This window comes from Pinus tabuliformis, chromosome 1_2 (assembly GCF_031772625.1).
Source record: "Pinus tabuliformis cultivar Carrire ecotype Pingquan chromosome 1_2, CPIR1, whole genome shotgun sequence".
Lineage (NCBI taxonomy): Eukaryota > Viridiplantae > Streptophyta > Pinopsida > Pinales > Pinaceae > Pinus > Pinus tabuliformis.
The window spans coordinates 859,786,096-859,930,274 of NC_142298.1; the positions used below are offsets into that span (position 1 = coordinate 859,786,096).

General features: G+C 38.6%; 2 protein-coding genes across 2 annotated transcripts; both read left to right on the top strand.

The window, feature by feature from the left end:
* Nucleotides 1–17,276: 17,276 nt before the first annotated feature.
* Nucleotides 17,277–22,327, top strand: LOC149208636 (uncharacterized). The gene is made up of 3 exons (XM_089398397.1): nt 17,277–17,543; nt 18,106–18,278; nt 18,514–22,327. The coding sequence occupies exons 1-3, from the start codon at nt 17,277–17,279 to the stop codon at nt 22,325–22,327; spliced, it is 4,254 nt and encodes a 1,417-aa protein (XP_089254523.1).
* A 30,811-nt stretch (nt 22,328–53,138) lies between these two features.
* On the top strand, nt 53,139–108,580 carry LOC149208637 (uncharacterized). Its single transcript, XM_089396139.1, has 4 exons — nt 53,139–53,635; nt 55,075–55,203; nt 107,480–107,663; nt 108,156–108,580. The coding sequence occupies exons 1-3, from the start codon at nt 53,324–53,326 to the stop codon at nt 107,657–107,659; spliced, it is 621 nt and encodes a 206-aa protein (XP_089252265.1). The 5' UTR covers nt 53,139–53,323; the 3' UTR covers nt 107,660–107,663; nt 108,156–108,580.
* The last annotated feature ends 35,599 nt before the right edge of the window (nt 108,581–144,179 follow it).

Below are 144,179 nucleotides of genomic sequence, written 5' to 3' on the forward strand. Positions count from 1 at the left end.
GCTTTAGACAAGTAGTTTCCTAAGTCTCAAGCTAATGCAATATTTAGGCCTTTAAGTGATATTTAATTATATAATGGAGGATGTTGTAAAAGCTCTCAAATAAATGAGAACTGAGTGATGAATGTCAAATAGGACTCTTAAATAGTTACATGATTCGAGGAATTAATTGAACCTAGACGTGGACCATCGAGAAAAACAGGGGACAAATCTGTTTTAAAACGGAGAAAAGATGGAATAGATAAAGTCTCGAGGAGACTTATTAAATGTAATATTTCCATATATGTATTCTGTAGCGAGCTTTAGGGCTTTAGTTGAGTGATTCAAGGAAAGGATGTGATTGGATCCTTCATAGTGATCCAATCCAATGTATTCTTATAAATAGTGAACCTGCGCATTCAATTAATAGATAGCGAGACATATAGAATATATGTAAGCCTACGGGCAGAGTCGAAAGAGAGGCCACTGATAATGAAAATTCAGGCCTGTGTCAGACAGAGAAGTCTCGAATGTAATCTTTGTTTTTACATATATATACAGATTTTATTTCCTATCTGTGTTAGTATGCTTAAGAAGTATTTCATGTATGAATTACTTGTGATTTCGTAGGCTCTGCAACAAGTTGCAGGCAAAATTCTGAAGGACGCAGGGGAATGGAGTTGATTTAGAGGAATCGTAAAAGGATCCTTGAATCAAATTGAAGAAGGAGAGTAAAACTCTGGAGAGAAGGAGCGAAGTAAGGATTCGCTGAGGAATCAATCTCAGGAGGGAGTCACAGCAGAAACGGTGAAAGAAGCAAAACCTTTGAAGAGGAGTAAACCACATAAGAACTGAGATCTAGCGCAAATACTAAGTGAAAAAGGAAGAATAGAGAAGTGAAGTTCGACGCTCAGTAGTCGTTGGATCATCAAGATCAATGGCTAGGATTAAGTCACATCGATGAAGACCCTTTTAAAGTGATCGGAACGAGCCTTAGAGATTTGGGAAGAACGAGCAGCGATTAATCGTGGGCCGTTGGATCGTGGCCAAATCAACAGTCACGATTTAAATCGCAATAGGAAGTCGGAGGTGCAATGGTCAGCGGCGGTATTTAACAGAGTTGCAACATCGCCAATAGCGATATATCGTCGTTTGGGATTATCGGCGATCAGAGATATTGTCTAATCATAGATCGGGCCTTAACGTAGTGCGGCAATGTGGAGTGACTACAAGAAGCGAACTTGACGACAAATATAGTCGCGGGTTTTGTGAATTTGAAGTCCGCATATACATTCAGGTGGCGTTTTCCTTTGTAAACGAAAAGGATATGTATTAAGTGTCGATAGTGTATTTCCCGATTCTAGAGGGAAATCACATATCAAAAAGTGGTGGATATATGTTGATATATGACCAAGGAAAGATGTGATGGCTAATTGTGATGAGGTTTAGCCTCGAAATCCATGCAGAAGCTGTACAGAAGGGCGGAAAAGGTAGGATTTGTATACATTTCCCTTTGTAAAGGGTTTTATAAAGAAATTGCTCGAAGGAAGGTTTTTATGCGATATATATTTATAGATGCGCTGATGGGTTTAAGAAGGCTTAATTAAGGTTTAGATGGGGTTCAAAGTTCCGATAGAGGAATTAGAGGGAAGGCCCTAATACAATCTTATATAAAAGGCTTGAGAGTTGTTTAAAGCCCTGATAGGAGGTTTGGCGAGGTGATTGGTTCCGATACAAAGGAACTGTATAAGAGGGCCTTCACCATTTTATGTATGAAGATTTGACTCCATTGTAGAGTTAAATACCTGGGACAGTTGTGTTTATGCATATTGATGCATACTATGGGTATGTGTGCGGGTTTGACCCTGCACCAGATGACGACTTCATAAAAGTTGGAGGCAAGTGTAAGGGCCCTAAACTCCCTCCCTCGTGGCCCAACCCCTCAAGGAAGAAACCTTCCACTCAAAATTGCTTCAACCCACTCTCCTCCTTTAAGTGTCCCAACCCTCCCTTGACCTTGTTGTCCCCTGAAATCATCATGCAAGATTTTTATCTGTCTCCACCATCCTATGCAGAGTCATCCCCCTCTTCTTGTTGAAGTTTATGGTAGATTCGGAAGGTCTTCTACATAGCCTTGGTGTCTTAGAATGTGGAAGATGATTATTGCCTCTTTAGGTGCTTGCTTGGTGGAGTAAGTGATTTAAGTCTTCTTTCCTATGTCTAACTTAGGAAAAGTACAATAATTAAAGTCAAATAATTATTGTGGACTATTAAGTCATTTTCTAAGGATAAATAATTTAATTATTAAGTGACATAGAAATAATATTCACCATTGATCTCCAAGATCTTCTAGAAGGGAGATTAGGGTTAAGGATTTGGGCTTAATGAATATTATAAAAGAAGCCCAGTGAAGAGGTGAAGACACAAGAACACAAGAGATAGAGAAGCAACTAAAACATTTTTGGGAAAGCAATTTTCTTAAAAAGGAGAGAATGAATTCTCTTGAGAGTGAGGCTCAGATCGACTAAGGAGAAGGAAGAAGAATACATGGATAATTTTGGGGTGTTTCCGGGAGGCTTGTTTGTTGGGAATTGCAAAGGATGAATTATTGAAGTGAAAAGGAGGCATAGTTGTTGGGGAGGTCAATTTTCCAAAGCTCAGTTGGAGTGCATAGAGGTTAAGTGAGAGCTAGGCACATAAACCATTTTTTTGGTGAGAAATGGGTTGATTTTATTCAAGATGAAATTATTCAAAGGTCGATTTCCAGTTGGTCGATTTTCCTTGGGACAAATTATTGTAGTGAGGTTGAGTCGCAAGTTCCAGTCACTGTACTTCTCTTTGTAAATTCTCTATGGGTTGAAACATTGATTTTCCATATTAATAAATGATGACGAATTGTTGTAGGTGAATTATTTTTATTGCAATGTGTGATTAATCTCTCTGATTTATTTATGTTGCATATATTTCTAGATGTTAAAATACAAGTGATTTTATTTTTTGGCGATTTAAAAATTATTTTTTTAAGTAAATAAATTATTCAGAATAAATAATCGATGTGAGAAAATAAATATGGGCTAGTATTAGGAGATTTAACATGATATTAGAGCTTTCTAGATAGCTATGAGAGAGAGATCCAAAAGCACTAGGGCTTGCATCATCGAGTTTCTTTTTTTTACGAAATCATAATTATTTTTAAATTGTATAGTTGGGTTTTGTGGTTGTAGTCAATTTGTGAAGATGGCATCACTGAGTAGTTTGTAATATGAAGATAGGTCGGATGGGGTTTCTAATTTCAATCCTTGGAAGGAGAAAATTACCATGATTTTGAAAATGAATAGTTTGTGGGATCTTGTGAACACATACATTCAGGTTCCTTCAAATCCAAACCTTGCAGTGGAGCATCATCTCAAAGATATGAAAGCAAGGTGTATAATTTTGGATGGTGTGAGGGATCACATAATTCCTCACATATCGAGGAAAGACACTAGATTTCATATGCGGGTAGCTCTTATTAGCATTTATTAGAGCATGAATGAAAATAGGAAAATGGTGTTGCAAGAGAAATTAAACAACAAGAAGATGAACAAATCTCAGATCATAACATTTATCCTCACTATGAGCTAGCAAGCTTATGATGAGCTTGCAACTTTTGGCAAAACTATGGTTGATTTGGAGCTAGTGAAAGTTGTTATAAAGGGTTGTGTTAAGCATTGGACCACCTTTATGGATGGGATCCTTACTAGGAAACAACTTCCTAGCTGGAGCCAATTGTGGGATGACTTCATTCATAAGGAGTTTTGGGAGAACGCACTGACTGGAGGATAATGAGATCTTATTAAGGAGAAAGATGAGCTTGCTCTTGCTACACAATTGAAAAAGGGAAAAGGTAAGGCCAAATAGAACCAGAGTGGAGGAGGACCTTCAAAGAATAAAAAGTAGAAGGACATGAGCAAAGTCAAGTGCTTTGCATGTCACAAGTTCGAGCATTTTGCCAATCAATGTCCAAACAAGAATAAGGGTGAGGGAAAGACAACTACAGTAGCCATTGGACAGATGGATGAGATGGTTGAAAAGTTAAAGGAATACTTTGCCTTGGTGTCATGCCTTTCTAGAAATGTCACAAGAGGTGTTTGGTTTGTGGACAATGGAGCACCTCATCACATGACGAGATCTCGAGACATCTCCATCAACATGAACAAGGAGCTTAGGGAAGTACATGTGGAGCTTGGTGAGAAGGCCAAGTATGCAGTAGAAGGCACTAGAATTATTGTGTTTCAGATGGACTCGGGTGGTATCATGGAAGTGAACAAAATATTATACGTACTAGGTCTGGAGAAGAATCTCCTTCAGTTTCAGCCATAAAAGATTAAAGATTAAAAGTTAGCTTTATTGGAGGTGAAGTGATTGTGGGTTGAAAGGAACTAATCCCATAAGAAGCAAGTAATTGGGAGAAGGGAGAAGGATCTCTGTCTATTGAGAGGACAACTGTGAAGGCTCTCATACATGAGAGTGACATCCAAAGTGAGATATGGCATGGGAGGATGGGACACCTACACTACAAATCTCTCCCTTATAAGGTTTCTAGAGATAAGGGTGGAGCGGGATGGAGTGTGTAAATGGTGTGCACTTGGAAAGCAGGTCAAGGTTGTGTATCATCACAACAAAACTAGGTCTAAGGGAGTGCTAGACTTGGTGCACTCAAATATTTGTGGTCCTATATTTGTGACGTCGATCACAGGGTCTTTGTACTTTGTGACATTCATAAATGAATCTTCCAGAAAAACTTGGATCTACTGCTTAAAGACCAATGATGAAGTCTTCGATTGGTTTCTTTCAAAGCTCTTGTGGAGAACTAGACTGGGAAGACGATTAAGGTGATCACATCAAATAATGGGGGTGAGTACACCTCCAATGAGTTCCAGGATAATTGCAAGGCAATGGGAATTAAGAAGGAGATCACGTATCTTACAACCCTTAGGAAAATGGGGTTTTCGAGAGGAATAACAAAACTAGAATGGAGGCAATAAGGGAAATGATCTATGATCAAGGATTGCCTATGTTTTGTTGTGGGAGAAGGCCTACAATACAGTTGTGTATGTGTAGAACAAGAGCCCTCATAGGATATTGGAGGATGTGACTCCTGAGGAGATGTTTATAGGAGTGAAATCAGATGTGAGCCATTTGTGCATCTTTGGTATTCCAGTCTATGTCCATGTTCCCATAGAGAAGAGGACTAAGCTGGAGCTCTTATAAGAAAGCGACATGTTTTTGGGCTACAATGAGGTCTCAATGGCCTACCAAGTCTACATTCTAAGACAAAGGAAATTTATTTAAAGTATGGATGTTAGATTTGATGAGGGTAAGACCCTTAGTAGGTCTCATGAGAAAGAGCCAACAAGGGTAGAGGATCGGGAGTGAGAAGCTCCTTAAGCTAAACAAGGATCAATAACACCAACAATAACGACATAGTCCATAGATCTAGATGATGAGCTAGATATTCCTTCAATCTCTACTAGAAGGAGGTTGAGATGAGTCAAATAGACCTTGAGGGAAGTCGATGAGCATGTGAAGGCTCCTAGAAGCACCCTTAGGAAAAGCAAACGATTGACAAGATTTTCTAGTTATTTGGCATTATCAAGCAATAGCAAGCTCGAGACTTCCACTTTTGAGGAGGTTGTCGATGAGAAAGTATAGATGGATGTAATGATGGAGGAGTATAGCTCCATCGTGAGGAATTATGTATGGGACATAGTGTTGAGACCAGAGGGAAATTATGTGGTCACTTCTTGATGGATCTATAAGATCAAACATGCAATTGATGACAATGTTGAGAAGTACAAAGCGAGGTTCGTGGCAAGAGGGTTCTCCAAACAAGAAGGAGCGGAATATGAGGAGGCATTCATACTTATCATTAGATATGCATCCATTAGAGTAGTTATGTCCATTAATTTAGAGACGGGGTGGAGGATACATCAAATGGATGTGAAGACTGCTTTCCTCAATGGGGTGATTGAGGGGGAGGTGTATATTAAGCAAGCTCATGGCCTTAAGGTGCATGGGAGAGAGTCTTGTGTATGCAGGTTGAAGAAGTCCATTTGTGGGTTGAATCAAACTCCACATGCATGGTACGCTAGGATCAATGGATATATTCTTGATTTAGGCTTCATTAAGAGTGAGGTGGACTCAAACTTGTACCATGTACTTCTTGAGGGTGAGGCGCTTTCTTAGTACTTTATGTGGACAAACTCTTCTTGATGGGATCGAATAATCTCATAGGAATGTGCAAGGAGGATCTTGCTTCAGAGTTCGAGATAAAGGACATTGGCTTGATGCACTACTTTTTGAGATTGGAGGTGTGGTATTAGCTAGGAGAGATTTTCCTAGGACAAGGAAAGTATGGAATTGAGATATTGAGGAGGTTTGGGATGGAGGATTGCAGGGTTGTGTCTACACCAATGATCACTAACTTGAAGAAGCTAAGTGATTTTTAAGGTGAGTTAGTGGATCCCACATTGTATAGGTAGATGATAGGTTCCTTGATGTTTCTGGTCAACACTAGGCCTGACATATGTTTTGTTGTGAACACAATCAACGAGTTCATGTTGGGAGTGAAACATGTGTTGAGGTACCTGTGAGGTACAATAAACTTTGGACTGAGATATGCTAGAGTTCGAGGAGTGCATTTGCAAGGGTACACAAATTTTGATTGGGAAGGGAGTGTTGTGGACAGAAAATCCATGTCTGGATGTTGCTTCAAATTGGGATCAGCCATGATCTCATGCTACAGTAGGAAGTAGCAGTTAGTGGCACTTAGTTATGATGTAGTGTGGATTCAAAAGATGCTTGCAGGACTATTTGATCTTGAGAGGAGATCAATGATGATTCATTGTGATCATCAGAGTTTCAATAAGCTCTCTAAGAATATTGTGTTTCATGATTGGTCCAAGCACATCGAGATTAGATATTACTTCATCAAAGACAAGGTCCAGAGAGATGTTGTGATATTATAGTACATTTCCATATAGGAGTAGGTGGTAGATATTCTCACTTAGCCTCTAGTGAAAGGGAAGTTTGTGAAAAATTGAGATAAGTTGGGGGTGATGGGGAATCCCTTCCTTACTAGGAGGGAGTCTTGAAGCTTCTCGTAGCTTTGGAAGGTCTTTTTCATAGGCTTGGTGTCATAACATGTGGAAGATGATTTATTTCCTCTTTAGGTGTTTTCTTCGTGGAATAAGTGATTTATGTCTTCTTTCCTAAGTCTAACTTAGGAAAAGTATAATAATTAAAAGCCAATTAATTATTGTGGACTATTAAGTCATCTTCTAAGGATAAATATTTTAATTATTTAAGTGACAAAAATAATCTCAACCATTGATCTCTAATATCTTATAAAAGGGATATTAGGTTGGCGATTTGGGCTTAATGACGATTATAAAAGAAGTCTAGCAAAGAGGTTAAGATACAAGAACAAATGAGAGAGAGGCAACGACAACATTTTTGGGAAAGCGAAATTTTCAAGGAGAGAGCAAATTCTCTAGAGCATAAGGCTCAATTCAACTAAGGAGAAGGAATAAGAATACATGAATAATTTTGAGGTGTTTCCAAGAGGCTTATTTGTTGGAAATTACAGAGGCAAAATTTTTTAAGTGCAAAGGAGGGATAGTTGTTGGGGAGGCTGATTTTCCAAGGCAGAGTTATGAGTGCACAAAGGCTGATTTTCCAAGGTAGAGTTATGAGTGCGCAAAGGCTGAGAGAGAGTTACATGTAGAGGCCGATTTTCTAGTGAGAAATGGGTCAATTTTATTTAGGTTCAATTTCTTCAAAGGTCGATTTTCCTTGGACCAAATTATTCCAATGGGGCCAAATTGTAGGTTCTAGTCCTTGTATGTTTCTTTGTAAATTCTTTGTGGGTTGAAACCTTAACTTTCGAGATTAATAAATGAGAAATAATTGTTGTGGGGGAATTATTTCTATTGCAATGATTGATCTCTCTAATTTATTTCCACTCCATATATTTCTAGATGTTAATATACTAGTGATTTTATATTTTGGCAATTCAAGATTTATTTTGTTAATTAAATAAATTGCTAGGAAGAAATAATTGTTGTGAGAAAAATAAATCTAGGTTGGTATTAGGAGATTTAACATTTCCTTCGTGTCTCCCCCTCCCATACATGAAGCTACCCTAGAAGGTGGCCCAAATCAATCTTTATATTTTAATGAGGATGTGGATTATATCCTTTAGACCTTCCAGAAATTGCCAAAGCCTGGAACGGAAAAGACCCACATATTCTCTCAGAACATCAATTCAAGGTACTAGGATGAGAATGTTTCAAATCTCACTAATATGCCATAAAATTGGCATCAGGGCAATCTAACATAGGTTCATTAGGAGTTCAATCCCATCCAATGAAGGACTCTGTTAAACCCTACAAGGAAGAAAAGAAAAAAGGCATGAAAAGTACGTGAATGGAGGCTTTTGTGAGTAGAGTTATTCAAAGATCTTTCTTCCAGATCCATCACATAAATCTTTTATATTATCGACACGTTTTGAACTAGCTAATGTGGTTAATCTTCAGGATGATTAGATGAAGATAATTTGATCCAATAGGAGGAATAAAAAGGGGGGAGAATTCCTACAAGCTCAAAAATGAGGTCAAGGTCAAAGAAAATAGTCATCATGAAATAATTAATTAAATGAAAATAAATTATTAGGTCAAAGGTCAAAGAAAATAACAGTTAGGAGATAATAAAATAATAAAATAAATGATTAAGTCAAAGGTTAGAGAAAATAGTAGCTAGGAAATTAATAAAATAATAAATAACTAGGGTAATTAAATTATTATAAAATGTTAATATTAAATAAATATATCTTAAGTCAAATAAATTATAACTTTAATAATATTAAGGGTTAAATATGCATTGGGATTAATATTATAAACCCAAGGGGAAAATTTTGAAATTGAGTACATGGTCGTCTTTTAGGGTTTCTAGGGTTTCTTCAGAACCATTGGAAATTCAGGTACTTAGCATGTACATAGCACCCACAAACTGTATTACTGAGCATCTGACTCACGGGTGATTGGTCATATCTTTGGCTCCTCTAGGGCGCCTACCCCCTCGTATAGGAACATAGTCAATCTCTCCCATCACTCCTCAACCAAAGACAGTGGAACCAACTCACAAGCACGTGAACCACAATAGGAGTCACTTGCACTGGGTGCATAATGAGAAACAAGATTCTGAGGTTGTTGCTTACCAAACGCAACAATGAACCCTCGAGGGGTAATCCCAAATAATTGGTTGGAGAATCCTATGATTTTATGCAGGACCACACAATCATATGCAAATTCCATGGGGACCTGGCCCAAAGAGCAGGAGATCCTCAAGTGGATTAAGTAAAAGTGGCAACTAAGAGAACCAATAGATCTTCATCTGTGATCCAAAGGGTTTTTCACTATTATTTTTACTGATCTAGCAGATCACAAAAGGGTGTTCGAGAACGACCCTTATTTTATGAATAATGTTGGTTTGTTTATGTGGTACTGGGAACCCTGCTACAATCCAGAGAATGAGTAGTTCCTAACTACCTCCTATGGGTTCATTTATACATGATTTATATTCTCTTCCAGAAGATTATTCAGAGCTTGGCATATTGGACGCCATCAGAAACTCCATTGAGGAATTCATGTAGGTCTTTGAGATTATGAAGAAACGGTGACAATCTTCCTACACTCGAATTTGTGTTTATATTAACATCTCCGAGCCTTTACCAGAATCAGTAGAGATCGAGTATCAAGTTGAATTATAAAACCAACCGCTAGATTATGAACATTTTCCCTTTAAGTGTCGGCTTTGCCATGAATATGACCATCTATTTCGGGATTGTCCGCAACATCCTAAAGAAGAGTTAGCACCCCCAACGACCTTGGTGGTAGATGGCTTCCAGGAAGTCACCAGTAAGAAGAACCATGACAATAAAGGGAAAAACAATAAAGCATAGACAAATAATGGGAACTTCGACCAGGCGCAAACCAATTCCAACAAATTCTCCTCATTAGAAAAACTAAACAATCAGGAGGAACCCCCGACAACTGAACTAGCGATCCAGACCCGTTAGCGCATGGAAATGGAAACCACCATAGAAAACCCTAAGGAAAAGAAGGTGATCAAGCACAAAACCCTGAAGTAAGCCTCAACAACTTAGTACATCCACCAGTTTTTAGCACAAGCCTAGATTGCTTCGGATCAAGAGGACAACATTGCCACCTAAACTTTGATGAAAGAGTAATGGTGGCTTTGTAGCATATTTGGGCTAAGGTAAGAGTGGAAGATATACCACCATAACAACTCAAACACCTTCAACAAATCTACACCAAATGGGATCAGTGTCAATAGGCCAAGGAAGGGATTGCAAAATTTGCACTCGTAATAAAATGAGATTCACAACCAACTATGCGATCATATTCCAACCTTGGAAACTAGCGTAGGGAAAAAGGACGAAAAACATCACACGAGGTAATTCAAGAAGCGGGAGAAATCTTGGTCAACTCATGTCAAGCCAATGTGTTCAAAAAATACTTTCTTCACACTACCCTTGATCCCCAATGAAAGTAGTATCATGGAATATAAGGGGCCTCAACTCTAAAGGAAAGGTGAGGTACCTGAAAGATAGAATTAGACAAGAAAAATCAGATATCATGGTGCTATAGGAAACAAAAGTGTCAAAAGAAAAACCATCTGTGGTGATAGACAAATGTTGGCCACATGTAGAATGCATGGCATTGGATGCGCGAGGGAGTGTTGGAGGCTTAGTTATCTTATGGGACCTAGGAATAATCGCCTTCAAGGATTATTTTAGGAATATTTGGTTGTATCGGCTCATTTGAGAAGGTATGTCTAACAACTTTATATGGACCTGCAATTGTTGGTGATAAGAGGGGATTCCTATGAGATTTGGTGTAGCTCTACACTATCCATAGTGAGGAGAACTGGATTCTAGTAGGCAACTTCAATATGATTAGGCATTTAGATGGGAAAAAAGGGGGGTTAACTTGCTTGGATCCAGCCTCCCAAACATTCCAAGAAGTTATTAAGCAGTTGTGCATCGAAGATGTATATACTATCAATGGGATTTACAGATGGAATAACTGACACAATGGCAAACATCAAATAACATGTCAGTTAGACAAGTTTTTTTATATTTGAATGGCTACTTCAAAAATACCTCTTCTTAGAAGCGGTCAGCTTGCCATGTCTAGGGTCAGACCACTGGCCCATTCATTTGGAAATTGATCTCATAATGGCCTCGATGAACCGTTTGTTCCTCTTTGAAGCATTCTAGTTTTAGAGGCCAAATATTATCCATAAGTCGGAGGAATGCTGGGCAAAGATCCACATGCAGGGGCAGTGTCCGATGGACGAATTTCAATGGAAATTAAAAGAGCTAAATAAAAAGATCAAGGAATGGAATCATAGAGATTTCGGTAACATTCACAAGGAGAAGAGGATACTTAAGGCTTCAATGAAGGAAATCCAACAATAGATCATAAATGAGGGGAGAATAGAGAAAATGATTGAAAAAGAGGGATGACTCCTTCATGAGCTATAACCATTAGAGAAAATTTGAGGTCTAAAATGGGCAAAACAAAATGTACAACCAAAATCAACTTTATAAGAGACAATAGGATTCAAGATGGTGATGTCAATCCATGGGGGATGATTCACCATTTTTGGAGTAAAAAAGTAAAAAGATTAAAGAAAAAAAAAGTAAAAATAAAAAAAATAAAAATAAAAATAAAAAAAGTAAAAAAAGTAAAAAATAAAAATAAAAAACTACTTTTTCAACTCATATTTTTTTAACTTATCTCCCTATGGTTTTACTCAAACTTCTAGTGGGAGCACTCGTTGGATGCAGAGTTTAATTCCTCACCCAAGGAGTACCTATGTTGCATACTTTCGATGGACCCTGATACATGAAAAACATGATTACAGGTTTTATTCAAAGTTCAAGCGAGAGCACTCGTTGGATGTAGAGTTTAATTCCTCATCCAAGGAGTATCCATGTTGCATACTTTCAATGGACCGTGCTACATGAACAATTAGAAATGCAATCACATTTTTCATGTATTTTTTATTTTTCGTGTAGCAGGGTCCATCGAAAGTATGCAACATGGGTACTCCTTGGGTGAAGAATTAAACTCTACATCCAACCAGTGCTCCCGCTTGAAGTTCGAGTAAAACCGTTGGGAGATAAATTGAAAATACAAGTTGAAAAATTAGTCTTTTTCTTTTTCCTTTTTTTTTCCCCTCTAAAATTTGATGATGTAATGTAATCTTATTTTATTGTTTCCACTATTATTTTATAATATTCCTTAGCAGGCCCAATTTATACATCAAAATTTCTCTAATGAAAGGCGTAATCAAGAAGAAATATTGTGGAGATGGAATTCTAGTGATCTAGGAGGATCCTTGAAATGCTCAAAATTTTACAGTCTCAGATGCTCATGAAACCAGTGCCAAATTGAAGAGCTCATCGCGTTGATTCTAGTGGTATATTCAGTTTGAAAAATGGCCTCCGTATGAGGGATGAAATTTGTTCTGGAGTTTTTCCCAAACAAGCAAAAAAAAGGGGCCAGAGCAGGCCAAGTGGTAGCCTCTCAGCAAGACACGTGGCAGGTCAAAGTCAAACTCAACAGAAAGGTCAAACTAGCAGGGTCGGGGGTCAAACTTGCGACCTCTGAGCCATCATCACAAAATCTTACCAATGCACCACGACTTCGTTTTATTAATATTGGCACAAATTTTATATTTAAATGTTTGTTAAGTGGAAAGTGGGGGAAGGGTTCGTAGAGCCACCATATTCAACAGTCCGCCAAACCCGTGGATCGTTCAACCAATGCCAATGCCAAACATGTATCGGGGCTAAAGTGAGCACACAGACCTTCCACAAATGGCACGCAATCAACATTTATCACCGCTGGTATAACCTTTCTCCAAAGTTTAAACTTATCACTTCGGTGCAACGGATTATTATTCATGGCATATAGTTTTAACTTTGTTATAAACTAATGCCACGAGTCGAGTTTGTATAACCGTCGATCCAAAGTTGAACTATATAACATATTTGTTATATCGTCAGCCTATTATTAATGTTTTGTTATAACTATATGTTATAAACAACACAGGGAAGATTATTTATATCCACCAGCTAAATATTGGTTACCAACCATATTACATGGTGCGGGTTGATATGTTGATAAAAACTTTGGATATGATCCAAATATCATATGGAGCCCGAACTCCAATGATGTTATAACAATTATGTTATGGTTGTAACCTTATAGAAAATATGTAATACGTTGTTGTAACGAAACACTAAGTATGCCAAATCCAATCCCAGGAAGCCCGTGGGTTTGACCCCGGGACTTCCCGTGGACATTCTAAAAGAATTGTCATTGCACCAGAGCGTAGGGTGTGGTAATATGAAGCTCTGAAACTTGTTTTGACATTGCCTGTAATATGCCTTTTGAGGAATAAGTTGGCCAATATAGGGCCTTTTTGAGATCTATAAGTTGCATTGGAGAGTTGAGGTCGAGGCCTATCTTCTTACAGTAGCCATTGATGCTCATGTGCACAGTCTAGAATAGTGAATTTTGATGTAAAGAGACATTTTGAGCATTTTCAATACAATGAACGCCCATTAGAAGCGGACCCGGAGATGTAGTCTATGAGGGACGAACTTCGTCATCAAATTTGTTGTGTTTGCTTATTATTTATGTTGTTCATGCTTAATTTCAGATTTCAAGTTTATGTTTAAGGCACTTAAAAATCAATTTTCCTCATTTATTCACATAAAAGCAACCTTAGTTAATATTTGAAGAAATTGAGCAAATAGTTAATTCTATTGTTTTTGGATCATATTTTGGTATCAGAGTGAGGTTGATCATGTATAAACAAGATATTTTCCAATGTGAATTTTGACTAGATCTAGGTTGCGACATGGAGAAGGGAAACTTGAGAAGATAAATCCAGAGATTGGAAAGAGGAATGTCTCTCAAAATTTGAAGATGGGAGACACAAATGAAGGAGACGCTCCTAAAACTAAGGTTGTTGGAGAGGAGAAATATCAACAAATTTTCCTTAATACGTAAAGGATGATTGTAGAGCTTTATAAAGATAAGAAGAAGAGAGATGCATCTTCATGTTCTAAAGGCATGAAAGAGAAAAAGGGCAAGGAAAAAGTTGATGTTAACGAATCTCCTTCTCCTCCATCTTTTTTCTTCTTTATTCTCTTATCATTCAAGTTCAAATTCAAACTCACAAAAGAAACCAAATAAATCTCCTTTATTGAAGCTTGATGTTAAGTTTGAGTTGCCAATATATGATGGTGAAATTAATCCTTAAAAGTTAGATACCTGGATAAAGCAACTTGAGGTGTATTGTAGAATTGAGAATATTGTTGATGAATCTGCAAAAATTCAATTAGCTACACTTAGAATGGGGGGAACAACTTTGATTTGGTGGGAAAGTAAAATGCAATCAAATTTGAAGCAAAAAGGTAAAATTATCTCTTCATGGTCTAAGTTTGTTAAAGCTCTTAAAAAGCAATTCTATCATTTATGATATATGCAATAGGTTGTAATGGATTGGCAACATTTAAGGCAAGGTAAAGCACAAAATGTGCAAGAGTTTACACAGGAATTCAAGAAAAATTCATTAGCACTTAATGTTGCATTAGACATACAGAAAACTTTGTTAAAGTATATTGGAAGTTTGCATTCTTATTTGCGACATACATTGCTTATGTTTAATACAATTAACTTTGATGAAGTGTGTGTACAAGCCATTCATATTGAATCAGGTGGCAAGCCTTTTCAGTCAAACTTTTCAAAGAAACCATGCAAGCATTCAAAGAACAAAGATTCCAAAGAAGGCAAGGGGAAGAATAAGTTGAAAGGGAAGAAATCATCAATGGCTAAGAAAGAAGGAGAAAGGCCTACTTGTACTCGTTGTCAGAGAGTTGGACATGATGACTCCAAATGTTGGAATCTTCATCCAGAACTTAAGCCTAGGAAGTTCCTTAAGAAGAAGGATGAAATGAAAGCCAATGATGTAGTCCAACAAGATTTGGGATCTGACTCCGGTGATGAAAAGAAGATTACCGCTATGAGCCTAACAGGTATTCCTTCTAAATCTAGATCTAGTTCTACTTGTTCTGCATCTTCTTAAAAATCTAGTAATGTGATTGAAGAAAAGAAGAGAGTTGAATTGTTTCACATAAGGATCATATCCAAGCCCACTAAGATAGACACATTATTCGATAGTGGATCAAAAGCAAATCTAATTTCTGAGGAAATAGTAAGGAAATTCGGATTAGAAACTAAAAATAATCCAAAACCACACCCTTTAGGATGGTTGAAAGAAAATACTCAGATGCAAGTCACAAAATAGTGTCGATTAAGGTTTGCAATTACAGCTAATTGTGTTGATGAAGTTGAGCTAGAAGTGATTCCTTTGGAGATATGTGGAGTTGTGTTGGGTAGTCTGTATGTTTATGATCGACATGCTATACTTCATAGAAAGGATAATAAGTATCATCTCTTTAAATATGGAATTGAACACATTGTCAGGGCACACAGAATCAAGAAAAACTTTGATTTAATCAATGTTAGTCAGATGAAAATATTCATAAATTCAAGTAAAATGTATATTATCGTGATTGTTAAAGAACAACCTAAAGATAAGTATGATGCTTTTCAAGGATGTGATTCTCATTTTGAGGATAAATTGGTTGAAATAGAAGATTCTTATAAGAAATTGTTTAAAGAACCAAAATGTTTACCTCTAAAATGAGAAATACAACATGAGATTCAATTACAATCTAATGCCCCTCTTCTGAATATTGGCATGTATCATATGTCAGTCATAGAGAATGAAGAAATTAAGAAACAAATTTAGGAATTGGTTCATAAAGGCTTCATTTGACCTAGTTCTTCTCCATGTGGATCATTGATCATATTAGTCCCAAAGAAAGATGAAACTTGGAGAATGTGTGTTGATTTTAGATCCTTAAATAAAATAACCATTAATAATAGGTATCAGTTAAAGAATGTTGTTTACTTTACAAAACTGGATTTAAGAAGTGGTTATCATCGTATTCGTATTGCAGAGAATGATATATGGAAAACTGCATTTAAGACTAGACAAGGGCTTTTTTAATGGTTGGTTATGCCGTTTGGGTTATGAAATGCTCCAACAACTTTTATGAGAGTGATGAATGATGTTTTTCGTCCTTTCCTTGATAAGTTTATAATAGTCTATCTGGATGATATTCTTATTTTCAGTTCAAGTTGGGAAGAACACGTAAAGCATGTTAAACAAGTTTTTGATATGTTGCAAAGAGAGAAAATGTTTCTCAAACTTTCTAAGTGTGAATTTGGAAAAACTTCCTTAGTATATCTTGTTTACATAATTGGAGGAGGTCAACTAAAAATAGATCCAACTAAAATTGATGTAATTATGAAGTGGCTAAGACCTCAAAATGTGATGGGAGTTAGAAATTTCTTGGGTGCAGTTTAATATTGGAGGAAGTTTATTTCTCATTTCTCTTTTATTGCATCACCACTTCATGCTTTAACAAGTTCTAAAGCCTCAGTGAAAGGAGTTCAGAGGCATCTTGCTGCGATGGACTGCGACGCTGCGATGGAGCTCTGACCGATCGAACCCCGCGCCTCTGCCCTCGCCCCCAGGCTCTGCCTGGTCGGGCCTCTGCTGCACCCTTGTTCTCGTCGTTTAGCGCGGACCCCACCTTCGGGGAACCGGCCGCTTGACGGTTTGTCCCTCCTGCTGTTCTCAGCGGGCCTGCAATGGCAGGATCCGCTTCCCCTCCTCCAGCTTCAGGGAACCCGGAGGAAATCTTTGCCTCCCTTCTGTCAGAGCCATCAGATGCCAGACCTCGCCCCTCATTATCAAAGTTTATAAAAAAGCTGGATGAGATACCTGAGGTGAACCTACCCCCATCCCTCCCAAGGAAATCGACAATAGCTTTATCAGAAAGAGGTCTTGTTGGACAGTTCACTGGACTCTGGCCATCCCCAAGAACTGTCCAAAAATGGGTGGAGCGCAACTGGAGCACAATGATCCAAGGAAAGATCGCCATCAGATTCTGCGGGCGAGGATTCTTCACCTTCCTGTTCGAGACCAAAGAAGACAAGCACCTCATCTTCCGTAATGGACCTTACTTCATGGACACAAGAGGTCTTTATCTGAAGAGATGGACCCCGGACTTCGATCCGGAAATGGACATTCCCAACGCGGTCCCTGTTTGGGTGCGCCTCCCCCATTTGCCCCTGCACTGCTGGGGGGATGAATCGGTCAAAGCGATCGGCAATGCAGTTGGAAAATATATAGACAGATCGGAACCAAGGGAGAATATGCATGCATGCGCAAGGATCTGCGTCGAAGTTGATCTCGGGAAAGGACTGCCAGAAGCCATTAAGTTAAAGGTGGATCAATGGATGCACATTCAGCAGCTGGATTACGAACAGCTGCCCTTCAAATGCAAGGTATGTCACGAGTACGGTCACTTTGCCAATAGATGTAGCAAGTTAAAAGTAAATGAAGTAGAACATAATGAGGAAAATGCTGAAGGACCATGGGAACAAGTTAAAAGGAAAAAGTCCTCCTCTAACCCGGGCACTAGCTCCACAGCCCCTCCGGCAACAAGTCAACCTCCCCCTCCTCCCCCTCCCTCCTCAGCTTTCCCCTCCTCCTCCAACCCCTTCGAATCCCTAACAGCTGAAGTTCCGCCCTCCCCTCCTCAATCCCCACGCCCAGCCTCTCCGTGTTCCAACCCTCCTCCCTCCCCCCCTCCTACCATCGAAAGAATCCTCACTAGAAACAAAGCAAAAGAAGCCAACCAGCCATCCGATCCCCCGAGAAAAGTTGGTCGAAAAACGAATAAAGAGCTAAGGGACGAAACAGCAGCTAAGGAGATGGCAACCGGTACTCAACAACCCATGGATTCATTCTTAGGCAAGCTAAAAGGAAGTGGCGAAAAGGCCAAGGAGAAATCAGGATCCCACCCCACAACTGGTAAATAATGAACTTGGTCTCTTGGAACTGTAGGGGGATCGGCTCTTCCTTAAAGCTGAAAGCAATCAAGGACCTTATAAATCAGGAACAACCAGACATTCTCCTAATCCAGGAGACCAAAACCACCGAGCAGGACTTTCTACTTCAAATCCAAAGATTCAAAAACTACACAGGCATATCAAAAGGTTCAGATGGGGCCTCAGGAGGTATAGGAACACTATGGAACAAAAATAAGTGGGAAATCATCAACTCCCAGCTATGCAATTGGTGGATCAGAACAGACCTAAAGAATAAAAGCACCCAAGAAGTGTATTACATTTATAATATATATGCACCTAATCATTACATAGACAAAGCCAGTTGTTGGAACTCTATAGAAGCGGATCTCATCACTATCCACAGCAGCTGGATAATTCTTGGGGGACATTTGAATCTAATTAGGCAGGTGGAAGAAAAATATGGTGGGAACTACCATGCAGATCCATCGAGAGACAAGCTAGAAGCCATCATTCAGCTCTTCAACATGATCGACACCCCTCTATCGAATGGCAAATACACATGGACCAATAAGAGAACAGGATCACACAACATAAAAGAGAGGTTGGACAGGTTCCTAATTCAGGAAGGTGTAGCAGGCAATTTCCAAGCAATCAGGAGTCATATAATTCACGGCACAGCATCGGACCATAAGGCCGTGGTACTCACCTTGGACAAAGGAATAAACTTAGGTCCTCTTCCTTTCAAATATAACAAAGCCTGGGACTCCCATGAAGATTTTCGCACCCTTGTACGAAAACAGTGGGCAAATGAAGTATTAGGCTCGCCACATTTCGTATGGGAAACAAAGCTAAAACAACTTAGGACAGTTATAAAGCAATGGGCAAGGGATAAGGCAACCTCTGAAAGGAAAAAGAAAACAGAGCTGTTAACAGAGATGGAAAGCTGGCACAAAGAAAAAGAACAGATACAATACACAGCAGATGACTTAGAGAAGGAAAAAAATATGTACAAAGAGCTATATCGGCAAAACCGAGTGGAGGAAGAGGAGCAAAGAATGAAATCCCGTTGCTTATGGTTGAAAGCTGGGGATAAAAACACTTCTTTCTTTCACAATAATGTCAAAATCAGAAGAGCGAGCAATCAGATAGACAAGATCGAAGTGGAAGGGAGAGAGTTGAAGGAACAAGAAGACATAAAAAACGCAGCATTTAATCACTTCAAGGCACTTCTTTCGGCAGATCTCCAACAATATGACAGCGATGCATTTCTAAGTGTAATAGAGAGAAAAATAACAGAGGACCACAATAACCAGTTGGAGCAAGACCCTACAGCAGAAGAAATCAAAGAAGCCACCTTCAGCATGCAGCAAGACAAGGCCCCGGGGCCGGACGGATTTACCGTTGCATTCTATAGGCAACATTGGGATACTATAAAGAAGGATTTTGTGAGAATGGTAAAAAATGCATTTAGAAATCACAAGTTGGGGGCCAACACAAAGTCTTCACACATAGCTTTGATCCCCAAGGAAGCAAACCCCAAATCTTTTGATAGGTTCCGGCCCATTTCGCTCTGCAATGTCTCATACAAGATCATAACAAAAATAATTGCCAACAGATTAAAGAAATTCCTTCCTCTTCTAATTTCAGAGAATCAGGGCGGCTTTGTCCCAAAGAGGCAGATCACAGACAATGTTATTTTAATCCAGGAAGCCATCCATAGCAGCCACAACAGAGGAGAACGTGGAATGATCATCAAACTGGACATGGCCAACGCATTTGACCGAGTGGACCACTCCTTCTTAAGTGCAGTCCTAAAAAAATTCGGTTTCTCCTCCAACTTTGTTAGCATCATCAGCGGGTGTATCTCCAATCCTTGGACTGCCCCACTGATCAATGGTCGGCCCAGCAAATCTTTCAGAAGTTCCAGGGGGCTAAGGCAAGGCTGCCCCCTCTCTCCTTTCCTTTACATTATTATGGCGGAGACTCTCAGTGTCCATCTAGAAAATCTTCGTAACAAAAAAGAAATCACAGGCATACGCATTGAAAGACGAATAAAGGAGATAAATCATTCGTTATTCGCGGATGACACTTTATTAATTGGGGGAGCCTCCAGCCTGATGGCTAGGAGGTTCAAAAGAGTTTTGGATGCATTCCTCCAAGCCTCCGGAGGCAAACTGAACAACAGGAAATGTAAACTGTACACTTGGAATGTGCCCTATCTGACACAGCAAAGAATAGCACAAATTCTGGACATTCCACTACAAAAAAATTGGAGCTCATTTCCTTATTTGGGTCTGCCTCTGGCAAAGGAACACATCAAAGCAGAGGTCTGGACAAAACATATTGAAAAGATGAGAGGCCTACTCCAGAGCTGGGGCGCCTCTTGGCTAAACCTCGCTGGCAGAACCATCCTTATAAAGGCTGTCCTCTCAGGCCTCCCAATTTACCAATATGTGGTAATTATGGCTCCTGCTAGTATCCACAAACATATGGAACTCATGATGAGAAGTTTTCTCTGGCAGGGAGGTAAACAGGACACAAAGAAATTCAGCCTCGTCAACTGGGATCAAGTCACTCTTCCTTATGAAAAAGGAGGTCTCTCCATAAAAATACCAAGCCTTTCCAACCAGGCGCTGGGGCTCAAACTGGTCTGGAGTATTCTCACAGGAAATGGTTCGTGGTGGGTGGAGACAATAAAAATAAAATATCTCAAAGGTCCAAATTCCAACATCCTCAATGAACCAATAGCAGATAGGTCTTGCATTCCGATGTGGCGTCTTATCAAGAAAGTTTTGGCACACTTCAGAGAAAATGTCTCCAAAATCCCAGGCAACGGAAAGAACACCAAGATATGGTCTGATAGAATAATTAACTCCAACCCAAGAAACCTTCTCCAAGAGCTCAGGCCCCTGCAAGATTGGATGGAGGAACGAAAGATAATCACCCTGTACGATATATCTCTTTGGAACCAAAATAGATGGCTGGCTTGGAAATATCTGCATCTCCCTCTGAACCTCAAAGAACTATGGCGCACACTGAAGCTTTCACTATCCGGATCAGCACCAATCAACAAGGAGAACGAGGACAGATACATCTGGGACACTGGTGGAGGGTCCTTCTCAGTAAAAGAAGGATATAAATCTTTACAAAATACAACTCCTGTAGCAAATTGGAACCTTCACACAGCTGCTTGGAAGTCAGAATGCCTTCCAAAGGTAAAACACTTCAATTGGACCCTTTTAAAAGGGAAAATTCTCATAGCTGAGAATCTGAGAAAGAGAGGAATCCAAGGCCCATCGATCTGTTGTTTCTGCCGAGCAGAGGAGGAGTCTATTCAGCACTCCTTCCTACTTTGTCCCTTCGCTAAAAGTTGTTGGAAACAGTTAACAAGCCCATTGGTTATTCGAGGAACCCACGACCAGATGCACAATCTACAGAAGAACTGGAAGAAAGATTTCCCTCATTCTAGAAAAGGCAAGAATAATCTAATTAGGGTGTGGAAGTGCATTCCTGCTACCCTTTGCTGGAACCTCTGGCTAGCCAGGAACAATCACGTTTTTAATAACAAAACGCCTAAATTAGACAATGTCATAGCAAAAACAATTGCTAACATTTCTGAAGCTGTCAGCGCAAACTTCATTGCTCCCCCAGATCAGACGAGATGGGCACAAGAAGAAAGGGATTGGTACAGTAACTTCAACATCAGCCACTCTCGGAGTCCTCCCCCCCAGAGCAAAGCACATCAGAAGCATCCCAACTGGAAACTCAGGGGAACTAAAGAAGAGATAAGTCAATGGATTTCCAATCAAAATCGCCCCCTTCTTTTCTTTGATGGTGCATCAAAGAACAATCCCGGAGAAGCAGGAGCAGGCGGCATAATTAAAGACCATAAGGGGATTTCCATCTGCAGCTATGAATGGGGACTTGGAAAGGCCTCGAACAACGCAGCCGAAGCCTACAACTTACTTCTAGGCACCGCAATTCTATCCAGATTGGGACTAAGGAATGCCATCATTATTGGGGATTCGGCCATCATCATCTCAGCCATGAGCACAGACAAAGAATTCAGCAAAGCAGGCCTCAACAACATAAGGACGAGGATTACAGATAACATTAGAAGTATGGGTGAAGTAACCTTTAGGCACGTGCTAAGAGAAAACAACGCAGAGGCGGACTCCTTAGCCAGTAAGGCAGTCAACAGGCAGCAAGGTCAGGTCCGTGAGAACGAAAGAATATATGAAAGGGCGATACCATAAGAAATCAAACTGTCAGACCGCACATCAGAACAACCTCTCCGGATTTTGTCATATCAGCAATCACTTCATCGGCCTCTCATCCCTCGATTTCCCTTTCTCCTACACACCGTCGTCTTTCTTCTCTCCTTTCGATCCCAGAGCAATGCATACTCAATCCTCTCGTGATCTCCCCTCTGACTTTTTAGGTAAACATCACTTCCGCCTATCTGGAGAGTGCACTTCGAATCTGAAGCAGGATCCGCTCCCAGTTCCCGTAGGAAAAAATATCCCGCTATCTCATCATGAATGGTCCCCCCCTCCCCTTTATATCCCCTCCCCCTTCCCCGATTTCCTCAGAAACTCATTGCCTTTCCAGTATCAGATAGGTAGAGTTGGGCGTCCTGAGCGTGGCAGCGCAGTTCACCACAGCGAAAGCAAACAGTGCGTTCACAGAACACTGTGGTTCCTTCCCTTTGATCTCCTCTTCAGCAACAAGCAAGGCAAAAAGCAGAGCCACCTTGATCAGCAGGCCATCCACGCAGTTCTCAGGTATAATCCAAGTCATTATTCAACTCTTTGTTCGCTAACCCGTTTCTTCTCAGTCATGGCAGAGAATAGACAGCAGCCAGCGGCCCAGGAGGGAGCAGAGCCACAGGGGAACCCACTGGACAGGGTGCTAGGAAATGACACCTGCACCCTTTGCAAAGAACACTGTTTTTTGATTGCCCGGTTTGTAAAGCACCATAACGACCTCAAAGACGATTTTCAAGCCGACAGTCGCTCCAAGCGAAAAAAGCTTATAAAACAAAAGAAGGAAATCGAGGACCTTAAGGAAAAGTGCCAGCATTTGGAGGAGGCCATCAATCATATCAAGAACCTCACGGAGAGCATGCAGGCAGAGGCCTCTACAAAGGCAAGCCAAAAGGACCAGCAGAGGGATGATCAGATGGAAGACACAGTAAACCAATTCTGGTGTTAATCTAATGAATAGCAAAGTAAGTCTTATAGCTGGCTTGTTTGTCAGACAGTATAGTAGATATCTATTTCAACATATTCTCCTCAAGTTAAACTCTCAGAAGTCAAGGGCTGCGTCCCGGTTTTGGACTTCATCTCTTCTTCCTCTTTTTGAATCTGATGTAACAGCTTTTGCACAGCGCAGTTTTATAATATATGAGTAGACGATCTTGTAAAAAAAAAAACAAGTTCTAAAGCCTCCTTCCAGTGGGGAGGAAAACACAAAAAAAACATTTGATACTTTAAAGCACAAAATTGTTACAGCTCCATCTTGGCTTTACCAGACCTTCAACAGCCATTTGAAATAGAAACTGATGCTAGTGGGTATGTAATGGGTGCAACGTTATTGCAAAACGGAAAGCCTATCTGTTTTCATTCAAAAACACTTTCTAAAGTAGTTGTTGTGTAGGTTTTAACCCCGTACAAGAATTACCTGCATACGAATTCTAAAACACAGAAAATAAACAATGCAATAGCATAACACATGAAACACATATACACAGAGATTTTCCCTGGATCCCAAAACCGGGACTACCAGCATTATTTTTCATTATGTTCCTTTCAATGGTACAATACATATTTATACATGTCGAAGCATCCAATGCCATGGACCGAAAACCATCGCGTCCAAAACCATGTGTGAAAACCATGCACAAAACCATAGGTAGGTCTGCCCAATCTAATATAGGGTCCAAAAAAAATTTCCTCGGGGGGCTACCCACCCCCTCAAACCCCCTATGACCCCCCCCACTGCACAACGAAGGAGGTGCTCCCCCCCGCCTCTAACCCCCCGGTTAACTACGTAGGCTAGTTGTGGAAAGAATATAACACAACCCAACATTCTCCCACTTGTTGTTTTCTTTCCACATGGGGCCACATGAGAGCTTAGTCATTTATCTAGCCCTGAAATGCCCATTGTTTCTCTACACTAAGAGAACTTCTCAGAGCTCAAAGATTTTGTCAATGCATCTACAGTATTCTTCAAAGTGTCCACCTTTACCAGCAACGCCTTTTTGTCTTCTATCATATCCCTCACAAAGTGATACTGAACTTCAATCTGCTTTGTCTTTGAATGGTAAGCAGGGTTCTTTGCCAAGAAAATTGCACTTTGGCTATCACAGTCTATCCTTATAGCTCCTTGTACTAACCCCATACTTGAACACAATCTCTGCAACCAAACTGCTTCCTTGCTTGCATGAGTGGCTACCATGTATTTTGCCTATGTAGTTGATAGTTCCACTACAGATTGTTTCTTACTCATCCAACTGAATGCACCTTCAAATAGATTAAACACATACCCACTTGTAGATCTTCTCTAATCCATATCTCCATCCCAGTCCGCATCAACAAAGCCACGGATATCCAAAACTCTATCCAATCCTGGTCTTCCTTGGTAGCACAAACCATAATCACTAGTGCCACACAAATACCTGAAAACCCGCTTCACTGTTGTCCAATGCTCCTTCCCTGGTTTTGACATAAACCTGCTCAATACTCCCACTGCATGTGCAATGTATGGTCTAGTACAAACCATCGCATACATCAGGCTACCGACTGCACTTGCATATGGAACACGAGACATATCCTCTTCCTCTTCTTGTGTCTTGGGACACTGTTCAGCAGATGACTTTACACCTATGGGAATAAGAAACTTCACTGATTTACTATCTTGCATATTAAACCTTTGCAATATTGTCTCGATATACTTCCTCTAGTTTAACCAGAGCTTCCTCTTTGCCTGATCTCTTTTAATTTCCATGCCCAAAATATAGTTTGCAGCACCAAGATCTTTCATGTCAAATTTGGAGGACAATTGGGTCTTCAAATCCTGGATAATTTCTTTGTCATTTCCAACCAGCAACATACCATCCACATACAAGACCAGATAAATAACACGGTCACCAATTAATTTAAAATACACATAGTGACTAGCCTTGCTTCTAGTGAAGCAAAGTCCTCATATAAAAGTATCAAATTTCTAATACCACATCCTTGGTGACTGTTTTAACCCATACAGAGACTTCTTTAACTTGCATATCAGTTCTTTCTTACCCTTCACTGCAAAGCCTTCAGGTTGCTTCATGTAGATCTCCTCTTCCAGATCCCCGTGAAGAAATGTTATCTTCACATCCATCTGTTCTACCTCAAAATCAAAAGCAACAACAACAGATAAAAGTAATCTAATAGAAGCTACCTTGGCAACGAGAGAAAAAATATCACCAAAATCAATTCCCGACACCAGGGAATAACCTTTTGCTACCAACCGAGCTTTGTATTTCTCCACCTTTCCTTTTGCATTTGTCTTCTTCTTGAACACCCATTTGCTGCTAATGAGTTTCCTTCTAGCACACAACTCCACCAGATCCCAAGCTTCATTTTTGTGCAAAGATGCCATTTCATCAACCATGGTCTCTTTCCAGAGTTTTCCATCCTCTGAATCTATTGCTTCCTTCACAGTTCTTGGATCATCATCATTAATAGATAAAGCAAAATTTTAACAAAAAGCAGATGGACTATACCTTTCTAGTTGTCTTCTTTCTCGAACTAATCTTCTCACAACTAGAGTTTGTGGCTCTTCATCTTCTGATTCCTCTTCTGCTGTAGAGTCTGATTTTTCGTCCTTTAGCTCAAACTCTATCTTCTCAGGTTCCGTTGATGGGACTTCATGTTTAATAACATTTTTCACCTCTCTAAACACCACATCTCGGTTGTACACAACCTTCCTTGTTACTGGGTTGCAAAGTTTATAACCCTTTAAACCATCCTTATACCTAATAAACATGCACTTTTTAGATTTACTATCCAACTTGGTTCTTTTCTCCTTTAGAACATGTACATATGCATCACATCCAAATACCCTCAGATGTGAAAGAGAGGGTTTCTTACCAGTCCATACCTCTTGTGGAGTCTTATCCTCCAACGTTGATGAAGGTGATTTGTTGACCAAGTAACATGTTGTCTCCACCGCCTCTGCCCAAAATTCCTATCCTAACTCGGCACCATTGAGCATGCTTCTTGCCCTTTCCATCAACATCTTGTTCATTCTTTCTGCAACTCCATTTTTCTCAGGTGTGTATGGAGTAGTCTTTTGTAATGTTATACCACACTTCTTACAAAATTCTTCAAATTCCTTGCTGCAAACTCTCCATCGTTATCTGACCTCAACACCTTTATTTTCTTCCCTATCTGGTTTTCCACCAAATCCTTAAATTCTTTAAACCTGTCAAAGACTTCAGATTTCTTCTTAAGGAAATATATCCATGTATTCCTTGAGAAGTCATCTATAAATGATACATAGTACACAGACTTACCCAGTGATGGAACCTTCACAGGTCCAAACACATCACTGTGCACAAGCTCTAATATCTGTTTTGCCCTCTTACCACCAGAGGGGAAACTCACCCAATTCTGCTTCCCATATACACAATTTTCATAGAAATCAAAATCCAGAGAGCTATTACTCATACCTTCTACCATACCTTTACCATGAAGTATTCGAAGGCCCTTCTCTCCAATATGTCCAAGCCTTTGATGCCACAGCATGGTCTTCTCTCCAGAGACCATTAGATTTTCTGTTCCACTTTCAGGAACCACAGAACTGTTGCACCCATCAACAAAAATGCTACCTTGCAGCTTGTACAGAGTTCCAATCTGAACTCCATGCATCAATACCAGTGCTCCTCGAACCATCTTGCAAGTATCCTTCTCGAACACTGTTTTTACATCTACATCATCCAACTTTCTTATAGAAATCAGAGTTCTAGCCAATGCAGGAATATGCAGAACACCCTGAAGTGTTCTAACCCTTCCACCATGCAACTTCAACTTTACTTTTCCGCGACCAATGACTCTAGCCTTCCTATCATCCCCTAAGAAGACATCACCACCATCGTATTTCTCATACTCGCAGAACCACTCTCTATGGGGAGTGAAGTGAAAGGATGCACTTGAGTCAATCAACCCTGCCTCATGATCTACATGTGTACTTGAAGAAGCCAAGTACACATCCCCACCTTCATGTGAGGTGGTTTTCACCTTTGTAGAAGGAGCATCATCAGATCCCTTTCCTTTGTTAGGAGCTTTAGATTTACAGTCCTATTGAAGCCCCGAAAATCGGGTCGACAATAAGGGGGATACCCGCCCGATCCGGACCTTGGTTGTCAGCTCCTTATCCGTTTGGTATAGCGGGTCCGACTGGGGATAATGGGACCAGCTTCCCAATCTATGGGTGTGTGTGTATAGAATTGGATGTTGCTGATCTAACAGTTCCTATCTAAGCTATTCTAATTCAAACTTTAATCTAATTCTATGCTATTGTAATCTAATAAACAACACATCTAAATCTATGCTAACCCGAGATGTGATTCTTCTATTATGCGATCTAAAGAGATTTCAAATAACAACTGGTAATAAAGATCATTCAGCAATTATAAGAAAGGAAATCAATTAAGATAAACCACTTCGCATAAAAGTTTAGGCGAAACAGTTGTGAACAACATATCGCATAATGAGCTATTCATACATTAAACATAAATAAATAGCTACCACCGTACAAAAGTGCCAAATGATAACTCAAGCATTCATGCAATAACATATAAGCAACTAAAAACTGTATATCACTTTAACATATAACTAGAAATGGTCAAGAGATAAAAGTACCATTTATGACTGGTCCTACTCATAAGCTTCAAGCAACAATGATTTATCTCTCCTTGCTCTAACATCTACTAAGAGTACAAAAGTGCAACATCAGTAGCAGATATCAAATGCAAACATCAACAAATCTTGATCCATTCATTCACCAAAACCTCCTCTGAGGGTGCAAAAGTGCATGTTCTGAGGACAAGTTTTGATAAATTTCTGGACCCTTCTCTAAATGCATGAGAAGGGTTTAAATACTACTAACTAAATAACTTAATTACACAGATTCAGGATACGGTTTAAATGACCGCCCTTTTTCTAAGCAAAACTATTTCTAAAAATTAAATCTAATATCTAACTATTTCTGCATTTGCTCCTTAATGTTGCGAGCATTCAATATTTGCCTGGGTAGAGTCAGCTGACTGTCTTCCGCTTTTGGTTGAGCTAAGAAAACAGAAATGGTAAGAGCTGGCACCATCTTTTCAGCAAAATAGAAGATATACTTGAGAATCATCCTCTGGCTATGTGGATTTACTGTGTATGCCCAGTAATAATCCAAGTTCCACTTGGTTAATCCTCGAATTGCTTCTGCCTTTGCTTTCTTGCGTTTTCCGGGCTTACGAGTGACTGAGCAGTTAGGGACTTTGCTTTTTGAGCAATTTTCTCAGTGATGCGCGATTAGTGCCTAGCGCTAATCGCGCATCGGAAACTGCCTCCGTTCTTTGATCCGGGCCTTTCTGGTGCGTTTTTCGCCTTTAGCGCCTTTTCCTTCACCGGGTATAAGCTTCAAAATTTTGTAAACATACTGCTTTCGTGAGCTTCTGACCTTGAGCGTTAAATCGCCTGTTGATATCAGCATTGTTCAACTACTCATTCAATCATGGCTCTAACTAAAAGATCTGCAATGGATAGCTCAGCAGCGCTCTGGAATTTGCGGCTCTGTTGCATGCGATATCCATTCATGAGGGCATCTCTTCTCTGTTTCTGAGCATTTGGAGCTTTACCCTTTTCCTTTATTGCTTCCTGCACATTGCTTCATGTTGTTTCTGTTTTTCGTTCCTGCAGTTCACACATGAGGAGAGAGTAATGATAATAAAAATCGACAATAAGGCTTTACACTCTATGGATGTACAAAAACATGCCACCTGACGTGACCTAACTCTTCGAAAAACGCAAAACTGTCTTTCATTAACACTTGGCGTATCATTCATTAATTTTCATTAAAGCATGTATCCAATTTTTGGTTTATGGACAGTTTTTCTTGAATGTTGAGCCAGGGAAAATTTGTGATGGACAGTTTCTGCGATTCGCATCGCAGCATCGCATCGTCACAGTATCACATTTTTCATTAAGATGTGTTATCGCAGGGTTGCCCGATCGCGCTTATCGCAGATTGTTGTATCGCGCGATCGCAGATTGCACTGTCGCGTTATCGCAAGATAGCAGATTGTTACAATCGTTAAATGGTTATGTATTTTTTATGCGATATGCGATATCGCATATCGGCCATCGGCGATTTTTTAATGTTATTCCAATATGAGTGTTTCTTAATGTATGCAATGCGATGGAATTCGCATCGCACTTTCGCAGTTTATCATTTTTACTCATAAGGAAATGTCCTATCGGTCTTTGCGCGATGCGATGTTTTCTTAAGGAGTAAAATACATGAGTTTTAATTGAATTTTTGAATTTTTACTAAGGGTCCCCACTTACTTAGTGTCATTGCTAATACAAAATAAGGAGGGGGGTTGTTGGTGGCCACAACAATTGGCGATTCACTTGGAAGAACCAGTTATCTCTGTTTTTCTATTGAATTTTTCAAACTTCCAAAACAGAAAATTTTTCAGAAAATTAAACTTTGTTATGGAAAGATAGAGTACATTATGCTCTAAACTGTCAATGATATTTTGTTTCAACCACTTTCTACTCTAATTCTTTGCTTCCTCAGGCTAGTCCTTGTGTTTACATCAGCCATTACTTGGTCTTGTAAAAATAAAATAAAGTCTCCTCTGTAAACCAGTTTTAAATATGCTCATTTGTCGTAGGTAGAGCCTCTGCTGCCAGCAGGCGTTTATAGCCTCGATAGGGTTACCTGTTACCCAACAATGATCCTGTATCCTACTTAAGGTGACCTACAACTTTCAAAGAAAAATCCATATCCACACTTATTGCTTTGATTTTCTTTTTATTCTTAAAGAACAATGTCTTGGTTTGGTAGCCAAATTATGACACAGTCACTCACTTGATTTATAACTTTGCTGAACAAGCTGGCTCGTGATGAGACCCATTGTCTTTTGATTGCAACAATCTTGAGTCATTGCCCTGTTGTGGTGGATAGTATTGGCAAAGTCAGCAAGTTATAATATCTATGATCATGATAAGTCGGCTCGTGATGAGACCTCTCATTCTTCAAGATAAAGTGTATCCTTGGATTATTCCTCTGAAGGCTGTGATTTCCTTAGCAGGGAGGAAGTCATTGTTTCCTTAAGATAGCTCTGGACGACAATAATAGAGTTTTTGGAAACAGCTGTTCTACAGAGAATCTTTATTTTGTTATTGATACCTTTCATTGTACTGAGATAAAACAATTTCTTCACTAAAGGTAGCTTTCATCAAATTCTTTGAAGTTGAAACTAGTATCATATCTAGGCTAAAGTTTTTAACTGTATTTGTCAATAATAAAGATCAGTTTTCAAAAAGATTTGCTATTTATACAAGCGAAAAGTTCAAAATCTGAAAGAGAATTGGTGTCTTTTCGTAAATACCTAATGTAACCATTCACAACTGGTTTTATTATGAAAAGAAAAACTATTCTACAAAAAATAGAAGAATAATCTTCTATGGAAAATATTTCTTGAGAATTTGTCCATTAACAGGCAAAGGATCCCTCTTACCTGCTAAATCCTGTAACACAAACGTTGATGGACCTATGACTTCAACAACCTGAAAAGGACCAAGCCACATCCTTTGAAATTTTGTATGTTTGCCCTTTTCTTCATGAGCCTTGTCCCATTTTAAAACTAAATCTCCCATCTGAAAATCTTTTCTGGTAATTATGTTTGAATCAAAAGAAGATTTTACTAGTGCTTGATGATGAGCATGCGTTTTCTTAGCTTGTTCTCGTTGTTCTTCTAATTTAATTATTTCCATTTGTCTTAGCTATAAGGAGGAAGCGGGTACTTCATCAATGTATTGTACTAAAGACAAAGAAGGAATGGCTAAGTGAGTAGGAAGAACCACTTCTTTCCCATAAACTAAATTAAAGGGAGAAGTGCCAATAGAAGCTTTTTGTGTTATCCTATCTGCCCATAAAGCATATATCAAAGCCTTGTGCCAATTCTTTTGATTTTGGTCAACTATTCTTTTAATAATCCTGATTAGGTTTTTATTTGTTGACTCAGCTAACCCATTACCTTGCGGGTACTAATTGGCCGAAAGTTTGAATTCTCTTTTAAGTGCAAATTCAGTCATTGCATTTCCAGAAAAGTATGATGCATTATCAAACATTAAAGTGGATGGCAATCCAAACCTGGTGATTATAAATTGATCTATGAACTCAATGATATTTTCAGAATTAGCTGTCTTGAGCGGAACTGCTTCTACCCATTTAGTAAAATAATCTGTTGCCGTGAGGATGTATCTATGCTGCTTAGAAGAGTGAGGAACGATCTCACCTATTATGTCCAAGCCCCACTGGCTAAAAGGTTGCTCGATGTTTACCGGCTGTAGTGGGAGGGACAGCTTCTTTTGTCTTCTAGCAGTAGTTTGGCAGACTTGACATCTTCTCACGTAACTATGCGAGTCTTTGAACTGCGTGGGCCAGTAATATCCTGCGCGTAAGATTTTATGTGCAGTAGCATCTCCAGCGTAGTGTCCACCTGCTGGCCCATCTTGGAGTTCCTGCAAAACTTTTTCAGCTTCAGCTTTCTCAAGACACCTAAGAAGAATAGAATCATAATTTTTTCTAAAAAGAATATCATTTATGAGCTGATATTGCTTAGCTTTCAACCTTAGGGCTCTTTTCTTAGTATGGTCAAGGTGTGAAGGAGCATACCCGTTCTTAAGATAATAAATGATATCAGCATATAATGATTCTGCATCGTTTAGGCTTACCTCACACATTTGTACCTCTTCAGATGGAATTTCAAAAATTTGCGATGCTCCGGCCAGCATTTTGCAGAAGCCTTGACCTCTTATGATGTTTGTTGGTTTGATCTCGATGTCATATTCCTGTAAGGCAGTAACCCAATTGGCCCTTTTCTCACCCACATCTTTCTGTACTAGAAGATTCCTTACCGCTGGAAACGGTACTATGATCTTAGTATGGGTTTTAAGTAAGAAAGGTCTGAAGTATTTGACCGCTTTGAAAACAAAACAGCATAAGCCTGTTTCTCCACGTCTGAATAATTTAGTTCAGCACCCTGTAAATTTGAGCTAAAAAATGCAATTAGAGCTTCCGCTTTTTCTTGATTTGCTTGAGTTAGAATCGCAACATATGACTTAAGTGAGGCAAATGTGTATAAAATAAAAGGTTCTGAAAAATTCGGAGTCGCTAAAGATGGAGCATTAATAATAGCTTGCTTGATCAGGTTGAATGCTTCATGTTCATCTTGACCCCATTTAAAATTTGAATTCTTTTTAATCATGGTTTGCAAGGGAGACACGATTCGTGAAAAATCTGGAACGAATCTCTTTACAAAGTTGATTTGACCAAGGAAAGATTGCATGGCTTTTTTGTTATGAGGTAGGGATATTTCAGAAATTTCTTTGATTCTGTCGGGATCAATGTGAATACCAGATTTTGACACTATGAATCCTAGAAGTTTCCCTTCACTTAGTGCGAAAAAAGATTTCTTTGGGTTAAGTGAAATTCCATACCTTAAACATCGTTGAAAGATTTGTTTCAGGTATTTGAGATGGTCGCTTCGCTTCTTCGAGTACACTGTTATATCATCCAAATAAATTACTACAGATTTATTGACTAAACCTTTGAATGCGATGTCCATGGCTCTCTGAAATGTGGCACCAGCATTAATCAAACCAAATGGCATCTTCCGATATGCGTATGTGCCCCATTTAGTTCTGAATGTGGTTTTCAACTGATCATCAGGATGTACCAACACTTGATTATATCCTGAAAATCCATCCAAGAAAGACATTAATTCTGAGCCCGCCACTGCTTGCAGTATCTGCTCCATAGGTGGAAGAGGAAAATTGTCTTTTTGACAGGGTTTGTTAAGGTTCCGAAAGTCAATGCAAATCCTAATATCTCTGTTTTTCTTTCTAACGGGTACCATATTGGAGACCCATTTGGAATGTCTGATGGGAAAGATTATGCTGGCTTTTAGTAACTTATTGAGCTCAATTTTTATCTGATTTTCTAAATTGGAGTGGATCTTTCTCAGCTTTTGTTGGACAGGTTTTTCATTATCGATCATGGGAATAGTATGTTGGATGATGGAAGTGTCGTATGTTTTCAACTCATCATAATTCCAGGCAAAAACATTTTTATATTGTCTCAAAAGGCGAATATACGCTAATTTCTCTTCAGGGGCTAGGCCGAGGCCTAGATTAATGTTTTGTGGTTTAGCATCGGTCCCTAGGTTTACTAATTCGTAGTTCAAGGTTGAACTTTGGAGTTTTGAATTGGTAGACCTCTTAAACAGATCTTTCAAATCGTATAAGTCTTATAACTTGACCACCAACCTAGGTATAGCATTATTAGTGCTATTTTGTTGCAATTGTTGATCGTGCTGGTCTTCGTCAATTATTTGATTGGAGTAGGATCCTTCAGACATGAGGAAATTTACGATATCAGGATCGTCATTGAATACTCTCCAATTTGTGATGTTGTCAGGAATGGATAGTCTAAAGATTAATTCTATTGAGAATCTATCTGGACTAAAATCTTCGGATGGAATAAGCTTAGAAGCTACGTTAGCCAAAAGGTTTGCACTTGCGTTTTGGAGTCTGGGGATTCAGAGTCTCCAAAAACTTGAAGATACTTGACGTCTAACCCGATTGCTTTGTACAGGCCTTGAACCAAAGCCTTGTATTTTGCTGTATTGTTTGTGCAATCGAATTCGAGTTTGCATGTGAGCATGATTTTATCTCCTTTTGGACTAATCAGAACACATCTTGCTCCTGCTCCTTCGTTAGATCTAGAGCCATCAAAAAATAATTTCCAAAACAAAGATTTATTTACAGGTTTATCTAAAAAATTGATACATTTCGAACTATCAGTTCGAGAAAAATTTTCGACTTGGGACAAAACAGAGTGTTCTAAATAGGGTGACGCATGAGCATTGAAATTGCCGAGGAAAGAATCTACCGAGTAATTGCCAATGATGCTGCTGTTATACGCTACCGGTTCATTTTCTCCCTCTAACTCCGTTACTATGTACTTCTGGTGTAGCTCTCGTTCAACTTTTATTTGATTCGGTTTACCGTTGTAGGGCAGCCACATGTGCGACCAGTCGGTTGCGAAGTATCCATGGAGTTTCTCTGACCAATCCCTGCTAAGAATTAAGCCATAGAATTCTGGGATATCGGCAACTAGAATGTCAATAACCTGACATACCTTCGGGTTGGATGACAATCTTATGGTTACTTGATTTAGTTCGCCAATCACTTCGACTTGAGATCGATCTAGCTGAACTATGCGCACTGCGGATTTCTGTGGTTGAACATTTAACTTGGCACATATAGATTCAGGTAAAATATTCGATGAAGCACCGGAATCTACCAAACAATTGTGCACATTTTTATTGAAGATTTCATAAGTAAGGATAAATGGGGGAGTGTGAGATCTTGATCTTCCTCCAATTAAGGCGATGTCATTTAGATCAATCTTATTGATCGCGTTAGTTGGAGGTCTTCCCATGTTATGGGAAGCTTGAGAAAGTACAGCGGTAGGCAAAGGTGCAACTGGCACGGCATGTAATTCTTTTATCATTATCTTCTGTTGATGTTTCAACTTGCTTAGTTCGTAAATAGTGATATTAGCCCTAGTCTTCTTCATGTCATCAATAATATTGTACTCCATTTCATCCGACACTATCAGTGTTTTAGATGGAGTTGTTTCATCTGCTTGGACTGGGCTAGTTTGAGTCGCTTTAGATGTCGTTTTCTTTGTTGCGACTTTATCCTTTGTTGCAGAGCTTGCGCTCTTCGGCTTAGGGGTAGTTTGGGGAGGATCAAGCTGATTTTTGCTTCACGTGCTAACTGGAAATACTTCTTGATCTTTTTCTTGTGGGAGGATGAAATCCCACATTCCTTGTAATTCCACAACTTCTTCGTCATCGGTCTGCCCTTCAGTGGCAATTTCCTCTTCCTCTTCCTCGGATTCAGCATTTGAAATGGCATTGGGTGGCTTTGCATCCGTTGAAGGACCTCTTTTAAAAGCTCTGTAGGGCTTTTTCGAAGAAGTTTCTGCTACTTGCTTTTTTATGTCGACCATCTCATTGGACATGGTATTTAGAACTTTCTGCAATCCTTCCAAATCAAAAGGATCTTTTGCTTGTTTCTTCTTGGAGTCTTCCTTGAAGGTGACTTTTTTGGACTTACGTTCCTCTATCGCGGATCTCTTTTCAAGGGCTATTATTCGTTTCTCTACTGCTATCGCCTCTTTCATGTTATCAGCTAAGGTTATTTTATTTGCCTTGTCCACGAAGATTGCTATGTTTGATGGTAGAGCGGTGATATACCATTCACATCGTACTTCTTCACTGGGCTGGGAAGCAGTAGGAATTTTGTTGAAAATTTTGTTGAACTGTAAATTGAAATCCTTGATAGGCTCTCTAGCTTCAGCTTTAAGATTGGATAGGTCATTGATTAACGTTGTCGTCGACCTGTCATCACCAAACTTGGTTAGGAATTGGTCCTAGAAGATGTCCCAACTTGTGATGGATCCGGAGGGTAATGAAAAGTACCATGACCCGGCTGTTCCTTGCAGTGTATAGGGAAAAAGCCGAACAACAACATCTTCATTAGTAACTCCATTGAGATTAATGGAAAGCATGAAGTTGTTTATGTGCTCTTCTGTTAGCATGCCTGCCTCGGGATTGAGTTTAGGCAGCCATTTCTCAGGATGGGCCAGTATTTGACTCAAGGGTGCAGGCATTAAGACTACCCCAGGGTTATTCCATGGAGACTGGGCCATTGTTGAACTGCTAATAGAGGAAAGCGCAGAAGATGATTCCTGTGGCTGGGAGGATGAGGATATTACGATCGTAGATGATTGAAGAGGGGTTGTGGGGGTTCTAGTGGACGGATGGACGATGATCTGGAGTGGAGGTGTGGATGGTTGACTTCGCGGTGAAGTAGTTGAGATGGACGATGCTGACGAAATAGTCTCATTGTTAGACTCTTGCGGTGATTTCCTTGCTCTTTTCCTGGTGGGAAGAGGTAATTCGGTTGGCTGGACGCCAAAATTTTCACTCTTTAGCCTGGTCAGGGGATGAGCAGGGTTGTACTGCGAAGTCACGCTGCCTTGAGACTTATCAGACCTCTGAGGAGAAATGGAAAATCACTGAAGTTTGTGAATCAGGGATTCGACTTCAGGAAGTTCTACGGTAGATTGTTATGAAATATCAGGGTGTGTAACAGCGGTTGATACTCGAGCGACTTCTGACTCTGGATTTAAATGTAATGGGGAAGTCGGGGGAGATGATGAGGGCGATTTACTCTCAGAATGGTATTCAGATTTAGATTTACTTGCCATTCATAGTTCAGGCCCTCCTTCTAGCGCCAAATATGTTGAAGCCTCGAAAATTTGGTCGACAACAAGGGGGATACCCACCCGGTCCGGACCTTGGTTGGAAGCTCCTTATCCGTTTGGTATAGCGGGTCCGACTGGGGATAATGGGACCAGTTTCCCAATCTATGGGTGTGTGTGTGTAGAATTGGATGTTGCTGATCTAACAGTTCCTATCTAAGCTATTCTAATTCAAACTTTAATCTAATTCTATGCTATTGTAATCTAATAAACAACACATCTAAATCTATGCTAACCCGGGATGTAATTCTTCTATTATGCTATCTAAAGAGATTTCAAATAACAACTGGTAATAAAGATCATTCAACAATTATAAGAAAGGAAATCAATTAAGATAAACCACTTCGCATAAAAAGTTAGGCGAAACAGTTGTGAACAGCATATCGCATAATGAGCTATTCATACATTAAACATAAATAAATAGCTACCACCGTACAAAAGTGCCAAATGATAACTCAAGCATTCATGCAATAACATATAAACAACTAAAAACTGTATATCACTTTAACATATAAGCAGAAATGGTCAACAGATAAAAGTACCATTTATGACTGGTCCTACTCATAAGCTTCAAGCAACAATGATTTATCTCTCCTTGTTCTAACATCTACTAAGAGTACAAAAGTGCAACATCAGTAGCAGATATCAAATGCAAACATCAACAAATCTTGATCCATTCATTCACCAAAACCTCCTCTGAGGGTGCAAAAGTGCATGTTCTGAGGACAAGTTTTTGATCAATTTCTGGACCCTTCTCTAAATGCATGAGAAGGGTTTAAATACTACTAACTAAATAACTTAATTACACAGATTCAGGATACGGTTTAAATGACCGCCCTTTTTCTAAGAAAAACTATTTCTAAAAATTAAATCTAATATCTAACTATTTCTGCATTTGCTCCTTAATGTTGCAAGCATTCAATATTTACCTGGGTAGAGTCGGCTGACTATCTTCCGCTTTTGGTTGAGCTAAGCAAACAGAAATGGTAAGAGCTGGCACCATCTTTTCAGCAAAATAGAAGATATACTTGAGAATCATCCTCTGGCTATGTAGATTTACTGTGTATGCCCAGTAATAATCCAAGTTCCACTTGGTTAATCCTCGAATTGCTCCTGCCTTTGCTTTCTTGCGTTTTTCGGGCTTACGAGTGACTGAGCAGTTAGGGACTTTGCTTTTTGAGCAATTTTCTCAGCGAAACTGCCTCCGTTCTTTGATGAGGGCCTTTCTGGTGCGTTTTTCGCCTTTAGCGCCTTTTCCTTCGCCGGGTATAAGCTTCAAAATTTTGTAAACATACTGCTTTCGTGAGCTTCTAACCTTGAGTGTTAAATCGCCTGTTGATATCAGCATTGTTCAACTACTCATTCAATCATGGCTCTGACTGAAAGATCTGTAATGGATAGCTCAACAGCGCTCTGGAATTTGCGGCTCTTTTGCATGCGATATCTGTTCATGAGGGCATCTCTTCTCTGTTTCTGAGCATTTGGAGCTTTACCCTTTTCCTTTATTGCTTCCTGCACATTGCTTCATGTTGTTTCTGTTTTTCGTTCCTGCAGTTCACACATGAGGAGAGAGTAATGATAATAAAAATCGACAAGAAGGCTTTACACTCTACGGATGTACAAAAACATGCCACCTGACGTGACCTAACTCTTCGAAAAACACAAAACTGTCTTTCATTAACACTTGGCGTATCATTCATTAATTTTCATTAAAGCGCGTATCCAATTTTTGGTTTATGTACAGTTTTTCTTGAATGTTGAGCCGGGGAAAATCTGCGATGGACAGTTTCTGCGATTCGCATTGCAGCATTGCATCGTCGCAGTATTGCATTTTTCATTATGATGTGTTATCGCAGGGTTGCCCGATCGCGCTTATCGCAGAATCGCAGATTGCTGTATCGTGCGATCGCAGATTGCACTGTCGCGTTATCGCAAGATCGCAGATTGTTACAATCGTTAAATGGTTATGTATTTTTTATGCGATATCGCAGATCGCCCTCGACGATTTTTTAAGGTTATTCCAATATGAGTGTTTCTTAATGTATGCGATGCGATGGAATTCGCGTCACACTTTCGCAGTTTATCATTTTTACTCATAAGGAAATGTCCTATCGATCTTTGTGCGATGCGCTGTTTTCTTAAGGAGTAAAATACATGAGTTTTAATTGAATTTTTGAATTTTTACTAAGGGTCCCCACTTACTTAGTGTCATTGCTAATACTAAATAAGGAGGGGGGTTGTTGGTGGCCACAACAAGTCCATTTTGTAGTGCCCTTCCTTTCCGCATTTCTAGCAAACCACCTGTACATGTTTTCCTGGAGATTTAGATCTCCCTCTAGATTTAGGTCTCCCACTTGATGACTTATTTTTTCTTTTGTTCTGGGGTCGTCCTCGTACAGAAAAGGCATCACCATTCTAGCTCTCCATATTTTTTCATCTCATCTCCTTCGTTATCCAGGATGAAACTATTTCATCAAACTGCAAGGCAGTTGCATTGCTACCTATTGCAATAACGAGACTATCCCACGAATCTGGTAGAGAACACAACAAACTGATGCACTTATTTTCATCTGAAATTTTAATATCAATAGATAATAACTGACTTACCACAATATTAATTGCGTTCAGATTCTCTGTCACTGAGTCTCCATATTTCATCCTCAGGTTATACAGCTTTTTCCGTAGGAACAGTTTATTCACCAGAGACATAGATTGGTACAAAGTCCCTAACTTGTCCCACAAAGCCTTAGCCATAGCTTCCCCCAATACATTCAACAATACTAAATCTGAGACACGCAATCGTATTGTGCTCTTTGCCTTCCGATCCAACTTCTTCCATTCTTCATCAGACACTCCTGTTGGTTTAGTACCCGGATCTACCACGATCCACTGATATTTATCGACAAATAGATCCTCCATCTTGAGTTTCCACAACTCAAAACTCTGACCATTAAATTTCTCGATCTCTATCTTTCCACTGCTCGCCATCTTCTTTTACCACCAGAATCGATCCCACAGATCTCCCATTGAACAGGGTCTACCACAAGCCCGAGTAAAACCCCTCAGCAACAAAGGTGTCCCCTTGAAGCCAAACATCTCTGATATCAAATGTAGGTTTTAACCCCGTACAGGAATTACCTGCATACGAATTCTAAAATGCAGAAAATAAACAATGTGAGAACATAACACATGAAACACATATACACAGAGATTTTCCCCTGGATCCCAAAACCAGGACTACCATCTTGATTTGTCATTATGTTCCTTTCAATGTTACAATACATATTTATACATGCCGAAGCATCCAATACCATGGACCGAAAACCATCATGTCCAAAACCATGGACCGAAAACCATCACGTCCAAAACCATGTGCGAAAACCATGCACAAAACCATAGGTAGGTCTGCCCAACCTAATATAGGGTCCAAAAAAAATTCCCCGGGCGCTACCTCGAACCCCTTAGAGGGGGGCTACCCGCCCCCCTCAAATCCCCTGTGACCCCCCCACTGTGCAATCGACGCAATGAAAGGGGAGCTCCGCCCCCCCTCTAACCCCCCGGTTAACTACGTAGGATAGTCGTGGAAAGAATATAACACAACCCAACATGCTAACTATCCAACTTATGATAAAGAATTGTATGCATTAGTGGAAAGTGTTAAAAAATGGAAACATTATTTAGTGGGCAAAGAAACAGTGATTCATACAGATCATCAACTACTTCTGCACCTTCAATCTCAAACTAAGTTGCAACAGTCTCGACATTATAGATGGATGGGGTTTTTGTAGCAATTTCATTTAGTAATCAAATATAAGAAAGGTACCACCAATAAAGTAGTTGATATGTTATCAAGACCTTCTTTGAATGCTTCAGTTATTCTGCAAAACAATTCTTTAGCACATGAAAGTTATATAGAACAATATGCTGCAGATACTGATTTTAAGGATGTTTATGAATCACTAACTCATGGTGCTCAGGTGGAAGAAGTAAATTATCATGTTCATGACAGGTTATTGTACCATCTTGGAAAGTTGTGCATACCACAGGGAGAAAGAGTGCATGTGATCAGGGAAGCACATTCTTCTCATGTTTCAAGGCATTTTGGTGTAGGTTCTTCTACTGGTAGATCTCCTTTTGAAACATGTTTTGGGTACCTACCAAAATTACCAATGGACTTCATGTTTGGTGAAGAAGCTAAGAAGGATGCACATGGAGATGCCGACAAAGCATTCAAGTTCATTCAAAGAATCCAAAATATTCATGAATCAGTGCGGGATAAATTGGAGAAAAGTCATGCCAAGTACAAAATGTGCCATGACAAGCATCGAGTGGATCATCACTTCCAGGTTGGTGATCAAGTATGGCTATACCTCAACAAGGAAAGGATGGAAGGTGAAGGTAAAAAGTTGAAATCTATAACGTATGGTCCTTTTAGAATTGTTGAAAATATTTTACAATGCATTTTGGTTAATTTTTCCTCCATACATGTATATATATTCAGTTGTAAATGTTGAAAATTTGAAGTTGTATGAACTTTCGATGGTCATGGATCCAAAGAAAAATGCTCAAATTCCAACCGTGGATGATTTTGCACCTGAATGTATGATTGAGTTACAAAAAGATACTATCTTAGATAGGAAGGTCTCAACTTCCAAGCGAGGAGATGTAGAGTATCTTCGAGTAGGAATCAAAGGCATGAATCCAAGAAAATCAAGGTGGATGGAGATCAAAAGGGTGAGGTAGGTATACCCTCATCTCATGTTTGCTTAAAACCAAACTTTTGGTGGTCCAAAAGCTTCCAGTGGAGAGGAATGATCCAAGAGGATCCTTGAAATGATCAAAATTTTATAGTCTTAGATGCTCATGAAACTAGCGCCAAGTTGAAAGGATTGTCGCGTTGATTCCGGTGGTATATAAGGTTTGTAAAATGGCCTCCATATGAGGGAGAAAACACATTCTGTAGTTTTTCCCAAACAGGGAAAAAAAGGGGCCAGAGTAGACCAAGTGGCAGTCTCTCATTAAGACACATGGCAGTCAAATAATAGGACATGTGGTAGGGTCAACACGCATGGTAGGTCAAATTCAAACTCAACAGAATGGTCAAATTAGCGGGGTCGGGGGTCGAACTCGCGACCTTCGAGACATCATCACAAAATCTTACCAATGCACCATGACTTTGTTTTATTAACATTGGCGCAAATTTTGTATTTAAATGTTTGTTAAGTGGCAAGTGGGCGAAGGGTTGGTGAAGTTGCCATATCTGATGGTCCACCAAACCCATGGATTGTTCAACCAATGCCAATGTCAATCATGTATTGGTGCCAAAGTTAGCATGCGAACCTTCCCCAAATGGTGCGTAGTCAATGTTTATCACCGTTGGTATAACCTATCTCCAAAGTTTAAACTTAGCACTTCAGCGCAACGGATTATTATTCATGGCATATAGTTTTAACTTGGTTATAAACTGATGCCACGGGTCGATTTTGTATAACCATTGATCCAAAGTTAAACCATATAACATATTTGTTATATCATCGGTCTATTATTAATGTTTTGTTATAACTATATGTTATAAATAGTGCAAGGATGATTATTTCTATCCACAAATTAAATATTGGTTACAAACCATATTACATGGTGAGGGTTGATATGTTGATAAAAACTTTGGATATGATCCAAATATCATATGGCGCCCAAACTCCAATGATGTTATAACAATTATGTTATGGTTGTAACCTTATACCAAATATGTAATACGTTGTTGTAATGAAACACTAAATATGATCCCGGAAGACCTGCGGGTTTGACCCTGAGACCTCTGGTGGACATTATAAAAGAATTGCCACTGCGCCAGAGCACAGGGGGTTGGTAATGTGAAGCTCTGAAACTTGTTTTGACAGTGCCTGTAATATGCCTTTTGAGGCATAACTTGGCCAATATTGGGCCTTTTTGAGATCTGTAAGTTGCATTGGAGAGTTGAGGTTGAGGCCTATCTTCTGACAATAGCCATTAATGCTTGTGTGAACCATCCAAAATGGTGAATTTTGATGTAAAGAAACTTTTTGAGCATTTTCAACACAATGGACGCCCATTGGAATCGGACCTAGAGATGTAGTCCAGGAGGGACGAATTCCGTCATCAAAGTTGTGTTTGCTTCTTATTTTTGATATTCATGCTTAATTTTAGATTTCAAGTTTATGTATAAGGCACTTAAAAATCAATTTTCCTCATTTATTCACATAAAAGCAACCTTAGTTAATATTTGAACAAATTGAGCAAATAGTCAATTATGTTGTTTTTGGATCATCTAGGGTCCAATGGCTACGAGAAGGAGAATGCAACACCAATTTTTTCCATAGAATGATAACAAAGCATAGAAATGTCAATAAGATCTTCTCTTTGACCAGCTCAGATGGAAGAAGGTTGCTTCAACATGAGGAAATAACAAAAGAATTAATAACTTACTATCAAAACTTGCTTTGGGAACCTGATGCATTCCATGAGAAGGCAATTTCCAAAATCAAGCAATTCATCCCCTAAGTGATCAACGATGACTAGAATGAGTTCTTAATGAGGGAGCTATTCTACATAAAGGTGGAGGATGTGGTTAAAGCGCTGCCCACTAACAAAGTATCCGACCCTGATGGTTTCACCTCTGAATTCTTTAAGGCAGAATGACACTTCTTGTGTAGCGATATTCACGCTCCCGTGGAGGAATCTAGATGGAAACAATCAGTCTGGTCAAGGCTTAATGCCTCTTTCCTTACTTTGATCCTGAAAAAAGTGGTGGCAATAGATCCCAGTGGCTTCAGACCCATAGCTCTCTACAACGCTATCTACAAAACCATATTGGGATTTATAGTTCGTCATCTAAAACCCTTGCTAAAAACAATTAGAGGCCCTGAGCAAATTGGTTTCGTAGAAGGATGACAGATCATGGATGGTATTATTACAGCTCATGAAGTAGTACACTCGTTGTAGACATCAAGACAACCAGGTATGCTTGTTGAACTTGATCTATCTAAATCCTATGATCGTCTCAATTGGAATTATCTTTTAAACATGCTAAATGCTTTCAGGTTTTCTCCTGGGTGGATCAAATAGGTTCAATCCCTTATTGAAATCTCGTTTTACTCTATCCTCCTAAGCGACTCTCCAAATCACACTTTTTTTGGGTCAAGGAGTCTCCGTAAGGGAGATTTGATCTCTCCCTTCCTCTTCATCATAACAACAGAGGGGCTTAGTTAATACATAAAAGGTGTAGCGAGATCTGAGGAGTTAAGGGGTTTTTATTTGGAAGCACAAGCCCCACCAATAACTCATCAACAGTTCATAGATGACAATATGTTGTTTGGCCAACCTACCCTCCAGGAGGCAAGGCACTTTAGTCTTATATTGGAATACTTTCAAGACACTTTCAGAACACTAACCGACATGTCTAGGCTCATCTAGCCCACATTTTGGGCTTCCGTATTAGATCCATTATGAGTAAATACTTAGGAGTTCCTTTGGTATCCAATTCACTCTGATTAGCTTGCTAGGGAGAACTCCTGGATCACATAGATAAAAAATTAGCTAGCGGGAAATTCAGGGTATTGAACCTAGCGAGTTGAATTATCCTTATGAAATCAATTCTTAAAGCATTTCTAGTGTATCAACTCTTAGCACTTCCTACATCGTAATGCATCTTAAGAGATTTGGTTACCAAATTTAGGAACTTCTTATGGAAAGGAGCACAAGTTATGAAAAAGTGGTCTCTCGTGGCATGGAACAAAGTATGCCTACCCAAACTGAGAGGTGGCCTAAGACTACTGGATCCAACAATATTGAATCAAGTTATGGGGTACAAACTATGGTGGAGGTTGCTCCAAGGAGGTATAAAGTTATGGAAGCAGATATGGTCTCATAAGTATGGTCAAAACGTGTGAAGTAGAACTGTATAGATGACAACATTTTCAGGTGGGATCCTCCATATGGAATATGGCGCTGAGTAATAGGTCGATTATTCAGGAGCATGGGGATAAGTTTGATATCTAAGTTTGCCCCTGAGCATGCCTTATGTCGGTGATACCTCTTCAAAGAATTGGGGACACTTCCTCTAGCAGAAGACTTCAACTTCTTGCTAGTTTTGGAAGAGTTCCAGGAATTGCATTAAGCATTCCAGAGTTGTTGGTCATCCTTAAACCATCACAGGTTGAGACCTCCCTTTTCAGGTTGAGGTTCTCCCTTTTTATGCGGGGTGAGACCTCCCTTTTAAGGTTGAAGGTTTCCCTCTTCAAAACATCAAGAGCACTTCCTCTTGCAGAAGATTTCAACTTCTTTCCAGACTTGGAAGAGTTCTCGGAACTGCACTAAGCGTTCTAGTGTTGGTGGTCATCCTTAAACCACCCCCTTTATACCAACATTTTAGAGAGCACATTCAACCTAGTGCTGCCATGCATTTTTGCACGTTTTGTATTACAACTCTCTTCTTGGACTCATACATAACTCTTTGGATTAAGGGGGGAAATGTTGGACACCTAATCATCTAAGGGTTGGTGTGGAAGCTGAATAGTCTAAGGAAGTCTAAGAGACCTTGGAATACGAAACCAAGGGTCATATCAATGTAATATAAATGTATATCTTTGTCATAGAAATGCAATTCATTGATTTATCATTCAGATTCTGTTCACATTCCATGCATCTCTCGCAATTTCAACAGAATATTGGTATCTTAAGGACTAATACTGGAGGTGAATATACTTCAAAAGCGTTTGAACAATATTTAATAGATAATGGCATCAAACACCAAACTACTATTCCATATAATCCACAACAAAACGGTGTTGCAGAAAGGATGAATAGGACTTTGCTTAACATGGTTAGATCAATGATGTTTTTCAAAAATGTCAAATTAATGTTTTGGGGAGAAGTGGTAGTTTGTGCAACATATATTAAAAATAGATTTCCTTCTTCTGTCCTCAACAAAAAATCAACATATGAAGTTTGGTACAACAAGTTACCAACAGTTCAACATTTTAAGGTTTTTGGATCTACTTGTTATGGACTTTTTCCTAAGCATCAAAGAAACCAATTAAATGCCATAAGTCGAAAGTGTATTTTTCTGGGATATTCTAGTACTTCAAAAGCATATAGATTATATGATGAAGAAAATGGAAAATTTATTCTTTGCATAGATGTCATTTTTCTAGAATCTACAAAAGATTTATCTACTATCGATAGACAACTTGCTCATTTAGAGAATTTTGCATCCAAGAAATTTTATTTTGAATCTGAAGATACAATTCCACATAATAAGTGGTGAGTTCCCTCATCCATGGGATCAAATTAGTGCTCAAAATTCGAAGTGTGCGATAGATCTCAAAACCTAAACGACTGGATAGATCTCGGTGATCTGAACCCAACGCAATTCGTTTCACTCAAAATTGATATCGTATTCTCCCGATATCGTGTTCTAATCAAATTGCTAAATAAGTAAATTTTGGCAAAAAAAGGACATATGATTGGACATTTTGGGCCAGTGGTAGGCTTCCACATGGCCTCACCAAATTGGTTGATTTTTTTTTTTTTGAGGTTTAGATATTTCCTAACATTTCCTAAGGTTCGAATTTTTAATTAATTTGGTTGTTGATTGGGTATTTAAGAGCCAATTGTGGTGAGCCACGTGGGTCAACTAATGGTTGCCATGTGGCCTCTGGAGGATGGCTTAATTTTTTTTTAAGGGTTGAACAGAAGCCATGGGGTTCGAACCCGCAACCTCACTAAGCAACACAAGCAACCTCACTAACACACCACACATACAACTTAACAAGTATGGGCAAAAGGTTTGTTTTAAAGTTTCGTAAGTGCATAAGTTGGGGGAAGGGGCCGGGTTAAGCCATAGCCCCTGGCCACCCCAACGCCCATGGCATCACAAGAGGAAGGGCCAAGAGGCTAGGCCTTAGCCTGACCCATGACCATAACCCCATACACATAATGCAGTCGAAACCCAACACTTAGACTGAGTGGAAACTCAGAGGGGGCCAACCCCAAGGTCACCTGGCAGACCATAGAACCAGGAGTGCGGGCGCGAAGGGGGCCAACCTCAAACACATGTGCGCCCATGCGACCTTATCACAATGAAAAAGGGGCTTGGAGTTAGGCCCTAGAATCTCGGCCCCCTATGCAGTCTGTTGGGTCCCTATAATACTAGTGATTACCCCATTACTATTGTAGTTATACCCCTTATTTATATTGTTGTGCCCTTATTACCCCCATGTTGTTATTTCTGTGCCCCATAGAATCCCTCTATTGTTATTTTTGTGGCTTTATATTATTATTGTTAGGTCGGCTGGATTATATTGTGACTCCTTAGACTCCTATATATAGAAAGGAGGTTTTGTCATTTGTATCATCCAAGAATTGTTCATTTATGTAATGGAAAGGAGGTTGCCCCCTCGAAGAGGCTGAATTCTAAGGTGTTGATCTATCTTTTCTATCTTTTCTTGAGCTGGTTTCATAACACAGTCATATGCGTGGCATGTGACCAAGATTTTCAGAATTGGGGGCTTAATGGGTAGACTAACCATCCTACAATTTCACCCGTCGGGTGAGATTGTAGGACATATTCGTGCGCCGATCCCAGATTTGGGGCGCTCAAGCTAGGTTTAGGCCGAATTGGAGGATGATTAGCTGTAGAATTGAGTAAAAACTTGTAACAAACATATCTTACTCAATTTTCAGCCAAATGAGGTGCAAAAAGAACCAAAATGGGGGTTTTTGACAATGCTGGATCCATTGGAGACATTATTTTTCCTTTTTGAGCTATGTAAAAGCATGTAAACATACATTTGAACACTTAATGAAAGATGCCCCACATTAGAAGCTAGACCAGGAGATGTAGCCCAGGAGAGGGGTGAACTCCATTATCATGTGTTTGTGTTATGTGTTTCAAATATGTTTATTTTGTCTCTGTTTGGCTGTAAATTGTGGTTAAATTCGCTTGTTTTATGTGTTTATTAAATTGATCCTCTACCCAAAACACATATAATTTTCTCTTGCAAATTGTTAAAAATCTTCAAGTTTACATATTCATATCATTCCCATTCTAGATAAGTCTGTGGGTTTCCCATATTTAATTCATGAAGATGTTTCTACTGAGGAAAATTTGGCAGATAATATTGTTTCTGTAGAATCAGAAAGTGTTCCTGAAGAACCTACACTTTAGGATGAGCAACCTTCACAATGACTTCACCAATCCTTGAGAAGATCCACTCGTATTCACAAACTTTGAAGCAAATACGATGATTATGAGACAAGAGTTCTTCTACAGGTAATGTTTCTCGTGATTGTAATTATTCCACAATTAGTGAACCTAATTGTTTTGAAGAAGCTACTCATTGTGATGAATGAAAGGATGCAATGAAGAAAGAATATGATGCCCTTATTAAAAATGACACGTGGAGGTTGGTGGATCCTCCTACTGGCATCAAACTAAATGGGTCTATAAAGTCAAGTATAAAGGAGATGGTTCACTTGATAAATACAAGGCCAAACTTGTAGCTAAAGGCTATGCTTAGAAGGAAGGTGTTGATTATACAGAGAATTTTGCTCCTACAACGAAATGGGGCACAATCAGAACTTTGTTTTCTCTTGCAGCACAAAAAGGATGGAAGATACATCATATGGATGTGAAAACAACCTTTTTGAATGGAGATTTGAAAGAGGATGTCTACATGTTTCAGCCTGAGGTTTTTGCTGTCAAAGGCAAAGAAAATAAGGTATGCAAATTGGTCAAGGCATTATATGGATTGAAACAAGCATCCCGTGCTTGGTATGAAAAATTAACTGAACACCTCCTTAAGCTGAATTACAAAATTTTTGACCTAGATGATGCAACTTTATTTGTCAAAAAGATTGGAAAATATGTTGTATATCTAGTTGTCTATGTTGATGATTTGATGATTACATGGAACAATGATAGTTATATAACGTCTGTTAAAAGGGAGTTGCAAAAAATCTTTGACATGACAGATTTGGGTCTGTTGCATTATTATTTGGGAATTGAAGTTGCTCAACAACCCAAACACATTTTCATTTCTCAAAAGAAGTATGTTGGACAACTATTAAACAGATTTGGAATGCAAGATTGTAACCATGTTTCTACTCCTATGGAGCAGAATTTGCAACTTACTTCCACTGAAGGAAGTTCTTTTGATGATCCAACAAAGTATAAACAACTTGTTGGAAGTTTAATTTTTTTAACCACTACTAGACCTAACATTACTTTTGTTGTAGGGATACTTTCCAGGTTCATGCATCAACCCTGTGAAGGTCATTGGAATGCAACAAAAAGAGTGTTGAAATACTTGAAGGGAACTCAATCTTTTGGCATCAAATACTCCAAAGTTGCAGATTTCCATCTCATTGGATATTCAGATTCTGACTTTGATGGTGATAAGGAGAATGGGGTCTCTACTTCTGGTTATTTGATGAATCTTGGATCAACAACCATTAGCTGGAGGTCATGCAAGCAATCTATACCTGCTGATTCTACCATCAAAGCCAAATATGTTGCAACAACTCAAGCTACAAAAGACATCATTTGGCTTTGCAAGATACTTGAAGACTTACATGAGAAGTAGAAAGATTCAACTCCTTTATTTGTAGATAATTCTTCGGAAATTCAGTTGGCCAAGAATCCAAAGTTTCACGATCGAAGCAAGCACATTAACACCAAGTATTACTTGATTCGACATTATGTAGAGGCCAAATTTATTCATATGACACATTGTCCTACTTTAGAACAGATAAAATATATATTCACCAAGGCACTAGGATGAGAAAAGTTTGAAAAATTTAGAATGTTACTCGGCATGTCAAATGTCCCTTCGGATTAAGGGGGGAATGTGATGCAAGAGCATTCAGCTCAGAAAAATCATTATATTTTAGTAGACATAGGGGGTCTTGTGTGTTAAGGAAGTTGGTTTCCTAAGTGTTAAATTAATGTAATTATTGGGCTTTTGAGTGATTTTAATGAGAATATGAATTAATTAAGTATTGTGAGGCATATTTGTAAATGTTCTCGAATGTTGGAGAACATGAGAGATTTAGGATAGTTGAAAGATTTGGGAATTAGTTGGAAATCTTAGATTAGGAGTTGGTTTCATGATTTGAGGAACTAGAGAGGATCCTTAGAGATAAAGAAGAGATTTTAGGATTTTGTTGAGAAGGTTATGGATCTAAACCAGGAATTGGTTATAGAATCCTTTTGTATAAATGTAAGCCTAAAAGGCATAGAAAGGGGTTAGCTAACTAGGAATTAGTTCGAGAGTTAGATAGGTTTGATTGTAAGCCTACAGGCAGGTAGGAAAACAGAGGCCACTGATTAGAAAATCAGGCCAGAGAGAGAGAGACTCTTATGTAAATATTTATTTATCAATACAGAGAATTCGATTCCTGAATTGTGTGGTGTGTATTGATTAATGGAGTTATGAATTGTGTATGGATTAGTGTAATTATGCATGGTATATGTATGTAGGTGAAGTTTGAGCAGAACACAGAGAAGAGGTGGAGTATGGAGGGTCGTGGTTTGATCGTTGAATCCGATTGAAGGATCAACGTGAAGTTCAGGAGTGATAGTGTTTAAGAGTACGCAGAGTAAGTCCAAGAGGGAGTTGTGTTGCAGAACAACCAAAGACCAGAAACCCTGGAGGAACCAAAACCACAAAAGAACCTTGAGAAACCACGTAAAGGCGAAGAAAGTAAAGGCATGAAGGAATGAAGTAAACGTGCATAGGAGCCGTTGGATAAGCTAGATCGACGGACGCGATTGTTTGTGATAAGCGGTCAGGATTAAGTTGTGTAGAATGGACTCAAGAAGATGAGCGACGGAGATTAAGCCATGTGTTGGCAGAAGGATGGAGCGATTTTCGCAGATGGAAGTGGTTTTCGCGTGGCCTCAAAATTGTAAGCGGTAATTGAAAAATGGACCCGATGAAGTTATGAATGATAACTTAATCCAGTTGAATTCCGGAGGTGATCAAACCGTCCATTGAAAGGGTGATCGGACGCATATCGCGTGCAAAAAAGCACAAGGTTTAATTTGGAAATTGAACCCGATGAGAGTTTATATAGCAGGGTTAAACCTTCATTGAGTTTCGGTGATCAGGACCGTCCATGGGTTGACGGATCGGACTGTAATCGTGTGGAAAAGTGCGCATAGGTTAATATTCTGAGCAGACCCGATGTGTTTATCAATGCAAGTTAAATTTGTTTGAGTTTAGGAGGTTGAACGTGATAAGGTGAGCATCGGTAAATGTGCCAAGGTCGTGGATTGGCAGAAAGGTAAGTTTCGTGGAGTAGTTCTATTATACGAGGAATAATAGAAATAAGTGGATTAAGGTTTTATGGGTTAGGTGAAGTTTAAGCAAAGTCGGAGACCATGGTATGGGGTTTGGTTAATATGCGCGGGGTATAGAATTAACCAAAGTTTATGAGGGATGAATAAGAATTGTTGGAAAGGTTAATTAAGGTTTAGACTATTGGATAGTTATTGAAGCGTTTCCGCATGAAGTTTAATTAAGAAGCCAATAGCCTTAATTTGTGAAGGTTTGACTAGCCGGGGAAATTAAAATTCCCGGGACATCATAGATTATGCATTTTATATGCATACTATGGGTAAAGTCAGCTTAGGCTGGCGTCAGAATGTTAACTAATCCTTCGGGATATATTGTAACATTACTAGATTAGAATTGATAGTTTAGGTAGTTTTCTAATTATAGTTAGGAAAACCACCAACATTTATGATTTGGTAACTGTATTTGTTTGTATAAATACTTTATGATTGCACTCAATAAAATATACATTTCATTGTGGAGTTCATCGGGCCTGTAACAAATAGTATATGGCTATATCTTTAAAAAATTATTTGAGTCTTTTTATCTAACAAAACTATAATTTTTTCTAGAGGGAATCCAAATTAGACAACAAAAAATTGGGTTTTGTAGGTATATACCTTACAAAACTGACCCACCAAAAAACAAAATTTACATCACATGCTAAAATTGATTGATAATACAATCCTTCATAATTGTGCAATGCATATCCATTTAGCTTCAAGGAATAAGAGAGACCCTGATTGGGTAATTGATTTTTAAATCTCCCAATCTTAATTTACTCTTTTCATTAGCACATAAGTTCACACCTTTATTGAGATCACAAAGAACATGAAAATATGCTATTGAAGAGAGCCCTTCTCTACTTCCCTAATTCTTTTCACAAGACAATTTAATTTTGTCCCTAGGAGAAACACCTCTCCCCTTCTGCACTACTAAATTTTATTTAAATTTTTAATAATGAAAAATTATTCAAAATAGTTATTGATAAATATATTTTGATGTGATTTTCCCCAAACTCTCCTCTATAAAAAAAATAGTTATCCATTCAAAACTTTAATACAATTCAATTTAATAAATCTAAATAAATATATAATTAATTATGAAAATCTTTATATTTTATATTTTCTTATTTAATTAAAATTAAATTAATTAACCTTTTAAAAGTAGAAGGGGAAAAGATATAATCAATTAATTTGTTGCCTAAAAAAATATAATCAATTAAATTTTAATCGAATGAAATTTTTTATTTAAATATATAATTTATCTTAAAATAATAAAAATAATTTTATTTAATAATTTAAAAAAATATTAAAATCTAATTACAAAATAAGTTAGTGAAACAAAATTATTTTGTATATTGTAGTTTAAATGTTTTATGTTTTGGAGTTTTTTGTGGATATATTTATTTGATCAATTGTATTTAAAAATTAATAGAGATTTGTTAGAAATATAAATTTGAAGTCTAAACTTTAAATAATTAGAAATATGGAGAAAACCAAATCAAAATCCAACCAATTCAAAGCTTTAAAAAATTGATTTTGTTAAATTCCAAACAAAAACTATAAATTTAGAAAATATTGTTTTACTAAATCTAAAACTGTCCAAACACAGTTTAATTAAATGAAGTTTATTTTTGTTTAATACAATATGTGAAATGGAGAACATAGCTTTACCATAAAAATGATTGACTGTACGAGTGTGTGCTTATTTGGATGTGTGATTATAATTCCCTTTAGGCTTTATATCTTTTGATGTTTTGAAGCAATTTTTAGCATCTCTCATGAAGTTCTCTCCAGGATTTAATAAAAGTTGACTTTTATTATTGTGTATGGCTACTGAGAAAAGGATTGTTTTTTAGATTTTGGATGATGTATCTACGTTTTCCGGTGCTGATGAGTAAACATATGACTATCTCATATGATGGATACTTACATACTGGTTTACCAGTGATTTTTTCCTGCTGTGAAAAAAACTTACCTTTACAATAACTTTATAATCTTTTTGGGAAATAACAAGTGTTTTCCTCTGTTGAAACAAAATCCATTAAAAATACATAAACACGGAGTATTACATTCAACCAATACCATTACCAGCTCTCTGGCAGCTTTCGACCCACAACGGTGTATGTATATATCACATGAGCTCCAGATGTAATTTAGTGTGGACATATGACGATGGTGCGACTGATACTATAGTTCTGCCACACTGATGACAATGAAGTTCACACTCTTCCTGTACATGTCATTGCTGCTGCTGCAATTGACTATACAATTCAAGAATGCTGCAGAAGCGAAGATGCCGATCCACATTCCAGACGAGCTAGACGATGTGGTTGATGATGAAGAAGACGAAGCATGGAAAGAATGGGGAAAGCCCAAATCAAAAAGCCCACCACCATTTGACCCCCCTCCGGATATCACAGGGATGGATCCTTCTCAGATCCAGTCCGAGATGCTCAAGAGACATATTGGCCCTTCTTTTGGCTTTGTCAAGTTACGCTTAGGTGTGCCTCGTACAAGGGTATGGATTTATGTGCACGGACTATATGACTTAATCCTAGTTCATGAGATTGTAGACATTAAGAATGTTTTTTCCCTGTGTTTGGGTTCTAGTTTATTTACTGAAAACATATAGATTAATCATTGATTGAGGTTTTTATGGGGTGGGTATATACACAGAGTATTGATTGAGACCTGGTATAAAAGTTTTTTTTGTTTTTACTTGGGTAGATTTGAACCCAAAATCTCATGGTTTACATAATATGACAGTCATTGTCAATTGAGGTACCCCGTGACAAGACTTGGTATATAAGTTATGTTTTTTTTGCTTGCAACACCCTAGATGAGCCCACTTGAAGGAGTCTCACTCCAGTTGACCTAACTGTTAAGGCTTGACTTGATGGATTTAAGGAAAATTAAACCAACGTCTTATGACAAAAGACTAATAACCTAACTGAGGGGCTTCAATCAACTGAACTACGCATCAAAGCTAACTGGTATAAATTATATGCATGAATTAATTGGGATTCACTGAATGTGATATACACAGGACACATGACTATGGGCTGAAACTCAACAGATTGTCTGTATGTGTATTTACAAGTCATGGTTTCAGTCGTAGTTGGATTTATGATTTCTTATGGTAGACTTGATGGGAACATTGACACTTTCTGGAGTGGCAAGGGATTGGGAAAATAAAAGACTTGTTTAGGTTGGAATAAAGACTGGAAAAGGTGATTTTTCTGTTTTGTTTATGGATTGGTAATGGGAAAGAAAACTTATTTTTATTCTTGTGTCTGGGTGTGTATATATTACATAGAGCATTGATTGAGGCCTGGTATATGGGTTATGTGCATATAGAAAGTGAATTGATCTGAACTCACTGAAAGGAATATGCACAGTGCTATGTGCTGAAGCCTGAAACTCAGCCGATTGTCTGAATGTGTATTTACAACTCATGGGTTCAGTCATAATTGGATCTATAATATCTTATGATAGACTTGATAGGATGATTGACACTTTCTGGCGTGGTAAGGGATCGGAAAAATAATAGACTTGTTTGTGATGAAATAAGGACTTGAAAAAGTGAATTCTTTTTCATTTTTGGATTGGTAATTGGAAAGAAAATTTGTGTCTTGGTTGGCAAGGGTTTTGTTCAATTTGGGCTGGGAATTGCCTAGGGAAATAATTGGTATATGTATGTTGGTGAAGGATTGTGGAAAGAAAATTTCTTTGTGTCTTGGTTGGCAAGGGTTTTGTTCAATTTGGGCTGGGAATTGCCTAGGGAAATAATTGGTATATGTATGTTGGTGAAGGATTGGAGAAGTAAATGTTCTGCATTAAGTTGGAAGGTTTGAATATGTAGTTTATGTTTTAGTTCGACAATGTTTTGGTTTGAGCTCTGGGTTTCATGATTTGAAAATCAAAATGATTTTATTTTTTGCTTTTCAAATGGTGCAGGATGAGGTGATTCAGGTAGCGAAAAAGTGGACGAATGTGCTGAGGACGGGTTCAATCGAGGCAAAGTTCTCCGCTGTTGATGTCCACACAGTTATGTTTACAATGGAGAAGGGGCAAGACACTGTAGAGGTAAGTTATTCCCCTGAAAGATCACGAGGTCTGAGGTTAGTGTGGTGCTAGTGTGAATGTTTGGTATAAAAGATTGTTGGGGAATCGGAAGATAAAGCTCACCATATTAATGAAGGCATCTGTTTCTGAGTTTCTGAACCTCTTACCTTCCTATCTTCAAGTCGTATTACGAAATTTTTAAGGGTTTTCTTTCCCTGTCAGTAAGTGGATATTGACTGACGTAACAAGCCTATAAATCTGATCAAGGGCATCTTCCTAATCTGGTGAAAATATGGGCTTAGAAATTCTAGAAGATGACAAAAATTGCCTGGACTTGCGTTGGAGATTTTGCCTCCTTTTGTATCTCTTAATCAAAGCATGATTGTTAAAAGAATTTGCACTGCTTCTGGACCCATTGTTCACCAACTCTGGTTTATGCTCCTTTGGCTATGTATTTTAAACGTTTTAAACACATATTTGCAGAAGGTAAATATTCCTGTAGCTCTCTGTTATTAGAATCTTGCTTTCTTCTTCTCTTTCTTAAATATTCCTATAGCTTTCTGTTATTAGCATCTTGCTTTCTTCTTCTCTTTCTTGGCCTACTTATCTGTGAAATGACATTTCACTTCCTTACTAGTTTAACTTCCTTGTTTCCATAGTCAAGTGTGGCCTCAAACTAAATGATCAATCTCATAGATCCTTGTGGTTTTGGATGTGCATCTGTGATCCTTGATCCCTCCCCAACCTTTACATCCTAGGATGCCTAGAATTGAGCGAAGCCTATTTAGTTTCTGATTTATTGATGTAATTCGTCAATTCTATTTCTGGGAGGAAGCTTAGCTCTGTTTCAAAAAAAAGTGATTTAATGCTCCACATGAGTCTCTTGAAGCCCGGCCAAAACTTATAGGTTTGCGGATCTGGTAGGCAACAGGTGCAGCCAATTTTTCAACAAGTGCAGTCAATTTCACTATACAAATAACAGGACTAGACACTATATAGCCCTTGTTTTAATAATATAGCACGAGAGTGTTCTGAAAAGCTGCAACATACAAAGATTATCCCAACGTTATGAAGATAAGTTTACATTGCAGGAGAGTGTTCTGAAAAGATGCAACATACAAAGATTATCCCAACATTATGAAGCTAAGTTGCACAAAACTTTAAATGGGTATGGCATGGAAACACAGTCCTTAAAATTTTATGAAGCAGGTAAGCATGGCATCTAAAAATACAAAAAATAAAAATAATTCAACAAATATTTATTTTCTTTTTTAAAATACCAAGTTATCATGAAAAATAAGATTCAAATGATCAAGAATATTAGAATGATAGACATAAACAACAATTTTGATAGAGAGCTTATGTATATTAACTTCCCAGAGATGATTACACTATGCAAAATCGCAAATCAACCTTATATATCAGGCTCTTGCAAAATCACCGTAGAAAACTGCTCACTTTAGATAATGAAGTCCACAAGAGTCTTCTTCCTGTAAATGCTCTTAAAATCATTCCCAATACTTCCATTACTCTTAAAAAGTTAAAGCCGTTGTTCTTATCATAGTAATGTGGTTTCTATTTTTCTTTTTCAATTCATTGAAAATTTGTTAAATGACAATATTGAATGATAACAAGGGATTTCCTATCATTTAACAACATTTATTTTTTTATTTTTAGAGTTTGTGTGGCATCCCCACGACCTGAATCATGCTTTTCACACCAAAAACAAGTCCCTACAAGTCAAATTCATGGGGAAACTCTTTGGCCCACCTGTTTGATTTGAGAAACAGTGGCCTGAAACATTTCCTCAAGTTTCTGGTGCATTTGGAATGTGACTCAGTTTCTGAAACATTTAAGTCACCTTAAATGTTGGAAGGGCGGGAGGGGGTGCGTGGAGAGGAGTTCCCTGGAGCAAAGTTACGAAGCCTATGGACTGATGTGATTCGATCCATAGTGGACTGTGGAATCAAAGATGAAAGCATGGTAACAGGTGTGACAGTGCTGCAATATCATATCGTGCAATAGGGGTTGTTGCACCGGCCATGATATGTGACATCGTGGAACCCACTTTACGCTTGATCAGAGTTATTCAAACATCTATGTTGAAAATGTTAAAATATTTAGAATTTTAGACCAAATGCCTGCTTGAAGCTTAGATTATTTGACAACTGTTGATCATCTTGATTGGCTCATTTGAGGTCTTTGGGTGAGTTTTGTCATGGAGGTAATCTCAGACAATCATTGAACATTTGGAAGATGGCACATTCATGGTGGCCCGAAGAAGTTCTTTCAAAGACTAGATTGTGAAGTGTTATTTCTCAATTTTATACCAAAGTACTGGAACATCCAAAGAACGGGGTCATATTGTTAATTTTCCACGAAATTCTGCAACTACTTAGATGATTTTCTGAAAACTGAACTACTTTACTTTTCACCAAGATACAGAAGTTCTTAACAAGAGATAAGCAGCAGAATAGAGACACAGAGATAAATATTAAAAACACAGCACACAAATTTACACAATCATTTTCTTGGGAAATCCAACTGGGAAAACTGTCTTCTTTGCTGTAGTATTTTATTGATAGATTTGAGCAATGAAATCTCTTACATGGCAATCTGAGAACAAACTTGTTCTCTGCTGTACTAGCTTAAAACACCCTGCAAAAACACTTGATTCCCTGCTCCTCCTTCCTGCCTCTGCCTGGCCCTATTTCCTTGCGCACAGGCCTCCTATTTCCTAGCGCAAAGGGCCTCCTATTTCCTAGGACGCAGCTCCTATTTATTAGCGCATAATTGCTCCTATTTCTTAGTGCAATTCTGCCTCAGGAAGGTTTCTCCTCAATACACACTCCACAATCAAAGAGCTCTCACACAAGCCCGTGTACACCACAATGATGAATACATGTGCCTTCGTCCTTCCTTTATAGATTTCGATCCATGCTAAATCAGGCAAGTCCAAATTTAGAACTCGTGGTTGACAAGTTAACTGAGTTTGAACTGATTCTCTCTCCAATCATAACTTGGAGTTACAACTTGTGCTTCCTTCAATCAAGGACTGAAGCTCCACTCGTCCTATCTGAACTCTAACTGCCATTTGATCCTGTAGTCAAACTGAAGAAGGGTCCATGTGAATGATCCTCCAACACTACACATGAACTTGTGAACTTTATCCCGCAAACTCAAAGATAAGCTTACCATCTCCATGAACTCGCTCCATGGTCAAAGGAAAGCCAGATTGTGTTCTTTTTGGTTAAGGCACGAGCCAGAGCCAGAGATAACCTTCCACTCGCTACACTTTTCAACACATATCCAAAGAAGGGAGGTGGGGAGAGATAAATAGTTTGTTGAGGAGTTGTCCAGCTCTGTTTTTAGTTTCATTCAAAGTTATCCTGTAACAGAGGTTAGCATTTCAGTTGTGACTGGTTTTCTTACTTAATTAATTGAAGAGGATAAAACAGAATAGTAATAGAAGTAATCTATTCTTGATAGCTTCCTTTCATTAGGGTATCCATTGTTGAACTATATTAGCCAATTGGCCACTGGTTCTGTTTTTGGTCCATTTTGCGTCTATATATTTTGATCACGTGTTTTTTGTTTAAGCCAAACAATTGATTCCTTTATCAACTACCAAAGCTGATTACCATTCTCCTCCCCACTCAATCATGTTCAATTTGGCACTTTGAATCCAATCATAGGGGAAGTCAGGAAGTTCACCATTTTTAGATGTCATTTGCTTACGATTTTCACAGTTGTAGCATAGCAAAACACAATATCCAAAATTTCTCTGCCGTGCTGAGTGTTCCCAACAAACCTGTATTGGTAGGATCATTTTGGAAGTATCAGCGGCCATAGTTAATTCCCAAACAAAGGTAGGTCTTTTGTGCCCTCTTTGTAATTAGTAACTGAATAACAGCTGTTGGTTCTTACTATTCTCACAGTTTTTCTGGATTTGATTGCTGGCAAGGCATTTTGGCTTTTGCCTTTCTACTAAATCCTGTTAGTGTACCCACAAGAGGAAGTTTACTATGATTCAATGCTATATGAAATTTCTTATTTCTGGATAATATTAGTTAAAATTTTAGCAAAGTTTGACATTTTCTCCTAGTAATATATCCTAGGCAATTCCTTATTTGTGGATAATGATAGTGAAAATTTTAGCTCAAATGTGACATTTTTGCCAAGTAATATATCTTGGGATAAACCATCCAAGCACTTCTTCTCATTCCTAGGATGGTACCTAGGGTAAACCCTAGATTCTTTAGGGTACATGGCCAAGTCAACAACTCATATATGTCATTTATAGCTCATCAACGACTATTGGCTCACTTATAGCAAACATGCCACAAAGCGGGATTTGAACCTTAGTGGGGAGGGTAACAAATTTTCCTCACAACCACTTGAGCTACACCTAGTTGACTTTTTTTGCAGTTGGGGAAAACCCCTAGGCATTCCCCCTCATTTCGTGGATGGTATTGACGGTAAACCCTAGATTATGTAGGGCACAAGGCTAGGTCAACAATAGGGCTCAAACTTGCAACTTATAACAATATACTTGTAAATGGCTCAACATGTCGCTTGGAGGAGTAGAACTTGGGTATGGAGGATAACATTTGTTCCACTCAACCAATCAAGCTACACCCAATTGGCTAGCTCAAATATGGCATATTGAGTAGGAAGAGGGTAACTATATTTAATGTGATATCTAGAATTTCTTGGCAATATGGGCACTGTTACCCCCCATAGGAGAAAATTTTCTCCTCCTTAGATAGCCAGCCAACCAACAACTCTATTGATTAGCGCTTGACATGATGCCATGAACCCTCCACATACATATGATCTGGTCAAATTTCTTTTACCCATCCAACATTTCTCTTCGAAGGAAGATGGGTCATCCATCGATAGGTACTTTTACCATTTTGCAATCATGTGCTTTTGCTTATTGTTTTGGGTATACTAATATGAATCAAGGGGTGATATAGATGTTGAGAAATGATACAAGGAGGTGTTTCCTAGTGCTTTGTGCCTAGCCTAGGAAAAGTGGTAGAGTGAACCCCTTGAGAAAAAGTGACTTTATGAGTTTATTAAACTCATGTGATTTATTAGTTCCTTTATGAGATTACAAAAGTACATTGCACTTTTTATTATTAAAGTGACTTTATGAGAAAAGTTACTTTATGTGTTATAAAGTACATGGTACACTTTTAAGTTATTAAAGTGACTAGGAGGGTCAATTAATGAAATTGGGGACTTGAGGGGGTCAATGTGAGATTAGATCCCCACCCCTTACCATGAGAGGCGGAGATCTAGTCTCAGCCCTTGATCTGAGGGGATAGGTCTTTCTCTTCATTAAGAAAATAAAAAGGGGGAAAGTCTCTTTGCATTCATTCATTCTTCATTTGCGAGATTGGAGAAGATAAGGAGAAGGAGAGGAAAGGAGACCAGGTTGACTTGCAGAGAAGGATGCTAAAGGAAAATTGACTGAGAGGGCAAATCGTACAGCCAATGGAAAGCACAAATTCCTAGGCAGATCGTACAACTAGGAGGGCATGAATTATTGCTGTTTGAGGAACACAATTTTCAAGGAACAACAATGCTAAAATTGAAGTTTATTAGAGTAGTTGTTAGGGCATGGAAATTGAGATAGGTTGAGCGATATTTTTGGGTCGAGTCTTGGGCACAAAAATCAAGGATACTATACAACATTTAATGCTAATACAAAGGATTGATTTTGAGTTGAGTGGCATGCAAATTGAGGCTATGAAGGCACAAATTTTGAGGCAGTGGTAGCACAAAAATCAAGGACAGCTACAACACTGTTTTCATGGTAGTGTGGGGCAGATTTGAGATAAGTCTGTGTTGTATTAATTGCTGATTGTGCTGTTGTACCAAATTATCTTGAGGAAAAATAAATCTCCCTTGTTCACTGGTTTTCCCTTCGGGGTTTTTCCAGGGTCAGTTTGACCAAAAATTTCTTGTGTTCAAATTCCATGCATGTTTGTGTGATTTCTCAACAAAACTGAAAAGTAGAGTAGATCTCAAGTGTTTCTTGTTTTGAGATTTAAATTCAAGTTTATATCAATTTCTAATAATTATGGGAAGTGTTAGAGTCCTATAGTCATAGTGATCAAAATTACTCTTTTCACTGTTGTTAGAGTCTTAGGTCAAATTATAATATTTTCAAATTAAATTTGACATGTCTCTTGATTGTCAAATGGTTTTAAGTCATTGTCAAGGTGTCATTGTTACTCCCTCCACTTACTCAAGGTCACAAATCATCCATCATGGTCACTGTCATGATTTCCTGTTATAAGTCATCAATTGAGTTAGTTGGTCATCATTTAGGTCATGGTCTAGAATATGCATATGATGTTCATCATATCTCAGTCATCATTTTGAAAAAGGGTGTTGGCATAGGTCTCCAAGCATATATCTGCATTATTCAGGCCATTTTTATCATTTCTCATCATGCCATATCATCAGGACTTCATAGCAGGCTTATATATGGTTGGAATACTTTTGCTGCGCTTCTTCCTAGTTCATATTTTGAGGTTGTGAAGGGAGTTTTCATGACTTCTTGAGCCTTCACCAGCACCTGCAGAGCATGTGACAACATCAACATGTCATTCCACATCAGAAAAAGTCAAGAAAAGTGATTAAAATTCAAAACAAAGGGGCGTTGTGCTTCTGCACTATGTTTTTATGAAGGAGGCAAAAACGCAGCGAATCTACTGCATTTAGTGACCAAATTCAAGCTTTGATTCTGAACAAATGGGAAAGTATTTTTGAAAATTGGAGGTGGTTTTTGTTCATAACATACCCAAAAACAATAACCTCGCTCAGTTTTTTAATATAATTTATGGTTTGGGATATATTCAATCATCTTAGAGGCCTATTTTTTCAAAAAATAAAACACTTTGTTTTTCCTGTTTTAGTCATGTTTTCTTGGCACGTTTTCCTAACAGTTGGAAGTGAAGTTTTGAAAACCAAGAGAGGTTTTTATCAAGGACATATTCAAAAACAAAAACCTCTCTCATTTTTTACACAGGAGTTACTGTCTTGGAGTTACGGGTGGCACTTTGAGACCCATTTTTCACAATTTCGCCAGGCCATAATAGCTGACAGGGTTCTAGAACTTTTTGAAATTCGACTTTGTGGATCTCTAACTTGGCATGGTTGACCTCAAATCTGTTTGCATAATGAAGTTTGAGGATTTTTCTATCATATCCCATGATTAGCTCTTCAGTTGTCAATGATCATATTTTTAATTATCAAAAAACCAAACCCCAGATAGTAGGATATGGGCAAATTTTGCAAATATTTAATCCCTAAAGCATTGTAACTTCTTCCTATCTTTGGAAAAGGAAGGATTTCGACCTCCTTAGCTTACATGATGTATTTTGTATATATTTGATGACTGGAAGTAAGGGTTGGGATTGGATACTAGAGGTAGATACATTTTGGAACTGGTGTACTTGATTTTTGGCAGAATTAATATACAGTTGCAGCTATTTTTCTGGGATTCATGTGTTGTGGTCAGTGACATTGTTTTCTTCAGTTATTCTTATGCATTTGATTGTTAGATGTTTCTAGCAGCTATCCACATTTCTTCTCATGTTAATCTCTTAAGTTTTAAACATAATTCATTGCCAGAAATGCTCTGTTTTGTTTGAGATTATCATTTAAGTGTTTTTATCTTCCAAACAAGTGAATTCATGCATGTATGCTCACTTAGTTCCTTCTATCTGATTTCCTCATCACCATACTACTACCACAGAACTATTTGTGTCTCTGATTACATCTATCTTGCCTCATTAATGACTGCAACTGATCTTTTGACCTATTTTGGCCTAGTTCCTAAACCTATTGCTTCATATCCAACAAAACGTAAATCAGTACCCTACTGTGCAAAATACCTAGCCTAAAATCCCGATAATTCCAACCATATTTTGGTTGCTTTTAGAGAGAGCCCTCTCTGATTTGGTAGGGCTAGCTGCCATGTCAAAAGTTTGGTCTGTGGTTACCTCTTTGGTTTCTTTTCTCAGCCTTGGGAAACTAAGGAGCATTAACAAGAAAGGCATTAAACTTGATGTGAAAGCCAAACTAGAACCCAGGGAGGGATTTATAGTCAAGACTCAAAATTTCTACATTGTATTAGAGCAACAGTGAACCTATCAGCTGAGAAGTGTTGAACAACAAGTGTAACCAGCCTACATACCCATAGATTTGGTGATTGAGAGAGAGATTGTTTACCCATATTCAGTGTTGGATATTTGTTGATCGAGAGGGTCAAATGGCTTTTGGATTGAGAATGGAGGATAGGTTATGTGGGTCTGAAACTTTGGCCCATGAAAGGAAAGGATAATTTTGCTGCTTGAGGAGTTTGAGTTGTGGGATATTGTCGAGAGGGCAATACAACCACCTACTGATCTTATTCAGTTGTCAGACTTCAACAAGCACAATGTGAAGGCTAAGAGAATCCTTCTTGATGCGATTAAAGACCACCTTGTACCTCATGTGTTCGGGAAGAAATTTGCCTACAAAATGTGGGATTCCTTGATAAAACTTTATCAGAGCACTAATGTACATTGTAAACTGGAAGATGGTGTTACGTGAGAAATTGAGAAACACCAAGATGACCAACGCTGATACAATGACCTCATACCTTAACAAGATCACATAGGTTAGAGATGAGTTGGTGGCAGTGGGAGAGATTATTTTCAGTGAGCAATTGATCAGGACAACATTGAGTGGCTTCCCCAAGAAGTGGGATGGATTTGTGGATGACATTGTGGCCTGAGAGCATCTTCTAGATTGGTGGAGGATGTGGGATGTTTTCATTCAGGAGGAGATCATGAGGAATGCCAAAAGTGGCAGTTAACATGGTGGGGTGGATGAGGAGGAGAATGTTGCCCTTGCAACAAAGGGCAAGAAGTCCAAGAAGGGGTCCATGAGTGGGGCCAAGCAAAAATGGAAATAAAAGACACAAGAGAACAATATGATCAAAGTGAGATGCTTTGCTTGCTAGAAAATGGGGCATTATGCCTTTCAGTATTCTGACAAGAAGGGAAAGAAGAAAAACGTTGCAACTTTTGTGGAGATAGATGAGTTTGCCACACAGTTTGACAAAGAGTTTTCCTTGGTGGCGAGCCTTGTCACAAACTTATCCTACAGTATGTGGTGCTTAGACAGTGGAGCTTCACGCCATAATGTTACTGAAACTGAACTGGTGATTGAACCTGAAAACCCTCTGAACCGAGAATTGTTCGGAACTGGACTAGAACCAATAAAAAAACTAGTTGACCAAAAACACATAAAATATTTAAATTTTAAAGAGAAATATATATATATATATATATATATATATATATATATATATATATATGTGCATCCATATGAATCCAAACCATTTATACACAAATAAGAAAAAGTTCTCATTTATATAGCATGTAAGGGTGCACATAACCAAAACAACATTGAGTGCAATCCATCTCTGAATCGAAAATACATCAACAAACATGCTCTAGATGGCCTCTAACATCCAAAACAAATCATGCTACAACAAATACCTACATATCATCAAAATTATTGCCTATATTGGGATCTTCGTCATTAATATTACCCTCTAAGCATTAAAATAGGATAGAAAAAACATAGCATGTCAAGTCAAGATTTTGTTTGAGTGATTGGTACATTTTTAGTAGGGTCATGATAGAGGAGTTTGACAACCAATGCCACTAACATCAAGGTACATAGAAGGCTTGGTACTCTTGATTAAATACTAGTTCCATACCCTTTTACATGACAAAATCCAATGGAAACATTGCAATCCCCCAATCATGAAATCTGGAAAAACTACTAAGTTCGTTGGATTTTGAGTGAGATCTAAAATTTGACTTTCTCCATATGAAATCCAATGAGGTTGAAACCACTCTCAAACATCCTGAATCATTTCATGGTAATGTTAAAAATTTAAGTGAAAGGGTTTCATCCTTGTACTTTAAGAATTTAACATTACCATGAATTGCATAGCAATACTAGGGCCACAAGCTTGAATATTAAGTTGCCCCACTTAAAAATTCTTGTTTTCTTTTTTTAAACTATGCCTGGAACGTCTTTGATGAGATTGTATGGAACTGGCCGGTTTGATATCGAACCAACCATTTCTGGTTCTAGACCACGAATTGGATTGGTTTGACCCCCAAATTGGTTGGACCGGTCGATTCTATCAGTTTTGATAGCATTGTGCCACATGATGGGTGTCAGAGAGCACTTCATAGATCTGGTTGTGAGAGACATAGATCAGGAGGTAGTGTTGGGTGACGAATCTGTAATTAGAGGAGTTGGTGTGGGGATTGTATCCCTTCAAAGGAAGTCACAGACTCCCTTGAAAGTGACAGAGGTCATGCATGTCCTGGGGCTGAAGAAGAACCTCATTTCTATATTTTCTATTGAGGATAAGGGATATGTAGTGGTGTTCGGTGATGGATAGGTCCTCATGTATCCCAAGGGATCCAACATCACTTCAATGAAAGTGATTGGAGTCCACTTTGGGAAGTTGTACAGACTTATGTTTCAGTTGACGAGAGAATTGGTATCTAGTAGCAACAATAGTGATTTATGTGAGCTATGGCACAGGAGGATGACACACTTGCATCATGGGGCTTTGCACATTTTGAGGGAGATAGTTACAGGTGTACCAATATTTGGCATGGAGCATCATGATGTGTGTAGGGGGTGTGCTTTGGGAAAGTACACCAAGACAACCTTTCCGAGTAGTGACAACAGGGTGAGTGGTATCCCAGATAGTTACAGGTGTACCAATATTTGGCATGGAGCATCATGATGTGTGTAGGGGGTGTGCTTTGGGAAAGTACACCAAGACAACCTTTCCGAGTAGTGACAACAGGGTGAGTGGTATCCTAGACTTGATTCATTCAGATATATGTGGTCCTATGTCTTCATCTTCTTTGAGTGGATATTTGTATTATGTCACTTTCATTGATGACTACTCTAGGAAGACCTGATTTTTTTTCTTGAAGACCAAGGATGAGGTCTTCAAGAGGTTTCAAGAGTTCAAAGCTCTCATGGAAAACTAGACAGGGAGGAAGATCAAGGTTGTGAGGTCTGTTGTCGCACAGAATGTCACGACAACGCTCAGACCGGGGGCTGTCACCCTAATCCCCGATCTCTCCGTTTAAGCCTGTCTCCCGCGGCTAAGGTGGGTAGACCCTATGGGATAATGGATGACCAACTGGGGACCAGTTGGGTTGGGAGACACGAGGGGCAACAAGCACTTAATTGATTTTATTAAGTTAATAGACCAGTGCCTTGTGAAATAAATGATTAAACGATTATTTATCAAATGCTGCAGAAATATGAATTCATTAACAATCGTTTACCATCAAACAAATCAAACAAAGATTAACTTTTACCAAATGTGAGATAATCAATAAACGCTCAATGGTTTAACAATACTCCAGCAATTAAAATTTCGAAAAGATTAAATGCTTTAAACAGCCACGTAATTTTAAATGCTAACTAGAGATCAGATTCATATAGGCTAATCTTTAAGTGATCTTCTAAGCGTATTTAACCACATGAAAATGATAAATATTAGTCACACATCAAAATTTTAGCCTCAGCAGAAATGATATATTGCAAACACGACAAATCCTTGAGCCAACACTGAATCTGGCAAGATATTTCCAATTTTTTTTTTTTTTTTTTGTAAGTTAAATGAAAAACTGATAACTCAATTCCTAAATCTAAATCTAAAAAATAAAGTAAAAATCTAAAACTTAAGAAAAATTTAAAAGGGACTCTTTTTAATTTTTTTTTTTTTATTTTTTAAAGTTCACAAAAAAAGTCTACAATCTAAATCAAGCTAAAATCTAATTTGAATTAAAAGAAAACTTTTTATTTTTTATAATTTTATAAATTTTTTTGATTTTTGATTTTTATATTTTTTATGATTTTTTTAAAATTTTAAACTCAAACTGAAACAAAACCTAAAAAAAATAAAAAATAAAATTTAATCTAAAACTAACCTAATCTATAGAAAGTAAAGGAATTTTTTTTTCTGCTTTTTGATATATATATATATTTATGATTTTCATATTTTTTAGATTTATTATTATTATTTTTATTTATATTTATTTATTTATTTATTTATTTTTTTAATTCTAAAACTTTAAAATCATTTAAACTAAACTAAGCTAATTCTATCAAAAGTAAAAAGGTCTAAATCTAAAACTATATTAAATGAAATCTAACTAAAAATTTCCTTAGTTGAATATACAAAGAATTAAATCAAAATTTAAGAATCCAACCCTAACTAACACCACTTCAGAACTAACGTAAATGAAATATATACATTAAATATTTTTTTTTTTGAAACATCTAATCCTTAAAACCCAAAACGTATCAAAAGTTTGGCAATTAAAAAAAATGAAAATCGAAATATTTTGAATTTCTTTGCAGGTTTGGACGTGCGATTGCAGCGATGGGCTCGAGCGATGAAGAATGAAGGCAGAAGTGCGTATGGAGCTGCAGCTGCGAATGAGGAGTTGCGTGGGGAGGGGAGACTGCACGCAGGGAGCTGAAAGAATCACTGCGCAAATAGAGAAGCAGCAAGGGTCGTGTGAGGAAAGAAGGGAAGTGCGCGTTGTTTTTGGTAGGTGGACAGCGTGGGAACTGGCAGCAGCGTGAAGGAGAAAGGAGGTGGCTGCGTGAAAGGAGAAAAGCAGAGAGGACAATCCCGACAGCACGTAGAAAGGTGTGGACAGCGTTTGGCAATTTGTTTGCAGGCTAGCGTGGAAAGCGAGAGTGGTTTGCTGCAAAAAATTGGAAAATCGATGGCAGCTGAATGTGGAGCTAGAGATGCGTGGATAGCAATTTGGGAAAGGACTGCGTACAGGTTGACGAATTATGGCAAGGATTGAGGAGATCGCTTGCATGGACAGACTTGGAGCAGTCACGTGGATGGAGGAGGAAGCTGGATGGAGGATACGTAGAAAAATGAAGAGGTGCAGCGATTCCCTTGCAGTGTTTGTTGCTTTTTTTTTGAAAAAAAATTGAAAAATTTCTCTGTAATAGCAATGAAAAACCTCGGCAACAACAGGCAACAACAATAGACAGACAACCTGAAAACCCTCAAAATTCTTCAGAAGAGTTAAAAAATTGTAAATCAATTCACTTCAAATTTCCCTGATGCAAAACCCTGATCAGATTGCCTGATTGAAAACCCTGAAAATTTTCTTAAAACCTGTACCTGCAACCTGTAATGGCAAAAAATGGAAAACCCAAAAATAATGTGCAGAAAACAAAACTGAAAACCCTAAATCAACTAAATAATTATAGCATTTACAGATTTTCGACTCTTAAGCAGCTAGATTTGTCAATAATCACAGTAATATTATCAGAATTTAATTTTAATGTGAGATACTTCAGAAAACCTTGCATGCATTCACTTAAAAAAAATTTAGATGATAAGCCCAAGGTTAAAAACTGGCTGGGCTCTTTCAGAAAATGCAATCCGGGAGTTGGCTGGTTTAGCCGAGAACTTCCCCTAACGCCCGGTAAGCTCAAAACTAAGATTTTCTGCACAGCTTAAAATCAACTATTAACATAGAGGGAGAAAACAATAGTGGGATCCAGATCAAATGGAGATACCTGCCATTATATTTCAGAAATCTAAACTATCATTCAAACCCCAGAGATTAGACAAGATACCTGTGCCTAAGTCAATCCTCATCAAGCTATTATCAATGGCTGAAAATAAAAGTATGCAGAAAAATAAATCATCTTACAACATTTCCAAAAGAGTAACACCAGCAAGATTTTCAACCCTAAAGTCTTTCTTTATTGCACAAAAAATGACTACAAGAGAGCTTTCTTTAGCATCGGACTCTCAGATCAAATCTGATCTCAAATGACCCCTAGCACCCTATTTAAAGGAAAAATTCCCAACGGCTAATTCGAGTGATCCATGTCAAAATGATCTTTTTTTTTTTTTTTTTACAAAGTCGGTTACTCATATATTATAAAAGCTTTCTAAATAGAGTTCTAGTACAAGAGGGAGATGGCTTTGAGAGCTGAGGCACAAAAGCGGGTACGCAGACCCATAATCCTCGAAGCTTCTCTTAATTGAACACAAAGCTAGAAACAAACGGCTATACTGCCTTACATAGGATCCTCCTAACCAAGAAAATTTGCAATGCATAAAATCAAGGGAAATGCTGAGTGACCGAGTCGTCCTTGGGCTGATCCTTCCGGGCGCTTGCTCTGGTCGAGGTTTCAGCCTGCTGGCTTTCAGTGAGGGAGCGAAGATGATCTATTACCGCCTCCATATGAATGCAGCGGTCCTTTAAGTCTTCAATCTCCTTTTTCCTTTTTTCCAGCTTCTTGCGCTTGGAATTTCTGTCAGCATGGTAATCTTCTGATAACTCCTTCAGCTGCTTGATCAGACTGTTGATCATAACCGTATGTGCCTTGCACATAGTGCATTCCTTGTTATTAAAGATATTCCCCAAAGGATCTCTGTTCTGAGCCTGATTTGCTGGCTGACTTCGCTGATCCGCCATCGTGTCTACCTGAGGACTGTTAACAAAGTGCGCACTAAAGGCGGGGATTGGAGTGACAGCGCTGGAGGGAGCGGGGACACAGAGCTGCTGGTGCTTTAGAGGGAGGAGGGGAGGTCTCGGAGGCTTTGGGAGGGCGCTGCTGAAAACACAAAACACACTATTAGCAGGAAACGGAATCACTTGATGCAAGACAAGGCTTACCCCGGAACTAGGACGAAAACCAGGAACTCTTAATGGACAGAGAGCTTCCAGATGGCGCCTAAACTTTGGATGGGCTCTTGTAGCTTGGTCCTTGGCTGTGGAATTCTTGACAAGTTGTCTGCAATATATAGAAGGAGGGGGGTCCATATTTCGAATGGGCTGAGACTGGCTAAGTCCGATCTTGGCTGAAGCGCGGTCAAAACTCATGATTCCTCTGCTGTCCAATAGCGTACCTGAGGAGTGGGCTCGGCCGGAATCGCAGAGAATGCCTGCGGTGAAGAGATGAGGGATCACGCGTGCTCTGAGGATGATAATTAGTTCTGAGCCCCGAAATCGAATAGATCTCCCCTTGTACCCATTTATGCAGCTTGGGGATTTGATAGGGGATTCGAAAGGATGGCCTGAGTGCCTGAGGTGACTGCTCCCTTGTGATGGGGCGGTGGAGTGCTTTTGCTTATGGAATATCCTTGACGTAGATTGTATCATTCTCTCTGACCTGTCCGGGTTTCCTTCTAGCCGCTTGGTTTGCTTGTTCATCTGCCTCCTTGTTGTTATTCCTTAGAACGTGCTTGAAAGTCACTTCTCCTAGCGCTCTGATGTTTTCCAGTGTTCTACTCTTGATATTGTTCAGAGCCAATTGTTTGAAGTCTTTCCCTGTAATCATGGCTGCAATTATTATTGCTGAGTCCCCTAGAATGAGAAGGTTCTGTAGGCCGAGATTCTTTGAAATGAGAGAGCCCAGAAGAAGGCTATAGGCCTCTGCTTTGTTGTTGGTCATTTGGCCTAACCCCCATTCATAGGTTGCTATGATTTTCCCTTGGGGGTCCTTAATAATCCCGCCTGCTCCAGCTTGGCCTGGGTTCTTCTTTGAGGCCCCGTCGAAATACAAGACAGGCCTTTTTTGGCTTCTTATCCATTGACTGATTTCCTCCTCGGTGCCTCGAAGCTTCCAGTCCAGACTGCCTTTCTTTTCTCTAATACTTGATCTTGGATTTGATTTAAACTTAAATTTTCCCAGCCATTCTTTTAGCCTTTCATCCTCAACCTCTATGTCTGTCTGAGATACACCATTGGCTTCGATCGTCTCAGAAATGAGGGCAATTGATTTTGCCATAATGCCTGTTATGCTTGGCTTTTCATTACTGAAAATACACTTATTTCGTGCAATCCAGATCTGCCAACACAAGTTTGAAGGGATACTGTTCCATAACCTGTTCACTATGGATTTGCCTTTTTTGAAGTGAAGGAGTCTTTTTTCCCAGTTTTTATGGAGGGTCGAAATCTGAGAGGGAAGGTCTTCTGAAGTAATTGAACCAGAAAGGTGGTGCCAGCATGCTTTTGCAATCGAACACTCAATGAAGAGATGCGTGATGCTTTCTTCCGCTGCCCTGCACATGCAACAAATAGAGGGCCCATGTATACCTCTCTTTCTGAGGTTCTCTGCCGTTAGGATTTTGCCATGAAGTAAAGTCCAGTTGAACATTTTAACCTTAGGGAGGCATTCAGAACGCCAAGCAACTTTGTGCAGGGGCCAATTATTTACAGCTGAGATATCCTGAAGAGCTTTGTATCCTTCTTTGACCGAGTAATTTCCTCCATTAGGGTCCCATACGAATTTATCTTCTTTTCCTTTGTTAGTGGGAGCAGAGCCACTGAGGGAACTCTTGAGCTCTTCCCATAGCTTAGATAGGTCTGTGGGGAGATTGAGAGGTCTCCAACCTGCCCAGCAGTCTTGATCCCAAAGAGAAATGTCAAAGAGAGTAATGAGGTTAGCCTCTGACATCCACCGTTGAAGGGGATAAAGATTAGGATTCGATTCTCTGGCATTTGACCCCATTATTCTACCTTTCCAAATACTGATTTCACTGCCATTTCCAGGGGCCCTGGAGATATGAGGTTTGCAAAGGGGGAGCGATTTCTTGATGAGATTCCAGGTTGAAGTACCTTGTCTTTCTATAATATTTTCTGATAAGATATTGCTATTTGCACTATTCAAATATTTCTTCTTTATAACATTCGTCCACCATGCCCCTTTTTCATTAAGAATTCGCCAGATTAGTTTGAAGCCCATTGCCAAGTTTGCCAATCTAGGGACCCTGATTCCAAGCCCACCCTTCTCCACAGGGAGGATGACTTTTTCCCATTTAACCAGACTGAACTTCTTAGTATTCTGCTTACCTCCTTGCCACAGGAAGCTTCGGATTATCAGCTCCATGTGCTTGTGGATGCTGGCCGGAGCAAGAGAAATTGCAAACTGGTAAATAGGGAGCGAGGCAAGAATGGACTTGATTAGAATAGATCTGCCAGCTAAGTTTAACCAGTACACTCCCCAGCTTTGAAGTTTGCCTCTGAGTTTTTCAATGATCTTAACCCATATCTCTGTTTTGATTGTCTCTTTAGCCAGAGGAAGCCCTAGATACATGAAATGGGACCAGTTCCGTTGGGCTGGGATTTCCATGATTAAGGATATTCGCTGGATGATATGATTAGGGACATTCCAGGTATAAATCATACATTTATTATTGTTGAGTTTGCCACCAGAAGCTTGGAGGAAGAGGTCCAATGCTTTCTTGAATCTCCTCGCCATAATGCTAGAGGCACCTCCTATCAGTAAGGTATCGTCTGCAAAAAGGGAGTGATTTATACCTTTCGACCCTCTAACTATTTCTATCCCTGTTATTTCTTTTTTCTCCCTCATGTTTTCCAGCTTCATACTTAGCGATTCCGCCATGAGAATATAAAGGAAGGGAGAGAGCGGGCACCCTTGTCTCAGACCTCTTGAACTTTTGAATGCTTTGCTGGGTCTACCATTGATGAGGGGGGCTGTCCAATTGCCTGATATGCATTCCCGCACCCTGCTAATGAAGAGCTCGGATATTCCAAATTTTTTTAAAACAGCCTGGAGAAAGGAGTGGTTAACCCGATCGAATGTGTTTGCCATATCCAGCTTAATTGTCATACCCTTTTCTTTCCTATTGATACTGCTTTGAATAGCCTCTTGGATGAGTATTACATTGTCGGATATTTGCCTCCTCGGGACAAAGCCACCTTGGTTCTCTGAAATGAGAGAAGGGAGAATAGATTTAAGCCTGTTGGCGAGGATCTTGGTGATGATTTTATAAGACACATTGCAGAGAGAGATAGGACGGAATCTGCTGAAGGAATGAGGGTTGGGATCTTTGGGAATTAGGGCTAAGAAGGAGGATTTCATTCCACTGCCCATCTTACATTTTTGGAAGAAGTTTCTTACCACTCTAATAAAGTCCTTTTTTATGATGTCCCAATGGGTCTTGTAGAAATCCACCGTGAATCCATCAGGTCCCGGAGCCTTGTCCGAAGCCATGTTGCGAATTGTTTGCTCTATCTCTTCCACCGTGATCTCTTTATCCAGCGCAATATTTTGTGCATCAGAGATTTTGTTCTCCATTGTATCAAGGATTTCCATGCTGTCTCTATACTGCGGGTCCGCTGTGAGAAGGTCTTGAAAGTGAGAGGACGCAGCCTCCATAATTTCCCTTTGCTCTTTTAATTCTTTTCCATCCACTGTAATTTTTTCAATATTGTTCCCAGCTCTCCTCATTTTCAAACTATTGTGGAAAAAGGATGTGTTCCTGTCTCCCGACTTGAGCCATAGACACCTTGACTTTTGTCTTTGTTCCTCCTCTTCTTTTCTGTTCAGCTTATACAGTTCCTTTTGTAGTTCCATCTCTTTGATCTGATCCCCTTCCGTGTCTTGTCTAGATTCTTTCTCTTGATTCCATTGCATTATTTTTCCTTGGAGTTCTGATTTAATTTTATTCTCTTCTATTGCCTTGATTTTTGCCCATTGTTTTATGGCCAGTCGAAGGAGCTTTAATTTTGATTCCCAAACGAAGTGCGGGGATCCTATGATCTCTGCTGACCACTGTTCTTTTATCAGAGATCTGAAATCCTCCTGGTTATCCCATGCTCTGTTGTACTTGAAGGGGAGCGGGCCCATATTTTTTCCCTTGTCCAATTTTAGAGCCACAGGCTTGTGGTCTGAGTAATAACCCTGGATGATGAGGCTTTTGATACTTGAGAAATTAGCAATTATTCTCTCTTGAACCAAAATGCGGTCCAGTCTTTCTTTGATATTGTTTCGACTTGCTCTCTTGTTAGACCAGGTGAAGCGCCCGTTCTGAGGTTGGAAGTCCACCAGATTATGGGTTTGAATGATTTCTTCAAGGGCGTCCCTTGAGGGATCTGCTAAGAAATTTCCCCCTATCTTTTCTTCAGCGTTCCTTATTAAGTTCAGATCCCCCCCCAAGAAGATGTTTCGTCCTTGAGCTTCCAGTAGGTCTGCCGCAATTGAGTTCCAGCAGGCAACTTTATCACGGTAGTGAGGAGGGGCATAAACATTGTAGATAGTATATTCTTCTGTCATGGCTGTGCTTTGGATATCTGATCGAATCCACCAGCTGCTTTGCCTTTGATTTAATAGTTTCCATTTTCTCTTATCCCAGATAGTCCCTATACCACCTGAAGCGCCAGATGCACTTACTGCTATTCCTTCATGAATTTTGCTGCCTTTCAGATTATTTTTGAATTCCTGCTCTTTGATTTTGGTCTCCTGGAGAAGGAGGATGTCTGGCTGTTCTGATTTGAGAAGGTCGCGGACTGCATTTGCCTTAAGGGAGGAGCCCATCCCCCTGCAATTCCAAGAGACCAAATTCATCATTTACCTGTCTTGTTGTGGGTTCCGCCTTTCTCTTTCCCTTTCTCTCCACTTCCTTTCGTCTTGTCCAGATAAGTGTCCATTGGTTGCTGAATCCCTGTGGTCATTTCTTTTGCTGCGGTCTCATCCCTTATCTCTTTATTGGATTTCCTTCCGACTTTTCTTGGGGGTTCTATAGATGAGTTGTTTTCCTTAGACTTGTTCCTAGTTAAGATTCTCTCCACAGTTGGGGGGGGGAGGAAGGCGGAGGGGAGGAGGGGATTACAGGGGGAGCTCTCGGGGATGGGGGAGGGGAAGGAGGGTCTTCCTCGGATAGGGTTTCAAAGGGGTTGGAAGATGAGGGGAAGGTCGGGCCAGAATGAGAAGGGGGAGTAGGGGTGACGGGAGGGTTTTTGGAGTTTCCTTGGGGGGGGTTGGGTTTTTTCTTTTTTACTGTTTCCCAGACTTCCTCTGGTGCTTCAGGGTTAGAATCAGAAACATTTGCATTTACTTTGCTACATCTATTGGCGAAATGCCCATACTCATGACATACCTTGCATTTGAATGGTAGCTGTTCGTAGTCCACTTGTTGAATGTGCGTCCATTGATCTACTTTGAGTTTGATAGCTTCTGGCAATCCCTTTCCCAGATCGACTTCTACACATATTCTTGCGCATGCATGCATATTCTCCTTAGGCTCCGATCTATCAATATACTTCCCCACTGCGTTTCCTATTGCTTTCACTGACTCGTCTCCCCAGCAATGAAGAGGCAGGTGCGGGAGCCGGACCCAAACCGGGACTGCATTAGGGACGTCCATCTCCGGGTCGAAATCAGGGGTCCATCTGTTCAAATAGAGGCCTCTTGTGTCCATAAAGTATGGCCCATTTCTGAAGATTAAGTTGCGGTCTTCCACTGATTCAAAGAGAAAGGTGAAAAACCCTCTTCCGCAGAATCGAATTGCTATCTTTCCTTGGACCATCGAGTTCCAATTTCTTTCCACCCAGCGCTGGACCGTGCGGGGGGAGGGCCATAGACCCGTGAACTGGCCGACTAGACCTCTGTCAGCTAATGCAACAGCTGCTCTCCTTGGAAGGGCAGGAGGGAGCGAAACTTCCGGGATTTCGTCCAACTTTTTGATGAATCGAGAAGCAGAGGGCCTGATCCTTTCTGAAGAGTTCTCATGAATGAGGGAAGCAAAGGATTTCACCAGCTCATCAGGATCCTGACAGGAAGGGTCCGAAGCCGCCATGATCGGGGCGTCTCAGGGAATCCAAAAAGGAGAGCGACCTAGCAGCTGCGCTGCTAGGCGCAGAGGCTCAGCGGGAGCAGAACCAGGATGCAGGCACTGAAGAGAGAAAAGAAGATCTAGGAAAGGGCAGGAGGCCCGGAGAGAAAGGGGAAATGCAGAGCAGGGGGTCTCGAAGGGCAGGAGGCCCAGAGGCCAGGGAGCGCAGAGCCTAGCAGCGAGGCTGCCAGGCGCGGGACTGCGAATCGGTCAGAGGGCAGCCATGCAGGAGAGGGCGCGCGCGCAGCAGCTTCCGAATTCTGATGTCAAAATGATCTTGACTGTCGATGAAGATCAAGATATCTTTTAATCTCATCCGACGAATTTTTAAATGCATTTTAATATATTAAAAATTGAAATTCTGCATTTATTTACTCAAAAAATTTGACTTATTATTATTTTATTATTTTTAGAATTTTTATTTTATTTTATTTTTTTATTTTTTAATTATTTTTAAAATTTTAAAATTTTATTATTATTTTATCTATTTTTTAATTAATTAAATTTTTTAATTTTTATTTTTGGATCCTCGAACTTAGCCTTTGGAAAAATCACCTAGGACCTAGGACTTAGGACTTATGAGGGGATTAAAACATTTTCTAATCCTCAAGACACTTTACATCATGACTTTTACAATTTTACATCTCAAAGGGGAAAACCCATTTGACATAGACCCTCATAGACCACCCAGTTCTGCGGCCAAATATAATCTAGCAGATCAACACACTAGGATTCGTCTAAGATTCTAATGACAAAATTTATTCCGGCTTTGGGGTTAGGCTGAAGGAAAACTCTGCCGATCATCGATCGGTGAGACAAAAAACCTTCCGGAACGTAGATTATCACTAGAAAATTAGGTCCACCTAGGCAATTTACATACATGACTCATCTCTGCTAAGATTATTTACAATTCACACATGCAGACTGGGTTTACAACATAAATTGATCAAGTCGACGATCACTGTCGAATGGCACGGACATGTCAATCAAGCGCTATCCCTTTTGCGAAGAAAAGGGGGTGTACTGCTATGTGAAGTTGACAGATAGTGGCCAACATCTGGCTCCACTTGGGAACACGTTGCTGCACTGCAGGAATGTGAGAATCCAAAATCTGCATCCACGCAATACACAATAAAACATAAGTAGCGTCCATCCAAAAATCATCATATAACATTAAGCACATGAAAGATATAAGCTCTTCATTTATTAACTATCTGGAAAAGTAAATCTAATCCTAAAACAGAAGTGAAATGCTGAAATGACAAGGAGTAGGGTTAGAAATACAATACAAAGGATGCCCCATGGCATCAGATGTGTTCAATATAGTGTATACTGAGCATTTGCCTGCTTTCAGAAAAATCTGTCGGCTGCTTGTTGGATGTGCCATGTCCAATTCTACATATGGTAGGACTTTTTCCTATCCGAAAATCAAGCTTCTCGCGGCCGTCTGATGCATCAAATCTTCTTCTCATTTTCTTCCTCTTGCGCTTTTTCTTCCTGGTAGGCTGTATTATTGATGACGTGGAACTTTTTGCTTCAAAGCTATCAGATGAAGTATGTAAGACATGCGTGACATGTCTTTCTTCATCCTGCATCTGCCTTGTCAAAGCTAATGGACCAATTTCACAGGTGTCATGAGTTATAACTTGATCTTCACTAACTAGTGGATTAACCGTGTGAGCATCAACCTCATTATTAATTTCCCTTTTATCCAGGTCATCTTTAATTATCCACTTTTCAATGGAACAAAGGACCTCATAATATGATGGAGCTTGCTGTAACAGATAAGGGGGCTCCTGATCTATTGACGTTCCCTGGTTTCTCTCATCCTCTGACCATTGTTGAAACTTCTGAACCTGTATTTTAATGGCATCTATCTGACTAGAGTGTTCAACCTTTATAGCACTGATTTGCCTGGCATGGTCTTCTTCCATATCTTTTATTACTTTATCGTTCTTTTCCTTTATGTTCATCAAGCAATACTGCATAGAGTTTATTTCTTCCTTATGATTTGCTTGCATGGCAGCCAACTGATTATTATGATCGAACGTCATGATAGTCATTTCTTCATCCATAGTTAATAACTTGTTTTGCATAGAATTAATTTCCCTATCATGATCAGCTTTCATGGTCGTCATATTTTTCTCTAAGCCTGATAACTTGCTTTGCATAAAACTAATTTCTGTGTCATGATTAGTCTTCATGGCCTCAATTTCCTTAGCATGTTGATTTTGCATGATCTCCATCTCCCTATTACGTTTTTCTAGGTGGGTGCATAAAGTTCTCACATCATTGGCGTAATTAGTTTGATTTATCTCCATATTTCTTACCAGCAGCATTAGTTCTTGTATAATTTGCTTTTGATCTTCCTTTTCATTGTCATTTGTCCCTGCTTTTCCACTATCATGGATTTGATCTGCAATGGTACAGGTGGATGGCACATTCTGATATGAAGAATTGTCTTGGAATCTTTCATCGACAGCTGAACCTTTCATAAGATTACTTTCATTCTGTCGCACAATTTTAGGGGCACAAGGCGAGCTATCCGGATTACCATATCTATCTTTAAAAGCATTGACAATGTCTTGTAAAGAAGTGAAAGAATCCTTAGGACAATTGTTAAACCAATTCAAAGCATCACCCTCTAAAGAAAGGAAAAAAAGACGCATTTTGACATCTTCATGATTATACTGAGGGGGTCTACAATATATGATCATTATACGAGTAAACAAGCCTAGATGTCTTTTAACAACGACTGAATCACCACTTGAAAACAAAGGTAATTTAGAAATGGCCACTTCCGGAATATCATGGAGGTCATCAGTAAAATGACATGGTTTAAATGAATAATCCATGATGAATAACGAGGGACCAAATGGATGATAGAACGAGATCTCTGCTCAAGAAAATCAATAGATGAAAGAAGTGGAGTCGCCACTTGAACAATGAATCTAATTCTAGGATCCAAAAAGCAACAAACAAGCTGATATGAGAGAGGCTTCTTTGTCTGGGAAAAATAAATGAAAAGAAATGGAGTCGCCACCCAGACAAGAAATGAACTGAAGAGTAGGTATCGATATGACGAAAGATAAGATCCAAATGATGCCAAAAAATGTTGAATCTGCCAGCTCAAATGAGAGATGAGAAAGATGAAAGAATGATGAGAAGATGAATGTCGTTGAAACGCCAGGGACAAAAAAACTCTATCCCCGGCAACGGTGCCAAAAAATGTTGTCACACAGAATGTCACAACAACGCTTAGACCGGGGGCTGTCACCCTAATCCCTGATCTCTCCGTTTAAGCCTGTCTCCCGCGGCTAAGGAGGGTAGACCCTATGGGATAATGGATGACCAACTGGGGACCAGTTGGGTTGGGAGACACGAGGGGCAACAAGCACTTAATTGATTTTATTAAGTTAATAGACCAGTGCCTTGTGAAATAAATGATTAAACGATTATTTATCAAATGCTGCAGAAATATGAATTCATTAACAATCGTTTACCATCAAACAACTCAAACAAAGATTAACTTTTACCAAATGTGAGATAATCAATAAACGCTCAATGGTTTAACAATACTCCAACAATTAAAATTTCGAAAAGATTAAATGCTTTAAACAACCACGTAATTTTAAATGCTAACCAGAGATCAGATTCATATAGCTAATCTTTAAATGATCTTCTAAGCGTATTTAACCACATGAAAATGATAAATATTAGTCCCACATCAAAATTTTAGCCTCAGCAGAAAAGATATATTCAAATCCTTGAGCCAACACTGAATCCGGCAAGATATTTCCAATTTTTTTTTTTTTGTAAGTTAAATGAAAAACTGATAACTCAATTCCTAAATCTAAATCTAAAAAATAAAGTAAAAATCTAAAACTTAAGAAAAACTTAAAAGGGACTCTTTTTAATTTTTTTTTTAAAATTTTTTAAAGTTCACAAAAAAAGTCTACAATCTAAATCAAGCTAAAATCTAATTTAAATTAAAAGAAAACTTTTTATTTTTTTATAATTTTTTTTGATTTTTGATTTTTATATTTTTTATGATCTTTTTAAAATTTTAAACTCAAACTGAAACAAAACCTAAAAAAAATAAAAAATAAAATTTAATCTAAAACTAACCTAATCTATAGAAAGTAAAGGAACTTTTTTTTATGCTTTTTGATATATATATATTTTTATGATTTTCATATATATATATATATATATATATATTTTTTTTTTTAACTTTAAAGTCATTTAAACTAAACTAAGCTAATTCTATCAAAAGTAAAAAGGTCTAAATCTAAAACTATATTAAATGAAATCTAACTAAAAATTTCCTTAGTTGAATATACAAAGAATTAAATCAAAATTTAAGAATCCAACCCTAACTAACACCACTTTAGAACTAACGTAAATGAAATATATACATTAAAAAAAATAAAATTTGAAACATCTAATCCTTAAAACCCAAAACATATCAAAAGTTTGGCAATTAAAAAAAATGAAAATCGAAATATTTTGAATTTCTTTGCAGGTTTGGACGTGCGATTGCAGCGATGGGCTCGAGCGATGAAGAATGAAGGCAGAAGTGCGTATGGAGCTGCGGCTGCGAACGAGGAGCTGCGTGGGGAGGGAAGACTGCATGTAGGGAGCTGAACGAATGACTGCGCAAATAGAGAAGCAACAGGGGTCGCATGAGGAAAGAAGGGAAGTGCGCGTTGTTTTTGGCAGGTGGACAGCGTGGGAACTGGTAGCAGCGTGAAGGAGAAAGGAGGTGGCTGTGTGAAAGGAGAAAAGCAGAGAGGACAATCCCGGCAGCACGTAGAAAGGTGTGGACAGCGTTTGGCAATTTGTTTGCAGGCTAGCGTGGAAAGCGAGAGTGGTTTGCTGCAAAAAATTGGAAAATCGATGGCAGCTGAATGTGGAGCTAGAGATGCGTGGATAGCAATTTGGGAAAGGACTGCGTACAGGTTGACGAATTATGGCAAGGATTGAGGAGATCGCTTGCATGGACAGACTTGGAGCAGTCACGTGGATGGAGAAGGAAGCTGGACGGAGGATACGTAGAAAAATGAAGAGGTGCAGCGATTCCCTTGCAGTGTTTGCTGCTTTTTTTTGAAAAAAATTGAAAAAATTTCTCTGTAATAGCAATGAAAAACCCCGGCAACAACAGGCAGCAACAACAGACAGACAACTTGAAAACCCTCAAAATTCTTCAGAAGAGTTAAATAATTGTAAATCAATTCACTTCAGATTTCCCTGATGCAAAACCCTGATCAGATTGCCTGATGGAAAACCCTGAAAATTTTCTGAAAACCTATACCTGCAACCTGTAATGGCAAAAAACGGAACACCCAAAAATAATATGTGCAGAAAACAAAACTGAAAACCCTAAATCAACTAAATAATTACAGCATTTACAAATTTTCGACTCTTAAGCAGCCAGATTTGTCAATAATCATAGTAATATTATCATAATTTAATTTTAATGTGAGATACTTCAGAAAACCCTGCATGCATTCATTAAAAAAAAATTTAGATGATAAGCCCGGGGTTAAAAACTGGCTGGGCTCTTTCAGAAAATGCAATCCGGGAGTTGGCTGGTTCAGCCGAGAACTTCCTCTAACGCCTAGTAAGCTCAAAACTAAGATTTTCTGCACAACTTAAAATCAACTATTAACATAGAGGGAGAAAGCAATAGTGGAATCCAGATCAAATGGAGATACCTGCCATTATATTTCAGAAATCTAAACTATCATTCAAACCCTAGAGATTAGACAAGATACCTGTGCCTAAATCAATCCTCATCAAGCTATTATCAATGGCTGAGATACCTGCCATTATATTTCAGAAATCTAAACTATCATTCAAACCCTAGAGATTAGACAAGATACCTGTGCCTAAATCAATCCTCATCAAGCTATTATCAATGGCTGAAAATAAAATTATGCAGAAAAATAAATCATCTTACAGCATTTCCAAAAGAGTAACACCAGCAAGATTTTCAACCCCAAAGTCTTTCTTTATTGCACAAAAAATGACTACAAGAGAGTTTTCTTTAGCATCGGACTCTCAGATCAAATCTGATCTCAAATGACCCTAGCACCCTATTTAAAGGAAAAATTCCCAACGGCTAATTCGAGTGATCCATGTCAAAATGATCTCGACCGTCGATGAAGATCAAGATATCTTTTAATCTCATCTGACGAATTTTTAAATGCATTTTAATATATTAAAAATTGAAATTCTGCATTTATTTACTCAAAAAATTTGACTTATTATTATTTTATTTTATTTTTTATTTTTTAATTATTTTTAAAATTTTAAAATTTTATTATTATTTTTATCTATTTTTTAATTAATTAAATTTTTTAATTTTTATTTTTGGATCCTCGAACTTAGCCTTTGGAAAAATCACCTAGGACCTAGGACTTAGGACTTATGAGGGGATTAAAACATTTTCTAACCCTCAAGACACTTTACATCATGACTTTTACAATCTTACATCTCAAAGGGGAAAACCCATTTGACATAGACCACCCAGTTCTGCGGCCAGATATAATCTAGCAGATCAACACACTAGGATTCGTCTAAGATTCTAATGACAAAATTTATTCTGGCTTTGGGGTTAGGCTGAAGGAAAACTCTGTCAATCATGGATCGGTGAGACAAAAAACCTTCCGGAACGTAGATTATCACTAGAAAATTAGGTCCACCTAGGCAATTTACATACATGACTCACCTCTGCTAAGATTATTTACAATTCACACATGCAGATTGGGTTTACTACATAAATTGATCAAGTCGACGATGACTGTCGAATGGCACGTACATGTCAATCAAGCGCTATCCCTTTTGCGAAGAAAAGGGGGTGTACTGCTATGGGAAGTTGACACGTAGTGGTCAACAAGGTCTAATAAGCGGGGTGACTACACCTCCCACGATTTCAAAGATTTTTGTGCTAGTGTAGGCATCAGGAGAGAGTGGACAATTCCTTACACGCCACAACAGAATGGGGTTGTTGAGAGGAAGAACAAGGCCATAATTGGGCTGCGAGAGCCATGTTACATGATTAGGGTTTACCATTCTTCTTATGGGTAGAGGCATGCAACACTATAGTATATCTGTAGAGCAAGAGTACACACAAGTGTTGGGGAGCAAGACTCCTAAGGAAGCTTTATCTGGAAGGAAGTTAGAGGTGGGGAACTTTAGGATTTTTGGGTGCCTTACATATTCACATGTCCCTTAGGAGAAGAGAACAAAGCTGGAGCCCACGACAAGGAAGAGCTTTTTTGTTGGGTACAACGTGACCTCAAAGGCTTATTGGATCGATATTCCAACCTTGACGAATGTGGTGGTGAGGCGGGATGTGAAGTTCAAGGAGCGAGCCTTGAGGAGGTTGAAAGATTTGGGTCGTATAGAAAAACAAGTTAGATAACAGAATAGTGCGTAGCAAGGACGTTCACCACAGGGTCCAGGATCACAGGGGTTTGGTGGTTCATAGGCTTTAGGGGTGATAGATCTGTAGGTTATTGGGTCACAACCATAGGGCATAGGTTCCTAGAGTATAGGTTCACTGCAGACCACCGGGGCATCATCACCCAGGTTACCAATTATAGAGGAGGATATACCCACCTTAGTTCAAGAGGCTACTTAAGGGAAGAGGAAGTCGAAATGGCTTTGTGATACCTTGCAGGAAGCCCATGAAACAGTGGGAAAGCCCAAGTGGTCAGTTAGGGAGAGCAGACTGTTAACCACCACTTTGTGGGTGATATCCATAGGAGGAAATTTTCTCCTAGATGGTCCTCAGCCGGAAGCTAGCGGCCCCTTGCAGCGGCCAAATAGCTTGATGTGCCATTTTCTTTGCCACCTGAGCCAACCATGTGGTCCCTCACCCATCTGTTATGATCATATGTTTGAAGGTGGGCCTTTCGACCCTGAAGGTATGGCTTATAATTGTGTATTTGGTTATTTCTGTTTACTTATCATGGACACTTTTGGGAATGGATTGGTGGGGTGAATTCAACAGAAAGAGTGGGATAGGTCTGTACTCTTGTCTCCTCTGTCTAATTTGATGGTTAGACTTGTATCCTAGTCTCGTGGGATCTCCTTTAGTGGCTACTAAGCTTTAGGGGTGGCACTACATGGGAAACCCTGATTTTGGTTGCGTGTTCCCGCTTCCCAATACCATATACATCACTCCCTTATGCTCATTATAACCCCATTCATCACTTTTCCCATCTGGGTCCACATTTGCCCCATTGGGTCCACAAGGAGTTAGCTTCCCCCTCCCTTTGTCCACACCTTGGTTCGTGCCTAGAACGATGCCCTTGAGGTTGATGTAGCTAAAAATAAAAGAAAAAGCATAATTTGGCCACTCTCAACATGAAATGTACCATAAAATGCAAAAGATGGCAGGGACATACAAATTTAGCACATGGGTAAAAGCCAAACATGAGCTCTACCCCTATCATTATGGCCATCACCTTAGTTCTAAGGGCCCCTCATATCGGCCCCATACATCATTAAGGAACCCATGATTGTTCCAACCCCTGGTGGGCTATGAACTGCCCTGCCTTAAGGGGGTAATCACTGCTATGTCCTACACATCATGCTCTCGTCCCCTAGAGCCCCGAGTAGTTATGAAGAAAAATCAGTCAAAGGCAAAAGGCATATGAAGAAGGGTGGAAAAACAAAGGTCGGGGTAGATCATGTACCACGATTGCTCCCTCCTACATTCATATACCCAAGTGTGGCTTCCCCCTATTACAACTACCATTATACTGTGGCATGTGGCTTGGAGCCTTCCCCTGATCCCCACTCCATTCCATCATTATATCACATACCAGCTACCACTTGATGGATGTACCATGGACATCTTACCCCCTTTAAAGGTTGAAACCACCTAATAAAGTCCTTGGTTGACCCCTTTATTGAACTTGGAGACACCTATACATGCTGAAGCCCACTATGGAAGGGCATGCCACTATGAAGTGTCCACTTGTTTTCCATGATTTGTAAGCTCTTTTACTCGATTACTCTAATGATTTGTTGTACTAGAAGGTGAGGGGACACATTGGATCTTATACAGGATTGCAGGTGGGTCTCCATTTGGGGTTTGGTCTCCCTATATGGGGTTCAAGCCCTCCAGAGGGTCACATTGGCACTTGTAGGGTGAGCATTAAGAGCCATGGGCCTCCACCATAACAAAGAGCAGATTGCTACTTCATGGATCCCTCAACACCATTCATTGATTGCTCGTATCCCACCTTTTGGATGAGGATAATGCACCTGGACCACTATGCCCAACCGACTTCACACTTGCAGACACACTTGGTAGACGTTCCAGGACCCAAATGAGGATGTTTCCCACCATGGGAGACAAGGGAGGGCTTATGTCATCATTCTAGCCCTTACCGCTGGTTTACGGGCATTATTGACCACCTTGGAGACCCATGAGGATGTCATTGTGCCCCCACACCCACTTGGGAACACCATATTTAATTTTCTTGGATACCAAGGGGCCACCCCCTTGGTCACTATATTTGGAGCCTATTCTCTCACCTTGGCACACTTTGGACTCCACTTGGCCTCTTCAATGGCCCAACGACTCATTGTATCTATTATTTTGCTCTCTTGGGAGGCTTATCTTTGTATCATGGAGCTACCTTGGTGGGCTTGTCACCAAGTTTTTTTATTTTTGCACATTATTTTATTGTTAAGGGGCATTATTAGTTTAATAGGCTATTCAAACCCCCTTATGGATTGTATAAATAGATGAGAGGCTCGTTCATTTCTCTCATCACATTTTTGGATTGGACTATCTCTTCTTGAGAATTTCGGCTAGCTGCTTTGATGGATGAATTGGATTTCTAAATGCATTTCGATGTTTGGAAGAGCTTAAATCTTGTCTTGGAGTTTCGATTTCTTGCACATTGATGATTGGAAGAATTTCGCTATACTTGTAAGTATCTTTTCATGTTTTATCTTGAAAGTTTATCTCATGTTTAATCTATGAAATATTTTCGCTCATGAAGCCAGTGAAGTTGCCCTAATTGTAGTGCAAAGTTGTAATCTTGCCTTTGTGAGGGATTTTTCATATGATTCGTGTAAAGTATGGTGGATTATTGTCCTAGGGGTATATGTTTGGCTCATAATTACCTTGATAAGTCATCATTTGCAAATATTTAGAAATATAAATTTCCCTTGTAACCTAGTTGCTGCTAAATGCCATACAAAGTTGCTGGGGAACTCCTTGATTGGAATTAAGCATCTCTAAACATTGTTTTCATTAGACTCCATTCTCCCAATAGGCTAGGCACTAGTCTAGTCCAAAGGTGATCACAAGGAACACTCTTTTCACCTCCTTCCTTCTTTTCTAAGCCCTAACCTAGTAGGCCTCCTAGGGAATTGCCTAAAATCATTTCTAGCCATTGAAAATCCTTGAAAATTGGTCAACTACTGCGCTGGGGTCTTCTTGAGAGGTCCTCCAAATTTGAGGTCGATCCCATGGTGGAATCTCGAGATATTCCAAGCCCTAGCTTGAAGACCATTCTCTTCCCTAGGTATCCTTTGGTTAGTGGCTTCATTAGGATCATTGCACTCAAATTCGAAGATAAATTCACTTCCTTTGATCCTATTCTCCTCCCTAGCTTGGTCAAGACCATCAATTCATCACTGCAAACCAATCCCTTGGCCTTGTTCGTGTCCACTTGGGCTTCTTTGTGGTACCACAAAATTGAAACTCCAACTTTACAATGGACACTTAGAAACACTTTCTTTTTAGATTCCTTGATCTTGGGCACCTCTTTTCAAATAACACTCCTCGAACCCTAGGTCTAGGTTTCCTCTTAGCCCTTCTAAGAGACCCATTCATCTTGCTTCCATAGCAATTAAGCCCATTATCTTAGCCTCTCTTGTGAATAGGCCTTAGGAATCACCTCATATCCCATCATTGATCCATCTATTCTAGTGATTCCTCTTATATCGGGACTCCTCCCATTGGTGAAAGTCCGTAAAGAGCAGGGAGCTTTAGCTGAGGTCACAGTGGGCTATTACTCCAATGTTGCCACTTGACCTAGTAGTTTCTCTATAGGATCCCCTCCTAGGACCCCTGCTAGTTTGAGCGGTAACATTTTTGGTGCCGTCGCTGGGGACACGAGACGTGTCTTGTTTCCCATACAACAATATCGATATATCATTCTTGGCGACTCCATTAGAAGAACGAAGCCCTAGTTCTTCATTGAGCTTTAAGGTTAATGCTTGTAGGGTGAAACAAGCATTTGTCAAGGCAATTTCATTCACCCTGTCGACTCCCATATCATTAAAGGCCTAACAACATGTTGACCCCATATATTCCTGTCATAGATATAACAGGGACCCTGCAGTATCCCGCATCGAAACACATGTAGAATATGCCAGTGTTCGATGGGGATCCACGTTGCACAGCCAATCACGTTATAAGGTTCATGAGGTATGCTTCAAGACAAAATATAACTCAACCTTGTGACCAAATGTAATTGTTTGTCCTATCCATTTCCCCAAAAATTGATTGGCTTTAGTCATGTGAGCCTAAAAGCATTCCTTCTCTCTCAATGGTTGTTGTGCACTTCCTCTTGCATAAAGGGCCAGGTTTGCAAACTAATGAAGACATATGCCAGATGTTGGAGTTGGCTTTTCGAGAGGAGGTTATTGAATATGGTTATATGCATGAGGAAGAATATCCCGATTCTTCTAAGATCAAGTTATTGATGCATACCTTGAGGATTGTGCCGAAAAAGAGACTCATGAATTGGAAAGTATGTCCTCTGAGGATAATGAAGAAGAGTTGGACCCCAAGAGCCTCCAAGTGTTGCAAGAAATGATGATGGAATATGAAGAATCTTGCAAGCAACTTGTAGCTACATATAACTCCAAAGATCTTTTCTCCCACTTATATGAACAATCGAAAAGGCTCTATAATATGAAACGTGAATATAACAAGAACCCTATTGATGCCCTTCTCTTGGAAGTATTTTATCAAATTCATGTAGTGGAGACTTTAGATAACATTCTTCGAGAGAAAATATGAAAGAGGAAGAGTCCTCCATGCCTACAAAGAAGAGAATGAAGAATGAGATGATTCTAAGGGAGATCATGGTCATCAAATGGATGAAGAATCTATGAGTGATTTTTGCGCTGCTAATTGGGGAATTGGTTATGATGAAGGTGCCATGGTATCTCAAATCCGTAAAATTGAACCCAAGGAAGAAGAAGATGCTCCACCACTTCCGATTAGCAATGTTGGTCCTTATGAAGACCTTCCTAATGATTAGAGAGGCCTTTTCTTTATGTTCCAAGATGACGACAAATCAGCCAAAAAATATCTTTCCACCATTGAGGATGATTCCGATAGCCTTGTACGAAAGGGATTGAGGAAGATGCTTCCTTTAGCCAGGCCATTGACAAAGGGTTTGTCTTCATGTTTGAGCATTCCTCCCCTTGTTGTGTCCCTAGCCCGGAAATATATGTTTGTGATGAGGTTCATTCCCCTAGTTTCGATAAAGAGCTGGTTTCCCCTATGACAAATGAAGAATCATGGTTTTTCCCCAAATACAATGACAATTCCACCGCTTGTTTTTCCAATAGCCAAGATAATATTGTCCTAAATGTGTTTGAGTCATTCGCTTCTTACCCTGAGGATGATAGGCCTGAGGTAGTTCTTCATCAAAGGTTCATGTACTTGATCATTGACATTTTCATCTTTTGGTTAGAGGATCAAATTCAATCCTCTCGGTTGGTGTCTTTCCCTTTCCATGGCATATGGGTCTCTTATTTTCCCACTTCCTGTCCTCGTAATCCCTCCTATTATTCCTCCTATTTGTGTTTTTGGATCCATTGCAAAAATAATCATAGAAGCATGTATTCTTATACCGATCAATTGACATGTTGGTTGCATTGGATCTATGATTATACTTAGCACTTGCATAATGTAATATGCATGTTAGGGTAGGATGCATTGCATACAAACTTTTTGCATTAGAACTAACATTATATGATATTATCATGCTAGATTAGATGCACTTAGATTAAAATTGCATTTAGATTAAAAGTTTATTTCTTGTTGATTTTTATGGCCTAATATAAGCATTGGCGATCATGAGACGCTGTGAAAACATGTTGCCCTTGGTTTGTGGTATGTGCATGTCCCAAGAGATTGTTGGTGTTCTCATGACCCCCCGCTCGAGTACTTTCGTGCACTCTTCTGCGAGATCATGTCCCAGTTGGAGCCAGATGTTACCCACCACTTTATGGGTGATATCCATAGGAGAAAGTTTTCTCCTAGTTGGTCCTTAGCTGACAGCCAACAACCCCTTACAGCCGCTAGCTAGCCCAATGTGCCATTTTCTCCGCCACCCAAGCCAACCATGTGGTCCCTCACCCATCTGTTATGATCGTATGTTTGAAGGTGCGCCTTCCAACGTCAATGTTATAGGTATGGATTTTCATTGTGTATTTGGGTATGTGTTTACTTATCATGGACACTTTTGGGCATGGATTGGTGGGGGGATTCAGCGGAAAGAGTGGGCTAGGTATGTACTCTTGTCTCCTCTGTCTAATTTGATGGTTAACCTTGTATCCTAGTCTCGTGGGATCTCCTTTATTGGCTACTAAGATTTAGGGGTGGCACTACATGGGAAACCATGATTTTGGTTGTGTTGTCTCGCTTCCAAATACCATATACATCACTCCCTTCCACTCATTATATCCCCATTCATCACTTTTCCCATCCGGGTCCACATTTGTCCACTGGGTCCACAAGTAGTTAGCTTCCCCCTCCCCTTGTCCACGCACCTTGGATTGGGTCTGAAACGATGCCTCGAAGGTCGATGCAGCTAAAAAGAAAAGAGAAAGCATAATTTGGCCACTCTTAATAGGAAATGTACCATAAAATGCAAAAGATGGTCAAGACATACAAATTTAGCACATGGGTTAAAGCCAAACATGAGCTCTATCCCTATCATTATGGCCATCACCCTGGCTCCTAAGGCCCCTCATATCGGCCCCTTCCATCATTAAGGAACCCATGATTGTCCCAACGCCTGATGGGCAATGAATTGCCCCGCCTTAAGGGGGTAATCACTGCTATATCCTACACATCATGCTCTCATCCCCTGGAGCACTGAACGATTATGAAGAAAAATCAATCAAAGGCAAAAGGCATATGATGAAGGGTGGAAAAACAAAGGCCGGGGTAACTCATGTACCACGATTTCTCCCTCCTACACTTATATATCCAGGTGTGGCTTCTCCTATCACAACTACCCTTGTATTGTGGCATGTGGCTTGGAGCCTTCCCCTGATTCCCACTCCATTGCATCATTATATCACATGCCACCTACCACTTGATGGATGTACCATGGACATGTCACCCCCTTTAAAGATTGAAATCACCTAATAGAGTCCTTGGTTAACCCTTTTATTGAGCTTGGAGACACTTGTACATGCTGAAGCCCACTATGGAAGGGCATGCCACTATGAAGTGTCCACTTGTTTTCCATGATTTGTAAGCTCTTTTACTCGATTACTCTAATGATTTGTTGTACTAGAAGGTGAGGGGATGCATTTGATCTTATATAGGATTGCAGGTGGGTCTCCATTTGGGGTTTGGTCTCCCTATATGGGGTCCAAGCCCTCCAGAGGGTCACATTGGCACTTGTAGGTTGTGCGTTGAGAGCCATGGGCCTTGCTACTCCATGGGTCCCCCAACACCATCCATTGATTGATCGTATTCCACATTTTGGATGAGGATGATGCACCTGGTCCACCATGTCTAACTGACTTCACACTTGCATGCCACACTTGACAGATGTTCTAGGACCCAGATGAGGATGTTTTCCACCATGGGGGACAAGGGAGGGCTTATGTCATCCTTCCAACCCTTACAGATGGTTTACAGGCATTATTCCACCAGACGAGATGGAGGTGATGTAGATAATTCTAATTTAGTTGATGATATGGATGATTCATATGATTGTGAATTGAATTTTTCTATTAGTTTTGAACAATTTTCCTTTAAAGAAGCTGCTTCTCATGATGAATGGAAAGAAGCAATGCAAAAGCTGTATGATGCTCTCACAAAGAATGGAACATGGAAGTTGGTGGACCCTCCATTTGGAACCAAACCAATTGGATGCAAGTGGGTCTACAAGAACTAGTACAATAAGATGGGTCACTTGACAAGCACAAAGCAAGGCTCGTGGAAAAAGGATTTGCACAGGAAGGTGGTGTCAATTATGAAGAGACCTTTGCCCCCACAACAAAATGGGCCACCATTTGAACTGTCTTTGTCTTGGCAGCTCAAAATGGATGGAAAGTTCATTAGCTGGATGTGAAGACTACTTTCTTGAATGGAGGCTTGAACGAAAATGTCATGTCTCAACCAAAAGGTTTTATTTTGAAGGGATAAGAACATCAAGTATGCAAACTCATCAAATCCTTATATGGCCTAAAACAAGCACTGTGAGCTTGGTATGAAAAGTTGATTGAGCATCTTTTGAAATTGAACGTCAAACACTTTAATCTTGATGATTTAACTTTGTTTTTCAAGAAAATTGGCAAAACTGCTATTTATCTTGTGGTATATGTTGATGATTTGTTGATGACAAGGAACAATGAATACTATATTGCATCCATAAAAAATGAGTTGGAGAAAGCATTCGAGATAATAGATTTGGGACACCTTCACTTCTACTTGGGCATTGAAGTGACTCAACATCCAAGGTATATAATCCTTTCTCAAAATAACTACATTAGAGATTTGTTGAACAAGTTTGGCATGGCTCAATGCAATCCTTTGTCCACTCCAACAGAACAAAATATCAAACTCACATCTAAAGAAGGGAATGAATCTAAGGATGCAACTATGTATAGACAACTTGTGGGGAGTCTTATCTACATCACTACTACTAGACTAAATATTTCATTTGATGTTGGGATCCTTTCTAGGCTTATGCAAAAGCCTAGTGAAGGACATTGGTTCGCTGCAAAAAAAGTTCTAGAGTACTTGAAAATAACTCAAGACCTTGGACTCAAATATGTGGCAGTTGTAGCAGCAACCAAGGAAGGTGTGTGACTCAAGAAAATTCTTGAAGACTTGCTAGAGAAACAAGTGAACTTTACTCCCCTTTTGATCAACAATACTTCTACAATTAAGTTGGCTAAGAATCCCAAATTCCATGATCGAACCAAACATATCAACACAGTGTCATTTGATTCAACATCATGTACAAGTCAAGACTATTCATCTATGACATTGTTCCACAAATGAGAAAACTACTGATATCTTCACCTAAGCACTTGGAAGAGAAAATTTTGAAAGATTTAGAATGATGCTTGGACTCACTAACACCCCTTTAGATTAAGGGGGGGAATCTTAGACACTTTATCCTCTGGGATTGGATGAATAAATTGTAAATATCTAAACAAAAGGAAATATGAACAATAAGAATAGAAATCGACCTTGGAATATGAATCCCAAAGGTCGCTCTTTGATATTATATAATTTTGTTCTCATTAATGCAATGACATCCAAGTTCGGGAGTTATTCCTTGGCCTGACAAATGTGATAATTGTAGAAGGGAAAATTATAACGATAAATATTGCGGATATTATAACCGAGTTTGGTTTTGGCAATATTATCACGATAATTCCGAGCATAGAAGTACACGGCCAAATTAGTAGCCAAAGGGTTCTGTAGGAAAGAGGAAGTTGACTATGATAAAACTTTTGCTCTAGTTGCAAGATTTACTTTTGTCGAGGTCATCATATTTTTGAAATCATGTTTTGGTTGGCCTTTATTCCATTGGGTGTGAGCAATTCTTTCCTAAATGGTGTGATTGAATACGAAGTATACATTAATTAGTGAAGGGGTTTTGAGGTGCATGGGCAATATATTCATGTATGTAGATTGAAGAAGGCCCTTTATGGGTTGAAGCAAGCATTATGTGCATGGTATTCAAGGATTGATAAATACTTAGAATTTGGGTTTCTCATGATTTTCGCAAATCCTCTCCTTATTATTTATATGATAAATTTGTTCTCGTTGTCTTGGTTTTGTATGTAGATGGCTTGATTCTTATAGTTAGTTCTAAGAAACTTATTGTGTGGTGCAAGAAGTTGGACAACAAATTTGATATGAAATAAATTGGCCTAATGCATTATATTTTGGGTCTAGAAGTTGGGCAAGGTGTGGGTGAAGTCTTCCTTGGGTGTTAAAGTTGGAAACTAGGACCAAAATCGACTTTGGACAACTCATTTGATGGAGATAATTATTGCATTGAATTCTTCGTTTCGAGAGGACCACAATTGACCTAAAGATCACTAAATTTGGACAAGGATAAATGTGTTTTTTGAAGTGAAGCCCACACGTGCAAATTGTCAACGCTGGCTACACCATCATGTAGGCTGATGAAGCCCGAGAGACATGTCTTTTCACCCACATGGATTCATATAAATAAGAGAGACCTCCAACTTCATTTGGCACCTCATCAACTCAACTCATTCTTCTCTCTCCTCATCTGATTCGTTCGTATACCTCATTGGGATGTTGTTCTTCTCACATGTGTGGCTGAAAGGACAAATTTCAGGAGGTTGAAATTTGAAATTTTCAGCAAGTTTGACTAGCGTTGACCAACGTTGACTTTGACTTTTTGGGCAATGTTTGCCTTTGATTTTATGGGAGAATTTTTGTTTGGGCAAGCCGAGTTTTTGGGCACAAAAACCGAGGCATTATGTTGACTTTGACTATGTTGACTTTAGACTTGCACCTAGGGTTTTTGCAACAAATTTGATTTTGACTTTGACCGAGTTTAAGGAGGAATTTTGGGATTGTTTTGAGCTGACTTTGACTAGCAAGAGAGGCCAAGTTTTGGAGAAGTTTGACCAGACTTTAACTGCTGTTGACTTTCTAGTTAGGGCTGATTTGATTGCTATTGAATGAGGGGAGAATTGCAGCGATGACAGGGTTGTTTTTGACAGTGATTTGGCAAGTCAATTTTGACTTTGACTTTATATTATTGTACTCTCTCTCTCTGCTGAACATTTGATATTTATAATAAGAAGAATTGATCAAGGGTTTTCCCCATCTTGGGGTTTTTCCTTGGCATTAGCCAAATATTGGTGTTCTCTTGTCTTGGCTTGTCTTTTGCATTTTATTGTTTATGTTCTATCTACAATTACTGTCAATTTGAATTAATGGTTAATGTGATTGCTTTTGGAAATTAAATTGGAATTGATATTGGGCTAATAAAAGACATTGAAGTAATTGTTGCAAGAATATTACATACCATTGTTATCTAAAATTAACATGGTATCAGAGCCCAGGTGAGGACAAAGCCCAAGCAAGAGAAAAAAAAGCAATCACTAAGATATCAGAGATCTGTTTTGTGACAAAAAGAATATTTTCGAATCAAGGGATCCATCATCATGATGGATCCTATTCGAAACGTTGGTGTATAAATTCTACAGTTGGACAGACAAGTCTCCATGGCCTCTACATCTTACTTCAAGGCTGAGGACAAGCTTAATGACAAATCTGACTATCATGCATGGAAGATGACTCTGGACTTGACTTTGGAGGAGCATGAAGTATTGGACTATGTGCAAGGAAAATTGGTGGGGCCTCCTTCAAATGCACCTGCTGCTGCGAAAATGAAGTATAGAAAGGTAAGGTCAAAGCTAAGAAAATTATAATCGACTCCATTCAAAAGCTTTTGGTTGCCTATATTTCTGATTTGGGAACTTCTAAGGAAATGTATGATAAACTAGTTGGGATGTTCAAAGTGAACAATGCAAATCAAATCCTCTCTCTCAAAAACAAGTTGAAGGATATCGAGATGGATAAAGGGGAGTCTATTAAATCCTACTTCAGGAGAATAACTCAAATCAAGAACGACTTGCTATCTATTGGAGAAGTTATTTCTGACAGGGAGCTTACTCTCATTGCTCTTGGGGGTCTTCCAAGACCATGGAATGTATTTATCACCAATGTTCCCAACAATGACAGGCTACTTGGTTTCGATGAGTTGTTGGCAAGATGCACTCAAGAGGAGATAAGAATGATGGAAAAAGATAAATCCAAAAATGGAAATGAACCTACTGCTTTCTCTGCCCATGCAAAGAAGAAGAATGATGTTGTTCCAAGGAGACAGGGTCAAGGATCTTAGAAGGGATTCAAAAGAACAGGCAAAAGAAGATGCTACAATTGCAACAGGTTCGACCACTATGCTAGATAGTGTCCTCACAAGAAGAATCCTCCAAGGGATGATAATAACAACAACAACAATTACAAAAGCCATGGCAATCAAAGGAACAATAGGTTCAACAACAAAGAAAAGAGGAATGCTCTAGCTGATCGAGAAAGAAATGGTCGACCTACCAAAAGGACAAGACATGCCAGGTATGATGAAAGTGATGTTGTAGAAAAACAAGATGAGTTCTATCTTATTTCTGCTCTATCTATTGCCTCTCCTCCAAATACTTTGGATGATTGGTTGATTGATAGTGGAGCCTTGAGGCACTTCAGTGGATACAAGGAGGCCCTCTCAAATTTAGTTGAGAAGAAAACTAATCTAAAGATTATATTTGGAGATAATGCCACCTACCCCGTGAAAGGGATATGAATTGTCACTTTTCACTTGAATCATGGTCAAACCATACATCTACAAGAAGTGTTGTATGTCCCTGATTTGAAGAAGAACCTGGTATGTATTTTTGCGATGAAAGACAAACATTTCAAGGTAGCATTCATTGATGGAAAGGTACATAATTGGCATGGAAACCCTAAAGATGCATTTACTCTTGGATTTAGGGTTTATGGTCTCTATCAAGTTGGTGGAAGTCCTTTGGGAGCTTTGGCAAGTGATACTTCTCTTCAATGTGAGCTATGGCATTGGAGATTTGCCCACTTACATTACAAAGCCTTATCTAGGGTAAGGAAGACGGTCACAGGGATGCCCAAGTTTAATATAAACCATGGAGTCTGTCAAGGATGTGCAACTAGGAAACATACAAAGGGACCATTCCCTTCTAGTGAAAGCCAAATCACTGATATTCTTCAATTGGTCCATTCCGACCTATTTGGTGCCCTGCCTATAACCTCATTAGGAGGATACATGTATTATGCAATCTTTGTAGATGACTTCTCACGTAAAACATGGATCTATTTCTTGAAGAGGAGGGATGAAGTGTTAAAATGGTTTCGTTCTTTCAAAGCATTGGTGGAGAATCAAACAGGGAAAAAGATTAAGATATTGAGGACTGATAATGGAACCGAATATGAATTGAATGAATTCAATGACTTTTGCGTAGAGGCTGGCATTAAGAAGGAGACAACTATTCCATACACTCCTGAGCAGAATGGTGTAGTTGAAAGGATGAATCGAACAGTCATGGAAGCCACCTGTGCCATGCTCTATGATCAAGCCCTACCGAAATTCTTGTGGGGAGAAGCTGCCAACACTGCCATATATGTTCAAAATAGGAGCTCGTATCAAGCCTTGGATTTCAAGACACTCGAGGAAACCTTCACTGGTAAGAAACCTGATGTTCTCATTTTAGAGTCTTTGGTTGTCCGGTTTACTTTCATGTGCCTAAAGAGAAAAGGAATAAGCTGGAAGCTTCTGGGAAGAAAGGTATATTCGTCGGATACAATGAAAATTCAAAGGCATATAGAATCTATGTACTTGGTCAAAGAGATGTGGAAGTAAGTCGATATGTTACCTTTGATGAAGACACTGCCCTCGAGAAAGCCAGAGATCTCCCCATCTCAAGGAAGGACGATGATGTTGCCACCAAATCACAAGAAGAACCTCCGATGGATGAGCCTATGCCTAATGTTGATGGCCCAGTGATCCCTCTACCTCAAGGAAAAGACGACTATGGCTCAAAGATACTCTCGAAGATGCTGAAAGACATACTACTCCAAGAGGGACATTTCACGAAAGTAAGAAGCCTAACAGGTATCAAGGGTACTTGGCTGCCACGAGTACCATTATTCAAGATGAACCTTGCATATTCAAAGAAGTTGTAAAACACCGGGTATGGAAAGATGCAATGAGTGAAGAATATGAATCGATCATGAAGAATGATGTTTGGGACGTGGTGCCTAGACTCAAGGACAAGTCTGTAGTCACTTCTAAATGGATCTACAAGATAAAACATGGCGCTGATGGAAGCGCTGAAAAATATAAGGCCAAGTTTGTAGCTCGTGGCTTCTCTCAAAAGGAAGGAGTAGGCTACGACGAAATATTTGTACTGGTTGCTCGATATACCACTATCTGATTTATTATTGCTCTCGTTGACAATCGAGGATGGAGCCTACATCAAATGGGCATCAACACTGCTTTCTTGCATGGCTCACTTAAGGAGGAAGTCTACCTGGAACAACCTCAAGGGTTTGAAGTACAAGACAAAAGGACACATGTTTGTCGACTGAAGAAAGCCCTCTATGGGTTGTAGCAAGCCCCTAGGGCTTGCTATGAGAGGATTGATAACTATCTTGTGAAGCTGGGATTTACTAGAAGCTATGTTGATCCAAACCTATACTTCAAGGTTGAAAATGACATGCCTCTTATTTTGGTCCTTTATGTTGATGATCTCTTTCTAACAAGTGCAGACCCTCTCATTTATCAATGCAAGAGGGAGTTGACTTCTGAGTTCGAGATGAAGGACCTAGGACTAATGCATTACTTCCTAGGCTTGGAAGTCTGGCAAAAGCCAGGCGATATTTTCCTATCTCAAGGAAACTACATTGTGAAGTTGTTAGAAAGATGCGGGATGGTGAAATGCAAGTCTGTGACTACTCCGATGGAACTAAACTTCAAGAAGTTATGTGGAAGTGTTGCTGGGCCCGAATTGGCAAACCCTTTTGAATATAGACAACTTGTGGGGGCCCTGATGTTCTTGGTAAACTCTCGATCAGACATATGCTTCGCTGTAAATACTTTGAGTCAATTTATGGTTTAGCCTCATCACATACATTGGGTTGCTGCAAAGAATCTCTTAAGATATCTTCATGGCACTATCAACTATGGATTGAGATACACTGTCGCGAATTTGAGGCTACATGGATATTCTAATGCTGAATGGGCTGGTAGTGTGTTGGATAGAAAGAGAACGTTAGGATGTTGCTTCTCTTTGGGATCTACTTCAATTTCATGGATGAGCAGGAAGCGAAAATCGGTTACTCTAAGCACTGCCGAGGCCGAATATATTGCAGCTAGAATGGCTTGTTGTGAAGCTGTTTGGTTGTGGAAGCTCTTTAGTGAGTTATTTGAGCACATGTTGGATACCATCGTGATCTATTGTGACAATCAGAGTTGGATTTGCCTTTTAGAGAATCTCGTGTTCCACGGCTGCTCCAAGCATATTGATATCAAGTACCACTTTATCTGGAATATGGTACAACGGGGAGCAATAAGGCTCCAACACATCAGGACGGATGAACAGGTTGCTGACATCCTCACGGAGCCTCTTGGTAAGATCAAGTTCATTGCCTTGAGAGAGAGGCTGGGAGTCATAAAGGACCCTCCCATGAGGGTTTCGCTTGAGTTGGACATTGAGCTCTGGGAGCTCGTGGGGGCCTGGGGTACTTCTTGGAGCTATGTGCGACCATAGGGTGAGTGGTTCACCTTCCCCTATAGGTACGCTATGTACAGGGTGAGTGGTTCACTTTCCCCTGTGATACTCCACGGTGTCATATTTAAGCATAGGGTGAGTGGTTCACCTTCCTCTATGGTTGATGATATCTCCATAGGGTGAGTGGTTCACCTTCTCTTATGGTATATGAGCAGAATGAGTGGTTCACCTTCTCCTATGGATGCCCTTGCATACATCCTACCCTTGTAGTTTGAGAATCTTGGGAAGTACCTCTCATGTGGCCAATGAGTAGGGAAAAGAGGATAGGGACCATAGCACTACAGATGGATGCATCGTGTACTGTGGTACTCCATATGTCTAGGATGCATGATGTTCAACAACTTGATCATTCAGGATTAAGTTTGATTGGGGTTCTATCTCTGCTTATGTGGACTAACTTTTGTCAGTGGAGAGTGGTAAGGTCTTGTGACTCATTCTCGATCGATTCTACTTATTATCTATATCAGTGTTCAATAGAAATGAGACGAGATACAAAAATGGTACACGATGATAGGATGATTGATGGGCAGATATTGGCAAGTGGAATTCTCCCTAGGTGAGAGGGAGTGTTAAAGTGGGAAACTACGGCCAAATTTCACTTTGGACAACTCATTTGATTGAGATAATTATTGCATTGAATTCCTCTTTTTGAAATGACCAAAATCGACCTAAAGATCACTATATTTGGACAAGGAGAAATGTGTTTTTGAAGTGAAGCTCACACATGTGCAATTGTCAAGGTCCCCTACACCATCATGTAGGCTCATGAAGCCCAAGAGACATGTCTTTTGACCCACATGGATTCATATAAATAAGAGAGACCTCCAACCTCATTTGGCACCTCATCAACTCAACTCATTTTTCTGTCTCCTCATCTGATTGGTTTGTACACCTCATTGGCCAGCTGTTCTTCTCACACATGTGGCTAAAAGGAGGACGAATTTCAAGAGGCTAAAATCTGAATTTTTCTGCAACTTTGACTAGCATTGACCAACGTTGATTTTGACTTTTTGGGCAGCGATTGACTTTGAATTTCTGGGAGAATTTCTGTTTGGGCAGGTCAAGTTTTTGGGCACAAAAACCAAGGCATTTTGTTGACTTTCACTGTGTTGACTTCAGACCTGCAATGAGGGTTTCTGTAGTAGATTTGACTTTGACTTTGATTGAGTTTAAGGAGGAATTTTGGGATTGTTTTGAGCTGACTTTGACTAGCAAGAGAGGCCAAGTTCCTCTCTCCTTTGACTGAGCTGTTTTGGAGAAGTTTCACCAAACTTTAGCTACTGTTGACTTTTTGGTTAGCATTGATTTGACTGCTGTTATCTGAGGGCAAAATTGCAGATTTGACAGGGCTGTTTTGGACATTGATTTGGCAAGTCAATTTTGACTTTGACTTTATATTATTGTACTCTCTCTCTGTTGAACATTTCATATTTATAATAAGAAGAATTGATCAAGGGTTTTCCCCATCTTGGGGTTTTTCCTTGGCATTAGTCAAATATTGGTGTTCTCTTGTCTTGGCTTGTCTTCTGCATTTTATTGTTTATAGTTTATGTTCTATCTATAATTATTGTCAATGTGAAATTAATGGTTAATGTGATTGCTATTGGAAATTAAATTGGAATTATAAAAGACATTGAAGTAATTGTTGTAAGCATAGAACATACCATTGTTTCTAAAATCAACATTGGGCAAGGGAGGTGAACAATGGAGATTTCAAATACTTGATTGCAAACCCTTGGCCACTCCTTTGGCTCCACTTCTGAAACTATTTGCTGATTTATATTCTAATTTGGTTACTCCTTTGTTTAGGCAGATCATTGGTTCCCTGATGTATCTTGTGAATATTATGCTGGATATAAGTTTTATAGTTGATACTTTGAGCCAGCTCATGGTTCAACCTTGAAGATTCATTGGATAGTTGCCAAATATGTGCTCGGATACTTGAAAGTATAGTTAATTATTGGCATGAGGTATGTGGGAGATGGTGAGTTACCATTGCATAGTTTCTTTTATTCTAATTGAGAAGGAGATGCAAGTTCGAGGAAGAGCACTTTTGGTTTTTCTTTTAGCTTGGGCACATGTATGATTTTATGGTTCAACAAAAAGAAGGCAGTAGTTGCACTCAGTTCAATAGAACTAGAATATGTGGTGACCTCATTTGCTTGTTGTAAAGCCATATGGCTTCGTAAGTTGATAGTAGAGTTGACCGATCAGATGTTGGAGTTCTCTGTTTTAAACTGTGACAATCGGAGTTGCATCAAGTTCTTTGAGAATCCATTCTTTCATCATCATCCAAGCACATTGATATTTGGTACCATTTTTGGAGAAATAGAGTTGAGAAGGGAGCAAGTGATCTTGATTATGTTCAGCCAAATTTGCAATTAGCAGGGATTCTGATGAAGCCCTTAGCTAAGGGGAAGTTTGAGATGTTGAGGGAGAAACTTGGTTTGGTGGAGAACAACTTCCTTGCAAAGAGGGAGTGTTAGTTTTTACTTGTTGCTCCGATGTGTTCTCCCTCAATAGTGGCTTGATTAGCAGATCATTCCAACAATAGATTTCTGTGCAGAATTATGTGTTGGTGGGGGAGTGTGCATTAGAGAGTCTAATGAGGGCATGCTAGTTTAGCAGGCTTCCAAGGGTGTGTGAAGCACACACATGCTTGGATGCATGGTCTCTTTTGAGAAGGTACAATCACCAATGCAGATAGGGCTCATTGCATGGGGGAGGTTCTATTCTAGGAGGACTCAAATCATAAGATTAGGTAGGTATGCATGAGAGAGATTCTCATCCATGCTTGCATGCACTTCCTGTTCGAGAGTGGGCGTATTAATATAGGTGGTTTAACTAATGCATGAGCATGCATTAGGGTTAGTTTTTTCTCTTCAATGTCGGTGCACCAGTGGTTGTCTATGTGAAAATTCCACAACTAGAATCCTATTGCAGCAACTGGTTTGAGATGTTGAGGGAGAAACTTGGATTGGTGGAGAACAACTTCCTTGCAAAGAGGGAGTGCTAGTTTTTACTTGTTGTTCTGATGTGATCTCCCTCAATAGTGGCTTGATTAGCAGATCTATTCCAACCATAGATTTCTGTGCACAGTTCTGTGTTGCTGCGTGAGTGTGCATGAGAGAGTCTAGTTAGGGCATGCTAGTTTTGCAGGTTTCCAAAGGTGTATGAGGCACACACATGCTTGGATGCATGGTCTATTTTGAGAAGGTACAATCACCAATGCAGATAGGGCACATTGCATGTGGGAGGTTCTATTCTAGGACACAAATCATAAGATTAGGTAGGCATGCATGAGAGAGATTCTCATTCATGCTTGGATGCACTTCCTCTTCTAGAGTGGGCATATTAATATAGGTGGTTTAACTCATGCATGGGGGTGCGTTAGGGTCAGGGAAAATTTTAAGGACGGAAAACTATCTTGAAGTTTAAAAACATTGGTGAATCTCACTAGTCCCTAATATGCAAACTATAAAATGTTGATTGATATATTTGTAAAATTATTCAAATTTATAATGATTTTATATATATTCTCAATATAATGTTGGCGATTTTTAAGGTAAACTAATTTTATATTGTAAAATTTGGGCAAATCATTGTTAGAAAAAAAATCGGCGAATCTTTCTTTTGGAAAAATCATGGAAAATTAGCCCACCTGCGAATATTAGCCCATAAAATTTTCCATGATTACGATTAATTTTTTCTCTTCAAGGTCGGTGCACCAGTGGTTGTCTATGCGAAAATTCCACAGCTGGAATCTTATTACAGCAGTATTATTTCTTTTAACCGATAAATTAATTATTCAGTTTATTGCTACTGCAACATCGAAATAAACACATTGCAACCTTCACAAATAAAACTGCGAAAAATAAATAGCGCTGGAATTGAGAAAATACTAGCACAAAAAAAATTTGACATCGTTATTTTTGGACAAAAGTCCACGGAAAAACCCAACTTGGGAAAACTGGTGCAACAACTAAGGGTTTTATTATTATGCAACAGTGAATTCTGAGTACAATCTATGGATGCCCAACTGGCAAACAAAACAGAGAAAAAATACTGGCATAAATATTGTGAGAAATTTCTCACCCCCATGGGCAATCTTGGCTCAATCAATCCAATCGAACTGGCTTTCCAATTGTCTTTGCGTGGGCCCTGCGTCAACCTCTGTGTAGCCTTGAAATATGTTGGTCAGGGAACTGCCTTTGATCTTCTTCAGACTGATTGCCACTGGTCTGGAATCCTCTGGCTTGGCTCTCTGGAAATTCTTCCGGTCACTAGCACCTGAAACGACCCTTCCTCTAGCTAAATCGAAATGCCCTCTAGAGGCTTCAGTGCAGCTCTTGCGTTAGCCTCATTATGTCTCTTTCCGCCTCTGGGCAATGCACTCGTTGGATCTGGAAAGCTTCCTCCAGCCTCACGTCCCTGCCCCTCACTCTTGGCTATCTAGCAACTGAATGCTGCTACTCTGGAAATCGATCTGCTAAGGAAATTGAACTTCTAGTGTCCTGGTGTGTTCTCCAAGTGCCCATCGACTTCCTCTTATAATCCACTGTTGGAGCACCAACGACCAAGATTAAAACTTAATCGATGGCTAGGATCATCTTGGAATCGATCCGTGTGAGTTTCTAGATGATTCTCACCTTGACTTAATTAATATTGATTAATTAACCAGTTTTCCTAAGTTTAGACTTAGGAAACATTAAAAAATTGGTTAATAATCTAATTAAGTCACTTCTAGGTGGAATTTCCATAAATGATTTCTGGGTCTTGGAGATCTCATGTATTCTAGCCTCTCCACCAAATTTTGTGGCTAGAACACATCCAATGCTACAAAAACTAACACTCCCTCTTAGCGAGGAATGTGTTCTAGTGCTACACATCCTGCCACAACACCTTGTCTCTGTATCACCTCCTGTCACGCTACTGATGTCTGGCTACTGTGACGTCTGCCACTGCCCACCAACCACTGCGCAACTCTGATGCTGCATTTGTACTGTTGCTGACCTTGCTGTACTGTTACCAACACTGCATCTGCACTGAAACTTTGTTGCTGCTGCAGTTGCAACATCTGCAACTGAAAAGCACACTGAAATACTGAATCAATTGTGTTCAGTATGATGCATTTGTCTCTCGAGTCTTGATTGCTACTAGCCTCTGCACTGTCTTTGAAGAATCTGCTCTACTGCTGACTCTGCACTGCTGCCAACTCTGCACTACGCACTCTAGCATTTGACTACAGTCTACAACTAGTTTGCAACTGTCACTATGGAATTCTGATTGCACCTCTGGCACTGATCCATCCTACTATTGAATACTGTGGGTTCTCGTAGCCAAGTAATGATCCATGAGGTGGAATGCTCAAGGATCTTGCCCAAACTCTGTAGCTCTTTGGGGCTACAACTCCAAGTCACCCCACCTCACTTTTGGAGGTATGTCTTCCTCCAACCTGGGGGACAACCTGTTGATCTTAGTAGAGGCTGCCTGCTGGTCCTGCTTCTTTGACTTGTCCTTCTTCCTGAAAGGACACTGCGTGCTGTAGTGACCAAGCTCACCACATCTGAAGCACTTGACCTTTGACAGATCCTTCTTCTTCTTTCTCTGCTCCCCCTACCCCTGACTGGGACCCTTTGATGTGAGGGCCACATTTTCCTCCTCCTTCACCACCTTCGACCCACTACTACTGCTGCCATTGATGGAGCTCTTGAACAGACCTCGCCTCAACTCCTGCTGCTGCAAGTCTAACCACATCCTGCCCCATTCTGGTAGCCTGTCTCTGCTCAATATGCTTTGGACAAAAATTTGCCACTCCTCAGAGACACTATTCAGTGCCAACTTCACTAGCTTTGTTGGTTGAGGTGCTGCCCCAACAACTGCAAGATGGTCTCAGACCTCCTGAATCCTAGTGTAGAAGGGATCTATGCCTTCCCCTTTCTGCATCCTGATGCATCTCAGCGTCTCCTCTAGAAACAACTTCTGCTGCTCAAAAGTACCCTGGTATAATGTGGAGAGCGCATCCCACATTTCTTTGGCCGTTCCCTTGGTTGCTATATGTGAGACTATATGGTCCCGGACTCCATCCAGGATCAATCGCTTCGCCCATGCCTTCTCCGTCTTGTATTCTTTTTGTTGATCTGCATCCTAGGGAACTGCCACTACATTATGAATGTAGGCTTTCAGGCCATATTCATCTAGAAGGAAGGACATTCTAGCCTTCCAGATGACATAGTTGGAAGCTCTATCCAATCTATCTTGATCTCTAAGCCTTGTAGTGGCCATCTCTGAAATTGTTGAAAACTCCCTCTTTCCCCGTACTTGGATGTTGCTTTGCTATTCGCACTCCCTCCTGGAATGCGTGGCTCTGTTAGCTACTACTGCTAATCTGCAATTAGAAATTTGAACTTCCGAGACTCGAAGTTCCCATTGGGAAATTTTCCCTCAGCTGTGTGTGCTTTTCTCTTCCATTCTATGTAGATTTTGCTTCTGCAACCTACAACAAAACCCTCTGTGTCCAACCAGGAATTTGCTTAGCGAAAAACTGAGTTGTTGCGACTTCCTTTCCTGCGAGAATCACTGATCTGGGAGATTCAAACTTTTTTGCCTCTTGCACTGAAAAATTGAACTTCCCCAAGCAACTCGGCTTCCCTGGCAATGAATTGCTCTGCCTCAAGAATTTCGGCCTGCCGCTCTTTTTGAGCAACGAAATTCTTTCCTTTGCTTTTGAGCTTCCGGTTGATCACTTATGCTTTGATACTATGTGAAGATTCCACAAATGGAATCCTATTGCAACCACTGGTATTATTTCTTCTAACTGATAAATTAATTATTTAGTTTATTGCTACGACAACATCGAAATAAACACACTACAACTTTCACAAATAAAACTGCGGAAAATAAATAGCGCTGGAACTGAGAAAATACTAGCACACACACAATAAAATTGACACTGTTATTTTTCGACAAAAGTCCCCAAAAAAACCCAACTTGGAAAATTGATGCAACAACTGAGGGTTTTATTATTATGCAATAGTGAATTCTGAGTACAATCTATGGATGCCCAACTGGAAAACCAAATAGAGAAAAAATACTGGCAAAAATATTGTGAGAAATTTCTCTCACCCCCATAGGAAATCTTGGCTCAATCAAGCCAATCGAACTGGATTTCCAACTGCGTCTGCGTGGGCCTTATGTCAGCCTCTGTTTAGGCTTGAAATACGTTGGTCTGGGAACTGCCCCTGAACTGCTTTTGACTGGCTGCTGCTGGTCTAGATTCTCTGGCTTGGCTCTCTGGAAATTCTTCCAGCCACTAGCACCTGAAATGACCCTTCCTCTAGCTAAATCGAAGGGCCCTTTAGAGGCTTCTGTGCAGCTCCTACGTCAGCGTCAGTATGGCTCTTTCTGCCTCTTGACAATGCACTCGCTGGATGTGGAAATCTTCCTCCAGCTTCATTGTCCTTGCCCCTCACTCACTACTTCGATTTCTGGCTCTTCAGTGACTGATTGCTGCTACTTTGGAAATCGATCTGCTAAGGGAATCGAACTTTTGGTGTTCTGGTGTGCTCTCTAAGTGCCCATCGACTTCCTCTTATAATCCACTGTTGGAGCACCAACGACCAAGATTAAAACTTAATCGATGGCCAGGATCATCTTGGAATCGATCCGTGTGAGTTTCTAGATGATTCTCACCTTGACTTAATTAATATTGATTAATTAACCAGTTTTCGTAAGTTTAAACTTAGGAAACATTAAAAAATTGGTTAATAATCTAATTAAGTCACTTCTAGGTAGATTTTTCAAGAACAATTTCTGGGTCTTGGAGATCTCATGTATTCTAGTCTTTTCACCAAATTTCGTGGCTAGAACACATCCAATGCTACAAAAACCAACAGTCTAGGTTTATTGTAACATGTCTTCACTTGTTCTATAAAAGAGATAGGGCACTTCACTAGGGGGTTAGATAGTTGAAGTTTTGAGCTAGTCTTTAATCGAGATAAGGTAGTTGCACATGTAATATTTTCAGTGTAATAGAAAGTTATTTAATTCCTTGCTGCAATTTTAGATTGCTGTTTTGACTTTCAGATTCCTGTATTTGTAGATCTAGCACCCTATTACGCACTGTTTTGATTGGGCTTTAATCACTTTCAGATTATGCAGCGTAGTGATTTTAGGTCCTGAAAATTTAACATTTTGAATTTTTAAAACCTGTTGCCCCATTGATGGAATTCTCATGGGACCACGAAGAACACTGAGCACTATCTCTAATTGCCAGTGTTCTCTTTATGCAAATTCTTTTTTAAAATACGGGCTTCACGAATACTTTTCTCTTGGTGAGCATTAGGTAAACTACAAACTATATTCAGTTTCCTCAAGGATAAGGTTTGGTAGCTAAGATATCCAAACCTTCTTGATGATTTAGTACATTATTGATTTAATGTCTCAACTTGCTAACACTATAAAGATGTACTCAAATATTTACGTATCTCCGAAAGGTTTAATCGAATTTTGTAACAGTGATACCATATGTATCGAAGATTCATCTCAGCAATTGCTTATTTTCAACTTCATTGAATATGCTGCAATTTATTGAATTACGCGTTCTTTCATATGAATATTGGATGTTAAGGTATAGGGAAATCGCAGATTTGTAAATAATTTGATTTCATCTAAGCATAGTTCAAACTTCGTACCATGTATTTGGTGTATCATTCTATAAAATAGGAACATGGAGGACTTTTTTGGCGTATTTCATATCAGTAACATTTTTTGTGGTGGTTTTGATTTATATAGTTGAAAGATTTTATCCTTAGTCAACCGGGAGGACTTTTTTGGCGTATTTCATATCAGTAACATTTTTTGTGGTGGTTTTGATTTATATAGTTGAAAGATTTTATCCTGAGTCAACCGGAAGCTTACGAGTTCAAGTTAGGCCAAAATGCTTACCGAAGACCTGGAGATCCTCCATTAGAAGAAGTTATTGAAATGTTACACAGAAATGATGCTGTAACAACTGACGATGGTACCACGAATGAACAATCCCATGAGAAAGATGAATTTTAAATAGGTAATTTACTTTTACAATTTCTTATTTCTAATGAAATGGATTTATGTGTGTATATTTCCACAGCCTGTAATCATGCTTAATGTCAATTTCTGGAATTTTGGTGTGTGCAGGTTTATAGTTGTCCAACATTTCGTGTGGACTCACCACCCATCATTAGTGACTCAAGAAGAGCATAGTGGATTGGAAAAGAGTGCTGGAATGGATACTATTTCTTCCTTTATAACCATTCCAGCATTGTTTTCCAATCCACTATGCTCTGTTTGAGTCTCTGGTGATGGGTAGTGAGTCCACTCGAAATGTTGGACAACTCTAAACCTGCACACAACAAAAATCCAGAATTTGACATCAAACAAAATGGATTTAGTTCTTTTTCAATTTGAACTGTGTATGCTTGTTTGTCTTTGAGAGTTGCTCATTTGCAGTGAGAGATTTTCGAGGATTTCTTATGTTTGTTTGAATCTCTAGATACTTACACTCACACGTATTTTTCAGGAACAATGGTGTCTTTCAAATTAATTGGCGTTGCTGCCACCACTTTGGCTCTGGTTTCAATGTTATCTTGAGGCCTGCATGTTCCATTAATGGACGTGGTTTCCTTAGCATTTTAGAGCTATTAATAAAGTTATTTATGTTAATAATTATTTCTATATCAAGCACTGACTTTGTGAATTGTCATGACTATTACATGTCTCAAATGCAATCTCAGTGGGAATAATAACCCTTCTTTCAGGTTCTGAAGGTTGTCAAGGGTAAAGATGGCAATTTGAGTCATCTTGTGTCGATGAATGTAATGATCCTTCGAGTTTTCAAGTTTATTATTCACAATAAGCCTCTCATTAAGGTCATCCATGATAAAATCATTGTACTAATATTAGCTTGTGCAAAATTAATATGAAATAGTCAGTATGGAAAATGAACGATAAGTTGGTTGATTGTGTGGATAAGGGTTTTGTCAGTGCCATATAACTAAATAACTATGTTTGAATTTCTTTCATTAAACATTGAGGTTGGTCTCAACTTAGTTGATGAAAAAAAAATCAAATGCAGTAAATCATCAAATAAATTAATTTCAAATTATTTATTGAAAACATCAATAATCTGCATCTCTTTTTTTAAATCATCTATTTTGGTTGTAGCTTGTATTCTGGTGCATCTGTTCTTTGTACGTCATATCTGCCATAATGAACTTTTTGCGCTGTAATTTGGATAGCATTAATGTGCAATTTCAGTTTATATGATATAGCTAGTTGCCTCATAAAGAAGAGCATACGCGAACAGCTCTTATCAGTTAATGGTGGAATACCATTTCTTATTACGAGCTTGTATAGTGGCATTTCCTGTCAGCAACTTGTACCATGTCTTCATATTGGTCATTTGAATGGCACATCTTCATATCAGTCACCCAGACAAACATTTTATTTTGATCCATTGTACAATGCATTTATATAAAACTTATTACATTGTTCACTTTGATATTTTCATAGTTTTTATGATTAATTTTCCATTGCAATTTACAATCATCCGTTCTAAGACAAACATTTTATTTTGATCAATTGTACAATGCATTTATCTAAAACTTATTACATTGTTCACTTTGATATTTTCATAGTTTTTATGATTAATTTTCCATTGCAATTTACAATCATCAGTTCTAAGGCCAAAAGTTAAAACTACAATCATCAATTCTAAGGCCAAAAATTAAAACTAAGGAACACGATGATGCATTAAAAGCAATGGTTAATATGTGTAACTTTGAGATAACTCTAAGACCAAAAGTTAAAACTAAGGAACATGATGATGCATTAAAAGCAATGGTTAATATGTGTACCTTTGAGATCGTAAAATGTAGCTAACGATTAAATTCAACTTTTTATAGCTCGTTGAGTTAGGCTGAACAATGGACGTTCCACACTGAAAGGTGTTTTTCCTAACCAATATAGGGGTCTTGATTTAAACTCGGTTACTTGTTTAGCGTGGGTGGGTTGTTTTAGGTTCAGGAGTTTAGTGGCAGTATCATCCATGTGATCTTAATCTTTTTCAGTTACATGCGACAAGTCTACCTTCTCCTAATTAAAAAAACAAAAAATGAACTTTCTGTAAATCACCAATGTTCATCTCTTTAGAAAGAGGTATGGTATCAAAGAAAGTCCATTGTATTAATCACCAATGTTCATCTCTGTGAGAAGAGGTATGATATCAAAGAAAGTTCATTGTATTAATAGTGCAATCTTGTTGAATTATTTCCACAATTATAATATAGGTACATACCAAATGACCCCATTTTATCTTAATAACTATAAATGTTGCATTTATGAATGAAATTTCGCAGTTGTAGAATAGAAATGCATATTCAAAGGAAGAGAAAAGGTGATAATCATCCCATAAAAAAACAAATACAAATTGAATTTTCTGTAAATCACGAGTCTTGATTTTTTTGGAAGAGGTATGATATGAAAGAGAGTTTGCTGTATTAATAGTGTAATGTTGCTGAATTATTACAAGGATATTGAACTTTCTGTAAATTGCCAGTATTGATTTTTTTTTGGAAGAGGTATGATATCAAAGAGAGTTTGCTGTATTCATAGTGTAATGTTGCTGAATTATTACAAGGATCATAATATAGGTATATCCCAAATTACCCCATTTTATCTTAATAACAACAAATGGTAATTTTATCTTACTAACAACAAATCTTGTATTTGTGTTTGAAATTTTCAGTTGTAAAGCAGAAATGTGTATTTAAATGAAGAGAAAAGGTGATTACAAGTATCATAATATAAGTATATACCAAATGGCCCCATTTTATTTTAATAATAAAAAATCTTGTATTTGAGAATGAAATTTTCGCAGTTGTGAAGTAGAAATGTGTATTCAAATTAAGAGAAAAGGTGATTACAAATATCATAATCTAATATAAGTATATACCAAATGGTCTTATTTTATTTTAATAATAACAAATCTTGCATTTGTGATTAAATGCTACTAAGTTCCTAGTTAGTAATATTCATTAAATACTATCCAATTCCTAGTTAGTAAATATTGTATGGTAATTTTTAATAAATGTTTTTGGGTTTACCATTAATACGTGCATAGGGGACTTGGCATTTATAAATAAGTTTGTTTGTTATGTTTCTTTTTTAATTTTTTATTATTATTATTTAATGTAATTCATGGTGTTGAGAAACCGAGTGTAGTGAAGTCTAACTCCTAATTTCTCTACTTGATAATTACTTGTGAATGTTAGATGTCTTATTACTTATGTCTTCTTCATCAAACAATTATACAAATGTTCAAATTTTCAAAAAAATATAGAGATCGCAAGGAGACAAAAACCCATACAAATTAGGTTTCTAGCTAGGCAAAATCCCAAAAGGGGAAAACCCAACAATCATTCTCTTATAGAATTAGATCAAAATGAGATATCCAAGACCAAGACAAAACTACCACCAAAATGTCAAGTCCAACCTTCCTGCAAGTCACATCCAAAGTCAAAGTCAACGCTGGTCAAAGTTTAAAATTTTCAGACTTGCAACTAGGGCCAAATTTTGGCCTGTGGTTACCTCAGAAATTTCGGCCTCCTTTCATAGAGTTTTGTTGTTGACATGTGCGAACTCTAAGAAGTCAAAGATTTGGTCAATGATGCAAGATTCTCCTTGTTTTGACTTGTCTCTCTCTCTCCTATGATTCAACCTCTTACTCCTTCATTAGGTGCAAAGTATACTTGCTGTGATGATGAATGAATATGTTCCAAAGGGGTCAAACTTGTCTCTTATATATAGCTTTGGGAGGGTCGTATAGGTGCCACTTGGAGGGCTAGGCCGACTTGGTCAACTTGTGGACTAATGACTCAATATAAAATTCAAATTTCTTTTTCTTACAAATGTCTAAATGGAACATGACTCAAATACATTTTTTTTCTCATAATAAATTCTTTTTGACTCTTTTTAACTCTCTAAGCTTGAAGAACATGCTTTGACAAAAATATAATAAATATAAATATAAATATAATAAATACATCAATGATAAATTTACACTATGAAGATTGACTCTAGTTACAACTTCAACGCTCCCTCTTAACTAGTGAGGTATTCATAATGACTCAACATGATAATCTGAAGTTGAAATATTCATATAAGAAATGATCTAGATTGATAAGCATCAATGATGATATCATCATTATAACTAACATTGTCAAACTACTAAAGCCTTGACAAGTACGCTTTATCTCTCCACTAGATCAGAGCACAATGCTGGGAGGCATTCAATAAGATACCACACCGCGTCTTCGAGGAACATACTCCACCTAGGTTCATCAAAGTATGTCCTCACAAGACCATTTCCTAATCCATTGTCACAATTCTTGACACAAGGAAATGTTGGTCCTCCAGACCATTCTTATATTAGATCAATGTACTTGACTTACGACTGTTAGTCATGGTCATAGTACAGGTCTCAAGAATGTCAGTCCCTGATGCTTATCCAATCCACCATTCTCCCTATCTGTGTTCATGTACTTGACCTTCGGTTGCTAGTCTTGGCCACACTACATGACACATGGAGAACAAAGGTGTCCATCATCGCTTCCTCTCAAACAAGGAGATATCCACAAGCCGAAGCTTGCTTAAAAAATACTCATCCTTTTCCTTGGAAGGGGACTTCATCAATACATTAGATACCTGTTCGTTAGTGGAGATATATTGTAGCTTTACAACTTCATTCTGCATCATGTCACAAATCATAATGTGCTTCATCCTTCTGGTTTCTCTAACAATATTCATATAGATTTGATCAATACAAGGTATCATAATCGAATCCAACATGTCATCAGATAGACCATTGAATATTTTATGAAGCCAAGCTGCCTCACATCTAATTGTTCAAGCTTCCACATCTTTTTCCTTCTTAGTGCAATAGAGTCCTACTTATGCTTTTCCAATAAAACAAATTCCAAGTAGAACCAACCATTAGTAGTATCTCCACTCATCATCAACACTGCCAACCCAATCGACATGTCCTTGTATCATGAAACCAATCAACTATTGGTACAATGATGGATCAACAATAATAAAACTCTCCAATTTTTGTTAGATGGTGTTGCCATAGGTATATAATCTGTCTTTTTGGAGGATACGCTTCTCTTAGTTTTATGTCAATCCTTAAGTAGTGATGTATTCATCCAAGATATGTCAGATTCTGCTTTCAACTCCCTCTAAAGATAATATCTCTAACTCATGCATTCTCGAATCATTCAATTTGATTCCACAGTACGAGGTCTTCTTTAGTCTTTCAAGAATCAAGAGTAACTTTTTTTAAGTTGAGGATTGTTAACTTGTACCTTTCATTGGGAGAACCTATTCAAGACTTGCTTCCATGCTGCCATGTAATATTAAGTGTTGAGTTATTTGATGTATACTTCAAACTGCCTTCTTTTCGAATATATTCTGCTATGTCCTACTAAATATATGAGAAAAGTTTGCTTCTTGAAATACTTCTCTCTAGCCATCATAGTGTCACTAGTTCATTCTGTGATGTATAAGGTCAAGTCTGCTTTACTAAATTTGAAGTGAATAATTTCTAACATGCTGCAAGCTAGATGTTAACTTCTATTGATAGACTTCTTGACTACTATGCCCTTTTCCTGATTGCCATCTTGTTAGCTTCTTTTGGATCTTCATGATGAAATTTTGGAGACATGAATCTTTCTACATTATCTTCTTCTAGAGTTTTGTGATGGATTCTATGTAGAAAATGATCAAGGAGGCTTCTCTTCTTACTTTAGTGAGTCGATTCTAACTACTTCATTGTAGATGATTATGAGCTCCCTCTTAATTTTGATCTCCATGAAAAGACTTAATTTACGAATCCCAATAATATTCTATGCTAGCCTCCATAAATCATATAACTGTCTTGCCATCAACAAATCATTATTCCATCTGCCATTTACTAAATAAGGAATATAAATCAAACTTGAATGCAAACCTAGTACAAAAGTAGATTGTAGAGCTATGTACACCTACCATATTCTTCATTAACATTAATAGTAGAGATCCTTGTTGTCCTCGACCTTGGGTTTCTTCAGAGCTTCTTCATCTTTAGTTGTTAATGCTTCATGTTTTTCTTTCCTCTTATTTCTCTTATTGTTCTTAGGGTTCTTAAGACAATCTATCTTGATATGTCCATATTCATGACAACCATTGTTAATTTTTCAGATTGTTCTATGTTGTATCAATTACTTTAGCCCAATTCACTTCTTCATTTAACAATGCATTCAATTTTTAGCAATGTATCCAATCATAACTTGTAACTGAAGATAGAATAATATAAGCAATGACAAAGAAGACAACAACACAACCATAAGAGACAATAGATTGGTCCAAGACTAGGGAAAAATCCACAAGGGGGAAAACCCTTTCAAATCTTCTTCTTTATTAGATCGTCGTAAAATGTTTCAATAGAGAGTACAATAAGCCTAATACATAAACTTGCAGCAGAGATTTACAAAACAGAAGCAAACTACATAACTATAAAACAACAAAGAGAAACCATTTATCCATCAGACTACTGAAGCCAACTATTAAATCTTAAATCAAAATCCTGGACGCTCCCAGCAAGGTAGATTGCGAGACACTGAAACTTCTTGGTCGCTCCATTAGCCACTGTGTGTGAGCGACTGTGTCTGACCCAGACGCTCCTTGGAAGATTATATGTGTGCATCTGTGGAAAAACATACACATAACTGCTCCAAACCCCCTGTCGCTCCCTTCCACTACTGTGCGAGTGACTGGGACTGCCCAGTCGCACCCTTGTCCTCATTGTGTGAGTCACTGGGGACCAACATTGTCCGATCTGTTTCAGAAACCCTAGATGCTCCCTTCAGGCTTTTGTGCGAGCGACTAAGATCTCTTAGTCACACCCTTGACCACTCTGTGCGTGCGTTTGGGGCTGAGAATGCTTAATTACGAGCCAATGATCGAGAAACAGAAACCCTAGATTCGTGCTAGCTTCAACCCTATAGTTTCGGACCCTTGAGTGAACTTCCTTCGTCAGACCTGTGCAAACCAAGACAATAGAAGAGAGTAGAAGATGGATTGATCAAATGTATCCAAATGAGCTTGGGGTCTCTTCTATTTATAGGCTTCCATGAGGGTCCACTTATGTTGAGGCCGACCTATCCAATTGTACCAATTATTATCTTCATCATATGAGCTGTCCAAAGTGGAATTTAATCATAGTTGCATAATTTTAACACTCCCTCTCAACTAGGGAGAATTCCACCTGACGTCATGTTGAAACCTTCTCTGTTCAACTCTATCTACTGAAGCATTCTTGAATCTAAAATAAAAAGAATCAGAGAGCATTAGATTCCACCCATACCGAGCATTAGGGTAACTAATCATACAGGGGAGCACATCTTTGACCTTGGAATCTCATCGGGGAGCTCATTTTGTTAGGTCCCTATAATACCAGTGATCACCCCATTACTATCGTAGTTGTATCCCTTATTAATATTGTTGTGCCCCTATTGTCCCCATATTGTTATTACTGTGCTCCATAGAATCCCTCTATTGTTATTTTTGTGGCTTTATATTATTATTGTTAGGTCCGCTGGGTTATATTGTGACTCCTTAGACTCCTATATATAGAAAGGAGGTTTTGTCATTTGAATCAACCAAGAATTGTTCATTTGTGTAATGTAGAGAAGGTTGCCCCCTCGAAAAGGCTGAATTCTAAGGCGTTCAACTATCTTTTCTATCTTTTTGTGAGCTGGTTTCATAACATTTGGTATTGGAGCTTTGGATTCTAGGTTTTCGCTGCTCCAAATAAGTCATCGTGGCATTTTTGATATAACTTTTTTATTGCGACGTTTCAGAAGCTAAAAAAAACCCATTTGAGACAAAATTGCACTGAACCTCGGGTCCGAATTTCAGAGCTTTTTGCACTATATGTGCGGAGATATGATCTGAGGAAGTCGGTCTTTTTGCAGACTCCTGAATTACATTCCAAACAGGTGACCTGGGGAAAATCGTCATAACTTTCTCTCTAAGCATCGGATTGAAATTTCGTAAGAAGGTACAGAAAGATGACGGACTGTAGTTTCTTGTGTATATTTTTTAGAGCCAAAGGTCGAAACAGTGACTTGTGGCACGTCGTACAAGTTCGCTCTACTGAACTAGTCTATAATCAGGTCACTGTGGGAGATTTAGTATAACTCTTCCCTGAAGAATCCAATTTGGATCAGACTGGTGGAATTGGAAAGAGGACGTAGAGGGCTACCGTAGCTCGTAATTTCAGAACTAGATGATCCGAAATTACAGAGATACATCAGACTCAATATCAAGCTCCTACAAAGTGAAAAAAAGTGTGTAGTTTTTTTTTAAATTTTTGCATAAGCTTGGTTTGAAAAATTAGTTTGAAGGAATTCAAAGGGCATAGTAAAGCATTATTATCGGTAATTTATGCCCCGAGGTAAGAAAATGCAAACATCTAGTAAGAAACTTGAAAGCTCTAGCATGACTCATGAAGAAGAGGAAGAAATGCAACATGATATATCAAAATTACGAGACCAAGTGCAACAAGTGTCACTTGCACAAAAACTAACAGAATCTAAGATGGATGGTTTAAAGAAAGATGTAGAAGCTGAGATGGATTGTTTAAAGAAAGGTGTAGAAGCTAAGATGAATGACATGGAAACTAAGATGGACGATGTGAAGACAGGCATGGAAGATTTGAAGACAGACATGGAAGATTTGAAGACAGATTTGACAAAGTTTTTACAAGAAATGCTTACTAATGGTGAAAGGGTAGTAAAGGAAACTCATGATGAGAACAAAAGAAATGTTAATCATGATTTCATAGACTCTAATGTTGGATCGAAGACCCACCATATTCCAAAAATTGATATGAGGAAGTTTGATGGCAAGGATCCCGCAACATGGATATTACAGATGGAGGAATTTTTCGATCTTAATAATGTGCAAAACACACAAAAGGTACGTATTGCAACTTTATATTTGGAACCAAATCAGTTTGTATGGTATCAATGGATTTTCTCTCGTAAACAAATTATCACTTGGGAAATTTTTACGGAAGAATTGACAGCGCATTATGAGTATACAAAAAGCAACACTTTTTTTAGCCAATTGATAAGTCTCAAACAGAAGGGTTCAATAATGGAGCACATTGAGGAGTTCCAAAAATTGAACATAAGGGTAACAAATATTCCAGAGGAGCATAGGATTGATGTGTTCATAGGGACTTTAAAGGATAATATCCAACATGATGTTCGCCTTTGGGAACCCGATTCATTAGAGAAGGCATTCAGGTTAGCAAAAAAATAGAAAGCAAAATTATGGCAACCAGGAAGCATACCACTCACAACTATAAAGATGGAAGTGTTGTTGCCCCTAGTCTTCCACAACCTATAAGGTTGACACCACAACAATTGGAAGAAAAAAGAGCAAAAGGGCTTTGTTACAGTTGTGATAGAAAATACACTAAAGGTCATACGTGTGCTAAGAAGAAATTATTCTACATAGATTGTGAAGAGGAAGAAGAAAAGGAGCAGGAAAGGTCAAAAGAAGAGGATATACTCTAGGAACAAAGCCTAGATAAAGAAGAAATGAATCCGACTGTATCTTGTAATGCATTGGCTGGAATTACCACTCCTTAAACCATCAAGATAAAATGACAAATCAAGAAGAAAAAGGTAATAGTGTTGATTGATTCAGGAAGTACCCACAATTTTATTCATTGTAAGGTAGCAAAATAATTGAATTGCTTCCTATATCTAGCACCAGAGTGTCAAGTGATGGTTGCAAATGGAGGAACGATAAATTGCTCTGGAAAGTGCTATAATATCAAACTATCCATGGGAGAATATGTATTGACTAGCCCAATGCTTTCCATTCCAATAGGAGGTGCTGATGTTGTACTAGGAGTCCAATGGCTACAATCCTTGGGTACAATAGCTTTTAATTTTCAAGAACTTTTCATGAAATTTTCTGCAGAAGGGAAGGAAGTTGAATTAAGGGGTATTGCAGGGAAACCGAAAAAGATAATCAGCTCTAACGGTATGACAAAGCTTCTAAAAAAGGAACAAAGAGGTGTAATTGCACAATTATGTTCGCTATATGTTTCCACATCGGAATCATCTATTTCTCCAGATCTCCAAAAAGTCTTGGACAATCATTCCAAGGTATTTGAGTTTCCCAAAGGTCTCCCACCTATTCGTGATCATGATCATGCTATTCATCTGATTCCAGGAAGTGTTCATCCAAACATCAGGCCGTACAGATATCCCTATGCCAAAAAGAGTGAAATTGAACGTATGGTTGCAGAAATGCTAGAGGCTGGTATAATTCAACCTAGTCAAAGTTCTTTCTCTGCTCCAGTAGTATTGGTGCACAAGAAGGATGGATCATGGCGCATGTGTTTGGATTATAGGGAGCTCAACAAGCTCACTATTAAAGATAAGTTTCCCATTCCTGTCATTGATGAATTACTGGATGAATTGCATGGATCAATTTACTTCACCAAGTTGGATCTTCGTTCAGGATATCATCAGATCAGAATGAAGACTGAAGACATCCCGAAAACAACATTTAGAACTCATGCGAGTCATTATGAATTTTTGGTCATGCCTTTTGGCCTTACCAATGCACCTTCTACATTTCAAGGTTTGGTAAATGCCATTTTCAAACCCTTCCTTAGAAAATTCTTGTTAGTATCTTTTGATGATATACTAATCTACAACAAATCTTGGAAGGATCATGTTGAACATGTTGATAGGGTGCTACAACTATTGGAGGGGAAGCAATTATATGCAAAAAGATCCAAATGTTTCTTTGGAGTACAAGAGGTGGAATATCTGGGTCATATTGTATCTCATGAAGGAGTTAAGGTAGACCCTAGCAAAATTAAATCCATTAAGGAATGGAAAATCCCCACATCCATAAAGCATCTACGAGGATTTATCGAGTTGACAGGGTATTATCGCAAGTTTGTTAAGAATTATGGGAGAATAGCAACACCTCTAACAACATTATTGAAGAAAGATGCATTTTCATGGACTCTAGAAGCAACAAAGGCCTTCGAACATCTTAAAGAGGCAATGTGCCAAGCACCGGTCTTAGCTACACCAGACTTCACAAAAACTTTTATTGTGGAATGTGATGCTTCAAGAAATGGAATTGGTGCTGTTTTAATGCAAGATGAAAGACCCATTGCTTTTGAAAGTCGTCCAATCAAGGGAAAGTTTTTACACAAAGCTATTTATGAGAAGGAAATGTTGGCAATACTACATGCACTTAAGAAATGGCGACCCTACTTAATGGGAAGACACTTCAAGGTAAAAACGGATCATGATAGCCTTAAATACTTTTTAGAACAAAGATTATCCTCTGAAGAGCAACAAAAGTGAGTCACAAAGATGATGGGTTATGACTTTGAAATCATCTACAAAAAAGGGAAGCAAAATGTGGTGGCAGATGCACTCTCAAGAAAGGATGAGGATGTGGAAGCATTGTTGTGCGCCATTTCTATTATCCAACTAGATTGGATTAACGAAGCAAGGGAGGAATGGAAGAATGATGAAGAAGTGTGGGAACTTATTCGAAAGTTACAACAAGATTCCAGTACATCTGATACATTTAGCTGGCAAAATGATTCGTTATGGTACAAAGGTCGCTTATACCTCTGTAAGAATTCCCAACTCAAACAAAAGATTCTTATGGAATTGCACACTTCTCCCTTAGGAGGGCACTCAAGATTTTTAAAAACTTACCCCAGTGTTAAGAAGGAATTTTTTTGGGATGGCCTTAAATCGGATATTCAAAAGATTGTGGCGGAATGTTTAGTTTGCCAACAAAATAAAGTTGAAACAATTAAGATCCCGTGTCTATTACAACCTTTATCCATTCCAAGCCAACGTTGGGAGGAGGTTTCAATGGATTTTATCACAGGTTTACCCAAGTCTGAGGGAAAGAGTGTCATCATGGTGGTAGTTGACATACTTACCAAGTATGCACACTTTTGTGCTTTATCACATCCATTTAAAGCCAATACAGTTTCTACTGCATTTATGGAAACAATTCAAAAGATACGTGGAAATCCAAATATTATTGTAAGTGACAAAGATCCCATTTTCAAAAGAAATTTTTGGATAGAATTATTTTCTTGTCTTGGTACTCAGTTAGCTCATAGCTCATCTTATCATCCTCAATCTGATGGGCAAACTGAGATAGTAAAAAAATGTTTGGAAGGATATCTTCATTGCTTTGTATCTGATAAATAGACACAATGGGTCAAATGGTTGCCTTTGGCTGAATGGTGGTATAACACTTCCTTCCATACATCAACAAAAATGACCCCATTTATGGCACTTTATGGATATCAGCCACCATCCATCACATCATATTTCAGAGAAAATTCTAAGGTTCAAGCAGTGGAACATCACATCGAACATCAACAACAAGTCCTCCAACTCTTAAAGGATAACCTCGTGTTGGCACAGAATAGAATGAAAAAATAGGCAGATCAGCATCGCAGCGAAAGAAGTTTTGATGTAGGTGATTGGGTATTCCTGTGGCTACAACCATATAAACAAATGTCCCTCAAGCAAGCTAAGAAGGATAATAAATTATCACCAAAGTATTATGGTCCGTACAAGGTGTTGCAAAATATTGGTATATGGCATACAAATTGGAGCTTCCTGTAGCTTCTCGCGTGCACCCAATTTTCCATGTTTCATGTTTAAAGAAGGTTATAGGCGACAAGCTCCCAGTTCAAACAATATTGCCAGAACTTGATGAGGAAGGAAAAATTATATTGGAACTGGAAGCAGTCACAGAAACAAGAACTCGACAGCTACAAAATCGATCGATTTCAGAGTACCTCATCAAGTGGAAGAACTTATCCACTGAAGATTCCACATGGGAGGATGAGAATTTTATACAGAAACATTCAGAACTACTCAAGCGTTGAGGACAACATTTTTTTGAAGGAGAGGGGCATGTTAGGTCCCTATAATACTAGTGATCACCCCATTACTATTATAGTTGTATCCCTTATTAATATTGTTGTGCCCCTATTGTCCCCATATTGTTATTACTGTGCCCCATAGAATCCCTCTATTGTTATTTTTGTGGCTTTATGTTATTATTGTTAGGTCGGCTGGGTTATATTGTGACTCCTTAGACTCCTATATATAGAAAGGAGGTTTTGTCATTTGAATCATCCAAGAATTGTTCATTTGTGTAATGTAAAGGAGGTTGCCCCCTCAAAGAGGCTGAATTGTAAGGCGTTCAACTATCTTTTCTATCTTTTTGTGAGCTGGTTTCATAACACATTCTCAACCCAAAATCTCAAAAGTGGAGCAAGTCTCAACCCAATCCTATGCCTACTGATCTTCCCATCAATGATCCTTAATAGTCATGTGGTAGAACACTTGCATCATAATTGACTTGGGTTGTACACCCCAAATACATTCTCAACTTGATGGCCAAAGGAGGAGCGATATTCCCAACAAGCCTTGCTTGAGTGTATGATGCCATCTGGGGTATACTCTGCATAGACCAGATAGGGACGAAACATCTATGACCCTATGAATCTAGGGGAGCAACATCTCCAAACCCATGGGTAACAGATAGGGGAGTACCCTATTGTCTAGAGATCCCTCAACCCCAAGATCCCTCTATCTCAATTCCTCACGCTAGGAGCTCAAACAGGGTGGGAAGAGTTGGCTTAGTGTCCTCGATCAACGTTGCCCCTCACCTGAGGAGTTCACATATGTCAGTGCAAGCTACTCTCGGAAGACCAAGAATTTTCCTTTCAGTAATTCCTTAGTGAGTATGTCTGCAATGTGCTCATCTATCGATATATGATGGAGTCGAACGACCCCTTTCTGCACCATGTCTCAAATAAAATGATATATCGAATCTCGATGTGCTTAGACTTGTCATGAAACACATGATTCTCTTCCAAATGGATCCCATTCTTGTTGTCATAATGTATCATTGTAGTATTTAGGACTTGCTCAAATAGCTCTCCAAAGAGCTTCCTTAACCAGACTGCTTCACAGCTAGCCATGCTAGCGACAATGTATTCTGCTTCGGCGGTGCTCGATGCTACAAACTTTTGTTTCCTGCTCATCTAGGATACAATGGTAGATCCAAGACTAAAACATCATCCAAATGTACTCTTCCTATCGATAACATTTCCTGCCCAGTTAGAATCGACATATCCATGAAGTCGAACATCTCCGATAGAATATCGCAAACCAAGTGTGATTGACCCATGCAAATATATCAATATGTGTTTGGAAACGATCAATGTGCATGGAGGGGCTCATCCATGAATTGACTCAATGTGTTTACTGCATAACATATGTTTGGATGAGTGTTCACAAGGAACATCAAAGCCCCAATCGAATGTCTATACTCGAATGGATTTGCCAAATCGGGTCTTGTAGCTTCTCCACATAGCTTCTTGAAGTTCATTTCCATCGGTGTAGCCATGGATTTGCATTCAGTCATTCCAAATCTTTCTAGCATCTTCACAACATATTTTCCTTGTGAAAGGAAAATCTCACCAGGCCTTTGCCACACCTCAAGAACTAGAAAGTAGTGCAGGAGACCAAGGTCCTTCGTCTCGAATTCAGAGGATAGCTTCCTCTTACACTCGATCATGAGAGGTTCGCTACCTATTAAAAATAGATCGTCAACATATAAAACCAAAATAAATGGCATATCTTTGACTACCTTGAAGTAGAGGTTGGGATCGACATTGCTTCTTGTGAATCCCATCGTCATTAAATAACTGTCAATGTGTGCATACCAAGCTCGGGGAGCTTGCTTTAAACCATACAATTCCTTCTTCAACCTGCAAACATGCGTTCTTCGATCTTCCACTTCAAATCCCCATGGTTGTTCAACATATACTTCTTCCTATAACATGTCATGAAGGAATGCGATCTTTATGTCCATCTGATGAAGAGTCCATCCTTGATTAACAGAAAGGGAAACTATCAAATGAATGGTTGTATATCGAGCCTCAAGAGAAAATATGTCATCATAATCTTCTTCCTCTTTCTGTGAGAAACCTTCAGCCACAAACCTTGCCTTGTATTTTTCAATGCTACCATCAACTCCATACTTGATCTTGAACAACCATTTTGACATCACCACTTATTTTCCCTTCGTCCTTGGCACAACATCCCATACATCATTTTTCACAATCGATTCATATTCCTTGACCATAACATCCTTCCAAACTTGATCTTTTACATCTTCGAATGAGGAAGGTTCGACTTGAATCATAGTGCTCATGGCTGCAACATATCCCTGATACTTGCATGGTTGCTTCCTTTCTCTAAATGATCTTTGAACGGGCACACATTTCTTAGTATCCTGTAGAGTGTCATGGAGCCAAAGTGGTCCCTTCCTAGAAGGAGGATCACTCGGAGGAGGATCTAATGGATCCATAGGCTTCATGGGATCATCAACAATATCAGATTTTGACTCGGCCACATAAGGACCATCAAGAATATCCCAATCATCATTCTCCTTCTTGGGAGTAGGAGGTGGAGGAAGGTCTCATGCTTTTCCAAGAGCTGCATCTTCATCGAATGTTGTGCCCCTGCTAATTCTACCTTCCTTTGACCAGGAATATATATTCTATATGCTTTATAATTTTCACAATAACCCACAAATGTACCTTTTATTCCTGAAGCTTCCAACCTGTTCCTTTTGTCTTTCGGCACATGAAAATATATGGGGCATCCAAATACACGAAGATGGCTAATATCGGGCTTGACACCTGTGAATATTTCTTTGGGGGTCTTGTTTTCTAACACTTGATGAGGAACCTTGTTTTAAACATATGCAACAACATGTGTAGCTTCTCCCCAAAGGAATTTTGGCACCTTGTGATCATGAAGCATGGCACGAGCAACTTCTAATATAGACCTCCTCTTCCTTTCTGCTACACCATTATGTTCAAGAGTATATGGCACAATTGTTTCCTTATTGATCCATTCTTTCTTGCAAAATGCTATGAACTCATTTGACATGTATTCCCCTCCATTGTCGGACCTGAATACTTTGATTCTCTTCCCTGTTTGATTTTTGATCAAGGTTTTGAATTCTTTAAAAATTTCGAAGACTTCATCCTTGTGCTTTAATTAGTATATCCATGTCTTTCCTGAGAAGTCGTCAATTAAGGTGATGTAGTAGAGATGACCACCAAGAGAATGCATAGGCATAAAACCACATATATCGAAACGAATGAGATGGAGGATGTCATTTGTCTTGTTCTCACTAGAAGGGAATGGTCCCCTTGTTTTCTTTCCACTTGCACAACCTGGAAAAACTCCATCATGATGGGCTTGAACATCAGGAATACCTGAGACCAATTTCTTCAATTTCAAAAGAGCATCATAGTGTAGATGAGCCAGTCTGCGGTGCCACAACTTGCTCAGATGATTGGTATTATGAACCAATGCTAGAAGTGGCCTTCCAGTGACTCTATAGAGTCCTTCAAATCTTGATCCTAATGTGAATGCATCTCTCATAGGTGAACCAATAGACCAAGTCAGAACTTTTCCTTTGATGAAGGCAACCCTCATCCCTTTATCTTCCAATGCGGATATAGATACCAAATTATTCATTAATCTCGACACATACATAACATCATGCAACATAATTGATTCCAGAATTCAACTGAAATTTGACAGATCCAAAACCTTTCACGTGATGAGTGGAATTGTCTCCAAGAATGATCTTCAGCTTAGTCTCCCTCTCTACTATATTAGAGAGGACTTCCTTGTATCTAGAGAAATGATGAGTGGCCCCACTATCAACCAACCAACTATCCCACGAATCCAGTGGAGAAGAACTAGTAAGGGAAGAAATAAGAATGTATTCAAATTTATTTACAACATTACTTTCATACTTGGGAACTCTTGACTTCTTTTGAGGAGGATGATCTTCTTCACAGTCGCTTGAGGAATCTCTTCTTCTTCTTTCATATCTTCTATCGCGGTTATTTATTTGATCGCCTTTTCTTCTTTTATTATTGTTGTTGCTTCTTGTGTTGTAACATGGCCTTTTTCTCTTCTCGGTACAGTCTCGAGCATAATGACCTTTCTTGTAACAATTATAACATTCAATATGAGATAAAGATCTATCATTCCTTCCTTTTTTATTTTGAGAAGGATGCTTTCTTGATGGACCTCATTTTCCATTCTTATTCTTTTTGTCATGAGTGATATATGCAATGGACTCTCCCTCTTCATGCTTTTTAATCCCTCCTCTTGCTATCATCATTGATTCTTCTTGAGTAAGCTTCCCAACAATTTCATCAAATGATAGGAGGACATTGTTGTTGCTGATTGTAGTAATGAAGGTTTGCCAAATAGGATGGAGACCTCTAAGAGTCACAACTACTAATTACCTGTCAAGCACATTTTCTCCTACTCTTTGCAATTGATATCTAAGGTGAGATATCCTCATAATGTAGGATTGAACAAATTATCCTTTGTTCATCTTGGTTTATTTGAGTTGATATTTCAAGGTGATGATATCATTCAAATCGTTGATTTCATACATGTCGACTATCTTGTCATACATGTCTTTAGACTTCCCTAAATTCCCAACATATGCAAGTAAATGATCTTGTAAACCATCAACTATAATTTTATTTGCTTTGGAATCACCTTTCTTGTACCTGTTTTTGAGGGGAGTGGAAGCATTTTCTGGAGGCTCGGGCATCCTTCCTCGAATGTATTCCAGCACATCATTGTTGTCATCTATGATCTCCAACCTGACTTTCCATGCAACAAAATTTGATGAGTCACCCAATTTCTCATGCTCCTTGAAGGTAGAGGAAGACATCTTAGACTAAAAAATCTTCTTTCTAATAATGATGGCTTCAATGCTTGTCTTCTTTTGGGCTTTTCCTTCACCTTAGCTCTGATTCTATGTCAATTTTTCAGATTGTTCTATGCTGTATTGATTACTTTAGCCCAATTCACTTCTTCATCTAACAATGCATTCAATTATTTGTAATGTATCCAATCATAAACTGTAACTGAAGATAGAACAATTTAAGCAATGATAAAGAAGACAACAACACAACCATAAGAGACAGTAGTTCGGTCCAAGACCAAGGAAAAACCCCACAAGGGGGAAAACCATTTCAAATCTTCTTCTTTATTAGATCATCATAAAATGTTTCAACAGAGAGTATAATGAGCCAAATACATAAACTTGTAGTAGAGATTTATAGAACAGAAGTAGACTGCATAACTACAGAACAACAGAGAGAAACCCTTTATCCATCATACTACTGAAGCCAATTGAAGGCAACTGTTAAATCCTAGATCAAAATCCTGGACGTTCCCAGCAAGGCAGACTGCGAGCGACTGAAACTTCCTAGTTTCTCCCTTAGCCATTGTGTGCAAGCGACTGTGTCTAACCCGGACGCTCCTTGGAAGATTGTATACGTGTGTCTTCAGACAAACACACACATAACTGCTCCAAACCCCCAATCTTTCCCTTCTGCTACTATTCGAGCGTCTAGGAATGCCCAGTCGCACCCTTGTCCTCATTGTGCGAGCGACTAGGGACCAACACTATCCGATGTTCTTTAGAAACCCTAGACGCTCCCTTCAAGCTTCTATGCGAGCGACTGAGACCTCCCAGTCGCACCCTTGAACACTCTGTGCATGTGTCCGGGGCCGAGAATTCTTAGTTACGAGCCAGTGACTGAGAAACAAAAACCCTAGATTCGTGCAAGCTTCAACCCTGTAGTTTCAGACCCTTGAGCGAACTTCCTCTTTTAGAACTATGCGAACCAAGACAATAGAAGAGAGTAGAAGATGGCTTGATCAAATGTATCCAAATGAGATTGAGGTCTCTTCTATTTATAGGATTCCATGAGGGTCCACTTGATGTTGAGGCCGAACTGTCCAATTGTACATGTGCTTAGGGCTGACCTATTCCAATATACATGAGTGGATAAAATAAATTCAAAAACAAACTTCTGCTTGTCCAAATAGGGTGTTCTTTAGTTCGATTTTGGTCCTCTCGAAAAGAGAAATATATTGCAATTATTATCTTCATCATATGACCTATCCAAAGTGGAATTTGACTGCAGTTTCGTAATTTTAACAACCATAACATTGAACTTTGGACACATCCTTGTTTCTTGAGACTTGTTGCTATTGTTTTTGTGTTGAGCTCCAAAGTTTCCAAACTTATTTCTCGATCTAGCTGCAAAATATTGAGAGTCTTCATTATTAGGCTGAGTATCAACTTTAGCCTTCTATCTTGATTCTTGTAGAATACATAAAGTCCATAACTCTTCAAAGGTTGGAGTTTCCTTTCAAAGCATAGGTGCCTCTTGCAAAACCATCCTAAGTTAGAGGTAAAGCATTGATTACAGAAGTGATCAATTCAGAGTCCTTGAAGTTGATCTTTTATTTTTGATATCCTTAGAAAGTATGAAGCCACGTCTTCTTCTTTTGACATTCTTGTTCCCACAAAGTTGATTCCTTAGAGATATATTTTGATCGGTTGTGTTGATGGAATATAATTTAACTAATGTATCATAAACTTACTTGGATGTAGAAAAATTTGAAACAAAATAAATGAGATTGTCCTTGATGGACTCAAAGAGAATCCTTTGAACTCTAATTTCTCCTTATTTCATTTAGCCGCTTCTTCAACATTGTTTTTATCTGGTGGTGGAACATTGCCTTCAACAAATTGCATGACTACATTTTATTTAAGGACTAGATCAATTATCTTCTTACAAACTTTGAAGTTGGATGCTACATCAAGCTTGTTGCCTTCCTTGTAGATAGATGCCATTTGATTTGGAGTATTAGACATAGAGAATAAAAGAACACTTACTTGACAATGAGAGAGAAAGATGCTACAAGGATGTCTTCAAGTGAATGAGATCTGCTATAATGATGTCTTCAAGATATCTTCAAGAGATTTATCTTCACACTTCTTTCCTTAGCTTTGATAGTGAGAGAGATGTATTCAAATATGCCAACAAATAGTGATCTTTCTTCCTTCACCTTAGCTCTAATATCGTGTTGAGAAACCAAGTGTAGTGAAGTCTAACACCTAATTTCTCTACTTGATAATTACTTGTGAATGTTAAATGTCTTCTTATTACTTCTTATGTCTTCTTCATCAAGAAATTATACAAATGTTCAATTTTTCAAGAAAATATAGAGATCACAAAGAGACAAAAAGACATTAAAATTAGGCTATTAGCTAGGGAAAAAACCCACAAGGGGAAAACCCAATAATCATTTTCTTATAAAATTAGATCAAAGATATCCAAGACCAAGACAAAACTACCACCAAGATTTCAAGTCCAACCCTTCAAGTCACCTCCAAAGTTAAAGTCAACGTTGGTCAAACTACTCCAAATCTGGTCAAAGTTCAAAATTTTCAAACCTACAACTAGGGCCGAGTTTTGGCCTATGGTTACCTCAAAAGCTTCGGCCTCCTTTTATAGAATTTCCTCCACATGTGCGAGCTCTGTTGAGCCTCAAAATTACTCTTTCCCTAGCAACTCTTCTCATTCATTTTCTTTGTTTTTCCATAAGAAAGATGCATATTTCTCATCACCAATGATCAGTATATACTGTCTTGAGGAGGACATTTAGTGATTTAGATGTTATGCTTGTATGTTTTGCTGTTTGAATAAATTTTTGTATATTAGCTACGGAACGCAGCCTATTCTACAACTAATTGGCTGTTCCGAAGCTACCTTCATGCTTTAACATGTTCCAGGTGTCAGAAGGAGAAACTAGCTACATGGGCAGCTTGGAAATCATCGTGACATGGACCCTGTCCTATTCATTTAGCCCAGGTCAACAAAGAAGATGGCATAAGACTACGGTCAATGGATAAGTCAAATGCAAAGAGATCGAAGGTTATCAGACATTTTTTCGTGATTAATTAACACGTTTCATAGTAATGGGAAGCGTTATCTGGAACAACTACCTGTACATACGGACTCCAACAACCACCTATACAATCAAATCCAATAGCCACCATGTCTTGGATTTATGTCTCCAGCAGCTGAGGAAGAAATTCCGCATATCTGTCTTCTACGTGTTTGGCTGTAGCATGTTTTTCTCCACAAATAGTTATGTGATTTTTCTTATAAATACCTGTGTAAAGGACCGAAGAAGTTAGTGGTAATAGTAATAGTTTGATTGTGAAATCGAAGTTCTAGACTCTGTAATTTCTGGGCATTTGTGTCCCTGTTTTAATATGAGAAGACCTCATGTTTTATGAAAATATGAAGGAGTTTTCTCGGAGTTGATTAAGCAAGCGTAGCCTTATCAGTTGCAGAGGGCCCCTGCACTGACAAAGGTTTCACTTCATTTTATTTTTCTTCTTCTTGTTAACTGTAAATTCATAATTTTCTTTCACAGTGTTTATAATCATTTTCTTACTAACAATGTTTATAATGCAATTTCCAGCATTTTCTTACTAACAATGTTCATAATTTAGAGTAGCTTCCATTTGCTTGAACTCTTTTTAGTTTTTATCAGTAGTTTAGAAGATAGAACTCAATGGTGTAATATTGTTTCTTCAATTGAAAACTAATCTTGTTTCAGGATGAGAGTAGGATTGAAGGATGATAAGGATACACTGTTGGATAGTTTACTTCACTCACTCTTTTGCTAGTTTGAACTCTCAATTAAACTGATTAGTGTCATTTACCGTCTTTGCCATTTTATCTTTAGTTTACTGACTCATGGTGTTAATGAATGTTTACGGAAAACCCTTCAAGTTGATAAGTCATCCTTAACTAAGTGGTTGAACATTTCATTTATGCAATGAGTTATTTCTGCATCTCTGAATTTGTTTTTTTTAGATTAATGAAGTACAGAATTCCTCAAATGTCATCCCAAGGAGTATTTTTCCCAAAATTGAGAGGCAGAGTAACTAAGTATTTCAGTTAGTTTATTTCTGTAATTAGTTAGACATCAGTTGCAAATTTCATTTTCAGTTTTAATTCATGATTTGGAAATAATGGTAAAACAGGAATAGAAACCTTGTTTTCATTTCTTTCTTAGCTTTTCTTCCAAATCTTTCTTAGCTCTGTTTTCTTTTCTTTCTCAAGCTCTATTTTAATTTTTAGATTTTGAGTAGTCTTTACGAAAGTTAGATTTAAGTTCTAATAATTACATTGTAAATCATTAAGAATTAAAAGACCAAAACCCCCCCAAAACAACATAAAACACAAAAACAACGGAGTAAGAAAGGGTTAGCTAGCACAAACAGTGCACTACACTTCATTAGTTTAGATACCTGGATTGATAATTTATGTAGATAAATTTAGGACAATAAATTGACTAGACATTTTGGCACCGTTGTCGGGGAAGTGTAACTAGGTAGCCTTATCCCTTAAATTCAAAAATAAAAATAAAAAAATGACATGCATAGAGAAAGAGACTCTAGGGCAAAAGTTCAATTCCTACAACACCACCTACTCCACCAAGAACAAGAAAAGGCACACCTCCATCCCAAAATCATATTCCCAGCCATAGGACTCCTGGAATTCCAGGGGCAGAATTCCAATCAAAGGAATCTCCTACTTCATCTACCAAGTTAGTCCTAGGGGAGAAAAATCTTGAATCTCCAACAACATGGATAGCCTTTTTCACCTCCACAAGAGAACACATTCTAGTTGAAGAATTAGGAATACCTGGTGAGGAAGAAGAAGTAGAACCTCTCTCCCATATTCCATTAATAGAAGAACTAGAGGAGGAGGAAGTAACCTTGCACGTTGAACCCTATATTGACCCTGAAGAAACTGTAATGGCAGAAGAAGAACAAGATGGAGAATTCACACTGTTTGGAGGAGGGGGTAGAGGGAGAGGTAGAGGAAATAATGAAGGAGGTAGAGGAAATAATGGAGGAGGCAGAGGAAATAGGGAAATAGATAATTCTTTTGGATTCCCTATAATGGACGAGGAAAAAAATGCCACCATGAAAAATATATCACCTTCTTTCCTCCAAAACTTCCATGAGTTGAAAAGTGAGGATCCTGAAACATTCTTATTTGAGTTTGAAGTCTTGTGCAGAACTTATGATTATCTAGAAGACTCTCAAAAACTCAAATTGTTTCCTTCAAAACTAAAAGGAGTTGCTTTGAAGTGGTTCATGGGGTTAGTCACTCAGTCCATTAGAACATGGAATGACATGAAAAAAACGTTTTTGGATAGGTATTTGGATTATGCATGCCTACCAATCACAAAGATGAAGTGTTCAAAGTGATGCAAAGAGAGGATGAAAACTTAGAGGATTTGATTGAGAGATTCAAATATAATTTTAAAAGAGCAAAGATGGATAATTTAGGTGAAGATACCTTGAAAGATCTTTTATTAAAATCCAATAGAGATGAGTGGATAGATATCTTTAACATGATGGGGAAGGGAGATATCTCTCAACTCCCATTAAATGATATAGGAGAGTTATGTGTTCATCTCTCAAGAGGGAAATCCAAAACTGGGAAAGGTCCAAGAGATCCTTCTCTTGTTAGAGTAAACAAATCTGCAACTGGATCTGTAAGTAGGGCAGAAATTGGTAATATGCTTGATGAATTTAAAACTGACATTCTAGGGAGTCTTAGTGAGCAAATAGATACCCTTAAATTACAAAACAAGTAGAGAACCGAGGCTAATGCTTTAGCCATTTTTTTTCCAAAATATAGAAAAAAACATGCTCTAAGAGAATGCCCTTTAGATGCAAAAGTTGTAGAAACTTGTATGATTTTCTCAGAAAGCCATGAGACCAAGGGTTGTCCTTCAATTCCAGGTCTTAAGGCTGTCTTTCAAGAGGAAACAGTCCCAAATTCTACAGAATCTCTTTGTTTTGTTGCTAGAAGACCTTGGTAGGGGCCACAAAATCAGGGATTTAACAATCAAATGTATCTTCAACCCCCACCAAATTGGAATTCTTGGCAGCAACCTTGGCCTCAACCTCAATCTCAATCTCAACCTTGGCCTCAACCTCAACCTCAATCTCAATATCAACCGTGGGCACAAGGAGTACAAAATCCTTATGGGATATTTTCTCAATATTATCAATATCCTCCGCCATATCAGAATTATCCTTCCCACACATTTAGCAACAAAATCAGAAGCCACAACTTGAAAATCAGAATCCTCAACTTTCATTACCATTTCCACAATAATATCCACAACAAAACCAAAACCCTCAACTCTTGCTGCCATTTCAGCAGAAACCAAATCAGCCACCTGCCCAACTATTACCAAACCCCAACGATAAAAACCCTTAAAATGCTTACATGGTAGAGGGAGAAAAATTTCCAACTTACATGATTATTCCTCTAGATCTTAATGATGTTCAACTAAGATCTGGGAGGATATTAGAAAATGAAAGACCTTCTGTAGTTATTTAGGAACAAGACAGTTCCGGGGAAGATTCTATAAAGGTCAATAAAAGTTTTGAGGGAACATCTCTCCAAAACCAAAACAATGAAAAAAAAAAAAAAGAATCAGTGAACACAACTCCTATCATTGAGCAACCAACATCTACTTCTACACCTCCTTTCCCTGAAAGATTACAAATTGATAGAGGAATAGAAAAGCAGATTATGTTGCCCAATTATGATATTCTAGATGAATTGAAGAATGTATATATCAAAATTCCTTTGCTACAAGCCATTAAAGAAATCCCAATTCTAGCCAAATCAATAAAGGAGTTGAGCATAAAGAAACCAGGAAGAAAAACAAAGGAAACAAAAAGAATTCACCTAGTAGGAAAAATAGTAGACATAATGATGGGAAAAATTGCCATATAAAAATATGTGGATCCAGGAAGTCCAATTGTGAAAACACATATCAATGGAATTGAAATTCCAAATATATTGATTGACTTAGGGGTAGCAATAAACATCATGAGCAAACAAACAATGGAGCAACTCAAACTTCCTAATCTTGTTTACACACCTACTTTACTGCAACTAGCAGATAGATTAGTAATCAAACTAGATAGAGTGTTAGAAGATATTTCAGTATCCTTAGATTCTTGGGAATACCCTGTTGATTTCATGATCTTAACTCCCAAGAACAATCTAGGAGGACATCCACTCAGATTAGGAAGACCTTGGCTAGCCACAACTGATGCTTTTTTTAGTTGTAGATTTGGTGACATGTATATTTCTGATGGTAATTCAACAAGAAATTTACTTTATATCCTCCAACAAAAGAAATCACAGAAATAGATGACAAAGAATGGATTGATGATGAGTATGATATTCATCCTCTCTTTACTATTTCAGATATTAGTGAAGATAGTCAAATTTTAAATACATTGGAAATTTTTTCTTCATCTTCAGAATATGACCTTGAGAAATTTCAAGAAAAATCTAATGTTGAATATTTGTCATCTAGGCAGATGTCTCTCTATTCTATGGAAGAATTTGGTAGCTCTACAATTGAAATTTTTTCAGGTAGGGCATTGAACATAAACAAAAACTTGGAGAAACTACAACAAGAAGAGCTAACCAAAACAATACAAAAATATTATGCTGCATTTGCGTGGGAATACACTGACATGAAAGGCATTGATCCTAAGACTTTTATCCATCACATTTACATTGAGGAAAATAGTAGACCTATCAAACAACCTCAGAGAAGGATGAATCCAAATCTTAGGGAGATTGTGAAAGAAGAGCTCCAAAAATTACTGAATGTAAACTTCATTTACCCAATTTCAAATAGCCAATGGGTTTCTCCTTTGGTTATTGTGCCTAAAAAGAATGGTAAATGGAGGGTGTGTATTGATTATTGAGAACTGAATAAAGCAACCCTTAAAGATCATTTCCCTTTGCCTTTTATATATCAAGTGTTAGATACATTAGCAAGCAAGAAGTATTTCTCATTCTTGGATGGTTTTAGTGGTTATAATCAAATTCAGGTAGCACCTGAAGATCATGATAAAACCACATTCACTTGTCCATGGGGAACTTATGCCTACTGAGTACTTCCTTTTGGGTTATGTAATGCACTTGCAACATTCCAAAGAGCAGTACTAGGGATTTTTTCTGATCTGATACATGATTGTGTAGAAGTATATATGGATGATTTTACAGTCTATGGGAATACATTTGAAGAAGCTTTGGAAAATTTGGAAAAAGTTCTTAAAATATGTAAAGAAACAAACCTTTCACTAAGCCATGAAAAATGTTTTATGATGTTTACAGAAGGTATTGTTTTAGGACATCACATTTCAGGAGATGGGATTAAAGTTGACAAATCTAAAGTTGAAGTCATCTCTAAATTATCAATTCCAAATTGCCAAAAGGATGTTAGAAGTTTTCTAGGATTTACAGGATACTATAGAAGGTTTATAGAAAATTTCACTAAAATAGCATCCCCACTCTTCAAATTGCTTACCAAAGATTGTGAATTCAATTGGAATTCTGATTTCCAATTGGCATTTGAAACCTTAAAAACAAAAATTTATGAATCACCCATAATAAGAGGTCCAAATTGGAAACTCCCTTTCCATATTTTAACAGATGCTTTAGATACAACTTTGGGAGCTGTATTGGGACAAAAAGATTTGATTCCTTATGCCATTTACTACATAAGTAAGAATTTCACTCCCACTGAGTTAAATTATACCGTGATTGAAAATGAATTTTTAGCTGTTGTTCATGCAATTAACAAGTTCAGACACTATATAACAGGCTATGAAACCTTTGTTCATACAGATCACTCTGCAATTAGATATTTAATGACTAAACCTATTACTAATGGCAGAGTTACAAGATCGCTTTTAATTTTGCAAGAATTCAACATTACTGTGCTTGATAGACTTGGAAAACAAAACACAGTTGCTGATTTCTTGTCCAGGATTCAGAATATCAAAGAAGATTCTCCGGTTGAAGATAAGTTTCCTGATGAATATCTTTTTGCAGTAACTACTCAAACTCGTTGGTTTGCATATATTGCTAACTATTTGGTCACATGAAAGTCACCTTCAAATTTGTTTCCTAGAGAGAAGAAAAATTATTTAGGAAAGTGCAAGATATTTATGGATCACTAACGAATTGTATAAAACAGGCCCAGATCTTATGATCAGAAGGTGTGTCAGGGAAGATGAAATGCCCGAGATTCTTAAGGCATGTCATGATGCGCTGTGTGGTGGACACTTTGCTGACAAGAGGACCGCCTATAAAATCCTTTCTTTAGGATATTATTGGCCATCCATCTTCAAAGATGCTAAAGAATATGTCAGGAGATGTGACAACTGCCAAAGGGTAGGGAAACCTGCTCCCTCAGATGAAATTCCATTACAAATTCAGGTACTCATCGAACCATTTGAAAAGTGGGCCTTATATTTTATTAGACCAATTAATCCTCCATATAAGTATTGAAAAATGTAATTAACTCAAACAGATGACAGAAAACACACATAAAAACTAGACACAAAATATTGGCGGAAAAGGCAAAGAGCCTTCATCATTCCTCACATTCTCATTATTAATCAATCCAATGTATAAAGAATGATAATAATACACATAAATACATAAGGAAGTTGGTCTTAAGATAGTACGTCTATCTTGGACACTATGGTTGAGACAATTTATCAACTACACACTAACTTAGGAGAACTAGTTGGAGAGAATCTCTCCTCCTAACTAAACTCCCTAGTTTGAGGAACTAACTCTCATGATTTAATTTAATTAATTATTTTATTTGGATTTATAATTGTTTTTAAGAGAGTGAGGCTAACATTCCCCCCCTCAATGATAAATCCAAAAAGAACAAGGAACCATCTGCCAAGTTCTCAAGTTGATCCTCAAAAAAACACTGCCTGAAAAACCGCCAAAACTGGATGTTGGAAAAAACTCAAATCTGAAGAGAACATGAATCAGTTGCATCCCTGATTCATCTCTAAATGTCGCTTGACCACTCCATCATGTGCCAAGCCACAAAAGGATCCAACTGTTCTTTGCTTGAAAACAGCATCCGGTGTCCACTGACACAATTTGATGAACGCCCACCAACGTATTTGCTGATGATGATCGTCCACTGGCGGATGATGTCGAAAAAACAACTCAATGTTGCTTTTGCTATGATGAAAGCTGCTCACTGTTGCTTTTGCTGTCGATCGCCCACTGGCGAATTTGTTGATGCTCATTGCTGAAGAAAAATGCCCACTGGCTGACAAAGATGCCCACTGGCTGCTTTGCTGATGTTGTCGAGACTTTCAATCTGACAACCACTTGTTAATTTCATTGACATTTTCCCCCCTTTTCAGCTGAAAGGAGAGACAATCTTCTCCAAAATATATCTGAACTCCCCCCTTCAGGTGTAGGAGAGTTTCACTGTTGTACTCCCTCATTCAACTGCATGAGAGTACCATCATCGGTTCACTGTTGGCTGCACTATGTGTGATTGTAGTCGGTTGTAGAACTGAGACAATCTTTTGACTGTAGATGACCATTCCCAAGGATTGATCCATTCATAATGTATCTTCAATCTGGCTTATTTTTGTTGGTTGCGACATTTTGCTGAGGAATGATTGGGGTTGCCACAATGGCGACAAGGATGGAGATCAAAACACTGATCTTCCATATGACCGGTTCTTTGACAATGAGAACATTTCGGTTGGACTTCAACTTCAGGTTGCATGCAATTCTGTTTGTCTGCAACTTTCTCAAAACCTGCTGAGGTGAGTTGTGCAAGAAATCCTGCACTGACGAACTTAATTGGCTTGGAATAATCTGGGATATGTAAGTTGGTGTCATCAGTGACATATCCTAAGCCTCATCGATTCTTGTTATTTTGAATTTCTTCCCAGGGCTTGATGATGGGTTTGGAAGAAATTTGAACTGGAACAACTTCGACACTTGAAGCTGTTGGGATGAATGACTTATCATATCGATGGTTCAAAGACTTGAAAGTATCACTCTTTTCGTACAATTCATTCCTTTGAAGTTGCGATTTGAGTTGAAGAAACTCAATGGTTTCATGTGTTTGTCATAGATGCCGTGAAAGATCGCAAGAGTTTCTTTGCTGATGTGCACCATGTCTTCATCACTGGAGATGATCAAACTGTGAAGAATGTTTAACAACTGAATATGCTGTGCCATCTGAACTTGCTCACTTGAAATCAGTCTCTCTTGTCATAGATGTCGTTCTGTGAACTGTTTCACTTGATTTTGTTACTTGCACGACAGGCTTGTTGGCTATGGGACTTGAATGGCACTCTCGCTTGATTTGTTGCTTATTGCACTTGCTGGGAACACTTGCTAGAGTTGTAGAAATTTCTTGCTTAAACTTTGGAATTCACGCTCGTTTGATGACGATCGTGTTTGCGTGAATGCTCACTTGCCTTACTTGATGACTTCACGCTCACTTGAAGGAATAGCCATGCTCGCTTGATGTCGATCTCAACTTGCTTGATTGGTGTTAGAGTTGAACTTGTTTGGTTGCTTTGATGGTTGCAGCAATGATCTTCACTCTGGCTCGCTTGAAGGTTTGAACTTTATATTGTTTTGACGCAAATTGATTGAATTAATACTCACACTCGCTTGCAGGAGATGTGAACTTGTTGTTTGTTTCATTTAGAGTTAAAACTCGTGGACTCACTTGATTGTGCTTTAAAGGAAGGGTGTCGAACACTGTTGAAAATGCACCCAAAAAGCTTACAATGATTTTAATGACTCACATAAAACAAGGAATTCACTTGTCTTAATTTGACTAAGTTGAAGAGAATTGACGCGCTTGACTTCTGATCAAATCAAAACGTGGGTGTCGGTTTCAACCGAGAATGCACCCTTACAATTCAATGCAATTGGAATTTGATTTACAAGTTCTTAAATTTGTTTGCAAGAATGTTGATGTAGACTTTGCTTTGAAATGCTTTAACTTGATTAAGTGAATTTTCTTGTTGAGGTAGAATGTTGATGTTGACAATCTTTGATTATGAGTTGTAGTTGCGCAGATGCATGTGTTGAGTTTAATTATCCTTCCTTGAAGCTATTTTGTTACAAGTTTTGTGCTTGCTTGCATTGAACTTTATGTGTGTTAAATGAGATCATTTATGTGTCAAAACTAGACACAAATAAAAAAGCAACAACATGAAGCATGCACCATCATCAACACACTCTTCGTGTACCTAAGATCCCCTTATTCAATTTCAGGCAGATCTAGGAAACAATCACCACAAAAATGATATCTTTATTAAACTTTGGAGTACATAATCGCTCAGCTTCACAACATCTTCATGGAATCAGAGTTCTAGAACTTTTTGAAAGAAAAATGTCTTCAAAAAACTGACTCAACCTCCTTAGCTCATTGATGCACAAATCTTCAACCTGAATTATGCAATAAAACTTCTCTACACAATTCGTTAAACATATGAAAGTAGGAGGTATTGCAATAGTAATGGTTGTGCTCTTATAACTCCCACATAAAAACTTTCAAACTTCGAATCCCTTTACAATTATCACAAATATCCAAACTCTTCCCCCTTGCGAAGTCGAACATTAACGCTTCCAATAAAACCGATTGACTCAGACTAGTACATAAGTCACTCATCATTCACTGAGAAACTTTCAACGAACTTTGCCTCTAATATCTGGGAAATTAATGGTATCTTCATTTATTTTCAAAAGAAGAGTTAGATATTCACTTTGGTGCTGCAACAATGATAGGCAATGCTACGACACAATCGTCAAAACAGAGCTGAACACAATATTTGATAAATATGGTGACAAAGACGTTGAAATGAGTTGCTTTTCCACCTCGTTTGGTTATCTGTTGTTGGTCTGATTTGGGATTATTCAGCAAATGAGAATTCTGTACAAGTGATAAGCAATCATGCAAACTGGGAATGCTGCCTCTGACCAAGAAGATACAAATTCTCCACATTTAAACATTCCTGTCTCAGTAAAGTTCAATGAAGTCAACACAGATGCAGTTTTACCGAGTGTAGACGACAGTCAAGATAGGGTGACAACATCGCTTTTGGCATCAGGCATACCTTCTGGATTTTCTGATTTAGGTGCCCCCCTATTCAATGCATTAGCTAATCTAGATTTGCGTATGGAATCTGATGAGAAAAGTAATACTATACCGTAGATGGAGGTTGCAGCTGAGTCTTTTGTCAAATCCAGCTCTAATGGAGAAGAACAGATGGAGCATAGAGAGATCCAAGATGAAGCTCCGAGTCGTTCTGGATAAAGACTATAGCTGTTAAGTACTGGCAGGGCCGAGCTTCATTAGCTGTGGAGCTTGTTGAAGCATTCTCTAGATCAGCATCTCACATAGTCAATGGACCGTTGTAACAATTTCTCCACGTTTCAAAAAACCACACATATCTTCCAATTCACGGCTGTTGGCCTGTGGCTCTGTCTACAACATTTCAATTTATATGTAATGGTGAAATTAAAAAATCCATTATATAAATGAAGCATTGGATTTAAAAATCCATTTAATATCAAATGCACAGATGGAAGTAATCAACATAACTCTGCATTATGTTTGACTAATTTACCATATGACTTTTGCGTTATATAAAACAAGAAAACTTTAAGAATCGATTGATATCAATCTCAAACTCAACGCAGACTTAACTCGGTTTGATAGACTGTTATTTTTATTGAATATACGGGTTGAATGCAGATCGAATCTACGCTATTGCTCCACCTCTATGCCACTTGAACTCATGCTTTGTTGATTCTCATGGAAGGCTATCACCACTGCTGCTGTGCGCTCTCTTCGTCCGTTGAACCAACTCTCACGGATACAATACTCACGTTGCACTCTGGATCACAACCCATGAACTATACTCTTCTGCACTTGCACCAGTCGGCAGGATCAGTCTCCACATAGGCAGGATTTAACCTAGAATAGCTTTGATACCACATATTGAAAAATGTAATTAACTCAAACATATTACAGAAAACACACATAAAAAACAGACACAAAATATTGGTGGAAAAGGTAGAGAGCCTTCAGCATTCCTCAAATTCTCATTATTAATCAATCCAATGTACAAAGAATGATAATAATACACATAAATACATGAGGAAGTTGGTCTCAAGATAGTACGTCTATCTTGGACACTATGGTTGAGACAATTTCTCGACTACACACTAACTTAGGAGAACTAGTTGGAGAGAACCTATCCTCCTAACTAAACTCCCTAGTTTGAAGAACTAACTCTCATGATTTAATTTAATTAATTATTTTATTTGGATTTATAATTGTTTTTAAGAGAATGAGGCTAACACTAACCAAAAGAAGTATATATTGGTATGCATTGATTATGTCACTAAATGGGTAGAAGCCAAAGCATTACCTTTTTCTAATGAAAAATCTATAGTTAACTTTCTTTTTGAGGGCATCTTCACTCGTTTTGGTGTTCCAAGAGAAATTGTGACAGATCAGGGATCTCAATTTACATCTAACATGGTGGAAGGGCTTGTGGAAGAATACAAGATCAAACATAGGAAATCTACTCCCTATCATCCACAAGCAAATGGTCAAGTGGAATCTACAAAAAAAGTGATTGAAAGGATTCTCACCAAGACTGTGCATCTACATAGAAAAGATTGGGCAGAAAGGCTTCCTAAAGCCTTATGGGCATACAGAACTACATGGAGGAACACAATGGGACATACACCCTATGAACTTGTTTATGGGAAACAAGTCCTATTCCTTATAGAGTTCCAAATTAGAACTTTAAAGATGGCAGTCCAACTGGGACTAGATTTATCAGAGGCACAAAAGCATAGGCTAGAGAAATTAAATGAACTTGATGAAATCAGGCAAGAGGCAGTTCAAAGGACTAGTATAGTCCAACAACAGAGGGCTAAATGGCATGACAAATATATTAAGGACAATAGGTTTCAAGTGGGAGATTGGGCGCTATTGTTTGATTCAAAGTTTAAAGATTTTCAAGGGAAGTTTCAAACTCATTGACTTGGGCCATATGAGATAGAAAAATTCTTTAGTAATGGAGCAGTGAGGATAAGAACAATAGATGAAAGCAAAACTCCTCTTCTTGTGAATGGTCATAGATTAAAGATATATCAGAAACCAATTTCAAAAGATGAGTTCATTAAGATTTTCCAATACAATTCTGAAATGAAGTTAGTGAAGAATAATCCTTCTTCTCCACTAACTTAGTCTTTATTTTTCCTATGAAAAATAAAAAAAATTGTATAAGGTTGAAAACCAATAATTGATTGGCATACTTATACATAAAAAATACAGGGTGAAAATCAGAGGTTTCTAACACCCTATATTTTCCATTTTATTTCTGTAATAAGTAGTGACAAAAAGCCACAGTCACTCTACAGTCTAGCATCTGCAAAATTCATCATCTCATCTCACCTCACTCCGTTTTATTTTTACAGTTTCACTTCATCCCATTGTCATATTTCATCAATAAATTTTTCAATTTTTCCTTTTACAGTTTTCATTCCATCTTCATTTCATTTATCATCTTGTCTTACATCTCATTTCATTTCACTTACATAGCCATTTCCATTTCATTCACGATCCATAAGCCATATTTCACTTTCTATTTCACGTTCCGTAGGTGATTCTGTTCTGCAGCTAATATGATTCTGGAGCTACAATTTGTTTATCAGTTCAGGCACAAGTGTATAGCTCATAATAAAATCGTGTATGCAGGGAATTGAAAAATCATCAATTTTTGAAGACCAACCATGCTCAAGGTCCTATGGATCGACATCAAAGAAAAAATTAGCAAGCAAAAGGAAAAAGTTCCAAAGGTAAATGCAAAGATTTATCTCAAAAAGCAATTTGAAAGCATAAGTTTGTATAGTATGTATAATCACATGTCTCCTTAATCGACCATCATTTGATTTGACCAGAATGATATCTCCGCCATATCCTCCATCTTTAATGATAAATGGTCTCAATGTCTCTTTCATAATAAATATCCGCTTCAAACTCCATAACCTATACTCAACGGTCCTCCACAACTCCACTTGTTAACGGCTAGGATGACGATCTGACCTACCTATCTACGACTCTCTAAACCCTTACTGTCAATTTATTACACACAAACCCTCAAGTTTATCTCTCCCATAACATGCACTTATTTCATATACCCAGTCTTTCCATTTTTATATATGCAGTCATTCCATTTCCATACACCTAGCCATTCCATTTCTTAAATAGCATTCATTTTATAGATAGTAAGAGTAATTTTGAAGGTTAACCAGAAACAAGGGATATGGGGCTTATTGTCAGGACAGAGCCCGTAGGGGTAAAGTATATGAAGGGGTATCCACAACTTAAAGGGATGCTACAGAAGGCCGGATGGTTAAATTTTATTGAGAAATTTGACGGCTACCATAAGGAAATTACCAAATCTTTTGCAAGGTCATTTGATGGCACAAAAGTGGAGATAGGAGATATTAAATTTGTAGTCACGGAATCCTTCATAGCAGAAGCAACAGAGCTGCCGAGACAAGGAGAAAGATGGTTTAAAAATAAGGAATTTCATGGTGAATCTTGGAAAGTGATCCTTAGAAACCCAGGTATGGATATTATAGTATTTAGGAAATGAATTCCTATTTCATCACTCAAGAATAAATGGGGTAATATGCTGTTGATATTGCAAAAATTCATTACATGTGAAGGAAGATTTGGGATTATGTAGAAAATGGGACCATTAATCTTCCTTTCTTCCTTCTAAACAATCTAAGAAGAATGGCTACAAATGTCCAAAAGAAAATTGAATCCATAGAAACAACTATGTATCATCATGGGTTAGTGAAAGTACTAGTTGAATTTCATTTGAAAAGTATAGGGGATACTTGGGAAGGTTTCTTGGTAAGAAATTTTTTCCAAGATGTTCCAGAATCCCCTGAGGAGAGTCATGATAAGAAAAATAGGAGGAGAAAGATCAGCATTAACATTCAAAACAAATCTGGAACCTCCTCACAAAAGAATGATGAAGAGACAACTTCTAAATCAGAGGTTAGAAAGCAGACTAAACAGAAAGGAAAAATGAAAGAGAGAGTTGAAGAAATCAATGAAGAAATTCCTGAACCTTCATCACCACAAGAAGATGAATAGTTACTCTCCGAAAGACTGACCAAGATTAGGGAGCAAATCAAGAAGAAGAAGGAGATAGGGAAGAGAAAGAAGAACACAAGAGAAGAAACCATAAGCTCCCAAAACCTGAGAAGGAGCTCTAGACTCCGAGGTAAGATGAGGAAGGTAACATCAAAAGGAGCCCAGTTCATAAACTTAGAGGAAGAAACCCCAGTACAATCTCCTGACAGTATTCCACCTGAACACAGTCCACAAAACTCTCCTCCATAGAATTTTGAAGGCAGCCCAAGCAGAGCTTCTCTTGGCATAGATCCAGTACAACAACAAATCTATGACTACATAGAGTCATTAGAGAGGAAGAATACGTCAATGGGTCCACGATCCTCAACCAATCTAGAGAAGCCTGTCAATCCACAAGAACATCTAACTAGCTCTCTCAAACAAGAAATCTTTGAGTTAGAGATTTTGAACAGGCACATTCAAAAAGAAAATGAAACCTTGAGGGAACAGAACAAACTAGATAAACCCATTCATGACAACACAATGCTGCACCTAGGATTATGGTACAAGAAAAATAGGAAGTTGAAGAAGAAAAATAAGAAATTGAACAAAACACTTATCAACCTCAAATACCGACTTCTTATGAGGAAGCCCAAGATGGCAGTCAGTGCAAGGAAAAGTAAGAAAAGGAAGTTGGGTGTGCTGGCAGAAGTGTCAGAATAGATGCAATAGGAGAAAGAAGTTCACATTTTTGAAAATTGCATGAGGACATGCAATGATTTTGCAGTGGGGGTATGTTGAGCCTCAAAATTACTCTTTCCCTAGCAACTCTTCTCATTCCTTTTCTTTGTTTTTCCATAAGAAAGATGCATTCTCATCACTAATGACCAATATATACTGTCTTGAGGAGGACATTTAGTGATTTACATGTTATGCTTTTATGTTTTGCTGTTTGAATAAATTTTTGTATATTAGCTACGGAACGCAGCCTATTCTACAGCTAATCGGCTGTTCCACAGCTACCTTCATGCTTTAATAGGTTCCAGGTGTCAGAAGGAGAAACTAGCTACATGGGCAGCTTGGAAATCATCGTGACATGGACCCTGTCCTATTCATTTAGCCTAGGTCGAAAAAGAAGATGGCATAAGACTATGGTCAATGGATAAGTCAAACGTAGAGAGACCGAAGGTTACTGGACTCTGTTTCGTGATTAATTAACACGTTTCACAGTAATGGGAAGCGTTATCTAGAACAAATACCTGTACCTACGGACTCCAACAGCTACCCATACAACCGAATCCAACAGCCACCATGTCTTGGATTTATGTCTCCAACAGCTGAGGAAGAAATTCCGCATATCTGTCTTCTATGTGTTTGGTTGTAGCATGTTTTTCTCCACA

Excerpts from the sequence above, each read along its gene's own strand:
- LOC149208637 (XM_089396139.1), top strand. The coding sequence starts at position 53,324 with ATGACAATGAAGTTCACACTCTTCCTGTACATGTCATTGCTGCTGCTG. Across the intron at positions 53,636-55,074 it reads TAGGTGTGCCTCGTACAAGG|GATGAGGTGATTCAGGTAGC; the intron begins GTATGGATTTAT and ends CAAATGGTGCAG. Across the intron at positions 55,204-107,479 it reads AGGGGCAAGACACTGTAGAG|TTGAAAGATTTTATCCTGAG; the intron begins GTAAGTTATTCC and ends TGATTTATATAG.
- LOC149208636 (XM_089398397.1), top strand. The coding sequence starts at position 17,277 with ATGGACATTCCCAACGCGGTCCCTGTTTGGGTGCGCCTCCCCCATTTG. Across the intron at positions 17,544-18,105 it reads AGCTGCCCTTCAAATGCAAG|GGGGATCGGCTCTTCCTTAA; the intron begins GTATGTCACGAG and ends TTGGAACTGTAG. Across the intron at positions 18,279-18,513 it reads TTCAGATGGGGCCTCAGGAG|GCAGGTGGAAGAAAAATATG; the intron begins GTATAGGAACAC and ends GAATCTAATTAG.